This window comes from Gadus macrocephalus, chromosome 7 (assembly GCF_031168955.1).
Source record: "Gadus macrocephalus chromosome 7, ASM3116895v1".
In the NCBI taxonomy this organism is placed as follows: Eukaryota; Metazoa; Chordata; class Actinopteri; order Gadiformes; family Gadidae; genus Gadus; species Gadus macrocephalus.
In genome coordinates, this window is record NC_082388.1 from 10,468,333 (window position 1) to 10,600,058 (window position 131,726).

At 45.4% G+C, this 131,726-nt stretch overlaps 8 protein-coding genes across 15 annotated transcripts; 6 read left to right on the top strand and 2 right to left on the bottom strand.

Annotated features, from left to right (window-relative positions):
* The first annotated feature begins 621 nt into the window (after nucleotides 1-621).
* Nucleotides 622-19,065, top strand: pld2 (phospholipase D2). 3 transcript variants are annotated; one of them, XM_060056616.1, is made up of 25 exons: nucleotides 624-991; nucleotides 2,732-2,890; nucleotides 3,348-3,475; nucleotides 4,250-4,392; nucleotides 4,579-4,672; nucleotides 5,199-5,264; nucleotides 5,421-5,479; nucleotides 5,592-5,837; nucleotides 6,224-6,367; nucleotides 6,479-6,562; nucleotides 6,664-6,742; nucleotides 6,840-6,950; nucleotides 7,402-7,584; nucleotides 8,512-8,671; nucleotides 8,775-8,893; nucleotides 8,997-9,110; nucleotides 10,348-10,452; nucleotides 10,941-11,029; nucleotides 11,908-12,021; nucleotides 12,339-12,385; nucleotides 12,708-12,842; nucleotides 13,315-13,468; nucleotides 13,907-14,024; nucleotides 14,570-14,808; nucleotides 16,238-19,065. In XM_060056616.1, exons 2-24 carry the CDS (start codon nucleotides 2,755-2,757, stop codon nucleotides 14,792-14,794), a joined length of 2,853 nt encoding a protein of 950 aa, XP_059912599.1. In that variant the 5' UTR covers nucleotides 624-991; nucleotides 2,732-2,754; the 3' UTR covers nucleotides 14,795-14,808; nucleotides 16,238-19,065. The 3 variants fall into 3 exon arrangements, with proteins under 3 accessions (XP_059912600.1, XP_059912599.1, XP_059912598.1); XM_060056615.1 differs by having other exon boundaries at nucleotides 2,735-2,890; XM_060056617.1 differs by lacking the exons at nucleotides 12,708-12,842; nucleotides 13,315-13,468; nucleotides 13,907-14,024; nucleotides 14,570-14,808; nucleotides 16,238-19,065 and adding an exon at nucleotides 12,523-12,667 and having other exon boundaries at nucleotides 622-991; nucleotides 2,735-2,890.
* A 651-nt stretch (nucleotides 19,066-19,716) lies between these two features.
* Nucleotides 19,717-55,373, top strand: mink1 (misshapen-like kinase 1). Its single transcript, XM_060056614.1, is given in 39 exon segments — nucleotides 19,717-20,936; nucleotides 24,574-24,639; nucleotides 26,079-26,261; nucleotides 26,754-26,864; nucleotides 26,971-27,061; nucleotides 27,926-28,056; nucleotides 28,192-28,246; nucleotides 29,960-30,038; nucleotides 30,322-30,497; nucleotides 30,792-30,861; nucleotides 31,699-31,912; nucleotides 34,121-34,138; nucleotides 34,140-34,166; nucleotides 34,168-34,230; nucleotides 35,343-35,429; nucleotides 37,106-37,279; nucleotides 37,919-38,089; nucleotides 38,454-38,490; nucleotides 38,493-38,588; nucleotides 38,591-38,646; nucleotides 38,649-38,720; nucleotides 38,985-39,064; nucleotides 39,225-39,328; nucleotides 39,713-39,804; nucleotides 40,261-40,284; nucleotides 41,603-41,629; nucleotides 41,631-41,729; nucleotides 41,957-41,982; nucleotides 43,211-43,346; nucleotides 44,018-44,134; nucleotides 44,503-44,614; nucleotides 45,123-45,278; nucleotides 45,786-45,929; nucleotides 46,908-47,042; nucleotides 47,942-48,042; nucleotides 48,278-48,427; nucleotides 48,895-49,054; nucleotides 50,471-50,610; nucleotides 51,063-55,373. Coding segments are annotated over 39 exon segments (3,921 nt in total). The 5' UTR covers nucleotides 19,717-20,879; the 3' UTR covers nucleotides 51,147-55,373.
* A 788-nt stretch (nucleotides 55,374-56,161) lies between these two features.
* On the bottom strand, nucleotides 56,162-68,071 carry gnb2 (guanine nucleotide binding protein (G protein), beta polypeptide 2). 3 transcript variants are annotated; one of them, XM_060056626.1, is made up of 11 exons: nucleotides 67,946-68,071; nucleotides 65,544-66,131; nucleotides 63,403-63,484; nucleotides 61,588-61,626; nucleotides 60,799-60,905; nucleotides 60,135-60,198; nucleotides 59,285-59,447; nucleotides 58,660-58,726; nucleotides 58,357-58,558; nucleotides 57,748-57,964; nucleotides 56,162-57,352 (listed from the first exon to the last, which is right to left on the bottom strand). In XM_060056626.1, exons 3-11 carry the CDS (start codon nucleotides 63,457-63,459, stop codon nucleotides 57,246-57,248), a joined length of 1,023 nt encoding a protein of 340 aa, XP_059912609.1. In that variant the 5' UTR covers nucleotides 63,460-63,484; nucleotides 65,544-66,131; nucleotides 67,946-68,071; the 3' UTR covers nucleotides 56,162-57,245. The 3 variants fall into 3 exon arrangements, with proteins under 3 accessions (XP_059912609.1, XP_059912607.1, XP_059912608.1); XM_060056624.1 differs by having other exon boundaries at nucleotides 63,403-63,488; nucleotides 67,946-68,070; XM_060056625.1 differs by lacking the exon at nucleotides 67,946-68,071 and having other exon boundaries at nucleotides 63,403-63,488; nucleotides 65,544-66,197.
* A 103-nt stretch (nucleotides 68,072-68,174) lies between these two features.
* Nucleotides 68,175-80,163, top strand: slc12a9 (solute carrier family 12 member 9). Of its 3 annotated transcripts, XM_060056619.1 has the most exons (15): nucleotides 68,189-68,285; nucleotides 68,370-68,483; nucleotides 70,263-70,530; nucleotides 71,238-71,372; nucleotides 71,494-71,631; nucleotides 72,433-72,735; nucleotides 73,015-73,122; nucleotides 73,552-73,663; nucleotides 74,191-74,348; nucleotides 74,635-74,717; nucleotides 75,343-75,467; nucleotides 75,690-75,882; nucleotides 76,142-76,316; nucleotides 77,033-77,179; nucleotides 77,827-80,163. In XM_060056619.1, exons 3-15 carry the CDS (start codon nucleotides 70,320-70,322, stop codon nucleotides 78,693-78,695), a joined length of 2,757 nt encoding a protein of 918 aa, XP_059912602.1. In that variant the 5' UTR covers nucleotides 68,189-68,285; nucleotides 68,370-68,483; nucleotides 70,263-70,319; the 3' UTR covers nucleotides 78,696-80,163. The 3 variants fall into 3 exon arrangements, with proteins under 3 accessions (XP_059912601.1, XP_059912602.1, XP_059912603.1); XM_060056618.1 differs by having other exon boundaries at nucleotides 68,175-68,483; XM_060056620.1 differs by lacking the exons at nucleotides 68,189-68,285; nucleotides 68,370-68,483 and adding an exon at nucleotides 68,533-69,461.
* On the bottom strand, nucleotides 80,161-84,092 carry hsd20b2 (hydroxysteroid (20-beta) dehydrogenase 2). The gene is made up of 11 exons (XM_060056629.1): nucleotides 83,860-84,092; nucleotides 82,835-82,881; nucleotides 82,630-82,705; nucleotides 82,407-82,517; nucleotides 82,105-82,172; nucleotides 81,751-81,795; nucleotides 81,619-81,653; nucleotides 81,429-81,510; nucleotides 81,199-81,264; nucleotides 80,706-80,855; nucleotides 80,161-80,616 (listed from the first exon to the last, which is right to left on the bottom strand). The coding sequence occupies exons 1-11, from the start codon at nucleotides 84,008-84,010 to the stop codon at nucleotides 80,521-80,523; spliced, it is 927 nt and encodes a 308-aa protein (XP_059912612.1). The 5' UTR covers nucleotides 84,011-84,092; the 3' UTR covers nucleotides 80,161-80,520.
* Nucleotides 84,093-89,284: 5,192 nt separating this feature from the next.
* gucy2d (guanylate cyclase 2D, retinal) lies at nucleotides 89,285-102,149 on the top strand. The gene is made up of 19 exons (XM_060056637.1): nucleotides 89,285-89,685; nucleotides 90,849-91,926; nucleotides 92,281-92,582; nucleotides 92,921-93,293; nucleotides 93,618-93,702; nucleotides 93,819-93,936; nucleotides 94,051-94,170; nucleotides 94,483-94,563; nucleotides 94,836-95,012; nucleotides 95,337-95,493; nucleotides 95,979-96,128; nucleotides 97,015-97,163; nucleotides 97,675-97,838; nucleotides 98,124-98,316; nucleotides 98,818-98,992; nucleotides 99,610-99,708; nucleotides 100,279-100,373; nucleotides 100,466-100,551; nucleotides 101,169-102,149. Exons 2-19 carry the CDS (start codon nucleotides 91,011-91,013, stop codon nucleotides 101,251-101,253), a joined length of 3,525 nt encoding a protein of 1,174 aa, XP_059912620.1. The 5' UTR covers nucleotides 89,285-89,685; nucleotides 90,849-91,010; the 3' UTR covers nucleotides 101,254-102,149.
* Nucleotides 102,150-104,056: 1,907 nt separating this feature from the next.
* On the top strand, nucleotides 104,057-114,249 carry si:ch211-284e13.4 (insulin receptor substrate 1). The gene is made up of 3 exons (XM_060056636.1): nucleotides 104,057-105,000; nucleotides 106,299-109,493; nucleotides 109,898-114,249. The coding sequence occupies exons 1-3, from the start codon at nucleotides 104,652-104,654 to the stop codon at nucleotides 109,903-109,905; spliced, it is 3,552 nt and encodes a 1,183-aa protein (XP_059912619.1). The 5' UTR covers nucleotides 104,057-104,651; the 3' UTR covers nucleotides 109,906-114,249.
* A 3,082-nt stretch (nucleotides 114,250-117,331) lies between these two features.
* On the top strand, nucleotides 117,332-127,304 carry slc25a15b (solute carrier family 25 member 15b). 2 transcript variants are annotated; one of them, XM_060056632.1, is made up of 7 exons: nucleotides 117,332-117,664; nucleotides 118,003-118,095; nucleotides 118,337-118,595; nucleotides 123,809-123,946; nucleotides 124,429-124,604; nucleotides 125,058-125,216; nucleotides 126,098-127,304. In XM_060056632.1, the coding sequence occupies exons 2-7, from the start codon at nucleotides 118,041-118,043 to the stop codon at nucleotides 126,220-126,222; spliced, it is 912 nt and encodes a 303-aa protein (XP_059912615.1). In that variant the 5' UTR covers nucleotides 117,332-117,664; nucleotides 118,003-118,040; the 3' UTR covers nucleotides 126,223-127,304. The 2 variants fall into 2 exon arrangements, with proteins under 2 accessions (XP_059912615.1, XP_059912614.1); XM_060056631.1 differs by having other exon boundaries at nucleotides 117,332-117,571.
* Nucleotides 127,305-131,726: the final 4,422 nt, after the last annotated feature.

Below are 131,726 nucleotides of genomic sequence, written 5' to 3' on the forward strand. Positions count from 1 at the left end.
TTGTTTGTTTGCTTCTTATGTTGAATCATGAAGTAAAAAACTTATTTTTTATTACTATATTAATGTCACGGATGTATCGATTATTGTACACGTTTAATTTTTGTTGAAAAGGGCAATCTCTTATTTGTAATTGATAGGCTCATCCATCTATGTGTCCGGTAGAGGGCCCCATTGACCTTAGAGCAAACTTCCATTTCATATCTGTTTTTTTTTAAGTGGTCTTAAATGGAAGGCTTAGCACCATATTTATTTAAGTTTCTCAAAAATATAAAATCTATTTCATATACATATATTGTAATACTATTTAACCTTAACCAAGTCTCATCCTGGTCTGTCATAAGCAAAAACAAATTGGTACAGCTAATTAACAAACGCGATACTTATAATCAATCTGTACAATGGATTTATTTCTCAATTAAACGTCAAACGTGCAACGTCCAACCTTTTACATACAATGTCCAACGTCCAGGATTGACCATGGGGAGTTATAGAAACTTCCCATGTTTTCCCATTGAATTGAAGGAATGCTGCCAATCCCATTGGTATTCCTTGCCCGGATGCAGTCCAGTTTGGACTTGTCCTTGTCTGCTCCACCTATCGTGGGAGCTGCTGCAAGTGTTGGCTTTCTCACGTACACGACGTGACGTGCATGGTAGCCTACTGGCACTGGCAAAGCTGCACACACTGCATTCCTCTATTTTGATGACAAATGATTTGTCCAATGGTTTCTTTAGTTTATGATGCATATACAGGCTGTTAAATTAGCAAAGTATTACAGATGCGTTTCCCCAATCCCTTTGCGCTATGATCTGTCGTGGTTCATTCCTCACTGGGAGGGACCTGAAGTGCATCACCACCAGTCGTCGTTCATGAAACATGTTGTTGTGAACAGCTTCGGCTCGGGTTGATCCATCATATAGTTCTCAGTCAGTCAAGTCGACTGTCTCCTTGGGTTTCCCTTTAATCGTGGATGTGCGCTTCCATTTGTTAAGTAAGTATGATTATAGAGGCTCAACCCCTTTTGTGTATTGTTGTTCAGCTCGATTGTCTGCCAGGTTTACTGAACTGAATGCGGGTTAAATTTGCAAGGTAACCCGACCTATCCACCATTAGATCAGGGTCTTCCTTTTGGAAAAGCAGAAACCTTAAATCACAATACGTGCTAGATTAAGATCATCTTAATGTCTTGGTGGCATGTGGCGCTGCAGGGAAATGAAAAAAGGGTGGAGGCGAGGAAGCAGCCCAGAGCAGCAGGCTACTAAAAAAGTAAAAGTTAAGCCATCTGATTTTATTTTAAGAGGAAATCCCTCGGGCTTCACAAAGCAGCTTCAAGCGGTTTATAAAGTCTCCTTTTACATCCATATGTGTTTTGACAGCTCCATATGTTGTGTTGTAATGTTCACAAAAAGGAGACGAGTACACAACTCAATGAAATCCATTAAAGAGGCACACTGATAGATAACAATTCATTGTAACGCAGTACAATGGGACAGGTTTTAATAAAACAAGGTAGGCCTACTAAAGGTTTAAGTAAGGAAAGGTTTTAGTGAAAGCAAAGAGTGGATTCAGCGTCTTGTTGCTTGTTTTGTGATCATGGTCTACATTAATTTGTTTCAGTATTTGCGTGTTTACCTTACATTTTGACTTGGAATGGTGTTTTCTGACAATTTAATCTTATTTTGCAGTATGTAGAATATATTAAAGTATCATGGCAGTAGCCAGCCACAGTATTCTACTTGATACTGTAAGGCATTGGCGATCCTCCAGCTTTAACATCAGTCCTAACATCAGTAGATGGTTGTCGATTAAAAATGACGTGGTGCCTTTACCTCGCTTCTGGCGGCAGGCATGTGGCTAAGGATGTAGAGCGGTTTGACTGGTAACCGTAAAAGCTAGTTGGATGCAGGCCCCTCCTAGCTGAGTGTGTCGCCTCACCCTGACAGCTCCTGACGAGCTGGCTGTCGCCCTGCGTGGTTAACCCCGTCGTCGGTGTCTGAACGGGCGAATGGATGATGTAAATCATGTGTGCAGAACTTAAGCTATTATACATTGTATGTATATAGGACGTCTCGAGCATGACTCGGCTGACCTGTACCTTGGTGTCGAAAGACTAGACACTCAGGTAGATCGTTTATAGCCTACTAGTTATGCCAACCTCATCAGCCTCCCAAGACACTTCACAATAAGCGTAGACGTGGTTGTGTAATGGTGTAGAGACGGAAATCCAAAATGATATTGATCGTTATTTATCTTCCTAATGTCTTGTAACATTTGACCTACAACCTGTAATATGAATGGATATGAAACCTAAGTAAACATCACTAATGAATGGGTCAATGGAACATGCAAGACAAGACCATAGGCACTGCAGCCTATGGGATGTAATTTCAAACGGCGGCCAATCGACACGTTAATTCAGACATCAATAATGGGATCAGGGATACAAAGGATTGGAAGATAAGGTGAACCACACTGTAACGAGATTAATATGACTTGTTAGCTCAAATTCAACCAACTGTAACATACCCAGAAACGAATCATATGTAATGCAATCCTGTATGAAAAAGACTATATCAATCAAAGACGATGAAGAGGGAAGATGCCCTGATTTGGCTATTGAAAACCACTCCATTCTATCCATGAACACACACACACACACACACACACACACACACACACACACACACACACACACACACCTATAGTATCCCTCATTGTTTCGTTTTGACAGCAGACCAGCGAGTGACTGGAGCAATGGCGAGCGCTGATGGGAACGAGATTGAGCCCCTGGCGGTCTGCTCCGTGGCCCCCACGCTGGACATGAGGCGCTTCTCCAAGGACCAACACAACCTGAGTCCAGAGGAGGTGGACGGCCTCATGAATAACGGTGGTGAGCAGAGCAATTATGAAATGCTCCTGAACTGACACAGAGCTGGGAACACTCAAGAAGGCTTTTACAAACCTCACCAGCTAACATGTTTCACAGATTTAATGGCTGCTATTCACTGATTGGGCAGGCGCACTTGTAACGGATGCTGTTGTTAACCAGCCCAATTTACAGGATCGCGTTCAAATTGGTCGACAAGTTTATTGTTATATTTAATATTAATGACTGGAATCGGGTCTGCTTGGACAGACAGCAGGCTGTGATCGGAAGGCTACAGATTCAGAATCCTAAACCCCTGCACTAGTTGAAAATGTGTTCCTGTGTATCTGTGGAAAATCATGTTTAAAATTGTACCATAAATATTGTTCTGTATTCCCACCTTAAAGTGAATCAAATAAACCGGATTCATGATGAAGTATTCTTAACTGAGAAATGACCCGTTTTAAACCCCAACTCCCAGAGGGCCGGCCTTTCCTCGTGGTGCACGCCCTGTTGGATGTGAAGAAGATCGGGGTGCCTATACTCATGACGGGAGCCCCCATCACCTGCAGAGTGGAGAGCACAGAGAGACATACGACACGATCCAAGGTAGACGCTTTATCTTTTACATCTGGGAGGAGCACGACAGTAGCTCAGGAGGTACAACAGGTCATCAGGCAACTGAAGGTTGCTGGTTCCATCATCTCCGGTTCGCCCACGCTGAAGTGTCAAGGTGTCCCTGAGCAAGACGCCTAACCGCAGCCGCTCGCGACTAGCTGGCCCCTGCCATGCAGGGTTTTCAGGGCATTCAGTGTTTGGATTTGCGTTTGGAAAATGGGTTAAGGAGGCCCCTATTGTTAAGTGTTTTGAGTATCCACAGTTTAGAGGGTGATATAAAGGCCACTACCGGCACAGCCTTCATGTACCTTACATTCTTTAAGGTATATGTCTTCGTGATGGAGAGATAAGTGAGGTGTGTTGTTAAGTAAGTTGATCTACGAGTTGAGTGATTGGATGGAGTGTTTGAAGCATCATCATCGCTGAGGGGCCATCCTCCTTCTCCTTCATTTTAATGAACTTCCAAGACATCAAACCACGGATCTACCTCTGATAACGAAGTGCTGGAAATGTTGCGGAGATTAAGTTATTGGTGTTTCACCTGTTTAAAAAGTAAACTATCCCAGCAAACTACTGAATGGATAAGTTCGACAAAACAGATAGTTTCCATACAGTATGCATGGAGTATGTAATGCTTTCATTGTTTTGCATACCCTCCTTTGACATTGAAGTCTGACTTTGTCTTTCTCTGCGCTGGTTGGCCTGTCGTCGTACGAGCATGCTAACAAGCTAAACGCTAACGTGAACGCGTGGTTCTCTGGCCAGGTGAGTGTGTGCACCCTGTACACGGTGCGGCTGACCCATGGGCCCTTTACCTGGACGGTCAAGAGGAAGTATCGGCGCTTCCAGGAGCTCCATCGAGACCTCTACAAGCACAAGATGCTGATGCACTTCATGCCCCTGGGCAGGTGGGCGGCGCACCTCTCTGCTTACACGGAAATATGAGAGAAAGATCCAGATAAGCCGCCGACTGACCTGTACAGTGATGTGGTATTTGTTTAAAAGTGATGGGCGCGGCCGCTGCACACTGGCTGGCTTTGATTTCTCTCGATGTTTATCCATGGCTGCATTGAATATTCAAAACGTTTCTCTAGATTTGCAAAGGCGAGGCAACAGCTGCGGACAATGTCGGCGGAGATGCCCAACCTCAACAGCTCCGACAGGGGTCGGAGAACCTCCAGCAAGCCGGTATGACACAACATCCAATCACCGCGCACCAGGAGAGCAGTCACCGGGACATTACAGGGAGACCTGGGACCTGAGGCATACAATCAACAGATCTCAGACCTGAGATCTGAGGCATGCACACAACAGATCTCAGACCTGAGACCTGAGGCATACACACAACAGATCTCAGACCTGAGACCTGAGGCATACACACAACAGATCTCAGACCTGAGACCTGAGGCATACACACAACAGATCTCAGACCTGAGACCTGAGGCATACACACAACAGATCTCAGACCTGAGACCTGAGGCATACACACAACAGATCTCAGACCTGAGACCTGAGGCATACACACAACAGATCTGAGACCTGAGGCATACACACAACAGATCTCAAGCACCAAAAGGATCCAGAGAAGTGGTCCGAGCTGATCCAGGCTTTGATTAGTTGTAGTCCTATTGGATGAGCTACGGAGTCATCTTTGTTCCTGGAAATAAGATGTAGTTTGAACATTCAGTGTCTAACTTCCTCATTATAACTGCAGAAATATCTGGAGGAATACTTGAACGGACTCCTGGAAAATGAGTTCTGCAAGAATGATCACGGCATGGTGAGGACACACACACACACACACACACACGTGCGCAAACACACACACGCACACGCACACACACGCGCAAACACACACACGCGCAAACACACACACACGCAAACACATACACACACACAAGCTGTAAATTTATGTTTTGTTCTTTATTTGTTTCAGCTGGAATTCCTCGATGTCAGTGCTCTTTCTTTCATCAATGACCTTGGGGCCAAAGGCCTGTAAGAACAGTCGCGCTGACAAAAACAAGACCATGTTTATAACCAAAGCAAACGAGAATACTGGAGAGTGAGTTTGTATGTGGAGTCTCAGAGTACTTATCTTTTGTTCCAGGGAGGGGCCCATCTTCAAGAGATCCGGCGGTCATCGCATCCAGGGCCTGAACTGCATCGGGCACCACCAGTTCTGCTACCGCTGGTCCCGGCGGTGGCTGGTGGTCAAGGACTCTTTCATGCTGTACATGAACCGCGACCACGGGGTCATCTCCTTCGTCCTGCTCTTTGACCCCGAGCTCAAGGTCAAAGTGGGCAACTCTTACACCGACACAAAGCACGGCGTGTGCATCGAAAACTTTACACGGTAATTATTCGTCATTTGGTTTTGCTTTCACTTTCTACGGGGAATGCAATGGAGGACTTTGTATGTTTTGTGTGTTAGGAGTTCAGATTCTTAGTTATTATTATTCAATGTTAGCTGTTAGATGAACACATTTTTCCATGGATCGTATCTACATTTGATGGAAACAAACATATCTGTACTGTGCTTTCCTCCTGAATAATCCTTCCATGTTTTGTTACGTGTAAAAAGAATAAATCTAGATCGACTAATTCCATTGATCATGTTCCATTTTCTGACTTCAGGCTATGGAAATAACTAGCCTGAAATAGCTTCACTGTCCTCTCATTAATTCAAAATCTCAATTGAATATTGTTTCTAAAGTCTTTCCTCTTGACTCCTCCTTGTAGAAACCTGATCATCAAGTGCAGTAATTACCGACAGGCCCACTGGTGGAGCCATGAAATTGACAATATCACGGTGGCCTGTGACTTCGTCAGATGGCAGCGCTACGAAGGCTTCGCCATGCCGCGGGAGAACACCCTCACTAAATGGTGACACATGTGCAGTGTGACGGAGCGTGTCGTCATGGTCCAAGATTGGTGTATTGTTTAACGATTACATTTTACTGCCTTCTAAAATGTATCCTTTACATTGTTTTTAAGGTACGTGAACGGCAGCGGTTACTTCTCAGACCTGGCCGATGCCCTCGAACAAGCCAAAGAAGAGATCTTCATCACTGACTGGTGGTGAGTGGCCAACCAAACGCATGAACCAAAATCTACATTTTCATCATTCAGTTTTTGTGAGCTTTTTGGTATAAAAGTGGATTTCTCTCTCTCTCTCTCAGGCTAAGCCCTGAAGTGTTTCTGAAGAGGCCTGCCACAGACACTCGCTGGCGTCTAGATGAGATTCTCAAACGCAAAGCAGTACGGTGGCTCTTTTAATCATCTTCTACTCCAGCCTTCCTTCTTCAATTTCAACATTAAGCACATTTTTCTTCTGCTTCTGGTTATCTCTGTGCAGGAGCAAGGCGTCAAGGTGTGTGTGCTCCTTTATAAAGAGGTGGAGTTGGCGCTGGGCATCAACAGTGGGCACAGCAAGAGGACTCTGATGGATATGCACCCCAACATCAAGGTCTGTCCAATGTCATCGCTAAACGGTTTCCTTCCTGCTTAGACTTCCAGGGAATAAACCAATCCCGGAGGCTGACTCTTATGGTTGTAACTTGAGATTATTTGAACCGGTTTAACTACATTTCAACGCCCTCATTCAACCAGTTTTTACCCGCCACTAAGAAACGGGCGACACAAATGACTTGAGCTGAATTTAAAATGAATTCGGCCTCAACAGTTGTTCTCTGGGGTATTGATTTCGACCTATCAACTTGTCGAGCCCAAAGTCATTCATTTGCTTGCTGAACCTTTCTGAACCTATAAACGGCTGACATTTTGTATTTACTTGAATAAGTAGGGAAGTGAATAAACAATAAAGGACACATTTTCTGTCGACCCTCCCATCTATGCAATGGCCTCATTGTTTCCGCAATGCAATCTATTGTCTCACATGTCTTCATCCTCCCCCTCAGGTGATGCGCCACCCGGATGTGTCTTCGGTGGTCATCCTGTGGGCCCACCACGAGAAGATGGTGGCCATCGACCAGTCTGTGGCCTTCGTGGGGGGTCTGGACCTAGCGTTCGGTCGTTGGGACGACAGCCAGTACCGCCTGACAGACCTGGGCTCCACGGATCAGAGCAACCATGTGACCCAGGTAGGGGGAAAGCAAGACTTTTTAGTCAACTTTAATCCAAAACATCAGTGAATTCAAAGAGATGTCAATAGGAAGTAGGCGGGGTGTTAGGCCTTTAGGGTCTCGGGGAGACCGTGGACATGGTGGGATCAAACCCTGTAGCTTTCGACTGGGAGTTGATCACCATGGCTACAACATTATCCAGCCTTCATCTCGACACAAGTGAGAGCTTCAAACCCATCAAGGGGTGGAAACACATTGGTTTAAGTGTCCTCTAATTACGCACAAGTGTGTTTGCTGGGTGATCTTCAACGACGATGATAAGTGTTTGCTCTTACCTTGTCTATATATCTCTAAGACAACCTTTTCCTTTTGGAGAGGTGAATTTTGATAATTGAGTTGCATGGCAAGATATACAAATGAGCTCCAAACGAGCTTTTTCCACACGCAGAGGTATTTGATACCATCATTTCGGTGCATACTGCCAGGCCACTGGGCCCAACGCTACATTAGCCTATCCACCCGTTATCATTCATCATAACTAAGAGCTGTTATACTTCATTCTCAGCAAGCAGATTTATCCCAAGCACCTCAAATGGAACCTCTCCGACTTCCATACTTTTTTGACGACTGCAAACCTTTAATAATAGTAGGCACCTAATATAAGTCTTAGCGGGAGGGAGAGTCAGAGAGGTCCCAGAAGTGTGGATTGCAGAAAGTACTGCAGGTGTCCCCTCCGTAGATTGGTCTTCTTCACCATAGATGACCGAGGGTGGTACTGACATTTCGGCAGTGTGGAAGAGCATCATCAACCATGACACCGCCAGGGAGATTGTTCTTCCCAGAAACCGGTTCACCAAAAGTCAAATCTAGTCTAGGATCTACTGGACAAGCCACTCCTTGATCCAAACAATGAGTTGACTGTGTCATGATGCTTCTTGTTCCTAGGGGAATGATGTCCCCGATGGCCCGGCCACAGCCACGGCGTCCGAGCCCCCAGAAGCCCTTGATCCAAAGGACTTGGCTGAGAACACTAAGCTCTGGCTCGGCAAAGACTACAGCAACTTCATCCGCAAGGACTGGGTTCAGCTGGACCGTCCCTTTGAAGGTACGCCCCCCCCCCCCAGAACCCCCAACCTCAAGCTCCCATCTCTATTACGGTCACAGAACAGCCAACAGTGTAGCCTCTGTCCCTTCCTTCCCTCCACAAGATAACATCGATCGGACTCAAGTGCCCCGCATGCCGTGGCGGGACTTTTCCGCAGCCATCCACGGCAAAGCAGCCAGGGACGTGGCCCGCCACTTCATCCAGAGGTGGAACTTCACCAAGGTCCAGCTTCTCTTCTGAAAAATGCTCTTTTGTACCCCGTGGACGGGAGAATGACAAAACGCTTAGAGATGAACTACCTTTTTGTTTTTTACGTCTGCATCAGACCTTCAAGAACAAGTACAAAGACGACTTCTACCCTTGCCTTCTGCCCAAGTCCCACAGCACTGCAGAAAAGTTGCCCTTCACGGTGCCCGGCTCCGGCAGGGCGACAGTACAGGTACTTAACGTGCTGCTGTGTGAACTCGAGCAGAAACTGCACTTGATTCCTATCCGGCTTGATTGATTCCCACTTAATTACTGCATCTATTGAATAGGATTTCAACCGAACAAGAAAAAAATATCGGAATAATCAATCAATACGTGAGTGGACTTTATTGTGCGGTCTCTGATCGATACTAATACACTGAAACATGCATCGGGAAGCCGCCACAATGCAGACACTGTCGGTTCCCAGTCCATCGACTCCCCCCTAGCAACTGCTCCGACCCGAGCCTTATGGAGCCGCAACGCACCACATTATCAACCTGGAGACCACAGCTGCTGCCACAAGGCCAGCCTGTCTGCAGAGAGGTCAAACAACAACACCACCATAAACCCAAACCAGCAGTCAGGAAGTGTAGCGGTGTGTTGCACAGCAACACACAAGCTGTTCTCTAATGAGTTCTCCTTGTTGGAGATGTCCCGGGTCACTCCCCAAAGGCGGATTAACAGAGGGCCATTAGGCTGTAAGCAGCTGCAGCACGGAGGAAGACCTCTGGCTCTTCTGATCAGGAAGTGAAGACCATTGTTGGAAGGCATGGCTAGCCATCTGAGAAAGCAGGAAGGTTACTCTTTTGGGGGTTTGGGGATGAAATAGTTTTGTTCTCGGTGGGATTCTCAGGAATTGGTTTTAAGGCTTGGTTTTGAGATGAGGAACATGAATTAACAACACAATTAAATGTTGTGTTGTTTTTTTGCAACCAAGTAAAAAACTGTTTCAAATACTTAATGAAGATATCAATGAAGAGGAGTACTCACAACAGCACAGATAAACGTGGACGTGAAACATGATTAACTAGCTTGTCAATATTAATACAAATGAATCCGCTGATTATAACCCCCTTTAATGTAAGCCAAAAAACTGCTTTAGAGGGGGAAGTGAGAAAAAGGGCATTCCTTCACTAACCCAATGGTCAGCAGAGTGGACGATGACTAAGAAAGTGCTGTTCACTTGAAGAGACGCCAATAAAACAGTGCTGTTAGCCAAGAGTTCAAATCAGGACAAACTACACTCTTGCTCACTTTTCTTGTCTTGCTTTTGTACGATACCTTACTCTCTTTTTCAAAATGATTCCTAGCTCTACACTTTATCAATCCTCACTATCAAGTGCTCTATGTTATGGTTAAATCAAACTCAATAAGAACAAAGTTCATAAAGAAAAAAATGTCTGTTTCCTCTCCTCTGATTGGTGCAGGTGTTGCGTTCTGTGGACCGCTGGTCCGCAGGAACCTGTGAGCAGTCCATCCTGAACGCCTACGTGGACGTCATCGAGAAGAGCGAGCACTACGTTTACATCGAGGTAGTCTGGGAGCCTGGAGTTGCACTCTGTTGTAGCAGAGCCTCTGCGGGGAGAGACGGCACAGAGCGGGGGGGGGGCAGTTCCCTGCTTGGTTACAGAGATATCCCGTCAAAGTGAAACTCAATCTTTCCGCCGTGTGGTTGAGGCTTTCAGAAACACATTTTAATAATAAGGGTATTTCTACAGTGGCAAGTCTAATCAGTATCGATTGGAAACATTTACAGGCACTTTTATACAGTTTGCTACTGCTGGACGAGTATGTGTTCGCTGTTACTAGCCAATTACACGTTGCGGATCCCGGCTCTATCCACATCATTTGTGAAACAAAAAAGACAGTGAACAAAAGGTTACGTGATACTTGATTTCCAAATTGATAGACTATCATATTAGAAAAGATTGCTCTTTTTCCTTGATCGCATAGTGTGTGCATCTGATCCCTCATACTATTGATAATACTATCATCCATCTTCATCCCTGTGGTCCCCCAGAACCAGTTCTTCATCAGCTGTGCGGACGACAAGAGCGTCTACAATGGGATCGGGGACGCCATCGTGAACAGAATCCTCAGGGCTCACAGGTAACCGCCTGCCTCACCCTGCTGCCTCTACTGCTGCCTCTACTGCTGTGTGAGGCTCCTAGACTCTAGTGCTGCTGTATGAAGCTCCTAGACTCTAGTGCTGCTGTATGAAGCTCCTAGACTCTAATGCTGCTGTGTGAGGCTCCTAGACTCTAGTGCTGCTGTATGAAGCTCCTAGACTCTAGTGCTGCTGTATGAAGCTCCTAGACTCTAATGCTGCTGTGTGAGGCTCCTAGACTCTAATGCTGCTGTATGAAACTCCTAGACTCTAGTGCTGCTGTATGAAGCTCCTAGACTCTAATGCTGCTGTGTGAGGCTCCTAGACTCTAGTGCTGCTGTATGAAGCTCCTAGACTCTAATGCTGCTGTGTGAGGCTCCTAGACTCTAGTGCTGCTGTATGAAGCTCCTAGACTCTAATGCTGCTGTGTGAGGCTCCTAGACTCTAATGCTGCTGTGTGAGGCTCCTAGACTCTAGTGCTGCTGTATGAAGCTCCTAGACTCTAATGCTGCTGTGTGAGGCTCACTTATCAGTCTATAAGTTTAGTACTGCTGTGTAATACTCGACTGATAATTATATAATAGACTCTAGTTCTACCCTTTGCTTAGTAATACTCTTAGACTGTAGCACTGCTGTATGATTCAGACTGTAGTACTTCAATCACAAAGCTACAGAGCAAGATAGGCAGCTGTAGATACTGTTTACAAAAAGGCTCTTTGAAAAGCCTGAATAATCAATTATGTATCAGTCGAAAGAGGACGAATACATATTAATGAATGAGTGACAGGAGGCAAAACGCCTCAGTTTGGTATAAAGTAAATTGACCCTGGTGTAAGATGTTTGCTGGGGGTGTGTGCTGACCATTGATGACTCTTATTAGTGAGCAGAAGACCTACCGAGTGTTTGTGGTGGTGCCACTGCTGCCCGGGTTCGAGGGAGACATCAACGAGGGCGGAGGAAACGCCATCCAGGCCATCCTGCACTTCACCTTCAGGTGGGTGGAGTCCCCTTTCCTTCTCCTCAAGACCGAGACAGAAGTGTGTCAGTCGGGCCAGAAACAATTCCTGTTGAATAGAGAGCAGCTCAGGGTCGTGTTCAGTTGGTTCGACCCAAAGCCAAAGGCAGTGGGTTCGATCCCTTATGTACACACTGTACCTGATGGGTATCCTACACACTGTACCTGTAGGAAATTAAATCATCTAAGAATTCTGCTTTGCTGTAAGGCATTATTTAAAAACAGAACATAGGGCGAATCCTACACACTTTATTGAGCAACTGACAGTCGAACTCCTTGTATGTCTCACGCTGCAGGACCATGTGCAGGGGAGAACACTCCATCCTGACCCGACTGAGAGAAGGTCAGTCTCCTTTTCCTTTTCAACTGAAAGAAACACCAAATCATAAGGCTTCCCGAGCAGCCTCCCCACGTCACCGTTAAACCCTTGTGTTTTTCTGTGTCTTTCTCTTTCCACTCTTGTTTTGCGTCGTTAAACAGAAGGTACTGGCACTAGTTGTCTGGCTCCCAGGTCTCCGTCTTCATCTTTCACCACTCTTCATGACTTTTCAAATTCAAATCCTGCATGCACACAACCTCCAATAAAATTTAAATATTGCTGATTGCGCTTGTTGTCGTCGCAGTGACTAATATAGTTATTTTACCCTGCTGAACCCCCTCCCCAGTGGAGGGCAAGTGGACGGAGTACATCACCCTATGTGGCCTCAGGACGCACGGCAGGCTGGCCGACGCCCCCGTAACAGAGCTCATTTACGTCCACAGCAAGACCCTCATCGCAGACGACCGCCGTTACATCATCGGTGAGTCACTGCCGCTCCAGCCTCATTCATTAGCCGTCATCAAAGGCACAAAGAGAGAATGAGGATCTTTATGAAACCAATGCAGCATGTCCGTCAGGGCTGGCTTCAAATCCAGCTGACATTTAGTTGAATGGCTCATGATTTCGGTATTAAATATTATTCACATATTTGGTATAGTATAGTACATCTACTATAATGCTGTTTTGTCAAAATAACAACTGTCTGGCAAAGGGCAGAAAGGCTTCAACTAGTCCCTTTTTATCAAGGACATTTTCAGGGTGTGATAGGTGATGGCTTTTGAAGCATGAGCACTCGTTCCTCAGGTTAAACTGTTCCTCCGTGTTGAAAGCATCTGTTCTCAAATCCAGTTTGAGTTCTTGTTTCAGTGTAAAGATAGCCGTGCTACATGCTACCTGAAGCGGGCCCCTAGGTGTGTGACCACAGAGCCCTTGCTGTGTGTTTTTAACCGCAGGCTCTGCCAACATCAACGACCGCAGCATGCTGGGCCAACGGGACAGTGAACTGGCGGTGCTGGTGGAGGACGAGGACAGGGTTCCCTCCCTCATGGACGGGAAGGAGTACCAGGCCGGGCCCCTCGCCCTGGCCCTGCGCAAGGAGTGCTTCAGGTGAGGGCCGCCACACGGTCTAGTACTGTCACGGTGTCCGCACATCATCGGTTCAATGGACATTCTTTGGGTTACGCCCTCAACATACCTACGAGCAGTTTCAACTCAAACTACCAGCGTTTTAAAATCTCGTTTAAGTGTGGATGGAAGGTCAAGTCGGGAAAATAAATATTACTTCTCATATATATACATCCACACGTGCCATATCCACAGAGTGTTGTATAATGAAGGCTCCTGAGGCCCTTAGGGAGTGTGATTGTGATCGAGGGCTACACAATTTTTCTTGACCTGGCCTGACTTGACTTGACTTGTTGGCTGACCACCAACACTGCTATCATGTGTCGTTCATCAATGAAACTGTCACCCGGTGACCTCTTATCGGGTGGAACGAGGTTATTCCACAGCTAATGCCGGGGAGCTGTGTGTTTTCTCTTGCAGGGTTCTAGTGGGAGCAGCCTCAGAGCCCAGCATCAACATCGACGATCCCATCTGCGACGAATTCTTCTTTTTGGGCTGGAATGCGGCGGCTAAATTGAACGCCGCCATTTATGAGAAGGTACTGGAACGGCTACTGCATGTTCACATTGAAAGGTTAACACTTTTGGCACTTTTCAGTGCATTTAAATAATGGGCAGTACAGGGGCATCGTCTAACCTAGCCATTTACATTTATAATAAAGGCATTTAGCAGACGGTTTTATCTTTATCTGTATTTATTTGTCAAAAGAAGGTGCAAAAACAATATATGGCTGTCTACAGTAAGGATGTTCATAGAACCAAGGCCGAGCATTGACGATCCCTCGGGTAACCCTTAATAAGTCACCCCAAAGTCGAATTTACAGTCGCCATGAACCGCCGCTTCTGAAGCCGCGAGGACCGTCCCCCCGGAAGACCGTTACCACGGCGACCGTACAGGAGTTCCGACTGCCCAAACGCCGCGTCCTGTCCCGCCCCAGGCAGCAGAACACCCGGGGGGCGGGATGAGGGCAGAGGTGTTTGGGCTGTTAGACGTTGTGTCGCCGTGGTAACGGTGCACGACCGTACCCATGACCACACGACGTCTAACAGCCCAAACCCGGCCCCCCTGTCCCCGCCCCCCCAGGTGTTCTGCTGCCTGCCCTCTAACTCGGTGCACAACATGCGGGAGCTGAGGGAGAACGCCGGCAAGGAGCGCCTGTGCGACGCGGACCCCCAGCAGGCGCGCGAGGAGCTGAGGGCCGTGCGGGGCCTCCTGGTCCATTTCCCGCTGCAGTTCCTGTGTGAGGAGAACCTGCTGCCCCCGCTCAACAGCAGAGAGGGCATTGTGCCGGTGGGGCTGTGGACCTGAGGGCCAGCATGAAGGTGAGGCCCGCCGGAGTACTGCCAGAGTACTGCCAGAGTACTATACTGTAGAAATGCTCGAGTACTACTAGAGAACTGCCAGAGTACTACTAGAGAACCATACCGTAGGACTGCTTGAATACTACTGTAGAAATGCTAGAGTACTACTAGAGAACTGCTTGAGTACTACTAGAGAACTGTTTGAGTACTACTAGAGAACTGTTTGAGTACTACTAGAGAACTGTTTGAGTACTACTAGAGAACTGTTTGAGTACTACTAGAGAACTGCTTGAGTACTACTAGAGAACGGCTTGAGTACTACTAGAGAACTGCTTGAGTACTACTAGAGAACTGCTTGAGTACTACTAGAGAACTGCTTGAGTACTACTAGAGAACGGCTTGAGTACTACTAGAGAACGGCTTGAGTACTACTAGAGAACTGCTTGAGTACTACTAGAGAACTGCTTGAGTACTACTAGAGAACTGCTTGAGTACTACTAGAGAACGGCTTGAGTACTACTAGAGAACGGCTTGAGTACTACTAGAGAACTGTTTGAGTACTACTAGAGAACGGCTTGAGTACTACTAGAGAACGGCTTGAGTACTACTAGAGAACTGCTTGAGTACTACTAGAGAACGGTTTGAGTACTACTAGAGAACGGCTTGAGTACTACTAGAGAACGGCTTGAGTACTACTAGAGAACGGCTTGAGTACTACTAGAGAACGGCTTGAGTACTACTAGAGAACGGCTTGAGTACTACTAGAGAACGGCTTGAGTACTACTAGAGAACGGCTTGAGTACTACTAGAGAACGGCTTGAGTACTACTAGAGAACGGCTTGAGTACCATTAACTCACCAACACCTGTTGTTCTAGACTATAACTATAACTGCCCCCTCCCCAGAGACCTGTTGGAGTATTACTTGAGGAGACTAGCACTAACTCGCCCACTGTTCCTGAGCTGAACTCTTAATCATCCCCCTTGAGTGTTACTAAAGAGAGCAGAGTTAGCGTAATAATACCACACTTATAGAGTCCTACTATAGTTCTACCAGTACTCACTCGCCCACTGCTCCTGTACTGGACTATTACATTAACCGTACGCCCCCGAGGATACTAAAGACCCCCGCTGGAGTGCTGCTATATATCTACTAACTCACCCAATGCTGCTGTACTGGATGATTTGTATATTGATTACAAAACAATAACTGTAATGTAGTCGCTACACTGGGAGTGCTGATGCATTGTATAAAGTGTACATGTCAAACATTTAAATGTAATTTTATAATCAAATTATATCAACACGCTGGCAAACTATTAGCTATTAAATCTTGGCTTTCCTAATCTTAGTGTGATTATGACAACGTCAATTTAAAATAACATGTATTTCCCCCTAACAATGTCTCTTACGTCTCTGTGAACATCCTCTTATCCCCCTCCTACCCTCTAGACTGCCCCAGCGCCTCCACCCTGCAGAAGAACCAACCCTGTTATATGAAGCGTCCATAACAGGAAATTAGCTCTTCTCACCCTCCACCACTTGATGACAATATTGCTCGTTTTCAAAATCGTTTTTAATCCCCCCCCCCCCCCCACTCCCTGTAATCTGCGGCCTGGAAACCGTATGACTAACAATGACCTCATGTTTTGTCTTTGCGGCCTGTGCTAATCTCTGTACATTGGCATGCGCTGTGTGACAATAGGGCTTTTGTTGAGGGCGAGGAGTTGGCTTTGGGTTTTCCTTGGAATGCATTCAAATACAATAACCTCCGGTCCAAATTAAGTCATTCATCTGAGGAATTTTTTGATACTATGTGATATATATTTTTATATATGGTCTGAAATGATCAGTTTTGCGTGGCTTTTTTTTGGTTAAGAAGCCTTATTAAAAGTTAGGTAAGCGTGAACTGGAAGAATTTAAAGGCCAAGTCTCTAATAATACTCACAAAACAAATATTTTATATAGTTCTTTTCTATGTTTTGAAAAAAAGTTAATACCAATGAAAACCTAAACTAAAAACTTTTTTCTTTTTTTTTTTCCTGAAATCAATTCATTTAATAAACCGTGTATGCACGGTTTATTTCATGAATATTTTTTGTAAGAGATTGATTATTCTTTGGCTAGAGGTCATCTGAACCACCGTGATGATAATGATGTAAATGAACATCTGAACCTTAATTTCCATGTTGTAACAAGATTCGCACATCTCAGTGGATTTGGGTACATGGTGTACATTTATTCTAGCAAGCATCTCGGGAGGGTGGGAGGAAATATTCTCTCTCTCTCTCTCTCTCTCTCTCTCTCTCTCTCTCTCTCTCTCTCTCTCTCTCTCTCTCTCTCTCTCTCTCTCTCTCTCTCTCTCTCTCTCACTGCAGTGCCAGCAAATCTGTCAGAACATTTGTGGTTGTTATGGCGACTGACACAAAGAGGGAAGAGCTGAGTGGATGGTAGCTAAAATAAAGATTGGACACCAGCGTATGAGACATGAATGATTGACGGGGGATGGGGGGGTCCCGTTTAACCATGTTCAACAGGACTTGCTGGCTAGCTCAAAACCTATCGCATAAAAGACTGAAATAGAATTTGTCAGAACCAACACCCCAACGATTTTCCGTATCCAACTGAAAGGGCAAATACTGGTGGAAGGATTATTAAGGATATTTGAATGCAGCTTGCATTGATAATATACATTTTAAGATGTCACCATGACAACCAGGTGAATAATACTGCAGTCCAGTTTGATTTCTTTGGCTGTAGAACATTTCGGTCACTCCCAATTGTTCAGTTGGATAAAGATATCTGCTTCTGTAATCCTGTAATAATGCAGTTCCCATGGGCCATCTACCTTGAATGTCTACATATATGTTTATGTGTGCATAGACATGTTTACACTCAAAGTAGAAACTTTAAAGATTAGTTTGTAAGGATCAGTACCACTATAATTAAGGACCCAGTTGTTGCACATCAGTTAGACACTCCCGAAAACACTAGATTACAGATAAAGTGTATATATTTTTCTACTGCATTGTTAAACTCATATGATATCGATTTGGGCCATTCTGATTTCTTGCCTTTCTTTATTTTCCTATTATTCTTATGACTTATTTGTCACCGTAGCGGGTAACTATTGTAATGTCATTCCACAGAAAAAAGTGGTATCACTGGTAACTACTTACAAAGGCAGCACTTTTGTTAGAAATCGTTTTTTCTTTTATATGGTATTACTGTGATGACTTATAGTAATGAGCAGAAACATAGAAATCGTCTGCATTTTTTTTTCATCCAAGGGGGACAAACGTTTCCATGTTTTCGAGCATTGACCTTTGAATCAAGTCATGTTTGTTGGTATAGAACTTTATTGATAATTTTATACTCCACCTAACATTCAGCATGCCTACATAATGCTTTTGTAATCTTTTGGCCATCATGGGCCTTAAAGTCACCCAGTGCAACTTTCGAGGCTTAAAAATAAACATTCAATTTCTAGTCTTTTTTACACGTAGTAAGTTTCAATAACTCCATACCATTACATACCGACATTTAAGCAGCAAAGATGAGACGTCGTTGTGTGGTGAGAACTGATACAAAATCGATAACAACAACAATGCCGCCATTTTCTTTATTTTTTGTAACCTACATTAAATAAAGCAGGCTTCCAGTCAATGGAAAAATGGCTTCTCCCCACCGGCGATTGTTGTTGTTTACGATTTTCTATCAGTTCTCACCACACAACGACGTCTCATCTTTGCTCCTTGAATGTCGATATGTAATGGTATGGAGTTATTGAAACTTACTACGTGTAAAAAAGACTAGAAATTGAATGTTTATTTTTCATTGAATGTTTACATAAAGTTGCACTGGGTGCCTTTTAATTATTAAGCATTTTAACATTGTAATACAACATTCCTAACTTTGTTTTAATCCTGCCAACTTCTATCAGTAAATACGTTAAGTCCCATAATTCCGTCAGACCAGCAGGGGGGAGTTATACAGCACTATAAAAATGTTTTTTCTATCACATAATTATCCTGAGAATTTCAGCTGTTTTGTTAAATTAACAATTTGCATATATACAATATCATGCTATAATCGGTATATCTCTAGATTTTAAGATTTCAAACCGGGAATGGATTGTGCTTTTATATTAAATACATTTATATGACTGTTAAACACACTGTACTTTATATTTACTGATCTAATATTTCATATTGCCACAATCATATTGTTTCTATTATTTATTAATACAAAACTAATAAAAAACCTTTCTAACCTATTGATACCTTCGTTCTTTTGTTATATTTGGTCTGTCTGTATTATATTTTTATGAGGACGCATCCACTGGGTGGGTTCCCTGTTTTATTTCAGGCCCCCACAAAATGTGGCATATCTAGGCTACTATCCAATTAGAAATTCTTGAAAGAGAATGCCTTCTTACTCAGAATCTTTCGAGAAGAAACTTCAGTGTTTTATTTATTAGATTCTTATATTCAATATAATTATATATAATATAGTATAATAAACATCCGAACCAGATTGAATATTGCTGTTCTTTAAATAACACTTACCAAATGATGATAGTGCTGCATTTATTTATTTTAATTGTACTTCTTCCCAATCGATTTTAAGTATGAGAATGTTTACACATGATGATTTGCGGACCATTGTTCGTACCATGGACCTATCGTACGGGCTATCTTCCAGCGTTCAGTTCGCATTGAAAAGTCATCGCACAAGTTTGCCATTGGGTTGACGTTATTTATCCCTGAGTAAGCGCCGTAGTGGTGAGGAAGCGAGCACTTGAGGAGTGTCGATCAGGGCAGCCAATCGTATCTGCAGCCTGACCGGAGCACGCCCACTGCGCTGGGGCGTAAAGGAGACAAGGACCAGTATTGCCAGATTTGGCCATATTTCCCGCACATTCTAGCGAAACTGGCTGCAGCGCTAAATCGGGCCCAATCTGGCAACACTGAAATAGACATCAAAACACGTCGTGATATGAAGTGGACCGCCGCTGGTTGAAGTTACGGCGACGCAATGACGCGCAACCTTGGATTATACACTAGAAGTTGGTGAAACTTGGGATATTTTTTTGTTTTTGGGCCAATTGTTTTGAAGGAGAAACGTTGAAGGGGCAGAAGTAGAAGCTGCTGACCAAAAAACAACAACATGGGACGAGAGGGAAAGTTGACGGTTGGGAGGTTTAGCTCGGTAGCTCCTCGGCTAGCTCGGTCATAACGTCACACATTCGCACCTGACTCCAGATCCAAATTTTCTCCTTTGTCCGATTCCGAATCGAATCGATATTAAAGTGCTTACAAGTTGTACAACATCCTTATCAAATATCAAACCCACCAACGCGTACAAATTCCAATCCTGGTTGTTTTTACTTCGTAAATCTTTGGCGTAGAGACGAGAATCGGGACGTTTCATCGGCGCCATCACTCCAGACGTCTTCACATGATAGACATTGTTTTGCACAGAGGTAACTAACTCCACTCGATCGATATTACATCTCAGGTGCATCGGGTGTACTAGCGGGCGACTCGGACGTCTCCGTACACCTCCTCTGCGGGGCTGTCATGAAGCAGCAGCAGCGGCGGTGCGTCATGTGCGTAAAATGAACGCAGTAGCAGCAAGGTGTTTATCAACGCTGGATGTGCGTTACAACACTGAAGCCCTTCGTTTTTCAGTTTCCATCGCATTCAACAGCTAACCCTCCAACGCTGCCGGGCTACACCACTGGTGTCTATCATTCGTGTTTTCGTAGGTGGAATTGCCGTAAGGGAAGGGTGGACGTTTTCGTATTTGTCAGGTAAGACACACGACACATAATAACGCGTATAGCGGTGATTAGGAGAGTTAGGAGCCCTGGGTGCGTCTGCCTGCACAGTCTGCGGATCTGCGGCGGCGATGTGGTCGCGGGTCTAAAGCTGTTTTTTCAGCCGCATCACACCCATTTGGACCATCGATTGTGTTCAATGTCTTTCTGAGAGGCGGTGGTTTGGACGAGCACAGGCGACTACCTAGAATAGGCTTCTTCGTTTTTATTTTTCCGGCTAACTTGTGAGCTGACCGTCCAAGTTTTGCAGCCATGTCTGAAAACGCCCCCACACGAAGCCTGGACGACATAGACCTTGCAGCTCTGAGGGTAAGTCATGTCACAGTAATAATAACACCCGTCTGGGGGACTTCCCTTGATCGTTTCTCCGTTTAATGTTTATCCTATTTTTGGTTGCCTTGTGTTTGACATGAATCAGGGTTTTTCTGTGAAGCCAGGCAGCTTAGCAGAAACTAAATTACAACATGGGGTGTTTCGTGGCCTATCTTCTGCTCTTAAGAGAAGCTTGGAAGTTGTATCTTACCCAAGAGGCATGCCAATGAATAAAATGTATGTAGTGGATGAGAAGATCAATAAACCAAGAAGAAGCAGCTACAATAGTGTTGTTAATAAGAGATTCATAAGTGATGCATCTTGCCACATATTGGATTTGAAACAATACACTAGTGGCCTACTGATCCAACTTGGATATTCAAGGATATATGCTTTATGTGTTAGAACTGAGGCTGAACCATTCTGCACATGTGTTTCTTTAATTAAGTGTCATAGAAAGTGTGACAGTGGCTTGCTGAACAACAATAATATCATAATCAGCCATTTGTATGTGAAAATATTGTATGGATGTCTGTATGCAAGGCATAACGCTATTTTTGGTCAACTGGTCTTTGGAAATGGTTCATCTGAAAAAGTAAGGGCTATCATTCGCTCAAAAACGGCATAGCTACATTAAACAATGTTTCACATAAATGTGTGTGCATGTACACTTGCAGTACATACAAAGTAGCTTTAAAGTTCAACCTCTCTGTAAGGGTCCAATCGATATCAAAATCAGCGAACTGTGTTCATTTTGAAATTATGAGTAGCCTTATATACTTATAATTATAGACCACCATCACCTTTTTTACATTCTCACCCTGTCCATCAGCTGAACATATAGGATTAGCATTTCTGAGGACATTCAGCAGTCTACCTGACAAAAGTATGTAGATTATTATGATAATGTTAAAAGTAGACAAATACTTCAGCTATATTAGAGAATTACTGCTAGTCTTCGGGTAAATTACTCTCCACATTAGTTAAACATCAATGGCCTGCTCTTGAATCCCCTGGAAATGATAGTCAATTCAAACCAATCGTGATTAAATCTCGGGGCAGTTTACAGCACGTAGAACAGTAAAAAAGTACAGTAAATAGCCTCTACTGGGCTGCCTTACACTCTCGAGGTGTCCTATCACCCAGCAGCTGTTTGGTCAACTGTTTCTAGCCTACATGTGTGTGTTCAAGGCCAAGTTGTACTTTCTACAACAGCAATATCCACTCTGTATTTAGGTTTTGTGCAGGTTTGTATTCATAATGTTTTCACAAGTTTAAACAGACAAAGTGTGGAGAAAAACGTATGGGAATGTGGTTTGATAATTCCCAAAATGATAAAAGTTGGTAGCCAACTGTGTGCGAATTAGCTGCAGGCTTTGGAGATGTCAGAAGTATCTCTCATATGTTTCAATGTTATGGGCTTATCTGAGATTTGCAAAGTTGGCATCATCACACATCATTTAACTGTAGTGGAAGTTGCGTGGTTATGATTTAGATGCAGCAGTTTTTGACACACTTGGTGAATAGATGACTCTTGGATAACAATTAAGGGCTAGATGACTTAGGGAATTTGCTTACTTTTGGCAAAGTAGATGGCATGCAAATCCCTGTGTTCATACGATCCTGTATGGTTTCACCACAATGTTATGAATGTCCCCAGACGTGCTCATTGATCATGCTCTGCTGCAGGTTTCCTGTTGACAGTTGAATGCGTTCAGTTATTAGATTGCACTCCCTCTAGTTACCTCTCTGCTGGGTGGATGCAGATAGTCTAAGTTGGCTTGGTGCAAGGGGTGTGTTGTGTGTGTGTGTGTGTGTGTGTGTGTGTGTGTGTGTGTGTGTGTGTGTGTGTGTGTGTGTGTGTGTGTGTGTGTGTGTGTGTGTGTGTGTGTGTGTGTGTGTGTGTGTGTGTGTGTGTGTGTGGCGGTTTTCAATGGCTAATGTGTGTGGACATTGCAGCAGGGCCTTTTCCATGGTTGTTTTTGTGGCGATCATGCAGTTACTTGGACAATATCATCATTGGAGAAATGCATTCTAATCTCTAAAACGGAAATGCATGTTTTCTAATTATATAGTATAGTAAATTATAGGGTCATGCTTTATCAATAACTGAACTGAAAAAATCATATTTGACAGGAAAGTTATGTAGTTGACTTGACACTAAGCCTTTCAGGCAGAGTATTACTGTACTCGGGGCCGGTTTCATATTTTTCGAGCCGTTAGCCGTGTTCTGTGAGTTCTCCTGAGCGCTGCCAGTGGCAGTCACCTTGACGCTTTCGGACGGGCTGCGGCCGCCTGCCAATATTTCGCCTGAGTTAATTTTGAGCTCAAAAAGGCTGAAGCGTTACATTCCTTAAGCAAAGATATAAGAAAGTCTGTGAACTTCGACGCAGCTCCTTCCCAACGTATGTTGATGTAGCCTGACTACCAGCAGCACATTGGCTAAATTTCAGCACCACAGACGTCACTGAACAGTCCACTTTGATCCCATGACCACATAACTCCAAATGTTTTTAATTGGTGGGCCACTTATTGTTATTGTTGTCCGCCCTCTCCGATGGCTGTCGGCCGCACTAGTGTAACGACTCTCTGTAAATGTATTGCCACCCTTCCCCCCTCTCTCATCACTTCCGTCCCTCTCATATTATTGTGCGTTATACGTGGGCGATGCTGCCGTTTCTATCCTTCCACCCTCTGGATAATTGCATTACCCTCCGTACAGTCGCTCTACCCCCCCCCTCCCCGCCCCCCCCCCCCCCCCCCCCCCCCCCCCTCTCTCTCTCTCTCTCTCTCTCTCTCTCTCTCTCTCTCTCTCTCTCTCTCTCTCTCTCTCTCTCTCTCTCTCTCTCTCTCTCTCTCTCTCTCTCTCTCTCTCTCTCTCTCTCCATGGCCCCATTTAGTTTAAACCCTGAAGATGCTCAATCAAGCAGCTCACCATTGCTTCCTCCTCACACAAAAGCCATTTTCAAAACATTAAGAAAAAAAGCCCACAGGCAGCTAAGCTCTAGCAAATTATTTTTGCTATATACTCCAACCCTGTGTATACAACAACACCCTTAAAGCAGAACTCCACCAGCCAGCTGGAGCAATTGTTTCGGCCTCACCATAAAGCCTTTTATTTATTTATTTATTTTTGCTGGTCAAACAAAAAGCACGGGCATCTACTCCCTAGAAGCTGATGTTTGTTGCTAGATACTTCTGTAGTGTACACACACAGTAATAGTATCCAGATGAAAGTGGGAAGATGCACGTTGTGAGCCGAGGTAGCATCCGGCCCACACATCATGCACAGAGAGCCTTCCTGTGCCGCCGTGCTCAAGAAGTAGAGCTAGGTCTGTTGTTCTTCCCCCACCTGTCTCAGGGGAGGAAAGCAACGCCATCTAATTTTTGAGTTGAATAGACCTGGTGTTGAGAGTGTTATGGACGTAATGTGGAGTGCTACATGTTTATGGGACATTTGTATCAGATTGTAAGTGCTATGCCGCCAAATGTTAATGTTTGTTATTCTGTCAAATTGATATGAAAATTACATATAATTTTTGTGTTTGTGCCATCAGAGCATTTCTTTTTAAAATGGCTTCAGATTCCCTGTCCTGATTCCCTTGTTCTTTTTCCTCCCTTGTATGGCCACCAGGATCCAGCTGGGATCTTCGAGCTTGTCGAGGTCGTAGGAAATGGCACCTATGGGCAGGTGTACAAGGTGAGCAGCATGATGGCCTTCCCCTTGTGTATAAACGTTGTGGCCGTGCAGGTGGACCTAGAGCAGATGCCTATACTGGGTTCCCATTAAGGACACTTGAATGCCTAGTTGTATGGGCCTTACTCCCCTAGTGGCCTTCTTGGCTGTGGGTGGGGGAACTGAATGCCACATTCAGTTCCCGCACCCAGCTAGCAGTTAGAACCAAGATGGTCCATTTGCCAAGGTTTTGGACCGTAGGTTGCAATATGTCCGATAATTAGGTGAGTGCTGCAGGCAGCGCTCAACTATTGTTCTTAAGTTTCTTTCTTTCTTTCTTTCTTTCTTTCTTTCTTTCTTTCTTTCTTTCTTTCTTTCTTTCTTTCTTTCTTTCTTATTCTCTGCAAACTTTGGGACCTATCTTCTTCCTCAAATGTTCACCTAGAGACTCCATTCCAATTTTAAAATGTTCATATTAGCTAGGAATCGTCCGCTTCTTTTCAGATTTTTAAATATTTTATCCGCCCATTTTCTGACACTTAATACTTCAGACTTCGTAACTTGGTCAATATTTTATCGTTAACCTTCGTTCAAAGGTTTAACAAATCAACACACTTGTATCTACAATAATCATTCTGAAAACAGAATTTCGATGACCTTTCATACTTTTTCAAAATCACAGTTTAAATTGCATGTCGGCTTGTTTTCAGTTGGTCATTGATTTAATCTGAGGTTAGCGCACGAGGACGTGCAGGCAGTTGCCAGATTGGGTCGTTTTTCTCGCTCAATTGGACTACTTTTTAAGACGTTCAGGCAGCGTTGCCAGATTGGGTGATTTTCCCGCCCAATTGGACAACATTTAATAGCTTTAGGCTGGTAAAATGAGCATAAGGCGAGTACATACAATTTCGGCCATTTCAGATTCTTCAGTTCAATTCCTTTTACATATCTGCATTTTAGCAATGCTTTGCGCTTTCATTCAGCTGTCAATTTATTTGTTTCCAACCATTTACATTTCTTAAATGGTGTGCTTGTTTACATTGTTTACTCCATTTAGAATTTTGAGCTCTGTTCAAATCCCTTCACAAGATTTAAGCCATTTAACGTTTTCTTTATGTCTTAATCTATGTGGCTTTATTAAAAAAAAATGCACTACAGCACTCAGCGCATTTGCTGCAGGAAATGCATTTTCTAGTATATTGTATCGTTAGTTGTTGGTTTATTTCAAATGACAACGTTTGCAAATGGCATATTAAACAGTGTATGACAGCTGCACTTGAACCTAAGTATCCCAAAATAGATCAGAACAATTTATATGAGCAGCAATAGTTTTTGATTAAACGCTTACTAGACTCAAAGGGCAAAAAAAAAAAGGGTCGTGGGAGGACATGGGTTTTATTTAACTATATTCTGCTTTGTGTTGAGGTGCGACGCTAAAGATGATTGACTTGTGTTCCAACCAGGGCCGTCATGTCAAGACGGGCCAGCTGGCCGCCATCAAGGTGATGGATGTGACGGAGGAGGAGGAGGAGGAGATCAAGGCAGAGATCAACATGCTAAAGAAATACAGCCACCATCGCAACATCGCCACCTACTACGGCGCCTTCGTTAAGAAGAGCCCACCAGGACATGACGATCAACTCTGGGTTGGTCTCTCTCTGCGCTCTATGCGGGTTTTGTCCTAAAGATGAACGACACAGTCTAGGCAATCACTGAGGAACACGCAGCTCATGGAATCAAATGTTTTAAAATTGAGTTTGGGCCACTTGGGTTTGTGGTGAATATGTTTGTTTGGGGATTTATTTAACACCTCGTCTATACCTGTGCAGTCATGCGACTGTTATATTAACAAGGAGAGATTTTGTTGTTGTTGATTGGAGCGCGAAGAATCGTGGACTGAAACAAATTATTTTATCACAGCATTGAAATATTAATATTATAGTCTTGGATATAGTGCAACCCTCAAAAGTGACGTGGTGGTTAGATTACTGTCTATGGATGGCAGTAAAAAGGCAAATTTGTTCTTGTGTGCATTCAATCTTACAACTATTTTAGACAAGCTCTTCATTCAATCAGTTGAGTCACCGTTGTCTGAAGCCGGCGGTGGTTTACAGTCTTTTCCTTTGCGTTGGCTGTAGCTGGTGATGGAGTTCTGTGGCGCCGGTTCTGTGACCGACCTGGTGAAGAACACCAAAGGCAGCTCTCTGAAGGAGGACTGGATCGCCTACATCTGCAGAGAGATCCTCAGGGTGAGACGCTCACCCAGACTGTCTGGAGCAGGGAGCTGGGAGATTGAAGTAGACAATAAGACTGTACGGCAGAGGATCTGACCTGTCTGTGTCCGTCTTAACGCAGGGTCTGGCACACCTCCACGCCCATAAAGTCATCCACAGAGACATCAAGGGTCAGAATGTCCTGCTCACAGAGAACGCTGAGGTCAAACTGGGTGAGTTGATGAGCCATTCATTGGAACGGTCCAGCAAAAACCTTTTACCACTTCACTTTTAATTTCAAATGATTTGCAGGAGAATTATGAGAATACAGCACACCGCTCAATCCTGCTAGGGATGATTTTGCTCTCTGCTTGAAGTTGTTCTGTTACGGGGAAACCAAGACGCGGAAAGTGTGACGCATCAAAGGATGTGGCTTGAAGTACCTTGGTTGTTCTATGTAACCGTTAAAAGGTTGGGGCTAAACTTGGCAAACAACATTGTGCACTTTTGAAACCCCTGTACAACATGTATTTATATCATTGCACTGTCCATTCCACACTAGTACTGCTTAGTCATTTACTAGATGCTTTTAACCAAATCGACTTACAGGTAATTCAGATGCATGTCAAGTCGATTTTATTAGTATAGCCCTTAATCACAGTAGCAGCCTCAAAGGCCTCACGGGCCAGACTATATGACACCCTCCAAACCCTTCTAAAGGGCCAAGAATAACTCTTCATTATCAATGGAGAAACCTATTATAAGGTACACAGAAAAATGTATCCCACCTGAGCAGTGCATCGGGTGCCCTAATGGCCAGACATAATAGCATAGGTAGCATAGCAGGCAAAAGGGCTAGAAGCAGAGGCAAAAAGGAACTGATCATTATGAAGCAGGTAGAGGCTAGGTGTCGCACGTGATGCATATAGCTAGGCTGTTGCCAGCCTAGCTATATGCATGGTATAATATACCATGCATATAGCTAGGCTGTTGCCAGCCTAGCTATATGCATGGTATATATGCTTGGTGATCGAACCCGGTACCTTTTGGGCTGCGGGTCAACCACTCTAACCGCCACATCTACCTGTCACACACAGTGGACTTTGGCGTGAGTGCACAGCTGGACCGCACCGTGGGTCGGAGGAACACCTTCATCGGCACGCCATACTGGATGGCACCGGAGGTCATCGCCTGCGACGAGAACCCGGACTCCACATACGACTACAGGGTAACCTCTTCATGTCCAATTACCTGCCCCCCCCCCCCCCCCCCCCCCCTCGCTCGCTCCCCCGACATCCATTAGTCAGTAGAGCTAAAACCTTCAAAGTGAAATGGACGAGTTCCCTGTGTTTCTCTCTCGCAGAGTGATATCTGGTCGTTGGGAATCACAGCTATCGAGATGGCCGAGGGAGCTCCGCGTGAGTACAGTCTCTCTTTCTCTCTCGCTCTCGCTCTCTTTATCTTTCTCTTTCTCTCTCTCTCTCTCTCTCTCTCTCTCTGACATTGTCTTTTTTTTCACATCATACGTCTCCCTCTGATTTGAAGTATTAAGAAGGATTTTCTTTTGTTAATTATGTCTCACAAAGGAACCAAGTCAAAAGTATCAGTCAAAAGTACAAAGTGGTAGCAGAGTAGAAAAATAAAGGTTAGGATTTGAACTAAGTATAGCAAACCACTTCTCCATTTGACTTGGTCATGGCCAAGGAGTGTTAGAAGATCTATTTTAAGTTGACTCAAAAATGAGCTTGCAACAGTGGTATAAAAATAATATTCAGCATTTAGCTCTACATTTGGTTAGGAAAGGTATGCCATACAAGTCTTTGAAAGACATGGAGGGAAATGTGTAAAAACAAAGTTCACACAGTCCTAGTAATCATTAAGCCCATTCCTCCACCCAAATATTGATTTCCAGCCACAGATAACTAAATCACTATAAATCCAATGGTTTTCCTACATCTGTTGGTCTGTGATGGTCACTTGTTGCGATGTTGTTGTTAGATCGCTAGATCAACCACACATTGGCTTTGTATTCCAGTTGGTTTTGCTTCCATCATAAAACATGCAGCTTGTTCACATAATTACAAATGTCTCCTTCTCTCCATAGTCAAGTTTCCGATCTGGGTTGGACTATTATATCTACTATTTTACATTATTATCTAATCCTTTTCCATGCGTAGGATTTTATAAATGTTCTGGCCTTCTCTGTCTGTAGTAGTTTCTCAATATTAATTCCTATGTTTATCATATAGGGAAAGTATTGTCAATAACGTGGTTACAAATGTATGACCTGCCGTGGTCAGCCTCCCAAAACCTTTCCTCTTCAAGTCCAAACTTAATCGCTGGGACTCCTGTCCAGTATAAAGGGCCATATTTTCCCACCAAACCCTTCTCCTAGCTCCACACTCGCTGTGGTCCTGGTGGTTTCTCCCTCCACGTGCTTGGAGCCCTGAAATAGGAGAGTTCACCACAGCAGAGCATGGCAATACATCTAATTTAGGATTTGTTTACGTTTTCTGTTGATGTCATATCAGTACTAAGTAAAAAAACAAAGATGATACTGAATTTTTAATTATGTGATGCAAAGTGGCTCTTTTTAACGTCCGGTTAAGAAAGGCCCAGATTCCTGGGAGCAAGGACATGGTAGAACATGTATCCTACGGGTGTCGGTGTATCCCGAAAAGGGTTGAAAACACTTCCCCCCCCCCTGCCCCCCATTGCGTGCGTGCAGCAGCTCATTTCAATCAACAAGGTTTGCCTGACAAAAGGCACCGTGGGAATGGGAACGGCGAAGGCTAACCAGACAGGTTTAGCTAGCTCCCTACCTACGCTGAGGCCACAGTGAGTCACAGGCCTTGAAATGATACTTGATGTAACACTCAGCCCCAGGCAGGGGGCTGTGTTTGAATAACCGCAGCAACCAGAACACTTTATGGGGCTGTAAAGATTAGGCGTTGTTGTGGAGGTTATTGCACTACCATGGTGTGTGGGGGCACATACATTCACTTTTTGGTAAATCAGAGAAATAAATCTTGGTTCTTTCTGTGTTATTTTTGGTTGCTTATTTTGCGGGAAAGTCCCATGACTGAGGTTGCAGTGGATTGATTCCCCTGTGTTTGTCTGTTCTCTTCCAGCACTGTGTGACATGCACCCAATGAGAGCACTCTTTCTGATTCCCAGGAATCCTCCTCCCAAACTCAAATCCAAGAAGTGGTGAGTGTCTTTTGTGGCTGCTGGTATTTTTTGCAGGGTTAGCTTTTATAATAAGTAAATAAGTTGCACTGTGTTGTGCTGTGCTCATTGAATTCCTGTTGAATCTTTAATGGATTTCAGTCCGTGTCTTTTTTAAACTTTGAAAAGCCTTTTCAAGTCCTTATTCACACAAACCAAATCAGACGAGTGTTTTGACCAGGAACATTAATTACATAAATAATACCAAACATCCGAAACAACACACGGTCCCTTCTAGCTGATCCACTAAGGTCTCTCAATGCAGGTCAAAGAAGTTCATGGACTTCATCGAGGGCTGCCTGGTGAAGACCTACCCCAGCCGCCCGTCCACGGAGCAGCTCCTGAAGCACTCCTTCATCAGGGACCAGCCCACCGAGCGGCAGGTCCGCATCCAGCTCAAGGACCACATCGACCGCACGCGCAAGAAGAGGGGCGAGAAAGGTGGGCTCCCTCCGGATCAGCTGCTGATGAAGGGGGTTATGGGATGTTTAGTTCTTTTTTTTTTGCTGTATATATTTGTGTGTCTATAGTCCTGTTCCCCTATTTAATGGTTATTCCTGAGTGTTTTTTGTGTGCTTTCTGTAACATATAACTTTCTGTCTTGAGCCGAGCATTCGAGACACATGTCTGAGTTGTAGAACCTGGAGTGTTGGACAGGGATGATTGGTATAAGAGGTGGTAGCGTGGAGAGCGGGGCTCGTACTGAGCAGCACTGTGTTCTGGTCTCTGGTGCAGAGGAGACGGAGTACGAATACAGCGGCAGCGATGAGGAGGACGAGAACCGCGGCGATGAGCGGGAGTCGAGGTAATAACATGTCTACAGCCCCGCTGGTCTGAACCCAGTGCAGATGGATGGAGCCGATTTAATGAGATGGATACTTTATTCTTCCCTCGGGTGCCTTTTGTTCAGTACAGCAGCAGACCATGAAACTAAATGGCAATCTAAAAGACAATCTAAAAGTATGAATAAAGTCACAAAAGTAAAATAAATTACATCAAATTCAAATCACATTGTGATCCAAACCATACCCATAGCCCTGTCCATGAGAAAAAGGATTCTAAACCCGGTCTAGAATTCTGATCCTTAGCCCTGTCTTAATCCTTGATCTTTAACCCTATCTAGAAGAACCCTCATCTTAAACCCCGTTTAGAAGAACACTCGTACTAGAACACTAGAACACTCCTATAGAACCCTGATCCTAAACCCTGTCTAGAACCCTGATCCTACACCCTGTCTAGAACCCTGATCCTAAACCATGTCCAGAACCCTGATCCTAAACCCGGTCTAGAACCCTGATCCTACACCCTGTCACAAACCCTGTCACAAACCCTGTCTAGAACCCTGTCTAGAACCCTGATCCTAAACCCTGTCTAGAACCCTGATCCTACACCCTGTCTAGAACCCTGATCCTAAACCATGTCCAGAACCCTGATCATAAACCCGGTCTAGAACCCTGATCCTACACCCTGTCACAAACCCTGATCCTAAACCCTGTCTAGAACCCTGATCCTAAACCCTGTCCCAAACCCTGATCCTAAACCCTGATGCTAAGCCCTGTCTGGAACCACTTAGCAGTAATGTAAATGACTGACTGATAGATTGTCTCCGTCCGTGTTCTCCCTCCCGCCCCTCCCCCTGAAGCAGTTCGATCCTCAACGTGCCGGGCGAGTCCACGCTGAGGCGCGACTTCCTGCGGCTGCAGCAGGAGAACAAGGAGCGCTCCGAGGCGCTGAAGCGGCAGCAGGCCCAGCTGGCCGCCCAGCGCCGGGACCCCGAGGAGCACAAGAGGCAGCTCCTCCACGACCGGCAGAAACGCATCGAGGAGCAGAAGGAGCAGCGCCGGCGCCTGGAGGAGGTAGGAGGTGTTTCTTGTCACTAACTGCCGTGACCGTGCCGAAAGCCCGCTCGCCCCGTTCCCTTTTATCGTCGGGCTCTATTTCTGGGCGTGACCATTTTGTAGTGGGGTCCGCAAATGTACACCGTGTTCCAATTGGTAAATGGACTGGATTTCTAAAGCACTTTTGTAACCAGTGCCCACTCAAAGCGCTTTACAATACTGCCGAACGGTCACCCATTAATGCACACGTTCACACACCGACGGCGGTGTCAACCGTGCAAGGCGGAAGCGGGAGTAGTTAGGATGAGGTGTCTTGCTCAGGAACACCTCGACACTCCTGAGCCACATGCCGCCAAGATATGGGGTCCTATATAGTGAACTATTTGGGGCGTGACCATTTTGTAGTGTTGTCCGAAATGTGAGCATACATATCTGGTTCCCTCTATAGTGCACTACTTGGTACCCATAATGCTTTTCCACCCTATATCCCATGATGTAAAGCGGTTTTAATTTTCAGCGGATTCACCGAACACGTCTTGCCTGGCTGACATGTAACACATGTCGGCTTGTTTATGTGACCGAGACATGTCATAACAATACCGCCGCATAATTGGAGTCTCAACTCCCTGCCTAACTTGTTCCCTAAATAGTGTCAACCTCAGACACAGCCTTTGGCATTACTTTGGTAACATTTCAGTAGGCATTCCTCTGTTTCCTGCAAAGATGCCTGTTTCAGCTTAATTTCTTTTATTTTTTTTAGGTTAGAGTAGCGAACTACTAAAGCTGTATTTTGATTATCTAAATTAAACTCAGTTGTCTCTCTCCAGCTAAGCATCCAAGTATTCCAATTTGACCATCGTAGCTGGATTTCATTAAACAAATTAGGTATTTTTTGCTCTTATAAAGAGGCTTGTGGTTTTGGTGAAATCGTGAAAGAAAGGTCTAACTTACAAAATAATGTTATCGTTTTGGTAACCATGTGATCAGGCGGCCACCATATGAAGTTGTTCTGTCAAAACGGCTCCCGGAGTTAAAAGTGAATCAATTGAAATATTCATGGCTGCTTTAGGATTCTCTTTACATGTCGATATGTGGGCCTCAGTGGTTTGGTGTGCCTTCCTTTCCTCGTGGCGTCTATAAAGACGCCCGCTGTACGGTGTACACACAGTATTTATCTCATGGCGGGTGCCTAGTCCATGGCTGTGTGTAGAGGCTGTTCTTGGGGGGATGTTTGAAGCCAGGGGGAGGACATAGGCCCTTGCATGGGTCAGTGTGCTGCAAGACAGGGGACGTAAGGAGGGAGGGGAGGCCCTCGGCTTCAAATAACTTTTGAAAACCTCTTTGTTTTCCATATGTGCGGCTGAGGGAAAAGTGTGCGGCGATGACGTTTCAAGACGTCGGGTTTTCATTTGAAAAGCAATTCCCCTGAAAGAAAGCTTCCCAATGTGTGATGGTAAGAAAGAGTAGGAGGACGGAGCGACAGAGGGGTTAAGATAAACACACAGGAGAGGAAACGGTGCATGTTGAGAGATGTGTTCAGCTCACTAGGTCCGCATAACGTTGCTGACGCTGACCCTTGTGAAGGGGTACCATTTTTAAACCATATTTCAATTTTAGGATTAGGATTGCCATTTCATAATTATTTAGTTTTGACATTCTTGTTCTGGGTGTGTTGTTAAAGCCCAGCAGATCCTCCTCACTGATAGCTTTGTCACAATACTAATCTCCAGCCCTCTGACATTCCACTGCTGTTGTGATTTCTCCCCAGGACTCGCCTCGGTTACACTCTTACTTTGGAGCGCTGGCTTCATAAATAATTCACCAACCAGTATTGGCTGTTTTTCTGTTTCATTAGCTCAGAGGAGAACATAAGTGGAATTCTCAAAGTTAGTACTGTTTTTAAAACAAGATACAAGTGACTTAGTGAGCTTTACACACACACACACACACACACACACACACACACACACACACACACACACACACACACACACACACACACACACGCACACGCACACCATGAGACAAACTGTCTGACTCATGATTATTTATTATTTTAATTTCAGCTAATTATTTTCTGTGCGTCCGCACGGCAACAAGGAAGGTGTTCAATTAGCAAAAGGAAACAAAGCCCATCGGCCATCGGCTCATCTCTTTCTGGAACTCGCAGCGCGGCCCTGTGTCTCTGTACTCATCCCTCTTCGCCTTGACACTCTTTTCTCCCAGCAACAGCGAAAGGAGCGACGACATGGCGAGGCAGCAGGAAAAGGGTCCCCAACCGGAGACTCGACGACATGCGACGGGAGGAGGACAGGAGGATGGCCGAGAGGGAGCAGGTAACCAATGGCGTTGGCCGCCCGAGCCTGTGGTCGGCCAATCGGGAGGCGGTGGGGGCGTCTCCCCTCCCTCACCGCCCACCCTGTGGAAAAAAATTCCACGAATAGGTTGCCATAGCAGCTAGGATCTAAATTGGTGTATTTATTCAGAGACGGGTTTCTGTGGGTGTGCTCTCCTGCGCATCATAGTACCCCGGTCTCTAGCTGAGCCCCTGTTACACAGGTCTGGCCTCATACCAGCAGCTCTCAGCGCGGTGCTTCCTTTCTCTCGGTGCCGCGTAGCTCAGCCTCACGCTATTTCTGCAGTTTCTAAACAAAAACCCCTTGTTTTTCCCCCAGCAAAGTGCGAGATAATTGGCCGCCGTGGCTCTTGTGTACGCATCCTCACGTTCATAGTAGCCGTGGTTTACCATGGGGGTTATTTGTGTCACACGGTGTTGTTTATGTGAACGAGTGAGACTGTTCAGACGTCTTCAGTCCAAATCAACCCAACGCATAAGACCGACAACAGTGTTCCCACTGCAGTACTTATCAACTGTCAGAATTTTTGTCACATTCATACCGTTGGGTAAAAGACTTGAGAAAAGGTGTCCACCATAATTAGCATCAGATAGAAGTTGTTTTTTAGTAATTCTAAATCTTTTCCCTTCATCTGCTGGTTCCTGGCGGTCTGATCTAACTGTTAATATGTAAAACTGATGTATGGATATACCACACCCTCTGTCCTCAAATGGACCTGATACTGGCCGGGGGCTTTTATGCCCTCTGTTTGGTTATGGGGGTTTCATGTTCTCTCAGCCTGATGCAGCTTTGTTCTGGTAACAAAGGTCAGCATGTTCTCTACGCATGAGCCATTTCCATCTCCAGTTTTTGTTTGCAGCTCCACCGTAAAACCCTCCAAATGGACCGTTTTTCGATTTCTATGGTGGTTTATAGAAGTGGCGTTGCGTAACATCTTTGCTTTGTTCACTTTCCTTTGCCCCCCCCCCCCCCCCCCCCCCTCTCTCTCTCCTCCGTCGGCCTCCCTTCATTCCTCCCCACACCTGTTCCTCTTCTTCCCCCCCCCCCCCTCCCCCCCCCCCTCCCCGACCTGCTCCCCTCTGCCCCTGCAGGAGTTCATCAGACACAAGCTGGAGGAGGAACAGCGGCAGTTGGAGATCCTTCAGCAGCAGCTCCTGCAGGAGCAGGCTCTGCTCATGGTAACTCCTCTGATGACTCTCCTCTTCTGGCTGCCATGGTTACCTCGCCACCTACCCGGCTGAAAGGCGCTGGGTAGACTTTGTTGTGTGTGTGTGTGTGGCGTTATGTAGACCCCCCACGTTGCAACCGTAATGCATCTGAGGTCTGGTGGCTGTGTGTCGCAACGGTGATCCGATTGCTATCCCTGACATGTTGAGTATATAAGTGTCAATCGGATTCAAATATACTGCAGTGTATTATATAGATATTACAATACCATACATGCATACATCATACATACATACATACATACATACATACATACAGTACGAATGTACTGGATATTGTAATTTTCAATACTGAACTAACAAAGCACTCTCAGTTCACTGCAGCGCGGTGCATAATGTGTTCATAAAGAAAGCCGTGACGCTTGAAACCTGAACACTGAATGTGTGGTGTGTGGAAAATAACCAGCCACATTATTACCGATGAAGCAGTCTCATTATATCACTATTAACATCTCTGAGTAAGTGTGGGCTGGCCACTTTGGATATGAAGTAGCTGCACATGCTGTCATTCCAAAACACAGATTCTCTTATCTCTCTCTATGCGTGTTCTCATCCATCATCACGCTTTGTTCAATTCTTTGTAAAGCATTGCAATTTAGTCCTTATGCTGAAGAAGATAATGTAGTGCCACAGGAAACAGTACTCTTATGTTTGAAGAAGATTATGTATTTGCCAAAGGGAAATAATACTATTGGCAGATACCATGTGATTTAGGGAAACATAAATATACTTTCCCCACCGAGAGCACAGTCAATTAAAAATTACCACAATGTACTGAGGACAGTGTTCAACTCGGGGCGAAGTCCAGACATTACGCAATGTAACTGGATTATACGAGATGATAAGCATTAATTACACAATGAACATCTTAAGATGTTACACACACACACACACACACACACACACACACACACACACACACACACACACACACACACACACACACACACACACACACACACACACACACACACACACACACACACACAGCTGTTTTACTGCCTGGAATTATTATTATTTATTATTTTAAAGTGAACTGCTTTTGGCAGTGCAGCCCCCCGCACTGAGCTGCGATGCTCAGCTGCGCCTGGCTGTTTGAAGTGGACAGGATCGCACGGCTGTGGCATTGAGGCTCTATCTCTGTGACTCGTCTGAACCAGATAATGCAATTAAGATCCTAAGGAGCACACTGATTGGGAATTGTAACGTGGTTTGTATCTAAATCATAGGACTTAGGACTTTGGATGCATACTGCAATTAATCTCGAGGTACTGGGTAGGTAGGTGGTAGTAGATCCGGTAGTGTCATGAATTGATTAATTAATCATAGTCAACATGTCAACACAAATCTACAGCATGGCAAAGGCATGTAATTTCTTACCCACAGCCCATCTTTTTTCTCCCTTCCCCACATCCTTTTTTTACAAGACGTTTCCAAAAGCGTTATCTCGAAGGACGACATGTTAATAAAGTTATTGTTGTTGGCGGTATCGTTGGGGAACAGTAAAGTCCTTGTGGTCAATATCGGCATGTCCCCGTCGAGGTGGTCGATAAAGGCGTTGTTAAGTGAAGCCCGTGTCGATAAAGTTACCTTTGACGGGACCCTTGTCGGTGTGTGTGGCCCTGCAGGAGTACAAGCGCAAGCAGCTGGAGGAGCAGAGGCAGTCGGAGCGGCTGCAGAGGCAGCTGCAGCAGGAGCACGCCTACCTGGTGTCCCTGCAGCAGCAGCAGGACAAGAAGCCCCAGCTTTACCACTACAACAAGAACCTGGAGCCCAACAACAAGCCCGCCTGGGCCCGCGAGGTGCCCGCCCCCCCCACACACACACACACACACGCACACGCACACACGAGCATCACCCACACAGCGCACGCCCACGCGCTGAGAGCTCTCATGCTTCTCCACAAGCGCCTGTGTGCCCCTGCTGCCCCTGAACTCTGAGCAGATCTGACTGGAGTGTAGAGAGGCACCCATGAGGAAGAAACACTGTCTAACGATACTAAACGACCTCTTGCATGGCGCTTCGTCGTAGTGCTGTTAAGTTATTTAGCTTTTAAACAAACGAGTGACTTGCAGTGAGCTCAGCTACATGCATTAAGGTAGATATGGGTCATATTAGCAAATCATCGCTAATGATGTATACAGTGGAGAAAAAAGGAACAATGCAAATACAAATGACATGAAAGTAACCAGACTGAACACCTAACAGGCTGTCTCTCTCTCTCTGGTGTGTATCCCATGTCTGTGACCCTCTGTTGCCTCTGTTTTTAAATCCCCTGTCTCGCTCATCCTGGTGTTATATCTGCTGTATGTTTGTCCCTCTCGTTCTCCCTCTTTATGGTGTGTGTGTGTGTGTGTCTGTCTCTCTATGGTGTTATATCTCTCTCTCTCCCTCTCGATCTCGCTCTCCGCTCTCGCTCTCTCTCTCTCTCTCTGACAAAGGTGGAGGAGAGGAGCAAGCTCAACAGACAGGGTTCTCCCAAGATCTGCACCACCGTCTCCGACACGGCCATCCAGTCGCGCTCAGACTCCATCAGCCAATCAGGAGGGGGCCAGGCTGCCCAGACCCCGCCCATGCAGCGGCCCGTGGAACCTCAAGGAGGGCAGGGCAAGGTGTGTGTGTGTGTTGGTGACGGATGAGCAATGCAGACTCACACCCCACCGGTGCCTGTAGATCTCTACACGGAAGAGGGGGTCAAATGTAAACACCTGGGCCTGTCCCTGTGTGCATTAAACAGCTATTTTCATAACGCTGCCTAATCCAACTATCTTACTGTCTTCTTCTCTTCCTCTCTCTCCGCCGGGCGCCCCCTTCTAACGCTTCCGTCTGAAACATCCGACCTCTGCTCCTCTCCTCAATACCCAATGACGGACTTCCTCCGCTCTCTCTGTGCGTTTCCATCGGGCCACGGCGCTCTCTCTTCCTGCCCTTCCCCTAACCCCGCCTGGGCTTGTTGTCGCCCCCCCCGCGGTGCAGTTCCAGATGGCTCACCTGGTCCCTCTCAAGCCCTACGCCGCCCCGTGCCGCGCTCACAGTCCCTCTGCGACCAGCCCACTAAGACCATGTCCGCGTTCCCCACCCAGGACCCCTCCCTCGCCCCCTCCCCCCGCCCACGCACTCCCGCGAGCTGGTCCGCCAGAACTCGGACCCCACCTCGGAGAACCCCGCCCGCTGGCGCACCACCCCATCAGGGAGGACCGGGGACCCTGGATCCGCCTGCCCGACGTGGAGCTGCCCCCCAAGGTGACCCCCCCCCCCGGACCCCTCAAGTCGGCTGGTCTTATTGTTGTTTTTTTGGGGGGAAATGTTTTATTGCATCCGTCATAGGATTGTTTGAAATGTGAGTGGAGTAATACTCAGAGCCACCACTCTTCCCAGAACTGGATTTTTTTCTCTAAATCTAATTTGTTTTGTGGAGGAAATATAGCATGACGGTTTCAATGCAAGGAGAAGGGTGACGGTGGCGTAAAGCTCGTTCGCCTTTTAAAGTCTGTGGCTCCTCCTCAGATCCCACAGAGAACGGCGTCCATCGCTGCAGCGCTCAACGCAAACCTCTCCTCTGGCATCCGGCATCCAGTTAGAGCCAGGTACACAACAGCACTTGGACTTTAAGATACGACTCCTTTTGCAGCTTACTGTGTGTTAATTGGGTCGATTTGACATATGTAATGCAATCGACAATTCAAAATGCCACACAAGAGAGACGATTGGATGAGATAACCCCCCTCACCCCCGCTTCCCTGATAGCAACCCAGACCTGAGCCGCAACGATCGCTGGGAGAGAGGGGACAGCATGAACCTGGTGTCCAACCTGCCCCAGACCGGCTCGCTGGAGAGACACCGCATCCTCAGTGAGTACCTGCGGACCCATCTCTCAGGATCAACCCCTGCCATTGGTCCTAGAGGGTTGGGGAGTATGAAAGTGCTGTTGACGTGATAAAGTGTATTCATCCCTGGAAGGGGAACTAAATGTTTGTCATGCACCTATAAGATGGACAACAAGCATGAGAGTTGGGAGACAAACACGGCCGGTACAAAATATAGGGTGTGCAGTAACGGTAAACAACAGCACTGAGGTTGTTGACATGAAACTAGTGTTTACCGAGGGCTACCCTGTAATGTTTGAGACCCGGTGTAGGTGGCACCTTATCATCATGATTCATTCAGACGCACACGGCTGACTAGCGTTAAGCCGTAGACCGTATAACTGAAGTATGGAACCCTTCCCCCTCCAGGTTCTTCTAAGATGGACTCTCCCATTCTTTGTCACGACGGACGCCACAAAGCGGGGGAGTCTCGCACCTCCTCTCGCCCCAGTCGCCCCGCTGTAAGTGTGTGTGTGTGTGTGTGTGTGTGTGTGTGTGTGTGTGTGTGTGTGTGTGTGTGTGTGTGTGTGTGTGTGTGTGTGTGTGTGTGTGTGTGTGTGTGTGTGTGTGTGTGTGTGTGTGTGTGTGTGTGTGAAATGCCGTTTGCCACAAATGTCCTCTTGCAGAACCAGTTTTGCGATGACTTCCAACACTTTCCGACACGTTGTTTAATTGTGATCGTTATGTAACCTCGCTAAGGACAGCCAATTACGAACTAAGTCCCACATATGAACACCGTTAAGCTTTTAGTATTCCTGCCTCTAAATCTCCTTTAGTCTTCTTTCTCTCACTAACCGAAGCCTCTCTCTCTTTTCCACCTTGCGTTCTGCCACACCACCTCTCCATTTTCACCTCCCTTTCCACTCGTCTTCCTCCCCTTTTCCTTGCCCTAATCCCTCGCTTCCTTTGATGTTCAGAGTTACAAGCGAGCCATAGGAGAGGTCAGTGTCACCCTTCTCTCTCTCTTTCTCTCTATCTCTGTTGGCTGTTCCAGGCCCAGTTCACCCGTCTGATCTCTTTACTTAACGTCCCTACCAAGTCACTACCTTTCTCTTTAAATATATAGTACAATCTGGTAATACAATACAGGGTGCACACATGCTTATCGTCCAGGGCGGACAGCTGCCGTTTCTTCATTATCCTGTTTGATGGGGGCAAAAGGGGACTGTAGCAGTGAGCTGAAGATGGGTTTCAGTCCAAGGGGAAAAAAACAATACAAGTGAGAACCTGACCAGAGAACCTAAGGCGATAGGTTGCCATGATTCCATTTTATAAATCTATATTTTTAATATTTCACAGTCATCCAGGCATCTGTGCCCTACATGTGTTTTCTAAAGTTTGTAATGCATACAATTTCAACTGGCTCGTCGCTTAAATGACCTTGACGTATCTGTAGTCATGGTGATTGATAGGGATTTGAATGTTGGGATTTAAATTCTGGCCAGCTCGGCCCTCTCTTTCCTTCCAACAATCATACTGTCGTCACTCTTTAGACTTCTCCCGCCACCCAGCCAGCCGAGATACGCTGGTTCCAGTTGGAGTGGACAGAACACTTTTATCAAGCTCTTTTTAAATCGAAAGGTCTCTGAGCAACAAACTGGGAGGGGCTCAATCTTGCATATTGAGTCTTTAAAGACTTAAACTTTAAAGTTCGGGTTGCCGTTTTGATGTTGTGGTGGTTGGTTTTGTTTGAGTATTGCAACACTCGGACTTGATAACAGACGAGGGAGTCCAATGCAGTTTTATTGTTTTATCTGCGCAGCAACAGAGAGCTTAATGGTGGCCTTTGTGTCCCTGTAGGCCAGTCACAGGCTTGTGCAAGCGTTTCCACTGATACTCCCATATCTTCGGTGCACCAACCCTATCGTGTTCCATTTGAGTGAGCCCTGTCCCATTTCTAAACATACGCAGCCATGCCAGCCGGCGGGTTCTGTGTATGGTCCCCGCTCCCCAACAGCCCTCGCTGTGTGTGTGCTTTGGCTATACTTATAGTAAATAAATGGTAGCAAGGTGGTAGAAAAAATCGTGGATTTTCTATTTACCTCTGACCATCAAAAAAATATTTTTTTACACCTCCTCTACCAATCCACTGCTTCTTTTTTTTTTTTAACACAACACACCCTTCACACCAACGTGTGTGTGTGTGTGTGTGTGTGTGTGTGTGTGTGTGTGGTGTGTGTGTGTGTGTGTGTGTGTGTGTGTGTGTGTGTGTGTGTGTGTGTGTGTGTGTGTGTGGTGTGTGTGTGTGTGTGTGTGCAGGACCAGGGCCTGTATGCGAAGGAGCGCGGCCGAGGAGCAGCCGCGGCCCCCCGTCAAGGCCAACGACTACTCGTCGTCCTCGGACAGCAGCGAGAGCAGCGAGGAGAGCGAGAGCGGAGAGGGGGCCGAGGAGGGGGAGAGCCCACTGACCGGTGAGGGGGGGAGGAGGGGGAGAGGGGGAGAGCCCCACTGACCGGTGAGGGGGGAGGAGGGGGAGAGGGGGAGAGCCCCACTGACCGGTGAGGGGGGGAGGAGGGGAGGAGGGGGAGAGCCCCACTGACCGGTGAGGAGGGGAGGAGGGGAGGAGGGGAGGAGGGGGAGAGGGGGAGAGCCCCACTGACCCGGTGAGGAGGGGAGGAGGGGGAGAGCCCCACTGACCGGTGAGGGGGGAGGAGGGGGAGAGCCCCACTGACCCGGTGAGGGGGGAGGAGGGGGAGAGGGGGAGAGCCCCACTGACCGGTGAGGGGGGAGGAGGGGGAGAGGGGGAGAGCCCCACTGACCGGTGAGGGGGGAGGAGGGGAGGAGGGGAGGAGGGGGAGAGCCCCACTGACCGGTGAGGAGGGGGAGGAGGGGAGGAGGGGGAGAGCCCCACTGACCGGTGAGGGGGGAGGAGGGGGAGAGGGGGAGAGCCCCACTGACCGGTGAGAGGGGAGGAGGGGGAGAGCCCCACTGACCGGTGAGGGGGGAGGAGGGGGAGGAGGGGGAACTGTCGATGATTATTTGGGGAGTTTTGAGGGGACATGTGGTTGTACTTTGTCGTCGTTCTTGTGTCGACACTGTGCCAAACATAATCACTCGATCTGGGTCATCCGTAGAAGAGCCACGGTCTTCTCTTACTCTTTTTATTGGCAGGCTTTGGACTCTTTCTCTTTCATTTGCTGCCTCTTTATTCATCCGTCTTTCCTCTTTCCTCCTCCCTCACTTTCTAACACCATCCCTCTCTGCTATCCTTTCCAACCCCATCTCCTCTCTCTCTCTCTCTCTCTCTCTCTCTCTCTCCTCTCTCCTCTCTCTCTCCTCTCTCTCTCTCTCTCTCTCTCTCTCTCTCTCTCTCTCTCTCTCTCTCTCTCTCTCTCTCTCTCTCTCTCTCTCCTCTTCTAACCTCATCTCTCTCTCTCTCTCTCTCTCTCTCTCTCTCTCTCTCTCTCTCTCTCTCTCTCTCTCCCTCTTTCTAACCTCATCTCTCTCTCTCTCTCTCCTCTCTCTCTCTCTCTCTCTCTCTCTCTCTCTCTCCCTCTCCTCTTTCTAACCTCATCTCTCTCTCTCCTCTCTCTCTCTCTCTCCTCTCTCTCTCTCTCTCTCTCTCTCTCTCTCTCTCTCTCTCTCTCTCTCTCTCTCCCTCTCCCTCTTTCTAACCTCATCTCTCTCTCTCTCTCTCTCTCTCTCTCTCTCTCTCTCTCTCTCTCTCTCTCTCTCTCTCTCCCTCTTTCTAACCCCATCTCTCTCTCTCCCCCCCTCTAACCCCATCTCTCTCTCTAACCCCATCTCTCCCTCCAACCCCATCTCTCTCCTCCCCCTCTCTCTAACCTCCTCTCTCCCTCCCCCCCCCCCTCTCTAACCCCCTCTCTCGTTCTCTCTAACCCTATGTCTCTCTGCCTCTCTCTCCAGTCACAGGGACGGGGACACAGACTCTGTGAACACCATGGTGGTTCACGAGGAGGAGGATGAGGAGGAAGAGGAGGGCGAAGGGGGAGAGGGGGAGCAGGCGGGGGGCTACGGGGACCAGACCATGCTGGTGCAGAGGGTGAGTCACACACACACACACACACACACACACACACACACACACACACACACACACACACACACACACACACACACACTAGGGCTTTAACTCCGAACTTCGTTATTCGAATAGAATTAGAATATCAAAAAATAAATCAATATTCGACGAATATTAGGCAGCCCTTAATATTCGAACCTGTTATGGGCAGGCCAAGAGGGAGAGACGTCGGAGAACCCGACGCAGTCTATTCATAATATTGTAATGACCACGGAAGAGGCAGTGAATGAAGTATTGATTAGACGGCGATTTATTAGAAACCCAATAAACCGTTTGAACACGCAAGACCGGTAACCATAGCAACGCAGTAAACAAACCTTGCAAAGCCCAATCCAGGTCTTACTGAAGGCATTTAATGGTCAAAATATTATTAATAAATATTCGAATATATTCAAATATTAATAAAAAAACGAACTTCGAATACGATTTTTGGGCAAAAGTTAAAACACGCACACACACACACGCGCGCGCGTGTGTGTGTTAAATTAGAATCCATCGCAGTCGCATCCTATTTATATTCAACACAACATCCTAGATTCTTCCTCCTGAAACCACTTTGGCTGTACGTGGCACTGCAGATCCAAAATGGCTCCAGTGAAATTAAGCACAGCGCTGTGTTGATTCCCCCGCAGACCCCGGAGAAGCGGAGCCACAATGGCTACACCAACCTGCCGGATGTGGTGCAGCCCTCCCACTCGCCCACCGACTCTGCCGGCCAGTCCTCCCCCGGGAAGGACTCTGTGTACGACGTACGTTCACCGTGCTCATCCCCACCTTGTGTTAGGATGCCGACAATTCAGCTTCAGTGGAAATCTAAAAAAATAATCTTACCAGAGATTAATGAGTGATTCACCATGCATGGCAGTTAAATGTCATTTTAAGACGGTTTAAGATAATTGTTCACCTTATAAGTAAGTTTAAGTTGAACCCCGAAAAAGACACATTTACTGAAATCGTAATCCAATTATTTTCATTGTTTGTGTACATTTCTTTGCTGTTCTTAGGTTTTTGTCTTTTAATCCGAACATAAGTAGCCTTGCTGCTGCTGCAGTGTGCCACGATCTCAGGTCCACTTAATTATACTAAAGCCAACTGTTTATTTCCTTTGTGTCTCCAGTACCAGTCCCGGGGCTTGGTCAAGGCCTCGGGCAAGTCCTCCTTCATGACCTTTGTGGACCTGGGGATGTACCAGTCCACTTCGGGCACCGGAGACACCGTCTCTGTGGGAAGTGAGTCCTCCAGACCTGCTGTCACACCTCCATCCACCATCGTTTGCAATACCAATAGGGCTGTGTTCACCTAGCTGCCACCTTTGTTCTGAGCGCTAGCTGGGTGGCGATGGAATCAAGAGGAAACCAAGATGGCCACCAGGGCAATGAGTCTGTAGGGTCAGCGGGGGCAGGGAGTGCTTGATGTGTCATTGGCAGAGGTTTTCCCAAAATAATAATATGGGTTAATAAAGGATAGTTCACATTGAATGTATTTTGGGCTCAACTTATTTCTATAACATCGTTCAATAGAGACGGCAAAGAAACCATTGTGCTCAAGCAAGCTGAGAGGGAGTAAAATGATTGAATTCTGAGACTTGGTATGGTCAATTGTATGCTATAGTTCATGAGTGAAGTCAACAACAGCAAAGAGATTCAAGTGAGATCCAAACCGTTATGGAAACAGGCAAGTCCAAGAGGAGTGGGCCTCAACATGTCGGGTCTCTCTCCTCCGCTCCGTGTTCCGCAGGCATCGGCTCCAGGTTCGAGCAGCTGAAGATGGAGGTAAGGAAGGGATCCATGGTGAACGTGAACCCCACCAACACGCGGCCCCACAGCGACACGCCCGAGATCCGCAAGTACAAGAAGAGGTTCAACTCGGAGATCCTCTGTGCCGCTCTGTGGGGTGAGAGACTGCCCCTCCGCCGCATTCAGGGCATTTTGCTGACGCTTTTATCCAGAGTGACTTACGGTTAATATACACACCTTCACACACCGAGGGCGGAGTCAAACACGCGGGGCGACAGCCAGCTCGTCAAGGGCAGTCAGGGTGCAGCGTCTTGCTCAGGGACACATCGACGCTCAGCCAGGACGAGCCGGGGATCGAACTAGCAACCTTCTGGTTCACACATCTCACTTCATCTCGTGAGCTACTTACTCGGTCCTCTATGAGGATTCCCTTTGAGACGGCCGTGATAAAGATCTGTTCAAATCAAATGGACGTCTTCAGACATTCACAACGATCGCTAATGATTCCTTTAGATGAGAAGCATTGCACTTCATCATAACAGACCGACTTGCCCATCGCCACCACTAACAATGCTTAGGTCCCATCTGCTGGTGTACAGCTGCTCTGTATCGTGGATGCAAACAGGGAAGCGAGTGGAAACTCTAATGCTCTGTGTGTGTCCAGGTGTGAACCTGCTGGTGGGCACAGAGAACGGCCTCAAGCTGCTGGACCGCAGCGGCCAGGGGAAGGTCTACCCTCTGATCAACTCCCGCCGCTTCCAGCAGATGGACGTCCTGGAGGGGCTCAACCTGCTCATCACCATTTCAGGTCTGCACCTCCACCTGCTCCTGCTGCTCCCAACTGCTGCTCTTCTTCCGCCTCCTCCTCCTCCTCCTCCTCCTGCACCTCTTTTCTTCTCCTGCTCCACCTTCTGCACTCCTCTTCCTCCCCTGCCTCTCCTCCTCCTCCTCCTACCTCTTGTCCTCCACTACTTCTCCCCTACTCCTCCTCCTCCTCTTCGGCCTCTACTTCTCCTCCTCTTCCTTTCCTCTTCCACTACTTCTCCTCCTACTCTTCCTCTACTCCTCCACTACTTCTCCTCCTCTTCCTCTCCTCCTCCACTACTTCTCCTCCTCTGCCTCTACTCCTCCACTACCTCTCCTCCTCCACTACTTCTCCTCCTCTGCCTCTACTCCTCCACTACCTCTCCTCCTCCACTACTTCTCCTCCTCTGCCTCTACTCCTCCACTACCTCTCCTCCTCCACTACTTCTCCTCCTCTGCCTCTACTCCTCCACTACTTCTCCTCCTCTTCCTCTCCTCCTCCACTACTTCTCCTCCCCTGCCTCTACTCCTCCATTACTTCTCCTCCTACTCTTCCTCTCCTCCTCCTCTGCTCCTCCTCCACTGTTGGCTGGACAGCTCTGCCCTCAAAATGTCCGCCTGTGCTGATGTTGGCGGGCGTCCATTGGTTTATCCCCTGCCTGCCAACACACTGGACCACCGCCCGTTCCTTTAGCTCTTATGCTAATTCAGACCTCACCGCTAAGTCAAGAAGGAGTCTATAAATAGACCTCCGTCTAATATATTAACTTAATTAGTCCTGAGGGAATCTGCCATAGAAAAATAAAAGTATAAATAGATAATATAATCCATGTATAAACATGGGGGGAAAAGGGGGAAATATAATATAAACACAATATATACATACAAATGTACACACAATATACACCTGCGTATAAGTCTTTGTCACTACCATAACAAGCGTCCTAAAGATCCTTTGTGCATGTTCCTCTCCCTTGTCCAGGCAAGAAGAACAAGGTGCGCGTGTACTACCTGGCCTGGCTGAGGAACAAGATCCTGCACAACGACCCCGAGGTGGAGAAGAAGCAGGGCTGGACCACCGTGGGGGAGATGGAAGGCTGTGTGCACTACAAAGTTGGTGAGCGGGCGTTCTTTTCAAAATAAAAGCCACAAGAGGGCACCAAGGGGATGATGGCAGCTACCTGGTTGGTATATGGTGAATAATACTCAGTTACTCGTGTTATTTCTCTTCTTTTATTATGAAACGTATATTACGGTATACTAAGGTCCCTTTTTTCGTATATATATTCACACTGTGTGTTCAAAGAAAGAACAGAAAACCCTAGTGCTAATAATAGCAAACAAATGTAGTTGTATGTGGCGCGGTGTGCTTTGCGCGATTAAACCGTAAGGGGAACGTTTCTTCCTACTTGGGCGTTCTGACACAAGGCAGCATGGGGCAGGCTGTCATTCTGCACTGGGCTATCCGTCAGCACGCCTCCAGTAGTGCTGCATGTCACGTGGTGTGTTCCCCTTGTGATGCATTTGCGTCAAACGATTGGTCTGCATGCACGCTACGGTACTATTAATAGTCTAGCTGTCATTTTAAGCTGCACAACATGAACATCTTCTTTAGATTTTACAGAATGAGGCTTTTTCTCAATTACGCTATCGTAATACATTTTAGCGATCTATGATCAATGTTCGAGATCATAGTAAGTTGTTAAAACAAAACATTTTTGGTTCACTGACACAAAAGGTTTATTTTATGTTGGCTAAACATTGAGATTCAACAGTTGTGTATCTGCAGCTAATCATAAGACGAATGGCTAAACGAGTCTTTCTGATATGGATATGGCTTCCATGGATGCGTTTTGATCTTGGGACGGATAGTATACCTCCTGGGGACCCTTGGGGACAGATCCACCCCCCTCTCGGATAAACGATCATGAATGCGCTCCCTGCCCAGCACTCTGAATAATAGATGAAATAAGAGGCCTAGTGTCCAAACCGCCTCCCTGTGTTGTTTTTATCCAGTGAAATACGAGCGGATCAAGTTCCTGGTGATCGCCATGAAGAACGCCGTTGAGGTGTACGCATGGGCGCCCAAGCCTTATCACAAATTCATGGCCTTCAAGGTGAACTTCCCATCCCACGGCTTCTCTCTCTCCTTATCTCTTATCTCTTTTCTTTCTCTTCTCTCCTTTCTTTCTTGCTTTCTTGCTCTCTCTTTCTTTCGCTTTCCTTTCTTGCTCTTTCTTTCGCTTTCTTTCTCGTCGGCCTATCTGTCATTTTTTCTATCCACTTTCCAGGCAGAAAATGAAAGCGATGCTAACGATGCTAACGATGCTAACCTCTGCCCCCGCTCCCCAGTCCTTCGGGGACCTCCCCCACCGGCCCCTGCTGGTGGACCTGACCGTGGAGGAGGGCCAGCGGCTCAAGGTCATCTACGGGTCCTGCGCCGGCTTCCACGCCATCGACGTGGACTCTGGGAACAACTACGACATCTACATCCCTGTGCACGTGAGTGGGAGGCCAGCGGCTAGCCCCGCTGTGGGTGAGCTAGAACCTAGACCAGGAGTCATGAGCCTTCGGGCCCTAGAGCCATACTTCGCTCTCTGCCTGATGGCAAGACTGAGAACACATTGTATTACTAAAACAGCATTCAGTTTCACCAAATGTACTGTCTATATTATTCTGGGATACAAAGCTAGATTTTCCTTGGACAAAGTCACAAAGCAAGGCTCGCATCTATTTATCACAATACCTGCACTCAAAGTAGACCCTGAACTGCCAGCAAAGGGATTATAACAAAGCGTCCTTCTCAGCAGCCTAAACAGCCGTGTCTGATTTGCAAATGAATGAATACCTTCCCCCTCTACGGCTCTGCCAGCTGAAAAGGCTCTAGATGGCTGCTCTCGTCTCAAACGTCCTCCTCCTCCTCCTCCTCCTCCTCCTCCTCCTCTCTCTTGGCGACCGCCCCGCCACAGATCCAGAGCCAGGTGACCCCCCACGCCATCGTGTTCCTGCCCAGCTCTGACGGCATGGAGATGCTGCTGTGCTACGAGGACGAGGGCGTCTACGTCAACACGTACGGACGCATCATCAAGGACGTGGTGCTGCAGTGGGGCGAGATGCCCACCTCCGTCGGTACGCTCCTCCACACGCTCCGCACGGACGCAGGGCGAGACGCTGTGTGGTTGCACGCGTGTAGACGGAGGACAAATCCATGGAAATATGCTGTGTGATTACAGGGATATAATCTGCACACGTCCAGGGATAGCCTGGCTATAAACATGGAGGGATGCCCACCGCCGTTGCTACGGCTTGTTGAGAGCAGATGCATGGGCACACGCTGTAGTATTAGCAAACCGAGAAACTACACAGTGCAAGGGCCTAGGAACCCAACCGGGATAGTGCACTAACATCTACCATGTAGACGCATAGAAATGATGTTCATAATGTAATAGATCATTTGTGCCTTATAATACACGGCACAAATAGACAACGCAAAAATAGACAAAAAATGTAACAAGTACACAATATAAGGATGCATATCTAGACCAATGAAAGGGACAAAGGCATGCAAATGAAGACACGCACTCAAATTGACATTACACTAAGTACTACTTGGTCTTACACACCATACTGATGCAAAGATTGTTTTCAGCCGAATCTTGGGGGTACAGAACACACGATGTACCCAATAGGAGACATTAGACAGAACGTGTAAACACAGGAGTTGGAATAAGGGCTTTACAAGGGACAACCACTAAGGGGGGCTTTCAATTCAGACCAGACATGGAAAGCATCTGTGTGTTTAAAGGGGTGATATCATGCTTTTTTGACTGGTCCCTTTGCTTTAGACTGTCATATGACGACGTGCATGTTTTACGGCTGCTAATCTAAGTCGGAGCCAGGGGGAGTGTTGGCGCCCACCGAGATCGCCCCTCAATAAGGGTTTAGGCAGACATGAACAGTGTGAGGATAATAAGGGGTAGTTCTAACTAGGGATCGACCGATATTCACGTTTTTTACGTGTATCGGTATCGGCCGATATGCGGCTGATTTTCGCCGATTTTTTTTTATTTATTTTTTTACTTTTTTTTACTACCTCACCTGTTTTTAATATTTGTTAAATATTGTTCATCTACTTGTTCTTACTTGTTCTACCTCACCTGTTTTTACTATTTGTTAAATATTGTTCATCTACTTGTTCTACTTCACCTGTTTTTACTATTTGTTAAATATTGTTTTTTATATTGAAGTTCAATAAATGTTTCTTTAAAAAAAAAAAAAAAAAAAAACGGCTCAAGAAAGTCCGTATCGGCGTATCGGCGTATCGGCTAAGGCTGATGAAAAAATATCGGTATCGGTATCGGCCCTAAAAAAAACGGTATCGGTCGATCCCTAGTTCTAACATACAGACATGCAACCCTATTAATGTAGTACCCCCCCAAATGCTATTCTAACTATTAATTACTAATAACTATTATCCCTATAAGAAGCATGACATTGGATCTTTAACGATGTGCTGATGAGCCCCCTGCTCTCTCTGCCCCACAGCCCACATCTGCTCCAACCAGATCATGGGCTGGGGGGAGAAGGCCATCGAGATCCGCTCGGTGGAGACGGGACACCTGGACGGCGTGTTCATGCACAAGAGGGCCCAGAGGCTCAAGTTCCTGTGTGAGAGGAACGACAAGGTGGGTGACCCAGGGTGGCTGCTCTGCGACTGGACGTGTCGACGGTTAACGGTTGTGTGCGGTGGTCTGGACATAACGGACCGCTGAATGCCGTGATCGACCAATCAGAATCAAGTATTCAGCAAAGGGCTTGTGTGTGTGTATGGGGTGGGGAGGGGGGGGTGTTTTATAAATGCATGGTCGCGTTGTCCACTTGACAATTTGTTCTATAATTCGGGAATACGATCTCTTGGGAGTGTTGTCAACAACATTTGCCATGTTTGAAAGATGAGGTCACCTCGACCCTTTAAGCATCAGAGCATCGTCAATGTGTGTGTGTGTGTGTGTGTGTGTGTGTGTGTGTGTGTGTGTGTGTGTGTGTGTGTGTGTGTGTGTGTGTGTGTGTGTGTGTGTGTGTGTGTGTGTGTGTGTGTGTGTGTGTGTGTGTGTGTGTGTGTGTCCCCGTCCTCCAGGTGTTCTTCGCCTCGGTGCGGTCGGGGGGCAGCAGCCAGGTGTACTTCATGACCCTCAACAGGAACTGCATCATGAACTGGTGAAGGGGCCCCCCAGGGGGGGAGCTGCCGAAGGGGGCCGAGACCCCGTCCTCGTGTAACGTCTCCTCCCTAACACACACACACACACACACACACACACACACACACACACACACACACACACACACACACACACACATTGAGCTTAAAACTTCTCAAAAATACATTTCAACCTCCCTCCCTAGACCCTTGACGGAAAGAGAATCAGGCCCCTACTAGGGGCCATTAAACGTGGCCCCCGGCCAGCATCCATGTGGAATCAAGTCATGTAAATAGTTCTCCTGACGCCTCTGTTCGGTTCTCTTTTGAAGTCACTCGTTATTGAGTTGTATTAGTTTTTGTTCTGTTAGGACATTCCTCGGTGGCTGTGTGTTTTGAAGGGAGGGGCTTTATATGAATGTGTGGAGATTAAAATTGTAAATACACGTTTCCTTTTTGAGATCTGAGTGGCTCGCACACCGTTGTCGTAGTCGACGTTTTTAACAGGGAACCAAAACAGGAAGTATCGCGTGCAGCCGAACAGTGATTGGCCCGGGCAGCGGGCCGTAGTTTGAACCCCCCCCCCCCCAAGTGCACGGTTGGGGGGGGGGGGGGACTTCAGTGAAATAAATCAGTACAAATATTACAAGCTGGGGAGTTTCAAGTAGCCTGCTGTATCCGAGATGTTAATAAGTCATCTGACGTCGACAGATAATATATCCAGCCGTTGGGCGTTCTGTTTTGGCTTTTCTTTTCTTTTTACTGACCTCTTTTCTGAGTCTGAATTGCAAACAAGGCGATCTTTCAAACGCTGGCTGCTGCGGAGCCCCGAATGCTTCAGCTCACACACTTGAAAGATGAATATCAAAATAATCATCCATATTCACACACGATTAAAGAGTAGTTTAGCATTTCCAAAAGAATGAGACGTTATGTTTGGCTGTGATTTCTTTACGTAGGGTTTTGAGCTGAAGTCCTTTCCTGGAATTCTCCGGATTGTATCGAAACTTTCTTTTGTTGTCGTAGATTTACAAGGATACCTGCAATGATTGAATATTTATGTGTAGTGATTCTGTATTGGTATTAGCCTACTGATATTCTTCATTTTAATCTACTGTAATGATATTGCTATCATAATGCAATATATGCTATTGGTGTGGATTATTTTGCTTGACAAGAAACGACCGCTTTCATAAAATACAGAAGAGACGTCTCTGCGCGAGACAAACTGACTTTTGGGGACGGAGAGATACTTTATGGTTCAAAATTGTTTTAACAAATTTCTACAACGATCTAATCTATATCGTGTTTCAGTTTCCTTAGATCAAGTCGATAGCGTGGATTTTGTATGTGTTGGTTGAGGGTTGCAGTAGTAGATGAGTGTAATCACGAGTAACATTTCTCATACTCCTGTGTTTTCTCCGGCTTTGTAATACTGCGACAGAAGACTTTCCTTTGAGGAACTCTCCAGAACAAGACGTGTGTGTGTGTGTGTGTGTGACTCGGGTGCGGTTGAGTCCATGACACTGTCCGTTATCGAGGTACCAATTAGTTTCTGGGCCACCAAAGGCGTAGGTTATATTCTGGCAACAAACAGACTCATGTTATTGATCACAAACTAGAATTCCTTTCAACACTTTGAAAATACTTGCCATGGCATGTAAGAAAATATATTTGTTTTGCAAGGAATACACCCGTGAAATAATGTTGTGCGTTATCAGAAAATTAGGTGCAAGCTTTTACGTTTCTGAAAGGAATCTCCGCGAGGTGTTCAAGGAGATGTAGTCAACAATAATATTCCATGTGTTCAGGGCAAAGTTGAAAGATAATGAGGTTAAAATAGCTTATATTACAAAAAAAGTAAATGAAATGCACTTTCACTTTAAAACCATATATATATATATCTATATAGATATAAATATATATAAAAAATAATAAGCTTTCATGTTTCGATGACCCGCTGAATCAAAGGGGTGTAACGCACCCCCGCTCCAGAATGTGCTTCAGTCCTTAATATCCAATATGTGCCATGACTTTCGGTTCAAGCGTCATAGTTAGCATTTACATAGCGGCAATCCTAAAGCAATCCTAATTCAAGCCTCATTTCTAATCCTCGTCTGCCATGTTTACAGTCTTAGCAGTGCCTTGGAGTTAGGAAGAGTGGGGGTCTGCGGTGTAAGGAAGACTTTTTATCCCCTTCCCTTACTAGGAGCGCCATGATGAGGGAATGCACCCGGAACACAGGGCTGCTCGTGGGAATGGTGTCCTGTACTTAGTAAAGTGCACTTAAAAAGAACAGCAAGGAACAGAAAGAGAGGGAATTAAGATTGTTTGACAAAGTCAAATCAATAAATACAATATACCTGAATATATATATATATATACATAGAAGTAAAAAATGAAATGTAGTTAAAATAGGGGATTTGTGTGAAGGTTGTCTGACGGTTTAATTGCTCTTCAGAAAGGTGTGAAACAAGTTAATTTACGTTCAGAAGAAAAAAGCCATAGATGGAAAACATTGTCGGTTAGTTTTTGTGCTCAAAGAAATCGAGCACAAATCGGATGTCGTATTTTTTTGTAGATACTTGGTCTCGATGTATAACAAAGACAATGGTTATTCTTTTATATTGTTGATGTTTAATCATAAGTTAGGAAAATTGCGTTAATATATTCTAAACTATTTTGTTAAAGCATATGTAAATTAGCCTATATAACGAGAGAAGGAAAACTGATATACATATATGAAACAGATTTGTATTTGTATAAAACTATGTGTGGTTATATCAATGCAAGCACAATGTATTCTAAAGCAGTGGGAGCAAAGCTATATTGGACTATACCCAATCAGAGAAGAGACGACGTGTGTCTTGGATTTTTATTGGCTGTAAACAGATCTTGGGTGTCATGGTGAGACTCATTCCTTCAAAGACACAAAGCCATGTGGATTATTGTTATCATTGGGCAAGGATACTTTGGTGATGTCTTTGTGTTCAATGAGGTCAACGTTGTACTTTGAATGAAGTTCAGACTTAACAAAAATAAGGTTAAGACTTTGTGCTTTTCAATTTTTGTCATTATTCAGGGTTTGAGTATAAGAATGTCATTAGATGTTTTTTTTTATCAAACATTTCACCTAAAAAAAAAATGCCATTGAATTAGAATCATTCTGATGGTTTGCTACGATAGTAATAATAAAAAATTATCTGTATTGCTTTTTCTGAATTCATTAAAAAAAAATCTCAAACGCCCACTTGGTTGAATGTGGAAATGTCTGCATGTTTTGATGTCACTTTTTATAGAAGCCTTTCATTAAAATGTAAACCGTCAACATAGTCGCCCTCTACTGTTCGAGCTTGCAACTGCATTATAAACTTTGTTGAATGACGTCAACGTGTCATCTAGGCCTATTCCAATGAATTCTGTCTTTGAGAACTTCCATATCCCATACGATGCGGTTTTTCCGTTTCCGAAACTTCCAAAAAAATGCGGTTTCCCACGTGGCTCATCAAAGCTTCAAGATGATCATGCTACAGTGTTTGTGATCCATGCCTATCTTAATCTGAAGGCCAGGAAGGGGAAGTCACTATGGCAGGTGGGGCGGTGCGGTACAGAGGGATTTTAAAAAGCAATATTAGTGGTGTTTTAAAATATATATTTATCCCAATTTGGCTGTCCATCTCTGTATTACCCTCTGGATCGTGTGTGTCTGGTGGTCTTCGACAGACTGTGTGTATGCAGGTCCGTTCTGTACTGTGTTTTGCTATTAATATCGAGAAATCGCTTATTATTATGGTCCGTCGCTCAATAATACAATCACTCAACGATTTGGGATGCCTGTTCTAGGTTTTGCTTTTATCAAAGGAGATCGCAGAGGTTGCCTTTATGACGTATGAGAGTCGAAACACGGGGAGCGGTTTAGAGTTGTAGAGAGAGCGCGTTTCAGCATATTAAAACGAAGCGCTCCTCTCCGTTGAGTTGTGTTTAACTCTGAAACCACGAACGCAGCTGTTCCTGATGACTGCCGGTCAGGGAGGACGCAGGAAAATGTCATCTTTATTACTTTTCTTCTTTCTTTCTTTTTTTTTTACATCTTTGCAATGTTATAGTATGTGTGTATGTTTGTGTGTCTGTGTTACTTGTGAAAGGTTAACTCAAGATTGTATTTCATAGACTGAACTTTCAAGATTGTGTTGAACTCATTAATGTCTTAACACAGAAATGTTTGAAAGAAATAAAATCAATTGATCTCAATTATGGGGGCCTCTCTTGTTTTTAGTGTAATCTAAGTATTTCAAAGCATGAATGCTCGATATCATCAAACATGCTTATTGAATATCTACCCACACCTAAGTTATTATTAGATAATGAAATTGTTTCTTTATGGAATTTTTAATGAACATATGTTTTAGAGCTGATACCACATAAACATTTCTGGTTATTTGTATCGTTGCAATCTATAAAATGTGTCTCGAGGAAAAATATGATAAAATCTATGGCGAGTTCAGAATATGGGGAACACTTAGATATATTATAATATAGGCCTACTGAATATAAGAGTACTGCTAGTGCTACTATCGACCTCTAGGGGTCGACAGAGTGGAAAATATTTTAGCGAAGCATTTGTATTTTAAATTAAATTGATATTTGTATTCACAGAAACGTTATACATTTCTAGTCATTTTAAAACAGTCTCTTAAACAAGTATTAAAAACTCAATTCATTGACTCATCCGGCATGCAATTCATCTATTTATAAACCATTTTGAATATTGCTCTTTTAGCCTTTTTGTAAATCCAATAAAATATTTCTTCAGCTTTGAAGTGATGCTCCAAAAAAATAATCGCCTTCAGTTTAGTTTAGCCTTTGAATATTCATTAATTTCCATGGCATTATTGGTCCTGTAGCTGAAGCAATATTAGTATACATAAGAAATTCCAACATGACTACCGTATACTGTTTTATTGGCGTGTGTGCAGTTTACTTGTGTATTGAAGTCATTGTTTAGGTTCAAAACCGAATTACAAAAACAACACTTGAGCTGGCAAGAGAGACAATGTGTATTTATTAATAGTATGTACAGTTCTACCATCAAATTGACATAATATATTGACAAAGTCAAAGTATGAATATTGGCCCCTGCTTCTTTAAGATATCTTTATTTTTTTTTCTACCTCTTTAAGAATCTCATCTCATTGAGTTCATGATTTAATTTCATCATTCATAATCCTTAGTGTATCTGAGGCACACAGGGAAATCATGAAAAGAATAAAGTTTAAAAATGATAATAATTATAATAATAACCATAAACTTCAAAGTCAAAACAATCATAGATGTGGGTGTAAATACCTATAAAAACATTAACTACATTATGCCTTTTTTGTGAGCCAGAACAAAAATTAAAAAACAATTATTCGGACGGTATCGTCTTCTATACTCCCAATGGGCACTCACAGTAGTAATAAACGTTGATGATTCCCTTCCTCACAACCTCCGTCTCTTATTTTACTTAATGTCACCCGCGCTCAATGTGTTGTACTTGGGCACAAAACGGCGGGAAATCATTTGGAAGTGCATTTTGGACCTAACAGTAAACGCTTGCCTTTCCCGATATCTTTAGTGTTTGTGGGAATTATCTTGATTTAATTCTCTTGAGCGTCCATGTGTTTTGTTGGGAGTTAAATTTGCCTTAAAGAATTTAAAATCCAACGTTTCTATTGGTGGATGGGCTGCTAAAGGCTAATTTTGGTCACATTTAAAAAATGGTATAATTATCGTGGGCACTGTGAACAAAAACTCCTGTGGACCATTACTGCATACAACAAAAAAAAGAAAATTGGTGTATTTGTGCAAACTCATACCTAATTCTCATACATATTATGTACAGTATAATGTTTGTATGTGTGTTATCTTACGTACAGTGTAAATACAGTGTGCAAACTATGTGTTCCCAAAGTGTGAATAGGGGGTCTGTCTGTGTGTGTGTGTGTGCATGTGTCTTCTGTGTGTGTGTTGTGTGTGTTTGTGTGTGTGTGTGTGTGTGTGTGTGTGTGTGTGTGTTGTGTCTTGTCGTCGTCGATATGCGTGGAGAACGGCGTGCGGGTTTTTTTTCCGGGAGCCTCCAGCTCAGTTCCAGATCTTGAGGAAGCTGTCCCAGGAGCCGGTGGACACGGCCATGCCGTCGTCCGTCACCCCCAGGCAGCTCACGCGGTTGTCGTGGCCCGCCAGGACCCCTGTGGAGCGGGGAGGAGCACAGCGTCAGGCCCCACCCAGCAGCACGCAGCGGCCCCCCCGGGGAGCCCCTAAGAACCCGCTCTTCTGTTAGTGAGCGATCAGCTCAAAACAGGGACTGATGTTTCATCAGGGTTTCAGAAATCCACTATTTCTGAATCCGAAAAAGCTATATAAACCCCTCTTTGAGCGAGCCTGTGGATCTGGCTGAATTAAGTAACGGTTGCCTGCTATAGTTTTACCCCTTGTTTCTACCAACCTGGCCCTTGGATGTCTTCAAATGGCTCAGATTGCCGCTTTTAATGATCTTCATCCTTATTTCACTATCATTAAAGCACTGCGGGTTAAGTGTTTCTAAACGCCCCTGGGATACCGGTGTGTGTCTGGCGGCACCGACCTGCTCGGTCGCCCTTCATGGCGTCCCAGATGTTGCAGTTGAAGTCATCGTAGCCGGCCAGCAGCAGGCGGCCGGAGCGGGAGAACGCCACGGAGGTGATGCCGCAGATGATGTTGTCGTGGGAGTACAGGCTGAGCTCCTGGTCCGCCCTCAGGTCAAACAGCCTGCAGGTGGCGTCGTCCGAGCCCGTGGCGAAGGCACTGCCGTTGGGGAAGAACTGGGGACGACAGGCGGAGGACAAAAGGGTTGGTTCTCTACCTCGATGAACCCCCTAGACGGGATCTCAGCCCATTCTTCCAGCCTGTATATCGCCATTATATCAGGGTTAACCTATTTTTTGCATTGGATCTGCATGAATTATTACCATTAGACCGTAAGCAAATATTAACATTTTAGTGAGAAACACAGAACTGTCCGCAGTACCCCATGGTGCCTCTAGGGGCAGTAGTGTCCCCATTGGTACAAAAATTCCCTGCTACTCTGTGCTTCATATTCAAGACATTGTATTGGGCTGTGCTACTTATTGTAGTCGTTACTTTGTTAAAGAGAAAAACAGTAATACAGTCTTCTTCCAAACTATGTGTTCCTTTAACGTGCGTGTCCACTCACGCAGACGGCGTTGATGTCGGACTCGTGGCCGGTGAAGGTCTGCCGACACATGCTGTCCCTGATGTCCCACAGCTTGATGGAGGCGTCGCAGGCGCCCGACACAAAGGTACGGAAGTCGGGAGATAGGGACAGGCTCATGACGTCACCGCTGTGCCCCGAGAACACCGTGGTCTGCTGACTCGTCTCGATGTCCCACAATGCACTGGGAGCAGGGGGGGGGGGGGGGGGGGGGGGGACATGTTAGTGAGTCAGACTGTTGTTGTTCTCTCCCTGTGTGTGGTCTGTGGACGGCGGCCCTCTCACCATGTAGTGTCCCCTGAACTGGTGATGATCTGATTGTCATCGATGAAACGGCAGCAGGACAGGTAGCCTGGAATCACACAACCCGGGGATTAAGAGTCTTATTGGACACATCGATGCTAATGCTAACGTTTAGCTTCAGAGCTTTCTTGTAAATATTATAGTGCAGTTGAATACAAATCTCCTTGTTGGACTGATCAATACTTGCCAAAACATGATACAGGATAAATATAACTTCATAAGCTTAAATGGAAAGATGTTCTGCCTTGCAGATGACTGCAAGCCCCCCCCCCCCCCCCCACCAGGGTAAAAGTACTAATATCGAACCATGACGAATTGATGTCAAAAAAACAAAAACTAAACAGTAATAAACTAAAGCACGACTGTTGGACCAAACAGCTGCACAGCTTGTAATACCCACTCACCGGAACCTTCCACCTCCCCTCATTACGGTTTGCATTGGCCCTGTAATTATAATTACCCATGTAAATTAAATCTTTCCTCTTTATGGCTTGGGGGACAACCGGGCACACCTTAACTGAGGCCGTTTGGTCTGTGGGGAACGGCATAGCATCCACAACAGAAACCACCAAAGTGCATCAGGCCTCCGGGCCTCTAGGGGGCGTACCTGTGTGGCCCGGCAGCTCCCGGCTGACCCGGACGTTGCCCTCGCGGGTCTTCAAGCAGTAGATGGAGCAGATGTTGTCCAGGCCGCCGCAGGCCACAAAGTTGCCGGAAGGGGCGTAGGCGCAGGTCATCACCCAGGAGGAGCGCAGGGGGATGGCGTGCATCTAACCAGGGGGGGGGGGGGGAAGGGACATGGTGAGGCCTTACTCGCCTGGCCGGTGGCCATCTCGGCTCCAATCAAACGCAGAACTCCAAATTCAGTGTAATGGTGAGGCCTTATTCATCTGACCGGCGGCCATCTTGGCTCCAACTTAATGCGGAACTGTGCATTCAGTATAATGATGCAGCTTTATCATCGGTCATCTTGATTCCGTTCCGGTTCAAACTGAACGCCAAACTCCACATTCAGTTCCTCCGACCCAGCTAGTGTTTAGAGTCAAGTTGGCCGCAAGGTGATTAAGGCGCATGTGTAAAAACCACAGGGCGTCTAAAGTCGATACAAGGTGATGGGTAGACATGTTTTGCTGTTAAAAATGTGGGTTGGGAGGCGTTGGGATTCGGCCTAAGGGAACTCAAAATGAAGACGTTTTTGTCGTAAAACCTGCTGTTTTTTTGTACTGGTGAGGCGACTGCATCGAAGACACTGGGCCTTCAGCACCTAGTGGCCATCTTGGGTCGGGACGCTAAATGGGTGGGGGCACTGAATAGTGAATTCCACGTTTTTTCAGCATTAACGACCCAGCTGGCTGCCCGTTGAATACAACCGGCACTGCATTGTGAGAGTAAGGTGAAAGAGGTGGAGGGTGACTGATACGACTGTGCGTACTGTAACTGCAGACTGAAGTTCCTACCTTATTAGTGGTGTAGCTGTCCCAGATGATGAGCTTTCCATCTTGAGAAGCACTGACCAGAAGCCTGTGGCAACAACACAATTAAACATTTCGTATCCCATCTCTGCTGGCATGCAGAGGTCGGCCGCTTGTGCTGCATGACCCAATTACACTTTCCATTGAGTCATAGGAATACCATCTGTGTACATTACAGAACAGATGAGCATTACTCTGATACAGTTTATTAGGGCGCAAAATGGGTTCACCACATCCTGTCCTAGGATACCTGGCTTAAATATGAAGAATAATTGTATTTGATATGAACGTCTTTAATAGCAGTGATGAACATGATAATAAAAATGTTATTTGATATGAACATATACGAATAGCAGTAATAAATATGACTATATTAATACTGTTAATGCTCTAATCATATATGAATAGCAGTAATAAATGTTAATAATATTAATGTTATTTGACATGAACGTATACGAATTGCTGTAATAAATGTTAATAATGTTATTTGATATGAAGGCATATTGACAGACAGAACTCAAATGGGATCTAAATTGTCTATGTATAGCATTAAAAAGTATGATAATAACATTGTTACTTATTATGAACAAGTATTAATAGCATAACACAAATATGATAATAATAATAGTGATGTTTTTGACATTGGTACCTGGAGTCGGTGCCCCAGTGCATGGCGTAGATCTTAGCCAGGTGACCCCGCAGGGTGCGTCTCGTCCTCATCTGAATCCTCCCCACGGGATCCAGCCCTGCGGTGATCTGACCACACCCACACCCACTCACTAACACCCTGATCTGTGTGGCAGGCCGCCTGCTCGGCCTCGGCACACGTCGCCACCGCTTGCTGCCTCCAGTGTCATATCACTTGAATCCTCTGGTCCAAAAGCTAGCTGCGATATCTGACGTGACATTTTACCTTGGGTTTTCGTTCGGGTCATGCTGTGAAAGACCTTTGTAAATGGTGTCCCTTAAACTTGATATTCCGTAGATATTTGAAGTGTGATATGTCATATAGTATTTGCAGTATTTGACTATTCACTAATCATTTAGCAGTAGACAACAAATACGATGCAACCAGTTGATAATTATGGTCTCCATGTTAATAAATGCTCAGCATTCATCAAATACTGCTTGTTTTTTTCTTTATCAGACACTGATTTTAAGTACTAATACATGTTTTCACCAAAATGTATTTAATATCTCTATACCTTTAATAGTGTTTATAAATATTAACCCCCCATTTACACCTGTCTTTTATGTGTTTTTGGCAATATACAATTCATATCCGTTTGCCCAAAACTCATGTTAATGCCAGTTGTAAATGGGGTCATAGATCTCAGACCTTAGAATGTATAACACCTCAACTGTCAAATGGGAGCTGATCTGGTAGAGTACAACTAGACATGTTCCATGCCTCTCTTGTGAGTGTAGCGCCGCCTACCTGTGTCAGGGTGGAGTCGCCACATGCTTTCCTGGCATCCTAACACACAAAGAAACAACAACAGAGGAACTGTGATTCGATAGTATTACCTGGGATTCAGTCACATGACCTGTAATTTGGTAACGTGACCTGTGATTTGATTACATGACCTGTGATTCAATCACATGAACTGTGATTTGATAACATGACCTGTGATTTGGTAACGTGACCTGTGATTTGATTACATGATCTGTGATTCAATCACATGAACTGTGATTTGATAACATGACCTGTGATTTGGTAACGTGACCTGTGATTTGATAACATGACCTGTGATTCAATCACATGAACTGTGATTTGAAAACATGTCCTGTGATTTGGTAAAGGGACCTGTGTTTTGATAACATGACCTGTAATTCAGTAACATGAACTGTGATTCGGTAACATGAACTTTGATTCGGTAACGTGACCTGTGGTTTGATAACACGATCTTTGATTCGGTAACGTGACCTGTGATTCGGTAACATGAACTTTGATTCTGTATCATGACCTGTCATTTGTTCAAATTTTCAGTATACTTAACATGACCTGTTGTTCAGTCACATGAATGAACTGTTATTTTGTAACATAAGCTTTAATTCGGTAACATAAACTGTGTTTACTTAAGTGCTTCACTTCTATGCATTTTAATCGTTTAATTTGGAATCCACTCACAAAGCCAAGACAATACATTTAACTTGCACTGCTACTACATCAGGCCGGCAAATCGAATCCTTTTTACTCTAACTAAGAGGTTTACACATTCATAATGCGTCTTTATACATGTGGTCATATTGGTAAAAAATGAAGGACCTTTGACACCTGGGTGTATGACACATCAAGTACTTCCATACCATGACTTGATAACAATGTTCAGTCTTACTTCCACCAATGCACTCTTTGTGGTTGAAATTACATATTAATGTGTCTTTATGGTGTTTCCCATCAGGCCTTTTATATCACAGAGCAGCGTCATAAACACCTTGATGTAACTTTACAATACGGTGTTCAATGACAGATGTTTGACCCACTCTTTGAGAGGCTTAGGAGAATAACAGTGTAGTATGTAGACTACAGCTGTTGGAGTAGCCTTGTAGACTTTAGACTGTATTACTATACGTCTTTTAGAGAAACTCTTTAAACAAGACACTTACTATACCGATTTTTTCGACAGCATCACTTTAGACATTATATATACTATGGGGGTATTTGATTGAGTTAAACAACAGGCTTTAGACTGGGTATTTTATAGACAGGTGTTTTATAGAGTAACGCTGTAATCTACAGATACTTACTATACAGGCATTTTCTAGAGTAACACTGTAGACTACATATTTGCTATACAAATGTTTCCCAGAGTAACACTGTTGACTAGATACTTGCTATACAGATCTTTTGAAGAGTTACTCTGTAGATTAGACACTAACTCTACATTGTTTCCTAGAGCAACTGTAGAGTTACGATACAGATGTTTTCTCGAGTAACTCTGTATACTTAATTTCCAGGTGTTTTCTAGAGTAACTCTGTATACTTAATTTACAGTTGTTTTCTAGAGTAACCCAGGAGACTACAAACATACTACACTGATATTTTTTACTTCATATACAGTTTTGGTTTTTGGAGACTGGAGCCTTATCCTCCAGATGTTTTTTTTGAAAGACTTGAGGGTGGCTCTCCGGATGTGTTCTGTAGACTAGAAATGACGCCCCAGATGTGTTCTGTAGACTAGAAATGACGCCCCAGATGTGTTCTGTAGACTAGAAATGACGCCCCAGATGTGTTCTGTAGCATACTCACTCTGATCTGGTTCCTCAGCTGCTCTGCCTCCTGTCGAAGCTGCTCCAACTCACTCATCTTGGGCTTGGTTCTCTCCGGTCACCTGGCGGAGACGCACAGAAGGTCAACACACACACCTTTATATCAACACACACCCGGTACCTGTACCTTTCCTGCTACACGTCTGGTCACATGGATCAGACGTCAAGCAGAAAAACGATATCTATCCACCTAGTCCTGCTGTACCGGACAGATTTTTAGGAATTATTAGGAATTGTATAATTCCATGATTACTTTAAAAAGGTTTTACTTTTTTAAACAATCTTTATATATGGGTCGAGGGCCTTATAACTTTGCCCTTCTCTATATTTATCCATCACTTGATTTTGGAGAATAATTCGTGAGACAATCTCCAGAACCCAGGATCAAGAGACCATCTCCCACTATAACCTATAATGTCAATAAAGGTTTCTAAGACAGATTTTCAGACACGAGGGGGAGGCTTAATGTACTAGGAAACTGCGTAAAACTGTATATTCCTTTGATTAATACAATCCTAACTCCCCTTAGTTCCAAGTGGATACAGTGGCACATTCACCTATATATTTACATTGTGATGAAACAATTCAAATGTGCCCGGACTGCTATTTGGTGAAATGCAGGGCGACTTTGCATAAGGCCACACTTGCACCTTTCCCAATGTATGAGCCCAGATTTGCATGAGGCAACTGAGCACAGACACACACTCACACAAACATGTAAATTGTATGTACTGTACTGCCCCTTTTATATACTGGGTCAGTGGATGGTATGAGAAATTAGTCCTGTACCTTGTGTGTGTATCTGTATGTGTGTGTGTGTGTGTGTGTGTGTGTGTGTGTGTGTGTGTGTGTGTGTGTGTGTGTGTGTGTGTGTGTGTGTGTGTGTGTGTGTGTGTGTGTGTGTGTGTGTGTGTGTGTGTATCTGTATGTGTGTGTGTGTGTGTGTATCTGTGTGTGTGTGTGTGTGTGTGTGTGTGTGTGTGTGTGTGTGTGTGTGTGTGTGTGTAAATATGTGTGTGTCTGTGTGTGTGTGTATACGTGTGAGTGTGTGTGTGTGTGTGTGTGTGTGTGTGTGTGTGTGTGTGTGTGTAAATGTATGTGTGCATATACCTGTGTGTGTGTGTGTGTGTGTGTGTGTGTGTGTGTGTGTGTGTGTGTGTGTGTGTGTGTGTGTGTGTGTGTGTGTGTGTGTGTGTGTGTGTGTGTGTGTGTGTGTGTTTTAACAGTGCATGTGGACCCTGTAACGTGCAAAGAAATATACCATCAGACATTCTTAACCATACGCCTACTCATTCAACGTCCTAATATTTCATTATTTTGGCAGGGGGTTGCAGTGCAAATCCCAGCATCATTCTGAAAAGGCCTTCTCAAGCATAAAAGACACGGGTATCCCATGACGACGCTGATTAGGAAAACGGCGAGAATTGCTCGATGCTTTACTGACTCGTGTCGACCTATCGTTCAACGATGATGACCGCTGCTATCTTGTAGTGCGTTTTCTGTAACCTATGTGAGTGGGTTTAAAAGAAAAGGATGCAAAAAAAAATGTTATTGGGGCTGGCCCCACCCCTTAAATGCACAGGGTTATCATGGGTAACATAGGATATTAGTACAAGCCATTTACCTGCATACATGGCTCAGTAAATAGCTGTACAATATGAGACCATAGTACGCGTTTTATGTCGGAAGGATCATGTTGTGCTCAACGCCCAACATGAGAAGACCATCGATGAGGTTTGCATTGCATCGGGGCCGGACTCGGTTCCTTTAGCCCCCATGAACTGCAAATTTTACCGCAGTAACCAAATAAAACCCATCTGAGGACCATAGGGGTAAAGAAGGCGACACTTTTCTTGGGGCTATCACTATCACGACACACAATGTCAGGAGGAATACTAAATATTTAAATAGCGAGATTAGCTTCGTCAATGACGGCCGATATTGATCCATGACCACCACGGCAAGAAACCAGGGCCTTCCCGACATTTCTCTGACACACTGAGAGCTGCAAAACGGGTGTAAAATCACCCCTCGACAATATAGCAGCGATCACAGGCCCATCGCTGCACGGTACAACAGCCATCCATCCTTTACACTCATAACTAGTTATTAGGTGACTACCTGTTAATGCCTCCGATGGGTTTTGCTGCCTTTTTTCCTGGTGTAAAAAAACGGGAATCAATGTTTCACAGGGAGCCCGAGTGCAAGAAGAAATTGAATGTCCTTTTACTCATTAAAAACGAGGTGCAGAGAATTGCCAATCCGGTTTACTCCATGCATGGGGCTAATTGTTGGTTCTCGATGGTTGGTTTTGTGGTCTCCAAAAAAAGGTTGAATAACAGGCACACGACAGAGCTACAGGCAATCCATATCTCCGTGTACTGGGAGCTCTTGTAGAGATGAGATCTGCTGTTGTGTGGCCGATTCCTTTTCCAAAATGGTCAGTCTTTAAGATCTTAACAAAACACGGCCGTCAGTGGGACATAATAAGCGCAATTACTCTGCATTCGTTCGCTAAATGAACAACCGTGCATCCACTACATATATGATCGCTCGGTTCGGGTCTTTTTTTCTCCACTCAGATCCTCGTTTTCATGACGTTGTACCCCTGTGCTCCTTCCTTCCTCTCTTGGTCTGCTGTGAAGCTTTCTCCTCCTCCCTCTCCTCACTTCATGACTGTCGCCTCCTCGTCCACAAATGAATGACCTCCTATAATAAACACGTAGAAAAACGGTTTTTAGTATTTTTAAAAGATCAGATCAGAAATATTGGGGCAGCCAGGAAAACACATAGAGTGCGATTTATATATTTAAAAAAAGCTTATACTGAGAAGCCACCTTCTGGTGGCTAATTTAATATGTGTACGATCATCAATCGCACAGAAATAATACGTACGACAAATCCCTCAGTAATCGCTTGTGAAAGTATCCCACCAGCACGCTGCTGCCACTCCCATTTTACAGGCTGCAAAGAAGGGTTTAAACTATGCACCGCTAACGATTTGGGACCCACTCATCAGCCTGTTGTTTAGTTTTTAGATCATCTGTGTGGAATCATTTAATCCTCCCAAATACAACAAATATACTTCTTTTGGCTGAACCCCCATCTCTTCAGTCCAGTCCCCGGGTATTCAGCATCAGAGCACCTCAGTAATTAAGCAGATGGCTTATCCCGTGAGATCCACACCCAAGGGGGCAATCACAACTAGCCTAGATATAGCTGTGACTACTGTAACAAATTAAAAACGTTATATTGTACCCTGACCGTCTGTCTGTCTATTTGTCTTGTCTGTCTGTCACTATGTCTCTCTGTCTGTCTGTCTGTCTGTCTGTCTGTCTGTCTGTCTTTTTTTCTGTCCGTCTGTCTGGCTCTCTGTCTGTTTGTTTGTTTGTCTGCCTGTCCTTCTGTCTTGTTGTCAGCCTGCTTGTCCCTCTGTCTCTATGTCTGCGTTTATGTCTGTCTCCTGTCAAACAATAGTAATTATGAAGCGGAGTGTAGTAATTATTAAGTGTTCTAGTAGTCCTAACCCTTGTAGGCCTGCATAAAAATAACTAATCCTTACCAAATGTGTGAAATAAATGCGAAAATGATCAAATCAAGTGGAGTTTGAGGCCAGTCTGAGAAAAACGTTTGGTTCAAAACACAGAAAAATAATAAATGAGCCATCTGTGACAACTTCCCCTTTTTCACTGGTCAAAGAAGCCTTTCTACAAGTGTTAGCGTGACAAGCTATTTGAATACGCCAAAGTAAAAGGCCGACATATCAAATAACCTCTGTTATTCTAACCCCTCAAAACGTCTCCAGTTGTATTAATGTTGATTGGGCTGGGGTTTCGGCCAAGTCCCTCTGTCATACTCATGCTGAAACTAGCCCCACTGTGGTGTTTCCTAGTTCACTACTGTCGGTGGAGCCCATGTTTGTGATCTCAACCTCCATCAAACATTGCCATTGGTAGGCCTACACCATAGACTGTATAAAGTAGGTATACACCATCAACTTTATAAAGCAGGTATACACATAATAGGTTGCTTTTACAGACAAAGTTCGCTATTCCAAAAAACAGAATACTGAGTCATGTTTTACCCATATAAGAATACAAAACCATAGCTATGGTAGGCCTGCAGGCCCTATCATGGGGGGGTCAAACTGAACACCCAATTAACTATATTTGCGTTTTCGTTGTTGTTACACTCCAGCTACCTTTTAAAGCGATGTGAAACCGACAAAACAGATGGGCTTGTAGGTGTACCCTGCAGGTGTGGATCTTATGACTGGAGCCTGAATAATAGCCTGCTGCACTAGAATCAGCCGTGGCTGGCGCCATTGAACACTTACACTTACACTTTACAGTACACTTTACACTTTACTACACCTCATTATTAAATGCTTATTACCACTGTCTTAGTTCCTCTTATTATTACTTACTTTATTTTATTTTATTTTATTGTTAATCATTATTATTGTGATTTATGCTGCCATACTTATTTTAATTTACTTCTTACACTTTTTTTTTTTTTTTTACTTATCTTGATTTACTTCATCTTGTATTGTTGCTGCTATGCGGCTGTTGAGGAACCAATCATAATATTTTTACTCTTGTGTACTTGTACACTAATGTAAAGAAAGTAGCCTAATTCTGATACGGAAACCCTGCGGAGCGTGACGTCAGAGCGTGTTCCGTGGACTCCTGCCGGAGGGCGTGGCCTCCGCGGATACTTCAAAACCCGTACCTCTCATCTCTGTGCTATTTAAGCCCTCCTCTTTCGCTGGTCACATGAACACTGTCTGTTCTCTCATGGGACTATTGTACGGAAACCGAAGGCGTGTCGTTGTTTCTGAGCCCTGTGAGAGACAACAGACAGGTTTGTGAGGACCTGCAAAAAAAAGACCCACTAACTTCCCCCTTCCGCGGATATAACAATTTCATATGTAAATATCCAAAACAGAAGTGTCCAAAGGGGCCCGGGCGGTGTGTTGAACTGAGATCGGGTCGTAGTCGTGCACGTCACATCAGAGGACGGTTTATTTGGGTCGCGACCAAACTCATCACAACGCCTCGGGTAAGTGTGCATCTCTCTTTTGTTTGGCCATAACGTTAAACATGTATGTATCCGGAACGGCGGTGCATCATGATGTAGCCAACTAATGTCAATGTTGTAGGATCATAAGGACTGACGCAGTAGTACAGTTCGTTGGTTGCAGTCAGCGAGCCTGCCCAGAAGTTATCCGACTCTCTAATAACACTTTTGCAGCTTTTGACTTTGACAAGATGACAACTAGTACTCCGACTTGTATCAATGAGCAGCCTGTTTGGGACACCATGCCGTGACAGTGTGTCGGATGCCTGGACAGTGTCTGACACTGACGGTTTGTGATAAGGTGGCCAAACATGCACCAGTGGGGTTGAAAGGGTAAAGTATTTGGACCCTTCTCTTAGTCCCGGGCCCGATATCGATATGCATGAATCGCCCATTTGGTGGTGACACAAAGTTGACTCATGCAGTTCTCATTTGTGTCCTTAGTTTTCCATTTGTTGTCACTCATGAATCCTAACTGGAAAGGTGGGTAGGCATTATATATTGCACCTTTAACGACAGCAGTGGCCTACATACATTTTATTACAATTTTATTAGAAATCTCCAGGACAAAGGTGATATACAATTGTATATGTTGTTTACTTATCGTTGCTATAACAATAATACCATTGGGACGCAGCCTATGAGAGTAAATAATAAGGAAGACACCCTGCAGTTGTAACTCGGTTTGGTTCAGAAACTAAGTAAAATAAAATGAGTCCGCTTATGATGGAGAGCTGAGGGTGCTGAGGCCAGCTAGCTGAGGAGGTGGATATATCCTTTCGAAACAGTCACTGTGATGTGTTTCTGAGGGGGGCTGATCCAATGAGTGTATTTATAAGCTGATGTAGTTAATTCCGAAGCAAACCCTCTGTTCTCCTTCCATAACTCTCCAGCCGGCAGTATTGCTGACCACAGCATGTCCCCGTTCAAATGGCTGAAAATAGTGTGGCAGAATGAATAGTCTGTGCATCCTTCCCAAAAAAATATTTTACACAACTGTCTGACTTTTTGCAAAGCCTTGTGACTTAAGTGAGTTGGAATGTTGGTCATGAGGAACCATACGTATCTTGGGCAGTCAAAACAATCCACCATTGCAAACACTGTATCAGGGATCAATTGCCTCGCAGGCGCTTTTGGATAAAAGTGTCTGCGAGGCAATTGATTCCTCTCCCCAGTACCTTAATCATAGTAGTCATTTTCAGATGGCACTAAGGAACCTGCAGAGGTCTCGATATTCTTGCTGAAGGATGCTTAAGAACATGCAATGTGGCAACATATCCTGGATTACAGAACCTTGATGTTTATTCATATTACCGATCTGAAGTGTATGGTAAATGCTGAACCTGAGGGAACATTGTGTTCATGATTATCAAGAATGTACAATAGGCCTATTGATTGCACACGTCATTGTTCTTCAGTTATAGTATTCCTTCAGTCAACACACTCAAAGATAGAAAATTGGATTCAGGACCTCACCACAGGTCCTGCCATGATATTCATCTTTATCATGGCTTCATGTAGATTATTATTATTATTACCCATAGCTTTCCTGCATAAAGTCTGTTTTCTACAGCAGAGATGTTCAGCTTTATTGTTGACCGACTTTAAGAGACCCACTTATTATAAAACCGGTTCTGTGATGATATACAATAACTACAACATCTGGTTGGTTTTTCTATTGTTCTATTTGATTTAGATTATTTAGAAAACCACTATACGAAATCCATTTATTATTGTTCTCATAATTTATTATTAATATAGGTGATTCTGAGGAAGTCAAGAGTCCCCCCCCCCCTCCGCCCCATCTGACACCTGACCATGTCCAACGAACACACACCCCTGCTGACCTCCGGGGTATGTGGCCTGGCCGTCGGCATGGCAACGGTGTGTGGTCGGGGCCAACCGGGGGAGTCGAGCCCCGTCCACGCCGGGGCCCCCAAGAAGGAGCCCCGAAAGCTGGACACCTTCTTCGGGGTGATGGTGCCCACCGTCCTGTCCATGTTCAGCATCGTGCTCTTCCTCAGGACCGGTGAGTGGGGGGGGGGGCTCTGGGGGGGCTCTACATAAAGACACTCCAGGATCACAGTGAGGCAACGTCCAAAAATAAGATCCCTACAATACCAATCGATGACCTGAAACCCCCCAAACTACACTCGATACAGTACATTCAGGGGCTCCTGTGGAAAAGGTTCTGATAGTTTTAACTATTTCTCTTGTGGTAAGCTCCTTTATGATTTCAGGGAGACCGTTCCACAGCTTTACAGTACACTAGCATAGCATTCTTTTCCCTGTTTCGCCTCATCGTGTATAGGGGAAATCCATAGGTCATATGTAGGGCGGTCCCAATACGGTACAAGGATACATGGACCAGATCCTAACAACATACCTAGATTTAGATCAGCTCTCCACTTAACCATAAAATAAGCACGTGATCATGTTTCTATTACTGCTGTCGTGTTTATAACACTTGGGTTTACTTTAGAATAGATAACAGCTAACCCAGGGAATTTGACACTAAGTCGCTAACAATAGTTAAGCATGTGATGCACCTGTTTAAGCGGTCACAGAGTAGGAAACTATCAACAAGGACGCTTCCTAAAAAGGCATTGTAGTTACAAAGCCAGCATGAGATCGAGACAAAGCCGTAAAGCACTCGTAAAGAACAGCTCTTGCTTGTGTTCCTTTTGGGAGGACACCGATGGTGATGTCCCGTGGTCTCCTCCCCCCCCCCTGCAGGGTTCATCGTGGGCCACGCTGGTCTCCTCCAGGGCCTGCTAATGCTGGTAGTGGCCTACACCATCATCTCTCTCACCATACTGTCCATCTGCGCCATCTCAACCAACGGAGCCATCAAAGGAGGCGGGGCCTATTGTATCCATAAGGGTGCTGACCAAAGGATTCCCTTTTTTTCTTTTCTTTCTGTTTGGAACATGCCAAACACAGATGTACTTTGATTGATTTGAAAGATGGGCCTTGACCAAACCCCCGTCAGACATGATAAGCCGCTCGCTTGGGCCGGAGTTCGGAGGGAGCATCGGCCTGATGTTCTTCCTGGCCAAGGTGTGTGCCTGTGGGGTGTACGTCCTCGGTCTGGTGGAGGCCATCCTGAACGTGTTTGGCATAGAGCCCGGTGAGCCTTCAAACCTTTTCCTCCCTTTTGTGAAGTATTCTAGTTGTGTCCTCCCAGCCGGGGAGGCAGTATGGTCTTTCATGAGGCATTGACTCCTTATTTTTTTAAAGAATGTTTTGTTCAGCATTTAGCAGACCCTTTTCCAAGGCGACTTATAGTGTTTTGTTGACATGAGTCATTCAGGAAGAGCAGGTAGAGTTTCGCTCAAGGATGCCTGCACAGGTAGTGTGTGAAGCTATCCGGCACCACTGGCCTTTCCTGAAGAACGCCTTAACAAGTATTACATTAGAGTGTAAGTGAACCCCTCTTTCTTCTGGAATTCGAATGATACAAAATTTAAATGTATCTCAATGGTCATGACTATTACGATTTTTAAGATAGTATCAGTGTTATAATGGGCCATGTTGTACACACCGTGACGCTATACTACAAGTGTCCAAGAAGCTTGCCCCCCCCCCCCCCCCCAACCGCGCTACACATCCACGCACACCGCGGTGTTAGCGTAGCCTCTTGACGTCGGTGCGGCTCAGGGACACGCGATTTCTAAGTGCCCTCGGGGGGGGGGGGGGGGAAAGGCACTTAGGTGTCATGAAATAAACCCGACCCGAGTTCAGAGGAGGGTAGAACGGTTCACAAACGGGTTGGTCGCGACTGGCAAAAACATAGGACGTTACTCTTGTTTGTCTAAAGGACAAAATGGCTCAGATTGCTAGGTTGAGGAGGATACAGAACATGGTGCCGTTCTTAAACTACAACCTCCTGATCTTCCGTGTGTTTTAACCCCTCGCGGGGGCCCCCCAGACGCGGCGGTGCTGGGGGGCGTGCGGGTCCTGCCGCAGGGCTACTGGTACAACGTGCTGTACTCGGCCGTGGTGCTGCTGCTCTGTCTGCTGGTGTGCCTGGTGGGCGCGCACATCTACGCCCGCACGGCCTTCGTCATCCTGCTGGTGGTCAACGTCACGCTGCTGTCCATCCTCATCAGCCCGCTGGCCGTGCCCGCCCAGGACTTCAACATCACGCACCACGGGCCCGGCAACCAGACGCTGCACTACGACGTCTCCTACACGGGCTTCAACGCCACCACGCTCCGCGGCAACCTCTGGCGTGAGTGCCTTTCGTGTGTCGGCGGGTGTCTGCATAAGGATGTGAAAGTAAACCCGTTAACGTGTGGTGTGCGAAAAGGGCATGTGTTCAGATTAGAAAGGTGTGTGTGTGTGTGTGTGTGTGTGTGTGTGTGTGTGTGTGTGTGTGTGTGTGTGTGTGTGTGTGTGTGTGTGTGTGTGTGTGTGTGTGTGTGTGTGTGTGTGTGTGTGTGTGTGTGTGTGTGTGTGTGTGTCACATTTACATTTACATTGTTCCCCTTTTCTCCCCCTTGCGGCGCAGCGGGCTACACGCTGGACTACAGCACCAACTCGGTCATGTCCTTCGCCACCGTGTTCGCTGTGATGTTCACCAGCTGCACGGGCATCATGGCCGGAGCCAACATGTCAGGTTATACATCCAAACACTCAAGCGATACGAACCATCCTCGTGTACTTCAAGCAATATGGAGGGGACTTGATCCCTATTATGACTCAGGTCATATAGGCCTTTCACACATGAACTCCGGATAAACTCTGGAGAATCGGGTCTGAAGATGATCCGGTGTGGACCTTTCCCACATGCCAATCCCAATCGGAGATCAGACGTGTTTACACGTATTGGAAATACTCAGAAGGGGCGGAGTCTGACGTTTGAGTTCTCATATACATCCCAACCGGGTATTATCTGGAGAATGTTAGGTTACTTGTGTGAAAGGCCTAATGGTGATTTGGACTGGTGACTTGACTACAACTCTAGCATGCACAATTGCACATCTGTTTTGATTATTTTTAATATTATTTATTAGTTTATATTTTATCCCATTCCTTCTCTCTGAAGGGGAGCTGAAGACTCCCAGTGCGTCTATTCCCAAAGGCACCATCCTGGCCGTGGTTTACACCTTCATTGTCTATGTGGTTCTCTTCTTCCTGGTCAGCTCCACCTGTGAGAGGTGGGTCCTGTTGCATAGGAATAAAAGTACAATTTTATATTACTTACACAATAACATGTATGTACACTACTGATCAAAAGTTTTGGGTCCCCCAGACGATTTCCGGTTTTCCATGAAAACTCACTCTTTTATTCAACAATTATTCAGGGATCTACTAATCATTAATTTGCTTTTAACACGATTAGCTGAACCAGGATGGTAGCTGGAAATGGGCCTCTGTACACCTATGTAGATATTCCTCCATCTAGAATAGTCAATTAGCACATTAACTATGTCTAGGCTGTATTTCTGATTAATTTAATGTTATCTTCATTGAAAAAAACAATGCTTTTTAAGAAAAAATAAAGACATTTCTAAGTGACCCCAAACTTTTGAACATTAGTGTGTACATACATACATACATACATACATACATACATACATACATACATACATACATACATACATACATACATACATACATACATACATAAAAGATTAAAAACACATTACATTACAATACTGTCTTTCTCTCCTCTGTTTTGAAGGGATCTGATGACGCAGGACTACGGCTTCTTCCAGAGGATCAACGTGTGGCCACCGTTTGTGACCATCGGCATCTACTGCGGCGCTCTCTCGGCCGCCATGAGCTCCATGATCGGAGCGTCGCGCATCCTCCACGCCCTCGCCGAGGACCAGCTCTTTGGTAACACTCTTTGGACCTGGGTTTGGTTGTCTCAAGTCCATTTGTAATTAAATAATAATAAATATACATAATTTTTTCTAACAGAAGCTCTATTGTTAACCAATTCCGTTAGCTTAATGCTACAAGAAGTATAGCTGTCATCTCTTGCCATATATGGGCAGGGACAGTCACCTGACGGTCTCTGCCCATGTATGGCAAGGTCGTCGCAGCCATACTCCTTGTAACATTAAGCTAATGAAGCCTCTATATCTCTATAACAGATGCTGTTCATGCTCTCTCTACACAGGTTTGCCGTTGGCTCCAGCAGCCATCAAGTCCAGCTCGGGCAATCCCTGGGTGGCCGTCGTGTACACGTGGGCCCTCGCGCAGGTGGGGAAGCCTTCATGTTCAAACGGAATTCAATCAATTGTTTTTCAGTCCAAGTGCAGCCGAGTAGCAGACGATGTACGACCCCCCCCCCCGCCCCGCCGCCCCAAAAAAATGAATCGAATCATAATTCTTTTTAGCGGAGCCAAAGCACACAGAGGGCGAACGTAGCTGTTCTGTGTTCTTCTGCTTCCTTCAGATAAAGGACTCGAGTCTATTTGCGATGCAGGAATTCAAAAAACGTTATGTCCCTGTCTACCTCGATACGGCTGTACACAAAGTAACCATGGTTACTTTGGTTTGTTAGAGAATATGCTGACATATGGTAACTAACGATTTGGGCGGCATTTGGCTCCGGAGGGTAGAGCGGGTTTAACTGGTAAACGGAAGGTCGCTAGTTCGATCCCCGGCTCCTCATAGAGTGTTGTGGTGTCCCAGAGCGAGGCCCCTCACCCTAACTGCTCCCGACCAGCTGGCTGTTGCCTTGCAGCGCTGACTCCGCCATCGTTGTGTGAATTTGTGCATGGATTGGGGAATATTGTAAAGCGGTTTGAGTGGCCACAGGTTAGAAAAGCGCTGTGTTAATGCAGTCCATTTACCATCTGTGTGATGCACGGTTGTGTTTCAGTGCGTGGTGTTCGCCGGGCAGCTGAACGCCGTGGCCGGGCTGGTCACGGTCTTCTACCTGCTGGCCTACGCCGCGGTGGACCTGGCCTGCCTGGCGCTGGAGTGGGCTTCGGCGCCCAACTTCAGGTAACCTCGCCGTCCTAACTTCATCATTTAGACACTTTGATCCAACGTAAGTTACGCATGAGATGGAAAGACCACTTGTTTAATTGCAGACGTTTTTGTTTATCGTAGTTTCTTGTATCCATATTTTTGAGTGAGGCTAAGAACTACCAAAGAAGCACACCATCAGAAGAGTAACTGGATAAAAAAAAAACTGCATTTCCCGATGGGACTCCGTTCTGGCAGGCCGACGTTCCAGTTGTTCTCCTGGCACACCTGCCTGCTGGGCATCCTCAGCTGCCTGGTGATGATGTTCGTCATCAACCCGGTGTACTCCTCGGCCAGCATCGTCGTCCTGCTGCTGCTGCTCCTCTTCCTCCACTACAGGTCCCCCACCAGCAGCTGGGGCTACATCAGCCAGGCCCTCATATTCCACCAGGTACACACACACACACACACACACAATCACACACACATATATACATAGAGATCTTTCTGTGTGTGTGTGTGTGTGTGTGTGTGTGTGTCTGTCTTTGTGCTGTCCGTATCATCTTTCACAAGTAAATGGCTTCTATAAATGATATGCATACGTGTGTACACAACACGCACAAACGCGTTCGCACACGCGCGCGCGCAAACAGGACTGAGAATATCACAAAGGCCAACAGAAGTGTCCGTGCCCCCCGGTTCTGGGTCAGGTGCGGAAGTATCTGCTGATGCTGGACGTGAGGAAGGATCACGTGAAGTTCTGGAGGCCCCAGGTTCTGCTGATGGTGTCCAACCCGCGCTCCTCCTCCCAGCTCATCCTGTTTGTCAACCAGCTGAAGAAGGGCGGCCTGTTTGTGCTGGGCCACGTGCAGCTGGGAGATCTGGGTAATGTCCTGGAGGGGTGGGGTCTGCTGGGGGCCGCTGGGCCATGAAATTGGGTTATGGATCTTATCTTCCAACCAGTTGATGTTATGAACCGCTGGTCAACTTGTTGTTTTTTGGTTTGTGTTTCTTGTTGATTATAGCTGGGAATATATATATATATATATATATATATATATATATATATATATATATATATATATATATATATTCTGTATTTTTTGTCATTACTTTTAAGTGTTATATTGTTGTACAATAATTGTTGGGTTTTCCCCGAGTATTCTCTGCATGTCTAGCGGGATGTTACCCAGCTAAAAGTTTGTAGGAAGCTGAGTAGCATATATTCTTACTTTATTTAATAGTAATTTGCAGTGAAAACGACATACTGGCTCAACTTTAACCCTAGCCCCAGATACACAGCAACGCAGTAAGGAACTATTAGTATGTTATGTCTGTTGAAATCATCTCGAAATACAAACCTATATGTTTTTTGGGTTAGTTTTCAATTCGATAATCAACTGCCAAACAATTGGTGTGCCATGGTGTATGTTTTTTACTCCTCAAGATGGCAGCAAATTCACATCTCAAAAGGGATGTGAGTGTGTGTGATTTAAAAAGAGTGACTCCAGAAAAACATTCTGTGGATGTTTCAGGACTTCAGAACACTGTATTGAACAAACTTTCTTCATGTCAGTGTATTCATCCATGTTTATGTTCAGATTCCTTCCCGTCGGACCCGGTCCAGCAGCAGTATAACTTCTGGCTGAGTCTGGTTGACAAGCTGGGGGTGAAGGCCTTCGTGGACCTGACTCTGTCTCTGTCCGTCAGACAGGGGACACAGCATCTCCTGCGCATCACTGGCCTAGGTGAATACCATAATAATAACATGACGAATGACGATGACCATCATTTTACTGGACTACTATTAGGTACATATTTAGATGATTCCAACTGGAATTAGCCTTAAACTCCTCAAAACAGTTTTTAACTGAGTGATGTTTTTAGCCGTTGGCTAGTGAGGTACAATTTGGTATTTAAAATATTCAATGTATGTGATTTTGCTGGATCCCTTTGGCTAATCATAACCAGACTTAATTGAAGTTGTGAATGCTTAATACCCTCCACATTTGACACACTTTGCACACTAGTGGCCTCTCGTGGCCAGAATTATCGCCAGAAGGCATTGGCTCTCTAAAAGGCTCTTTTGTGTGTTGTGTTACTAATACAAAAACCGAAAACAAAATGGTTCTCCACTTTATTGACGTCTCTCTGTCTTTGATGTCAGTTCCTCTCCCTTTATTATCCTGCCATTGATCGGCACAGACAACGTAGAATGAGACCGCTGGTTTTAATCTCCCATCGATCCATTTCATTACAACCATGATCCGTCGAGTCCCATCACACAGCAAGCTCCAACAATACCTCCATCAGAGGCTGGACACCGACGGGTCCGGCTCCAAACTGTGCCTTTTTGATTGTGCTGACTGTGTCGCTCGATCCCTGCTCTGCCAAGGTGGCATGAAGCCCAACACCCTGGTGCTGGGCTTCTACGACAGCTGCACCCCCGACGACTACTTCCTCCAGGACCCGGCCTTCTGCCACGCCTCGCCGGGCAAGACGCAGGAGGACAACTACAACTTCGGCGTGGACCTGCCCTCGCTGCAGGCCCACTTCCCCCCGGTGCGCCACGTGGAGAGCCCCCGCTGGCTGTCCCCCGAGGAGTACGTGGGCATCGTGTCGGACGCCATCAAGATGGACAAGAACGTGTGCCTGGGCCGCTACCTCTTCGAGCTGCAGGGGGAGGGCCGGGACAGCAAGGTGGACGGCTCGGAGCGCACCATCGACGTGTGGCCGCTCAACCTGCTGCGGCCCAGCCGCTGCGACCGCGTGGACGTGTGCAGCCTCTTCCTGCTGCAGATGGCCTGCGTGCTCAACATGTCGGGCCGCTGGCGCCGCGCCCGCATGCGCATCTTCCTGAACGTGGAGGCGGCGTCGGGCGAGCAGGGCTGGGCGGTGAACGAGGAGACCTTCCGCGAGCTGCTGCGGAAGCTGCGGATCCGCGCGGCCATCACCATCGTGCCGTGGGACGCGGCCGTGCAGAGCTACTGCGCCTGCTGCGCCGCGCCGGAGGACGGCGAGGACGCCGCCGAGGCCACGCCCCCACCCCCGCGCGCCCTCTCCGACGACTTCCTGTCGGCGGTGAACGGCCTGCTGATGGAGCACAGCTCCCAGGCGGCGGTGCGCTTCCTCTATCTGCCCCGCCCGCCCGCCCATTACAGCCAATCGCAGCAGTACTTGTCCCAGTTAGAGGCGGTGACCAATCGTTTAGGCCCCACCCTCTTGATCCACGGCGTCACCCCGGTGACGTGCACCGACTTCTGATGGAGGCGCTTTAGACCCAAGGCTTTTAGACTCTTGTCTGTTCTGTGTTCAGTATCTCGGTGTTGTCCTTGGATGGTCATGCAGGGAACATTTGGTTAAATAAATCTAAAGTTAAGTATAATTACTAGGAACAGTCCCTCTCGCCAGCACACGACCGGAGGGCTTCCGTTACTCTCTTACAGCAAATTAAGCAGAAGTTATTGTGCCGTTGGTGTGCTTTATTCCTGCGTTCTCATCACGCTTACTTGTTGACATGGCACTCGATGCCTAATTGCTAGTGTTTCCACCGTCTTAACAATCGCTCCGGCTTCACCTAACATCTCTTCAAGTCTGGTCACTGTAGCGACTTTGTGTGCTTCCCTGTGGCTACCTGCTCTTAGATAACATTTGCCTTTTCTTACGACAGAGCCAAAGATGGTCACCGTGGCGTGGAAGTGTTTTTGTCACGGGTGGTTTGCAAAGCTGTGGTAGACGGGGGGGGGGGGGGGGACTAGAGTGCAAGATGTTAATATTAACTATGCACACGTTCTGTACTTGAAGTAGTTAACGCAGGGTACTGTCGATGTCAAAGGTTGCTTCAGCTTCTGCAAGTGCTTAACGGAGAGTGTACATACAGGACCTCAGGCTAGTTGTGTTCTTGGAACACAAGTATTAGAGCACGTGTTACTGACGTCACATGTTTAGCTTAGGGTCACTAAGGGATCGCTTAAAACGGCTTCACAAAAGCACTGTACACCTGAGTGAGCTTATCTGTTGGGGGAAAAAGAAGAGCTTAACAAACTGAAATTGTACAGAAACTTCTTTGAAACCGGGCTGCTGGGTAGATGTAAATGTCTATGCTTTCTTTTTTCATTCCAGTTCGGAAGAGATAAAAGACCAAACTATTTAACAGATAAAAGATCTAAGCGAACCGAAAATAGCACTGACCAAATGACGTGTCAATTTAGTCTCAAATAAACGGAAACAAAGTTAACATTTGGGGCCAGAAAGATACGGAAACAAAGTGTGTTGTATCGGTATGCATTAGGAATGTGATACCTGATGGTAGCACATTTAATAAGATTTATCAAGGGAATTGTTGTGCACCATTTATTAGAAATATTATCTTTTAAAATGTTACATGGCGACTTGTCCAAACCAGGTTTGTTTGTTATTTTTTCAAAGCTACGAGTTTACTGCATACTGCTCACTTAAAAATGTTTTTGTAATGGTTGATGTGGCCTTGCAGTGCCAATAATAAATAACAAGTATTAGTAAATGAATCCCCATAAGTGCCATGAAGCTTAGGCTTGGCATTTCTATGAAATGTGATTTGCTTGTTATGCCGAAAAACATTGATTATAACAATTGTTCTGGGAATATATTTTAAATTACATTTCAGTATGCATTGTTACCTCTGTAACTGTTACCCTTTTATAGATGAATTGGAAAAGGATTTGAGGGTATTAAATAAATACAATAAAGCTTGTGGTTTTTGTAAAACTTTATGAAGTGCATCAGAAAAAGAATCCATTCAAACTGAATTAATGATAGAAGCTCAACACCAACCCCACAGAAGCCATTACCTTCCACGGCTCCACGTTTTGTGATATAATAATCCAAAGGCCATTCATCAGTACACCTCGTCCTTACTGCAGACATCTGAACAGCCACACATCATGTGACCACGCACAAACACATGGTCAAGTGTTTTTCTCGTTTCCTCTTTTAAAAGCGAGAACCCAATCCTCGTAAGGACCAGCGATGATGAAAACGGGGGCAGTCGCCCAGCTCTTCAGTGATCACCAAACCCTCCGGCTATGCGGTGTGTCCGCTCCTTTAGTCTTTAGTCTTTATGGAGGTTTTCTGGGACCTCTCTGGGTTTTTTCATGAGGTAGGCTAGGCGGTGAACCAAGCCTGACCCTAGTTTTAATACAAAGCTCTATAGGGGGACAGAAAACATTCCTTAGTGAGGTCCCCTTATTGCATAATAGAGGCGTTAAACTTCACTCTATGTCCTATCCTACTGACCTGAAGTCTATGAGAGACGCAGCCGTTGGTATAGTTGGTGTACCCCACGGTGTTCAACGCCTCACGGGCAAAGTCTGACGCACTCTTCACCAAACCGTTGACTCTACAGTTGAAGGTCATGTTGGTGGAGACCAACAGTGGCGCCACACACTGCAGAGAGATACACAATGACACAGGCTTTTCAGAAACATCTGCCATGTTTATTTTTGTCTGCCACTTTCCGTATCTCATCTTTGCTAACCTGAAAGAATGTTTTATGCTACTGCAAAAAATAGAAAATCTTGAAGGTTGCCTCAAACCATGGATGAATGGTTCAGAAGCAATTTAACTGATATATCAGAATCAGAATCTCTTTATTGTCATATCAGCTAAATGTTACAATAAAACGGATGAACACATTAAATATACAAATGGTGTCCAGATTATCTTCCAATCAAGAAACAGTTATGTAGTTCAGTACGTAGTTCATGTAAAGCTAAGCTAAGATCCTCACCTGCACAGTGATTCCCTTAGACCTGTACTCTGAATCCAGACAGAGGGATATATATCGTACAAAGACCTGAAATCAGGACAACAGCTGGATTTAGACTCTGTGTGTTTCTACACACACGCTGGAACATATTGTACAAATGAAACATGAGACAATAAAGAAATAAACAGGTGTGTGTGTGTGTGTGTGTGTGTGTGTGTGTGTGTGTGTGTGTGTGTGTGAAACAACAGTACCTTAGTGGCACAATAAAGCGAGAGAAACGGATACGGACGGGCCCCGATCTCAGAGCCGATGTTGATGATGAGCCCCGACCCTCTAGGGAGACAAAGGAGAACATACACTGTATGAATAAATAATTCAACACTCAAAGCAAGTGAAACAAACGACCACAGCTCCTCAGCAGTTGTCTTATCAAGTTCTCACCTTTTAACCATATCTGGAAGAACTATTCTGGTCATCTGAGGAGCAAGAAAATAAATGATTATCTATTTAAAAACAAAAACATATCTGTACAGCTGCAGGTGTTATGTTTGATACACTGATGTTTTTTTTTACCTGGGTGACAGATAGCATGTTACAGTTGACAACCTGGGAGATTTTCTAGACATGACAGATTAAATGAGATTAGATGAAATTAGGGTAGACTATACTATTCTCACCCCTGAGTGGAAATTTAGGGTTAGGGTTAGGTAACCCTAACCCAGGTTAGGATATTGTCCATAAGGTTGGACTACTATATCTTGCAGATAAGAGTGCTGTTATGGAGCAGACTAATACAAAACTAAAATAACTCAACAGTGCAGCAGCATTAGGGACTACACATATTTGATGACCATTAACAAATGATGTGACATATGATATGAAAACTATATACAGTCCTAAACTATATGGCACATTTGGGAATCTTACCAGTTCTGAATCCGGTACATCCAGGAACTGACTGAAGCTCCCGGAATAGCTCATTCCCACGTTGTTCACTGAAAACCAATCAAATCATCTATATGTATTGTGTGGTCCGCTAGACCCCGAGAACCCCTAGAACTAAACGTAAGGGTAATGGATTTCAAAATGTGTTTTCTTAGTCACATGAGAGGGTGTCCATATTGCTTTGTCCATGGATATTAGTCATATCCATGGACAAAGCAGCATACACTATTGGCCATTGTCGGGCCCATTGGTTGTCTCACGGGGACATCTTGTTTTCTACACACCTAGGATCCCGATGTCGATGCCTCGCAATGCTTCTTCTATCGCAGGATATATGCTTCCTCCTCCAGTGAAGTCTGTCTGGATGGTGAGAGTCCTGCGGCCATATTCAGCCTCTGAAAGAGGTCATACATAACGTTTATTGAGAACAGCAGCAACAGCTAGAAAACCAACAACAACAACAGAAAAGTTTTTGTAAACAGAGATCAAATGTTTATCTCCACCAACCTATTTCTTCTGCCACCATCTGAAGCTTCTCGTTGGATCTGCTGATCAGAACAACATCCAGACCTCTTCGGGCTAACTGTCAACGTCCCGTGGAGACAGGTCAACATTGACAGACTCATCTCGAAGCCCCCAGCATGGCATTTGAAACTTCAACATCATCGGCTGGAAATCATGTTAAGAGCTTGTGGAGCAAGTCAACGCTCACCTCTTTGGCGTAGGCTCTGCCGATCCCTGAAGTGGCGCCGGTAACAACTAGAAGTATTAATAGATATTTAATTTATCAATATATTACTTTTGTATGTTGGCCTTTATTTTTCAGGATATTTGACTTGTTTAAGAAAAGGAATAGTTATCTTTGCCTTTGCAAACCAGAATGAAACTTACAATACAAATTCAGACAGTTAACAATTGTTCTTTATTTTGCTCACCAAAATTGTAGGTCTATCTTCAATCATGCACTAGTGAACATATTGTGTTCATTAAGCAAGTAGCTGCGATGGACATTCAGAGGCCAGACCTTATACATGATGCTTGTTTACATACTCAGGATCCTTATTTACATTCAAAGTACATGACTTTATCATTTAATAATATAAATGTGTACCTAAAAAACGGTTTTGCTTTTTTTACAGATTGATTATGAATTGTGATAGTGATTCATATTATAATTCAATTAAACATTTATGGACCTGCTTAAGTACGTACAGAAAAAAGACAAACACACACACAATCAAAAATGACATGTCTTTTCTGTTAAGCATCTTTTTTATTCTCTATGCTCAAATTCTGCTACTATTCAAAGTGTAGGCTGAGCACGAGACAGTGTTTTCTTGCACTGTTTTTTTTTTGCACTGTTTAAGCACTCATGCATGTACATATTGGCTTGTGCACTATTCTTCTTCTATATTGTTTCCCTGGTTATATATTTTTAGCCTTTTGCATTTAGCGTTTTGCACATTTATACGTTTGTTTTTTTCTCTTATACTTATTATATTTTGAAAGATGGTGTTTGCTGCTGCTTGAAGTGCAATTTCCTGAGGTAACCTTCCCAAGGGATTAGTAAAGTTACTATCTATCTATTTATAAACCAATCTGCAATTTTGTATGAACAGAACGAGATATCAGGTTTTTTTTTACCATCTCTTTGTACAATTGAAGTCTATCACAATTCTAACCATTTGAATCTTGTACTAATACAAACACACGTTTAGGACAAGTGAGAAGCCGTACCTGCCCATTTTCCATATTTCTTCAAATCCACTCGCCAAATTTCTGACAGAAAGAATGTTGTGAATCCACACCAACAGGTCCAGAGCACCTTAAGCAGGATCCAACCGATGCTGACGGCACCGACGACGGCCAGTCCCCACATAAGATCCATGACGGCTCAACTGGTGCTCGCGCCTGCATATAATTACTGTTTGAGAGGGATCCACTGTGCTCCTATATGAGCGGGGTTCTGTAGTTCAACATGAACCCTCCCTTGCTGCTCCAGAGCTAAACCCCGCCCCCTTGTCCAGTGGGCCTTCACCTGACCTCAGATCAACCCTGGAATCGAACCTTTGACGGTAACTTACAGGATGTTTGTGATAACAGGTTATGAACAATAACGTTTCTTTATTAGGCGTGCCAAGTACACGTGCGCGCACACACACACACACACACACACACACACACACACACACACACACACACACACACACACACACACACACACACACACACACACACACACACACACACACACACACACATTCCAGCTCAGTAGATGAATGGTCTCACTGAAACGTGTGTGTGTGTGTGTGGGTTCAGGGCCACGCCTACGGATCAAATGTTCTGGCATGATGTCTGATGTGTCACCCATCACTCAATGGGACGACATGATTGGCAAGTCGCATCACACGACCGCACCTCCACGCTTTAATGCTGCTGCGGCTTCCCCCTCCAGATGCCAATGCCATCCACACCGAGCCACGACGTTGTCAGTGTCACACAATGAAAACAGAAACGTAATTACTAATACTCGTCCATCGCCCCATTCACAATCACAATGTTGTTACGTCTGCGGCGCTTTCATCTCATCAAAGCGTAGCAGGCGTGATGTGAACCGCCCGCTGATAACCCTGGGCTGAGGTCACTCCTAATCAGATACCCATGCCTGAGAAGGAAACTGTCACACAATGCCTGTTCTCTGACAAACAAGGGAATGTTTTCCACAGAGATAACGTGGAAATGTTTGTGATTACAATTTGTGCATGAACATTTCGGGTCTGCCTCATCTATGTTTCTCTTCAGTGCGTGTAGAGTAGCGTGTCGTGTCAGTCTGAAGTGAAGAGTACCCCGAGAGGAGAGGCGACTTAAGGGCCACCACCCCTTTGGGCTCCGTAAGACGCTGCTCCTCTTGAGGTAGTCACACTCTAAGAACTCATTACAGTATTTACATCTTCGCACAACACAGCAAGGGTTCCGTTCTGTAATCAGATTAAATGTGTGGATGAGCGTATCATGTCTGTAATATCTATAATTGTCGTCACTGCATGTACAGTAGTGTGTTGTGTTCTATCTGGGAAGGAGTGTGGAGCTCTCCCCCCCCCCCCCCCCCCCCTCCTCTCCTCATCCTCCTCCCTCCTCCTTCCCCCTCCTCTTCCTCCTCCCCCCTCTTCCCCCTCCTCTTCTTCTTCTCTCCCTCTTTTGTGCTGCCCAAGGTCATCAATATTAATAACTAATATTGGCCATTAAACACAGTAGCCGTTCATAAAGGGAATCCACAAGCTAGGGGAAGGAGAGACATCATGTATTGTATAGTATTATGAGCGGCACTCTGCTCCACAATAACATTTCCATGGCTGTCATAGCACAATCATCACAAAGAACATGTTTATCTTACTTGCCAAACATGGCTGATTGACAGCATTTCTTACTCCTTTCCAGCCAACGCACAAAACTATCTTTTGCATGTGTGTGTGTGTGTGTGTGTGTGTGTGTGTGTGTGTGTGTGTGTGTGTGTGTGTGTGTATGTGCGTGTGTGTGTGTGTCTGCTGGGTGTGTATGGGCTGGTTTTGTGGACTGGGTGTGTGTATGTGTGTGTGTGTGTGTGTGTGTGTGTGTGTGTGTGTGTGTGTGTGTGTGTGTGTGTGTGTGTGTGTGTGTGTGTGTTTGTTTGGTAGGACTGTGTGTGTGTGTGTGTGTGTGTGTGTGTGTGTGTGTGTGTGTGTGTGTGTGTGTGTGTGTGTGTGTGTGTGATTGGTAGGACTGTGTGTGTGTGTGTGTGTGTGTGTGTGTGTGTGTGTGTGTGTGTGTGTGTGTGTGTGTGTGTGTGTGTGTGTGTGTGTGTGTGTGTGTGTGTGTGTGTGTGTGTTTCACTAGGTGTGGTAAAGTCATCTCTGTCATAACTGGAATGTTGGATTTGTTGTACTGTGAGTACTGCTTTGGCCTACTTCCAGGCCAACCTCATATCGGGATTGATATGCTTTTACAAAATCAAATCTTCAGTCTCTCAAACATTTATAGTAGAAAGACGAAACCCCAAGGCTGATTGTAGAAGAACAAAGAACCACGCAGAGTGAAGGTGTAAATAATGTGGTATCGTGTAACTACCTAGAGAGGAGAAGCGTCTGAATGACCACAAAGGGGGCACGATGCAGGGGCTCCCACTCCGTTTAAGAAGGGAACACTATCATACTACTCAGTGTCAAAGTTCCCACTGACATTCGGGATGCTGATGTGCCTAAAGGTAAATCTTGAATATCGCAGTTATGGACATGCTATGAAAAACATTTGAGGGAATTTAAAGCTGCAATTATTTGATTAATTTACAATACCATTTTCAAAGGGTCGCAGGCTAATGCATCTTGTAGTTATATGTAACACATATATTATTCTCGCTAGTGTTGGCATAATTTAATAGTATACAGGTATTATTTGGAATTGTACCTTAGTATGGTCTTAATCATTGTCATGAATATTTGGCCATGAAAACGCATTCCATCCTTCAAGTCATTTCATGTTATCTTTGTTTTATTGTTGCAGATGATCCGGTTTTGGTATCAGCATCAAACTGAAACCTGTTATCCCACACGGCTAGTGTAAAAAATAATACAAACACGTTCAGGTTAAAGTTAAATATTTGCGTTTATTTAAATGGTATCCTACTCATTGTTTTCGGCTTACCGTAGTGTGAGTGTAGGCATTATTTAATACAGTTTATGCCAACACTTACAACTAGACACGCTAGCTCAGAGCATATGCGCCCCCTAGAGGCTCAATCAGGCCATGAATATAGAGCTATGTAGTTAAGGTGGGTTCGACTATTGGAATGAGAACTCATAATTAACCAAAACAGAAAATAATCAATGCCTTTTTAACTTGTGAGAAAAGATATTTCATATGTATAATATATAAACATAGATTTAAAGATATCTGTCTGTATTAGAAAGCATTAGAAAACAATATAGTATTTTGAATTCTTGATAAAGCAGTGTGTAAGATTAAGTGGCATCTAGCGGTGAAGTTGCAGATTGCAACCAACTAAATCCCACGCCCCCTCTAACCCCCTCACCTCTCCCTTCACAACGATGTGGGATAAACTTTTGACCTCTACTGGCCAGGGCGCAAGGAGGTACTTCCAAGATGATTTCATCGTCTACATTTCCACGTTATCTCTGTGGAAAACACTCCCTAAAACATACTTATGGGTATTATAGTCCATTTCTACCATGTCCATTCCGCTATTTGCCAATAATTTCTACACACTGAACATTAAAACTCCCCCTTAAAGGACATACCTATGTAGGTAAGATTTTAGCTATTATTCGAGTGTTATGTAACCTAAATGGCACTGCCATCTGGAGCTATGAGAATATCTGTTAAGAGTTGATTGTGCCTGCCTTTGTATGAGCCACTTTCGAATTTAGACTGCTCCCGGCCTCATCTCGGACCGGACGTTTCTGATTGATTAAGGTTAGCTTGAAGGCTAGTAATACTGGAGAAGAGGTCAAAGTACTTGGTCTCTTTCAACGTCCTTACCCCTACGGTGGACAAGTTATTTGTGCCGTCATGGTTGCTGTGTTACCAAGGTGTGAGCTTTCATAGAAGTGATCTCTACGGTGCCATGAGCCGATGCGCTAAGAGACTTCAGGGTCGTGGGTTTAGCGGGCCATCCCAGGGCTAATCTGATTACCTCCATGAGGCTGCTGTCACTGTGGGAGACAAGGCAAACCACTGCTATAATACCAATACCACAAGCCCACAACCAGATGAGCTCTCGTGTGTTGCCAGAAAGATAATAACAATCTCACACACATCTTACAGCAAGAAATTAGAATATTTTTGGTCACATGGTCTCTCCTTTGTCTTAATCAGTAAACTGATTATCATCTAACTAATCAAACATACTCAGAGATGAACCCACAGAAGGGCCCCTTCCGGGAAGACTAAATGTGTGTCAGTGTTGGCTCCATAATGATCCAATCGTTCTTTAGAATATACCAAAAATTGAATCAAATGTAAAGAAACTACTTTGTTTTGTTTGGTGGGTACCCGTCCATTCTCATAATACAAAATGGCACATTTTAATGTATGAAGAACCTTGAACTTTATTTTTTGGGCTAAGTTGAGACGACGCTAGTGTTTGTATGGTGCACCCCCAGCGAAGCGTGGTTAGAGGCTCAACCTGTTTGAATCAGGGTTCAAAGCAGGTGATTCAATCAATCAATCACAGACATTGTTCCTGGCTCTCAGCGGAGCCACAACCGAGAGCGGTAGGAGAGCCTCGGGGAGAAATGACTCATCGCTCTCCCGGCTCTCGCTCAGCTCTCAAAGTGCAGCCACTGAACTTTAGGAGACGATTATACAACCTGTCCCTGTCATGCTTTCAACCCAGAACCTTCTGCTCTGGGCCACGAGAGCCTACCAATGAGTCATCTCAGCTTCTCTCTGCTGTTGGGATCATAACCTCCTTCTTGTCACCACACGTCTGTTTGTTTTGGTTAAGATTTGGTTTTAGGGTTTGGTTTAAGGGTTATGTTTCAGGGATTGGTTTGAGGGTTAGGGTTTGGTTTTACGGCTGTGTAGGGATGTTCGCTCCATTCCTGTGTGTCGGTGGTTGGGATAAGGGCTGATTATGGTTCCACAATGCAATGACCAAGCAGACGCTTCGACACAGATGTGAACCTGTTCTGCGTCGGGTTTTAGTGAGCGATCACAGCCGTTGGGCGCAGCGAGGGTCCACAAAGACGTAATGGGTCCGTTACCCCCTTGCGTTGCATCGACGTGGAACCATAATCAGCCCTTTAGGGTTAGGTGTTATCAAGGGTTTTCTGATCCAAATCTTCGCTAAGCTAAGGATAAAGTACAAAGCAGTTAACACTTTTAAGGCCAATGGTGGGCCATTGAAGTAATACATTTTTATTTACTTATCTAAGTAGAGTTACATTATGTGTATGTTTCCCTCTTTCTCTCTCGCTCCTTCTCTCCATCTCTCTCTCTTTGTCCTTCTTTCTCTCTCTCTCTGTCTTCTCCGTCTACATTCTCCCTTTCTCTGAACTCCTACTTTGTCAGGTAGGATTAAAAGCTAAGAAAGGTCAGAGGTCAAACGGCCTGCTCGTCCTCTCATGGTCTTTCTCTCTCTCTCTCTCTCTCTCTCTCTCTCTCTCTCTCTCTCTCCCCGGCCATCTGCCAATCTCTTTGAACTCTGGTTCCTGGGTTCCGCTCGTGTCGTTGCGGTCATCCCGGTCCTGGGCTGTTCGGTTTGGGGACGGCCCCAGTCCAAAGACAGCCACAGCCACCAAACAGACTCCACTGATTGGGAATTATTCTCTCCCGTCTGTATTTGCTCTTCAAGGACAGTATTTCAGGAGAAAGACAGATGGACCTCCAGATCCGAGAGGATACTATTTGGGGGCTTCTTGGTTTTTCTTGTTATTTGGATTATCTAGGAGATATATTTGCTTTCTTGAACCAACCTCAAGGATAGAAAAACGTTCTGTATTATTTTTTGGTTCACCTGGAACCCGAACAATGCAAGCAATATATGACTCCTATGTGTACACCCTCCAGGTAAGAAACGTTTCTTCCCAGACTACTAAGTGAACACATCTTTTGCATTAATTTATTTAATACATTGTCCAAATAACAGAAATTACTTAACATTGATCACTGCACATCAATCTATTATTTTCTTACAAGATGCTAAGAACAGTGTTAATGAATGTGGACTAGGATTAAACCTTTTGCAACTTCACTTTGATATCTTATAACTAACATCAGAAGTTACCAGTGCCCTTGATGATCCTGATGATAAAAGCAGAATCTCAGTGAACCAAAGCAGTTAACGTTATTCATAAGTATTGGCAATCATGTCAGAGTAGCAAGGAAAGCTAGGACTTAACCCTATGCTTGGTCTTTAGGAAACACTAAGCCACCTCTATATTTAGCAACTTTCGGTGGATTTTAGTTCAACACCTGTAATTCATGGCTGCTCTGGAATGGAGGAAGGATTTTGGGTCGTAAATAATAGCACGGAAAGCCTTACATTTTATTTTCTCCACAAATCAATTCAACAAGGCCTATGTAGCTTTTTTCGCATCTTTTCCTCACTTTTTAAGAGTACGGACCTACAACTATACTATTTGTCTTTGTCTAATTTTGTCAGTGATATGTTGTGCTAGCGAGGCCCGCCAGGTCAGCAGTGAGGAGACAGGTGGGTAGAGCGGGGGACATAAAGGGATTGGCTTAGGAGGAAAGAGAAAGTCCTGGCCACATCAAGGCCCAATTTAGCACTATGTTTCGATGGCTTACAGCCGTCATGTACCGTACAGCTAATCAGCTTGCGTCACACGTTAAGCATTCTGATACCTGTTGAGGGCATGGCATGACTGCCGAGGGCCAATCAGACAGATGGTTGCTGTTTTGTGATTTGCCATCTCATTGGCTCAAGCAAAATGTCTAAGAATGAGCATATTTATAAATGAAACTTATGAATATGCATTTACCCAAATAAATAAGCCAGTTGATTTACAACTAATGTTTGACATTGACTCAACAAGATGACCTTCATGCTTTCTATCTTTTATCATTGAATTATAACATCCCTTTCTTGGTATAATGGAAGGTGTGGGTTTCAAATAAAAAGGGAATTAATGATTGCACTGTGTTTTATTTGTGCTAATTGCAAACCCTTTGCCATTTTTCTATTCTGTGTGGCTGCGCCGCCTTCCCAGTGATGGCTTGGAGGCTCGTGACCAACTGGCCTGCTTTGGGCTAGAGGCGTGCTGGAACCCCAGGAAGAGAATTTGATCGACGAACACAGACGCCCTCAACACTATTCCCCATAAAGAGTCCGTCCTCTACGGCTGAGACCTTGGCGACGTTCAACAGGCAGAATGGCGAGCCACAAAGACCCTCGTTTCTTGCACAACCTGTCCTATCACCCACGATGGCTCCTCACCACCAAGGCCAAAAGACACACCAGGACCGTTTTGGATTCCAATAACAATTGTGGCCATTGTCCAAGCAGATCAATATTGCCATCGTTATCATCCGTGTCATTATCTTCATTATCTCCATCGTCATCCACATGTACATCCTCCTTAACATCACAATCCTCACTCAAACCACATTTGCCATCACCCCCTTTGATACGCCCCAAGCACGGGAGGGGCCACTGGATCCTCGTGGCCCTTCTGATGGCAATTTGTCTCCCTTGCGAGTCCTGGGCCACGACCTTCAAGGTGGCCATCGTTGGGCCGTGGACTTGCGACCCTCTCTACTCCAAAGCCCTCCCGGACCTGGCCGCCCGTCTGGCCACCAGCCGCATCAACAAAAACCCCTACCTGAACAAAGGCTACTGGTACGACTACACCCTCATCAACGAGGACTGCAAGTCCTCCCGGGGCCTCGCCCGCTTCGCCGAGCTGGACGGCTACGGCTCGGCGTTCCTGGGTCCGGCCAACCCCGGGTACTGCACCTCGGCGGCACTGCTGGCCAAGCAGTGGGACCTGGGCCTCCTCTCCTGGGGCTGCCTGAAGCCCAACATGGAGGAGGGCGGGATGCACTCCACCTTCCTGCGGCCGCTGCCGCTGTCCTCCCGCGTGCTCTTCTCCGTGCTGCGCTACTTCCACTGGGCGCACGTGGCCATCGTCTCGGAGGAGGGGGACCTGTGGGAGGCCACGGGGCAGGAGCTGGCCTCGTCCCTCAGGGCCTTGGGCCTGCCCGTCGGCACCGTGGTCACCATGGAGTCGGACAAGGACGGAGCCCAGCGCGCCCTGGAGACGGTGCGCGACGCGGACCGGGTCAGAGGTGCGTACCGGTCGTGAACCTTCGCCGTGCTGGAGGTCTTGATTTAAAGTGCTGATTCAACCGTCTCATGGAAAAAAATCCATCTACCGGATAGTGACGGCAAGCCTGGGAGTGTGGCAACCAACATTTAGAATGGATCGATAGATGGTCTAGCTGGTACGATCCGTGAGGTCGATCTTTCCATCTTACATCCGGGTGGACATTCCCATGATGGAAGTGGCATATAATGGCTGATTAACACTAATCAGTGAACAAGGTGCCCTTTAGTCATTTCAGGTAGGATTACGATTTATGACAGACCTATTAAGATTTGTTTGGTGTCCGTCTTGTTTTTCCCTCCCTTCCCGCTCCCAGTGGTGGTCATGTGTATGCACTCGGTGCTGATCGGCGGAACGGCCCAACACAGGCTGCTGACCACGGCCCTGGACATGCGCATGATCGCCCGCGGCTACGTCTTCATCCCCTACGACACGCTGCTGTACTCCCTGCCCTACCAGGACTCGCCCCACTACGTCCTGGGCAACGACACCAAGCTCCGCAAGGCCTACGACGGGGTCCTCACCGTCACCATGGACTCTGGGAAGAACAGCTTCTACGACGCCTTCAGGGAGGCGCAGAACACCTTTGAGATCCGCTCCAGCATCCCCGCCGAGCAGGTAAACTCAGGGCAAAACTATTGGCGGTGAAAAAGAAAAAATGTATGACTGCAACTGAAATCCCTCCTTGTCCTCCTCCTGCTCCTCCTCTTGCGACTCTTTCACTTTTAGGACAAAACTAATTCTACTACTAGCTAATTCACTACTACTACTACCACCTCCACAAATACAATTAAAACGACATCTTATACATCGACGAATACTACAATGCACGTGCACGCACAAATATTAATGCAATACATGAAACTAGTATCTTGTACTGTCGAATATTATTGATTGAATGATTTTTTTCTTGTTGAATGATTTCTTCGCACCGTGTCCCCCCGTGTGTTCACTAGGTCTCCCCGTTCTTCGGCACCGTCTACAACATGTTCTACTACACCGCCATGGCCGCGGAGCAGGCCCGCAAGACGGGGGGCGGCTGGGTCACCGGGGAGATGCTCACCCGGGCCGAGGGGGGCTTTGAGTTTGACGGCTTCAATCAGCCCTTGTACGGGGGCGAGAACGGAGAAGGCATGCTGGCGCGCTACGTGGTGCTGGACTACAGCGGCGTGGGCTCCACCCTGTACTCCACGCACATCCTAGAGGCCGCCCACACGTCTGGGAAGACGGGAGGGTTGAAATACCTGGGCCGGTCCATCCACTTTGCGGGCAGCACTCCCTACAGCGACTCCAGCTGCTGGTTCAGCCCCTACTTCGCCTGCAGTGGCGGTAAGTCCCCCTGCTGCGGTGGGAAATACACACCTGTTCAGACGGTCAATGCCTGTGTGTTTTGAATGCCGAACGCCCGGGTGCAATGACAGTCTTTCAATCCCGAGAGACCCGAGACAATTTCAGTGTGTCCGCGTGACCAAAGCGAACACAGAGACAACTTTGATCCTTTCGTCAACGGATCACCAATTCCGGTTCACGCTCAGTGTTCTGTGCGTCCGTTTTGGGCCTGGAGGTTGTAGTTCAAGCAACGCCCCTGCTGACGTCTGTGACACAGGCTTCATCCCCTCTCTCTCCCTGTGTTTCTGTGTTTCCTGTTCAAAGGTCTGGATTCGGCCAGTCTCTTCTTCCTCTGCCTTCTGTTCATCACATTGGCCGGTGGCGGGGTTTACCTCTTGTTCTACCTGAAGTATGTCCACTGCCAGGACTGATGCCATGGCCTGCCTGGGGGTTTTGTTATTGGTTATCATTGATGGATCACTGGTAGGGTATTGGGAAATTTCCTAAATGTTTGATCCTTTGTAGGAGAAACGGCCTCCTTGGTGGCTTTGGTGGCTTCGGTGGTGGTGGGAATAACGGGTCAGGGAAGGTGGTCCTCACCTTGGATGACCTGATATTCATCAACACTCAGCTCAGCAAACGGGTCAGTGTTTTTTTGTCGCTCTTAAGGGCCCGCCGTCCCCTTGTGCGTTAAACCCCAGGACTCCCTCCGGCCCCCCCGCTCCTCCTTTGACCCCTCCTCTGGTCCTCTGAGCAGAAGCTGAACGAGGATAGCGTCATGAAGAGCCAGATGGAGATACAGGCGGCGCGCCCGTGTGTATCCGGTCGCAGTTACATGGCGTCCTCCCCTGACAGCTCTAACGTCGCCGTCTTTGAGGTGAGCAACGCGGACCGCCCCCTACCGATAGAAATCATCCTACGGTTGTTGAAAATCACAACCGCCATTCAACCGCCGTCCATTAATGAGGAACCTTCCAGAAGATAAGGATGCAGCTGTTATTTGTGGAACGAGTTCCTAAAAGTCAAAAAAACATGTCCAATAGTATTATGCAAGTGATTTTAGTTATTGTTGTCTTCATATTCCACATTCACACACTCAAACACACAAACACACAAACACACACATCCACAAACACCGACACTGAAACACACACACCTTTGTAAAATGTTGCTATTTTCTGCACATCAGGGGGACTGGGTTTGGCTGAAGAAGTGTCCTGACTCCACCACAACAAGTGTCAACAGCAATGCTGAGTCTTCTTTCATCAAGGTAAGCAAACAGAATGGGATTACACTGAATTTGTCATTACAATTAATATGATTGACAATTATGATTTAGTCAGTGACCACTGCAGACTACTACTAGTCCCTGTGTTCTCTGGTCACCATTGGATTCAAGCAACGCAGTACCAAGCAAAAACAGCGGACCACAAATGATATAAATTACAAATCTAGACACTGTTGTGGCAGTACAGTGTTGGTGACGGTCTGGCACCTCGCTGTCCTATGCAACTCAACGCTTACTCGCTCCCGAATCCACAGCTGCGAGACATGCGTCACGAGAACCTCAACCTGTACATGGGTCTGTTTTGCGACTCCGGGATCTTCGGCATCGTGACCGAGCACTGCACGCGAGGAAGCCTGGAGGACCTCCTCAACAACGAGGAGATGCGTCTGGACTGGATGTTCAAGTCGTCCCTGTTGATGGATCTTGTCCGGGTGAGCCCAGCTTCCCACGCCTTTGCGGTTTTACTGTGTTGTTAGTCCCTGGTTCAGGTCCAATATGGTAAACTCTACTATTCCAGTTATAAATCCATCCCTTTTATCAAAGGTGTTGACTGTAGATGCACAGAGGAGATGGATAGCTTGTTCAGTGTTAGCCATGCCTACAGGCAGATTGTGGTCTTTAGGCTTTCGAAATAGAATCGGCAACTTGCAAGACTAATCTGAAAAATACTAACACACATGCTTTCCATCCCCCTTTTCTACCAATTTGTACAAACACACACACACACACACACACACACACACACGCACACACAGGGAATGAGGCACCTTCACAACCGCAACATCATCCACGGGAGCCTGAAGTCTCGTAACTGTGTGGTGGACGGCCGCTTCGTGCTGAAGGTCACCGACTACAACTTCAAGAACATCGTCCTGTGCCAGAACCTCCCGCTGCCAGAGGAGAAGCCTGAAGGTCAGAGGTCAAAGCCTTGCGCTTTCTTTACTTGCACATAGGCGGAGGGCAGGGTCGTTTAATGCAGTGTGGGCAAAACCATTTTGGGACCACGCCCTCGTTGTTGGGTGGGAGCATAATTGCAACCGATTATGTGCAGCCAGTTCCCCGCACATTGTTTTTTAACCCCGTCGACAATGTCACCGTGGGGGGGTGCCCCGGTGGCTCCCCGGGTAGAGCGGGTCCTATGAAGAGCCGGTCTTGACCGCAGCGACGGGGATCGATGCCTGCCCGTGGTCCTTCGCTGCATGTCCTCCCCTTTCTCTCTCATAACATCCTGTCTATCTCACCCGCTCTATCATAAAGCATATAAATGCAAAAAACGAATCGTAACTATATCAATGTCCCGGTGAACATATATGCATCGAAACACACTTGGTCCTCAAAAGTCGTGCTGTTTTTGTCGCGTGGTTTTTGTAAGCCTTACTTGCCCTCTCCTCGTCCAGATCTTCTGTGGACCGCGCCGGAGATACTGAGGAACCCCAACCAGCATAAGAAGGGCACCTTCCGGGGGGACGTGTACAGCTTCTCCATCATCATGCAGGAGGTGATCTCGCGTTGCGCCCCCTTCTGCATGCTGGACATGCCGGTCACAGGTGAGCCCCCAGCCGCAGCAGCATCACTCGTCCAATGCTATCTTTATTTGACCATACACACAAAGAGAGAACAACAGCATGCAGCCTTATTGTTGCTGCCAAATACACATCATATAACCTCAGATAAGATACTGTATTGATCACAGAAGGGAAAATTGGGTGTTGTTTCATTGTTATTATTTTTTTTTTTTTAAGGTGGTGTAACATAATCTTTGGCATATTATGGGTTATGATATTTGGGAGCAAGTCGCAGTTAGGCATCTTAGGGTTTGGGTTAGGTTTAGTGGGCCTACATGAGGACTGCCTTTGGGTTGGAAGTCGAATACACTACAGCAAGCAAGCATTCAGCTGTACTTGGCAAGATGTATTTTCAATAGGTTGTCAGAAATCATAGACGCATAGCTCTCATTATTGTTTTCACATCTAAATATGGATGACAGTCTGTGAAAGGAGTGAGCTTATCTTCCTTGTATTCCCCTCTTTTTCCGGACCAGATACGAATCTAAGGTTGAACTTGTTTATCAAAATCACACTTTTAGAAGTTATGTTTTTTCTTCAGTAAATATGCTCCTTTAATATATGAGACTGTTATCATATTTACTGCATTGTATTAACCTATTTTACATATTTTTTGTATGCAATTCTCATGAAGCTATTATTTGAAACCAATCCTATAAATGGATGGCAAGTGTTTTAATATACTTTTGCAATATAGCTAGTCTCGCTATTAATCGTCACCCTCATCGTGTGTGTGTGTGTGTGCGTGTGTGTTTGTGTTTGTGTGCGTGTGTGTTTGTGTTTGTGTGCATGCCTACGTTTCCCTGCTTGTGTGTGTGTGCGTGAATGCGTCTGTGCCCGTGTGTGCTTCCTTCGTCCTCCGGGTCAGAGATCATCAGTAAGGTGCGGTCCCCCCCGCCCCTGTGTCGGCCCGAGGTGTCGGTGGACGAGGCCCCCATCGAGGTCCTCCAGGTGATGAAGCAGGCCTGGAGCGAGGAGGCCGACAAGAGGCCCACCTTCGAGGAGATCCTGAAGCAGGTACATCCAAGGGGTCAGAGGGGGACTCGCGCGGGCGTCGGAAGAACTGAAGCGAATTTGCGTCACGTTGCAGACCGTCATTTTTACACCACTCACTTAGGAAGCAGTTCCCTTGTCCTAGACGGAACACAGTACACCATTATCCACTACCTCTATACTGATCACATCACTACACCGCTGTATTGTAGATACTGTACAATATGTAACAATAGAGCTGAACCATAACACATTTATAAACTGTACTGTTCTTAACAACAGATACTGTAATTAGCACAACAGTAGATATTGTAACAACACACAATAGTAGATGCTTTACAATACACAACAGTAGATACTTTACAATAAAGAACGGCAGATACTTTACAAAACACAACAGTAGATACTTTACAATACAAAAACGTAGAATGTTTACAACAAACAACAATGTTCCCCATTTTTTGATACGTTGAATACAAAATAAACTCAGTCCACATTTCCCGTGTGTAACCGACCCCCCTGGTTTCCGACCCAGTTCAAAAGCATCACCAGGGGGAAGAAGACCAACATCATTGACTCAATGCTGCGCATGCTGGAGCAGTACTCCTCCAACCTGGAGGACCTGATCAGAGAGAGGACCGAGGAGCTGGAGGTGGAGCGACAGAAGACTGATAACCTCGTGGCCCAGATGTTGCCCAGGTAGGCATCCATCGGGAGTAACCATGCCTCGATGCTTGACACTCGGGTCTTGGATAACGACACTTTGGTGAGGTCGTAGGTGGAAGTCTGCCATGCAAGATTACCCTGCGTCTTGTACGCGAGTTCCCCATACAGTACAGAGCTCACAGTCCTCACATGTGTTTGCTTTGAGATGAACGTCTCCATGACTGCACGCATGATTACGCTACATCGTGTTTGAAGCAACCGCTGGGGCTCTCTCCTCCCCCGCTCTCCCCCCCCCCACCCCCCCCCCCCCCCCCCCAGATCTGTGGCTCAGGCCCTGAAGACAGGCAAGCCAGTGAAGCCAGAGCACTTTGCCGAGGTAACCCTCTACTTCAGCGACATCGTGGGCTTCACCACCATCTCGGCTCTGAGCGACCCCATAGAGGTGGTGGACCTGCTCAACGACCTCTACACGCTCTTCGACGCCATCATTGGTCGTCACGACGTGTACAAGGTAACGTGCGCGCGCCTCGCCCGGAACGCATGTGGTGCGTCCACTGAACGTTTCAGCTGCAGGTGCTGAATTGAAATTTGGAAATGGCTTTGCATTCTGAATTCAGAATGACATTCCGGCCTGCTGCTGCAGCCCCATGGTGGTTGAAGTTTGAGATTTGATGCTCTTTTTTTGGCTGATGCCTTGTTTGAAAAACTTGACCTGCAACCAGCTCACTGGGAATATCCATTTGACCTCATAACTGTCATTCGCTTTTATTCCATGTGAATGAATGGTAATACTTCACTGCATTTATATCTATAGAGAAAATAACATTTATGAAATACGTATTATTTATTTCTTATTATTTTTAAGTACTTCATGATGTGGAAACCTGTACGTAATAATATGTATCTCTATGAGGTTTTTAAATAGATCCTGTGAGGATTAAGCACAGGGTCACTCAGAGGGCTGATGGGTATCAGTGTATTCATTCCTATATTTTCTCTGCATGTTGATTAGGTGGAGACCATCGGTGATGCCTACATGGTGGCCTCAGGAGTCCCCAACCGGAACGGGAATCGGCACGCGGGCGAGATGTCCAACATGTGTCTGGACATCCTGCACTGCATCGGCACCTTCAAAATGAGGCACATGCCCGACGTCAAAGTCAAAATCCGTATTGGCCTGCACTCTGGTAGGCCCCTACTAGATCTCTGTGTGTACTCCTGTCTTTGCACCATAGGGTACACATGGGTACACGTGCATGCATGACTGTGAGTTTGTGTGTTAATGTGTGTGTGTGTGTGTGTGTGTGTGTTTGTGTACGTTAAATCTTGATTCATCTTATCGTATGGCTTAATTTTGAAATGAACATCTCTGCATTTAACATTGTGCCGCGGTGACATGACTCCTATTGGACACCAGAGGAACGGGCCACCGGGGCCAGCTCAAGACAAAGTGTTATTTTTACCTAATCCTCCCGTCTGGAGCCCATTCCTGGAACAGTGAAACGCTATCCACTTAGGCACACTGTCATCCAATTACACACCGAAGACGGCGTCTTAGAACTGCCTGGATCTATTGAATTATAAAGGCTGCTCCTATGGCCATAGCGGTGACGTCAAATGGATAAATTACATATACATATTGGTAAAATAATGAATAACATCACAGATGGCATTTAACTTAATGACACCATGTGTCATTAAGTCTTCACCTCACATTTAAGATATGTTATGGTTTGCAAGTGATACAACAATGACAGTTGTCCTTCATTCCTGTGTGTGTGTGTGTGTGTGTGTGTCTCCCCAGGCCCAGTGGTCGCTGGTGTCGTAGGCCTCACCATGCCTCGCTACTGTCTCTTCGGAGACACCGTGAACACAGCTTCCCGAATGGAGTCCACAGGGTTGCGTGAGTAAAGAGCTCATCCAGCATTTCCTCTTCCTGTTTAACTACTGGTGTAAAGGGGAGGTAGGAGGTGTGGCAGTGTGTCCACACAGCTCCAGGCTAAAGAGGGTTTAGGGCGAGCGGCCCTTAATAATCCCTTAAGTCAATTAGTGGAATTAGTGGCTGAGTTTGAGGGTTAATTTAAATACCCTTTATTTGCTGTCTTGCCCTCGGTGCTCTCTCGATGCTAGAAGATGGCATCAATGTCACGTTAAAACTATGCACTGTGTCAGCCGTTAATCATATTTATTTGTTGAAAATCCAAGGTTAATAACATTTTAATTGATATGTAAGTATTGTGAACATAAAAGTAGTTATGTGCTTGACTTTTACTTTTTTTGGTGGCATTCTTCATTTCTCCGTGTATGCATTAATCAATTTATATTCGGTTCAATAATAAAGACAGGAGGAAATAGTTGGGAAAATTAAAGAAAGTGAATTGTTCTACTGCTACCAAGTGGTCCAAAATATATTTACAGCCTGTTATGAACCGGTTTTAGAGACATTTCCCAAATTCTTCTCTTCTCACCATAGCTTACCGAATCCACGTCAACCAAAGCACAGTTGACGTTCTGAGAGAGTTGAATGACGGCTACAAGATCGACTGCCGAGGCATGACAGAGCTGAAGGTGAGACCCTCAACATCACATACAGACATTCCTCAAAAGCCAGCTGCTTTTACCATGGTGTTTATTTCACCTCTAAATGTGTCTGTTTTCAGGGTAAAGGAGTAGAGAACACCTACTGGCTGGTAGGCAAGAACGACTTCACCAAGCCCCTGCCCGTGCCACCGGACCTAACGCCAGGGTAAGAGAACACAGCGGACGCTTTCAACCAAGGCTACTTATCGGAGAGAAATAGTTTAGCATGTAAGGGGCTAGGTCAGGGTCAGCAACCCGCGGCTCTGGCCCTGAATGCGGCTCTTCCACCCCTCTGCAGTGGCTCCATGCAGCTTTGATTCTTTTTATAATAAATAATAAAAACGACTTCGATGTTTTAACCAAAAGGGAACATCTCAAAATAAAGTGTTTTAAAATGTTGTATGCTAAAGTAAAAGTCACATCCTCCACCATACATTTCATAAATGCAAAAAACAAAAGGCTATTGGTTATTTTATATGTAGGATAACTATAAATAAAACGTTAGATACTGGGCTATCTTCATTTTAGGGGTTGAATAAGTTTTGTGGTTCCAGATACATTTTATATGGTGGGAGGGACCAGAAGGGGCACTTTTGATAGTGAGGTTGCCAACCCCTGAACTTGGTATACCAGTAGAACGTGGGCATCTGGGTTTGAACCCAGAGACTTCTGGCTGAGAGTGAGACACTCTCGACTATCCTAACCCATGCCCTGTTGCTGTTAGCCTCCGGGCATACGACTTGCGTGACCGTGTGTAAATAATATGGACTCTTGTCTTTACAGGGCGAGTAACCATGGTATCAACTTGGATGAAATCCCTCCGGACAGAAGACAGAAGTTCTTGGATCGGCAGAAGAACCAGCGTTAGGTGAACAATGGCCGGCCACAACAACAAAAGGAACTCCTTTAGGGACTGGCTGAAGGATTATTGGATATTTGTGTGCATGGAAAGAAAAAGAAGAAATCGGCACTTATTCAGTTAAAATTCAATTCATGGAGTTCCTTAAGTCCTTTAAACTAAAAAGCATATTTTAGTTTTTAAAAAGAATTCAAACAACCTGCTTGAGATTGCCAAAATCTAAAGTCTTTCTGAGGAGATGATTATATTTTATTAATTTCACTCCCTAACCCTGATAAAAGCCACGATCCAGAAATGTAGTCTTGCAAATTTGCATGAGAAAAAATATTTCAAATATCCCTCAGAGGTGTATTATCTCAAAAAGCAAAGATGTACATAAGAATGAAGTTTCAATGTTTGAACTGTATATATTTATTTATGCTATTTAGAAAAACCATTAGGAGTTTATGAATTACACACCAAACCATTTATTTGTCAACTCAGCTAGTAATATGGAAACGTTTTGTATTGTTTACAATTCCATTGTACAAATGTGTATGTTCACAGTAGTAACAGGAGGAAATTATGGAAATGTCAACGGTATTGAGTTCAAGTAAGGATAGGTATGGTTTGTTTTTATAAATTCCATTTCTTTATTTTCCACAGCAATAATTTGAACATACCATGAAATAAGCATATGTGTGCTATTATATCAACAGCTTGACTCGTGTCAACTGGACACTTTTCACATCACAATTTTATTGGAGCTGTTATTAGCCTCAGTAGGCGAACAGTTTAGCAATCAGATTGGATTATTGGATCTAAGGGTCTGAAATTGTACCCCAAAAAAAAAAAAATACATTACGTAATTTGGCCCACATTTCAAAACCATTGCTTTGTTCATAGAAATACATACATTATTAATTCACTCTTTCTCAGAAATTGAAACCAGAAAACAGATTGATGGATGGGAGTTTGATTGATCAGTAGCTGGTATTAACACTTGAGATTTTGCGACGAAAAGGAAGATATAAAATATATAGTAGGCCTACACATGGTCGTTTTTTACCATGAATGGACTATGATTTCACTGATCACTGATCAATAAGGCGAGTTTGGTTGAACACTGTATATGAGATCTGAAAAGGAAAGCATGATCATGACATCAATCAATCAACAATGGATGTAAATTAGCCTTAGGCTAACTCGGGTGCAATGCATGAAATGTTTCTTTTAATTGCACATGGTCCCTTTCAAATAAAATTGAAATTGAATTGAAATTAAAATAAATCAAACCGGCTATGACTTATAAAAAAATTCATATCTACATACATCCCTTACTCTATTAGTAGGCTTACTGAGGGAGGATGAATAGGGGAAAGAACTTTAAAGTTAAATTGATTGTTAGCTATGCAGCTAGCCAATGCGATAACCTCTAACCGTAATCAGAGTAGTCTCTCGTGTCTGTCTTTCCGTTTTCTCGACAACCGTTCTTCCGATCGACTTTACACTTGGCTGTTGCATTGTGGAAGACACAAGGAAGTGGTTTAGTGTGACAGTTCTGGGCTGAGGGGGCCTTGAATGCTGCAGGCAGCAATACAGGAGGCCAAGCAATCGGCCCAGTCCAGACAGACCATCTGAACGGGCAACTGAAATGCAGGGAGGCTTATGGTCACGAGTGGAAACCGGCCAAGCAAGAGAATCAAATGATTCCGGATTGGGGCGGTGGGCGGGGGGGGGGGGGGGGGGGGGGGGTATTGTTGGAAAACCCTTCTGAATATGTATGGAGGTCTGGGTTGTTCCCAGAAGTGCTTTGTTGATAGCAACAGGCAGGGATGTCGTTAGGCCAATTTTTAAAAAAATCAAGAAAATCGTAACATGCCTGCACTTAACATAATAAGCCAGAATATGAGTTGAAATAAATACTAATACAATGAGAAGCTGTCTTTAATTTGGATTAAAATTGTTTCCGAGAGCGCATTGATGGATAGGTTTTCTAACCTATTTTCCTTGAACTCACCTCAATGTGTAGACTTAAATCATACCAACTCTTACTTTTGTTTAGCTTATTTATATTTTAAAAAGGAAGACATCCTGAAGACTCAGGAGAGGGAAGCAGGAGGTCTTAAGGCAAGTAAAGAAAAGAGATTGAGCGAGAAAACAGGCCCTGATAGATGCTGTGCTGTACTCTATACTGTAATAAATGATGAATTAAAGAACCACTTTAAAGATGTGATGTGTGCACTTTGGATACTGCTAGGGGATAAGCCCCCCCAGCCTCTAAATCCTAGTGACGTCCCTGGCACCATGGTGTGTGAAGATTTGAACTCTCCTTTGCCATATTTTTTGAACGGAAATAACACAGTACAGTTCTTTTGGGAAAGGAGATTTCACTCTATTTCTGTAAATAAATGTTAATGAAACGGTTACAATTGACCTTTAAGTGAACCATTTTTGGAACATGTGACTAAACATGCAGCCACAACCATACACTCACACATACAAACGCACACATATGTGCACCCACGTACACGCGCGCACACAGACACCCTCTCAACTAAATCCTCAACATGTTTTATGAAGGCTATTCTTATAGGGCATATAGCTGTTAGTGCGTATAGCCCACCATCAGTCTAGACTTGCGTTAAAACTATCTTGGATACCAAGTACCAAATGGAGACCTTTACATTTGCAGCAAATAGGTCTACAAAATAAAATACCTTTTCGAATATCGAATACGGGCTACCTCATGCTCAACATGCAACTTGGTTTTTGCACGCTGACTCGCGTCTCGCCTGTCCGTCACACACAGTCGAACACTGTGTTCCAGCATGCGCGCGCATCTTCTCGTCAGCCCTGGAGCCCCGCGGACACTTGTTATCACCTCGAGATGCACGAGCGTCTGACAAGTGAAGAAGACTATGAGGAAGAGGAGCAGCGGACAGGTGGAACAGGCTAGGGGTGTCGTTAATACGACCGTTAAACCGTGTGCGTCGGGGTTCGGGAAGGGCTACTGGGAGGAGGACGTCGTGCGCGCCGCCGCCGGTGCATCTACTGCTGCCAGTGTACCCACAGTCGCGTCGTGCGCGCCGCTAGTGCGCTGCCATCCGCTGCCGCTGTATCCACCGCCGCGTCGTGCGCGCCGCTACCGCTCTGCCATCCGCTGCCACAGCAGGCTACTATGATATGAGACACAACACATGGTTGGGCTGATTCTAGCACACACACACACACACACACACACACACACACACACACACACACACACACACGGTGGTGGACAGCCTCTACGCCTCGATGTGGGCTCGGGGACGGCGGATATCGTGGAGATAATGGATTAATAATCGATACACGGACCGAGCGCGGGTTTTTTCTTTTTCTCTGAAAGACAGGGTTTGATAAATGAAAAAAAGAACGCTCCCCTCGCCATGGAGAACCAAGCGGGAGAGCAGCAGAGCTACGAAGACGTGCAGAAAAGCGGGTACCTCCGCAAGCATAAATCGATGCACCGGCGGTTCTTCGTGCTGAGGGCGGCTTCGGAGCAGGGTCCGGCGCGCCTCGAGTACTACGAGAACGAAAAGAAATTCCGTAGTAAATCCCCGGTCCCCAAGAAGACCCTGAACCTGGAGACGTGCTTCAACATCAACAAGCGGGCGGATTCCAAGAACAAGCACATGATCGTGCTGTACACCCGCAGCGAGAGCTTCGCTATCGCCGCAGACACCGAGGAGGTGCAAGACGAGTGGTACCAGGCCATGCTGGACCTCCAGTGTAATTGTAAGATGCAAACCACCGGAGTGTTGAGTTATGTCCAGACTGTCTGTCAGAATTTCAGGGCCTTTTCAGGCTGTTTGTTATCACGTCGTGCTGCATTTCGCTCCACCATGCAGGCGCCACATACACATTGGTCAGATGATGAGCCAGGCCTTGGTGCAGTTCCAATGTGAATGTGCAAATCATCATATAGGATCATTTAAATGGGATATGGGTGCCCTTTGGGGTTAATACTTGTTTTTATCACAGGAGCACAGGTACATGGGTTCAGATCATAAGCATAGAGGAGCCAGCGATGGGCGGCGCGCGCTGTCTGTGAAGCACCACGAGCATCAATCTCATGTAATGGGCTGCAGATCATTTTCTCTTCGATTCATTTTCATTTAATGCATCGAAGTCTTCGTCAATCCACGATTAACCTTAACGTGCATTCATAGGGTGACACAAATATGGGGTTATTTTGCATTGCGTCAAGGGAATATTGCATAGCATTGAAATGGTTGGATGCATCGTGCAGGGGTAGCCTAGCCTAGTCTGCATCGTTGGAGCCTATGTTTTTGTTTTTCTGCATGGCTCCCGCTGTCGTCCGCTTAACCTACATATCTGTATGGTGCTGCTAGGGAGGAGATCGCGTCGTCACAGGGCTCTTATTGGAAAACGCGTTTCTGTTGGTTGCTCACGTGTTTACGTTGTGGTAGTGGGTTCTCATGTGGTAGGCCTGCTTGGGATTCGTGATTATTCCACCATCACAACAGCGTTTTTCTCACTTCCACGCGTTATAAGAATAGGAAGGGGCCTACTACATTTATGGGGATCGATTTATCATCATAATCAAAATGATAATCATCATAATAATGATTATTATTACAATAATAATCATGGTAATTGTAATAATTTGAATAACTCAACATAATGATGACTTATATATTATTATTATTATCATCATATTTATTAATGTTATTATTATTATTATTATTATTATATTTATTATTATTATTATTATGTAATTCAATTGCTTAACATGTAGAAGTTTGATCTACAATTACATGCAACATTTAACTAAGCTACACGGCATGTAGGGGCCTCCAATCAAAACAACATCAACTTCAATCTAAAGCAGCCAAACGATAACACATATTTGCAAAACCTTTGATTAGCACTATGGATCGAAATGATTTGATTATTTGATAGAAGTATTGATAGAGTCACCGAGCTATTGATCAATCTTGATACATCTTCAATGTATTTGTTGAGTAACCCTCCCTCTCTCTTCACTGTGTCCCCCCCCCCCCCCCCCCCAGTTAAAGCCCCTGACGACTGGGGCAGCAGCGGCGAGTGCAGCTCCCCCTCCCCGGTGCCCACCTTCAAGGAGGTGTGGCAGGTCAAGGTGTGGCCCAAGGGCCTGGGCCACGCCAGGAACCTGGTGGGCATCTACCGGCTGTGCCTGACCGACAAGACGGTCAACTTCGTCAAGCTCAACTCCGAGGTGGCCTCCGTGGCGCTGCAGCTCATGAACGTGCGCCGCTGCGGCCACTCGGAGAACTTCTTCTTCATCGAGGTGGGCCGCTCGGCCGTCACGGGCCCGGGGGAGTTCTGGATGCAGGTGGAGGACTCGGTGGTGGCGCAGCACATGCACGAGACGCTGCTGGAGGCCATGAAGGCGCTCAGCGAGGAGTTCCGGCAGCGCAGCAAGTCCCAGTCGGTGGGCACGTCGTGCGGCGGCGGCGGCACGGCCTCCAACCCCATCAGCGCCCCCGGCCGCCGCCACCACCACCCCAACCTGCCGCCCAGCCAGGTGGGCTTCTCCCGCCGGGCCCGCACCGAGACCCCGGGCACGGGGGGCAGCAGCACCAGCACCTCCCCCACGTCCCGCCACGGCTTCCCCAGGGCGCGCACCGCCAGCATCGGGGCGCGGTCGGAGGAGGGCGGGGCCTGCGGCAAGGGCACGTGGGCCAGCTCCAGCCCGAGCCTCAACAGCTCCTGCTCCACCACGCCCACGCTGAGGCCCAAGCCCACCCGGGCCCCCACGCCCGCCAAGATCACCCTCAGTCTGGCCCGGTATACGCCCAACCCCACGCCCTCCCCGGCCCCCAGCCTGTCCTCCAGCTCCGGCCACGGCTCAGAGTGCGGCCTGATCGGGGCCGCGGCGGGGGGGATGGCCGTCTGCTCGTACCCCCGGGCCCCCCAGCGGGTCTCCGTCTCGGGGTCCCCCAGTGACTACGGCTCCTCGGACGAGTACGGCTCCAGCCCCGGCGAGCACTCCCTCACGGTGCCCAACTTGCCCGGCACGTCGCACTTCGGCGTCGGCGGCCACCTCGGGCACGGCGAGGGCCCCGCCTCCTACCTCGTCATGGGCCACCGGGAGGGGCTCCTGGCCTCGGGCCACCGCTCCAAGGGCCGGCGGATCCTGCGGCGCTCCTCGGGCCGGGAGTGCGAGGCGGAGCGCCGGCTGCTGACCAAGAGGGCGTCGCTGCCCTCGGCCGCCCGCGACCGCCTCGGCCCGCGCAGGAAGGACGAGGACGAGGGGGACGACGAGGAGTACGCCGTCATGTGCCGCAGCCCCAACGACACGACGGACCGGCCGCCCGGCCCGGGGGGCGGGGGAGGGGGCCCGGCGGGGGACGCGTCGTCGTCGGGGGAGGCGAGGAAGAGCGGCGGGGTCGGCCGAGGGGACGGCGAGGCCGGCGGCTACATGGCCATGGTCCCCGGGGGAGCGGCGTCCCCGCCGGGCTCCCTCGCTCTCGCGGCGGCGGCCGGCGCGGCCGGCGCCGGCGCCAAGCCCGCGGCCGCCGACGAGTACATGGCCATGACGCCCAACAACAGCGCGTCGTCCCCGCAGCCCATCCCCCCGCCGGGCGCCGAGGGCTACATGCTCATGTCCCCCAACAGCGGCTCCTCCGACCTCCAGGGGCTGGTGGCCTGGGGGAGCCGCTCCAGCGTGGAGAGCCGCCCGGCCAGCGACTACATGAACGTCTCCCCCGGCAGCAGCCGCTCGGCCTGCAGCACGCCCCCCTCCCACCCGGAGCAGCACCCCCTGCAGCCCAAGATGTTCAACTCCTACTTCTCCCTGCCCAGGGCGTACCAACACACCCTCTACACCCGCTTCGAGGACGACCTGAACCAGGGCCAGGGCGGCGAGGGCGGAGCCGGCCACGAAGGCACCGGGACGGGAGGAGGAGGAGGAGGAGGAGGAGGAGGGGGAGGAGCAGGGGGAGGAGCCGGGGGAGCAGGGGGAGGAGGGGGAGGAGGGACATACAGCAAGAGGAACAAGATGGCGGCAGGTCCCGCAGGAAGCCGCCCTCTGTCCCTGTCCTCCTCCTCCTTCTCCTCCAGCTCGGCCAGCAGTGAGAGTCTGGAGGACAAGTCCCTGGTGGCGGGGCGGGGGTTGAGTGTGTTGCGAGCGGGCGGAGCATGTGCCAAAGACGGACGCCACGCGAGGAGCGCGTCGGGCGGTAAGGGCTCACAGCAGGGGAGGAGGAGCCGCCCCCCCGGCGCGTCCTCGGACATGGCCAAGGCCAACACCCTACCGAGGGCCAGGGAGAACCTGCAGCCCTCCGTCGCTCACAGCGTGGGCGAGTACGTCAGCATCCAGTACGGCGAGGACGGAGAGTGCAACGGACGGCGGCGCTCGGCGTCCCGGCACGGTCAGGCGGTCCACGGCCCCCTCGGGCCCCTGGACCGCTCGGTCCTCTGTCGGGACAGCCCCACCAACCTCTCGCGCAGCTTCTCTGCGCCACTGTCCACCTCTGCTGAGTACGTCAGCATGGAGGTGGGGAGGTCCTCTGCGTCCCCGCGGACCCCCGCCCGCTCCAAGTTCACCACCCCGCCCGCGGCCTCCCCCAAGTCCAGAGACGGTCGCAGTGCTAAGTCCTCGCCCCTTGCAGCAGAAGGCCACAGCAGTTACAGAACAAGCGCTGCCCTCCCAACGGACACCCCCAAAGGGCCAGATCCTCCGAGTAAGAGTTCTTCTTCTAACACCGCGGCCAGACCCCAAGCTCACTCCGGCCAACTGCCGTTTCAGCCGGACCCCAGCCTCGGTTTTTCCCCGATCGAGTCGTTCTCGTCTCCCGGCCGGAGCGGCCGACTGGCGCGAGGCGACTCCCAGGGTCTGAGGAGCCCGCGTGCAGGCGAGGCGTTTGGGCCCACTCCTTCAATGTCTTCTCTGAGCGCACTCTACCCGGAGGCTGGCCAGGCCGCGGCACATCGGCCGGCCTGGGACTGTTCATCATGGGAGGGCGGGCAGGCGGCTGGGTCCGCTGTGGCGCCAGCCCAAGCTGACTCCTTTACTGCTGAACCAGGCCTGAACTACGTTGACCTTGACCTGGCCATGGCGGAGAGCCCCCAGGCCGGGGTAGAGCATGCCTCGGCCCCTTACAACATGGCAGCGAGTGGCCTGGGCAGCTCCGCTGGTGCCAGTCTCAACACCTATGCCAGTATTGACTTCTACAAGTCTGAGGAACTGAGGGGACATCAGACCAGTAGGAAAGATATTCAAGGTAGGAGATGAGAATGTCAAAGTTTTTTAGCGTTTTTATTAAAAGTAGGCACTTTCTTCTGCTACTTTCTTCTGCTACTCTCGCTCTGCTGACAGTAGCAGAATACCATCTTTATTCAGGATGATATACAAATTCGTAGGATTTCATAAACCATGCCTTTTCTTAATAAATGCTTTGGCTTCAAGGAGATATTCAAATTTGTTAAAAAAAGTTATTTTCCTTACTATTCTTTTTTGGTCCAAAAGAAAGCTCAGATGAGCAGTTCTGAATGGTGAATAAGCTCATTAATCCTAATTACTATTTGTTATGACTATTTTACTACTATTTTGATTGATTTGTATTCAGATGTATTCAGATATAGACTACACATAATAATATTCTGCAACCCTATTCTCTTTTTCCAGATTGTTAGCGTTCCTCCAGGTTTTCAAACTGTGCTCCTGCTAGGTCTCAGACCGAACCTGCTCTCAGCCTGCTAAGGACCCGAGGGCCACAGTAGGCCTATTCTTCGTTTCTCCAAATGTCTCAACACCAGAACAGTCTACTCCAAGTCGATCTCTTTTGAGCATGGATGCTTCCCATCTCATGTTTTGCTTACCCAGACGTGTGCCAAAAGTCCACAGCTCTCTTGACAAACAATTCTCTTCAGCGAAAGAAAACAAACATCAGCCCTACCAGGAGAAAAACTCTTTGTTTTGGCAGCAGGTTTATGAATATCTTTTTTTATCTTTCAATTTTGCCAAATAGTATTCCAACATAGATTAGGCCGAAAAACCCATTGGTGTGTCCAAATATTTGTATTGTACAATACTGATAAAAAACAACAACATAATTTTGTCTAATCCCCCCGCACAACTCAACTCAAATCCAATGATACTCAATTTCTCAAGCAATTTTATGATTGAAAAGCTTTTTTCAGTTGCAGAAACACATAGTTTACACACCTGGACTCTTTACTTGAATACACAGAACCTTCATAACAAATTACCTTTGGAATCATTTAGAGGCGTCAACCTGTTAATAGTATTGGTGCAGTACCTTTTCTGCATAGAGACACTGATGAATGCTTATGATTTCAACAATATTATTGATAATTTATACACACTACTCTTTCTTTACCTCTTAAGTTTATAGGTAAGAGAGATAAAAAAAAAAAGACTTAATGATAAAGAACGATTTATAATTGTTTTGTATGGTGCACAAACAACAACACACACACACACACACACACACACACACACACACACACACACACACACACATACACATACCTACAGACAACATAAACTTGTATAATGTTAAACTATTTATTTGTGCCAAAAATACTTCAAAATACATTGATCGAATGAGATTCATAATTTCGTAAGGTAACGATCGCATTCGTAAATAAACCCAACAGTTGCATTTTACTTTCTCCCAAGCCAAAACCGTCAAACAAATTCTATATCTATCTACCCAATGAACCCTTGTCACACATAATGCACACATAAACAAGATGAAAACCCATTTGATGATTAAACCTTTTAGCAAACCAGAATTATTATATTGGTAAAGAAATATTTTCAACAACTTTGACCTTGAATCTTGTAAAACTACAAGATTCATTAATTCTGAGTTAAAAGAAGACGAAGGAAGAGGTTCTAAATTGGATTGTTGACGATTTGGTTCATACATTTTTCATTTTTTTAAATTTCTTTGAAGATTGGAAAGAGATTAGACACACAAATTTGTGAGATCACTGTGGGGGATTTTGAGGCACAACTACCGTTGCATAATACATAACCAGACATTTGTATTGTGCTTTGAGACATACCTGTATATTTTACTGAAGTATAAGCTATAGCTTAATCTACAATAGCTTTTGTAGCTTTTGAAACATCGTAGATACTGTAGTTTGTTTTTACATTTGCATTACAGTAAACACAGTTGTAATATAAAATAATACATTTCCAATGGAATATAAGAAAATAATATACATATAAAACGCGTCATACTATTTAGTCTTCATATCTATTTACTCTTATAAAGTGCCTAATTTCTGATTGTAGCTGATCGTAAACAGATTACAGTACTTCAATCGTAGTTTTACAGAACACAGAACAGAGAGCTAGCTATTAGTCAAACAGTGATCAGATTGCCTTACTGTGTTTGCCATGAATCCACTTCCACATTTTACTTTATGCCGTGCCTAACACTTCAGCCAAAATGTAAGCACTCACCCACCTCGTTTGGCTTCATCTAGCTGAAGTTTGGCCTAAAAATTCTCTCTCTCTCTCTCTCTCTCTCTCTCTCTCTCTCTCTCTCTCTCTCTCTCTCTCTCTCTCTCTCTCAATATATATATAATTTGTATTTTTTTTTACTTTTCTTTCATCTATCTTCCTGTGCGCTGCTGTTTGCTTTCCATCACATTAACCTTTGGTGCTCTGAGATAATTGCCAAAAAACAAATCAAACTCTGAAGCATAAATCTAGTCATAGGTTGGATTTTTTTTTTCAAAACTATGATATAGCCTTGTTTCATATTTCAGCAAAGACTAAGTAGTTTGACTCATAGAAAATAACTTGTGCATTACAATGACAGAGGTGCTGCTTAAATGAGTTTGGTCAGTTTTTAGACAAAGGCACTATATATGCTAAGCTAACTAATGCTTATTAGCGTGTGCTGGTAGCAGTTGTAAAGCAACTCAGTGCGCAGTGTTACTGCGCCATCGTAGATATTTAAGTATTTATGAAAATTGTAATGCCAACTTGCATATCAAAAGGATGGATCCCATTTGATAGCAAGGCAGTGATATAACCAAGCTGCCAGAAACATCAACTAGACATGACCAAACTCTTTAAATCAAAAGCTCTCACACTTTTATACAGGGGGTTGAAAAAGGCAGTTTTATGGTGTACTTTGACAGTATTAGTATGTTACCTTTATATTTTCTTTTCTGTGAAAATGTTTTAACAGGGCTCGGGATGACACAATACTTTTTAACCTTTTACAGCGCTATATTGAATTACAGATTAACATTACTATATAAAAAGCTTATATATGCAAACTCTGCTGTTAATATTTTTTGTAAAACATTACATTTTCAATATAATTCAAGCAACTGAATCAATAACAGGTGTTCAAGACATATAAAGGTCAAAGACAATGTTTCCGTCAACATTATTCAGGCAACTGGAAAGATTTTAACACTACCTTGGATACTGCATAATATCTGACTTATTAATATCTGGCTTGGCCTCACCACATCACTTACCCCCCTAGCCCCCTCAACTAAAAGGACACTTAAGTGCCTGGCTTTGATCGAAAATTCACCAGTATCTGATTTTATTACACTCAGCGTCTCCAGTCACTTGAATTGAGCAATTAATGTTGATTCAATGCGGAAAAAAAACCCCTGTTTAAAACCAGGTCCTGGAAAATAAAGTCTTTCTTGCATTTTAACCGAACAAGCGTTCTGATTCAGTTGAGCACAACACTGCAAAACTTTTGGCTTCACGTGAACAAGTTTTGTTTTGGACATACAATTTCTGTCTAGCAAATACGCTTGTTGCCCTATGAGTTTTGCAGCTGATATTGAACCAAATTATTTAAATTGAAGGTTGGTTCTTTTTCCATTTCGCAGATCATGTATTTATAGCATTTTTACTTGAAACCTTTTTAATGTTATTCTCTTTGAAATCAGTTATCATCATAACAAATAAGATTTCCCATAGTCCATTGTTGCCAGCATTACTTGTACTGACGACGAACCTCCTTGGCAATCTCTCGTGTGATGCGTATGAATTCTATTCATGGGATCGTCCCACGTTTACCTTCTCCAAGGGATCTTCTATCGTTCCTCCATTACTCCCTCGGCAGCCTTGATGCTGGGGGATTCTCCTGCTCCAGACTCCTTTACCTCATACTCTCAATTCCTCACAACCGTTTGCAGTTATGAAAATACATTTATGAAGTGGAGTTCTGAAAAAGGTTAAAGATATTACTGAATTTAACGTTTGCAGTTCTGAAAAGGGTTAAAGATATAAAGGAATTTATTGTTTGCAGTTCTGAAAAACTTTAAAGTTATTACTGAATTTATCGTTTGCAGTTCCTATAAAGGGTTAAATATATTACTGAGCTGAACTTTTGCAGTTCTGAAAAGGGTTAAGGATATAGCTGAATTTAAATACAAAAAAGACTCTATGAAAGCTTTGGATTTGAGCAGATATAAGTTTGTCTTTTTCTTTCTTTCTTTTTACTACGTTTACTGCCTTAGGCTGTCTTATGTATTAGCACTATACAGCATTGTATAAATGAGCTTTGCATTTATGAATTATCAAAATTCTCTAAGTCTGACGATTTTCAATTTGAATGAGAGACTAATGTCGTCTCTTCAGGATTTTACAAAACAGTGATGTTGAAATTGTTGTTGAAATGAGGCATATAAAAATGATTTATATGCCATCCATTGTGAATAATGATACTGTATGTACAATCAGAAATGTGATTATGAATGCAAAGGAGAAAACATTGTATTTATTTTAAAGCTATTGATAATACTTTGATAATAATGTATAGAAAAAGAAAAGAAAAATAGCTATGTAAAGTATACTGTGTATAAACAAATTTGTTCTAAGGGGGGGATGGGCATGGGGTTGATTTAGTTCACAGCCAACTGTTTAAATCGGAATATTGATGATTCTTGTCTGTGACGTAGACAATGTTTCTGTTTTATTATTTTCTTTTTATATATAAAAGGTAAAATCATCTGAAAATAGTACGATTGTGTTTGTGTTTTTTCTTTGTCTGTGTTTTCATGAAAAGTTTGGAAATGTCTTAAGAACTACTTAGATCAGTCAAGACTTTATTAAGTCAATGGCCCTCTATCATACTGCTCTGGCATAAGCCTTGCCGAGGGGCGCACGTCTTTAATCTCATATACAGTCTCCATATTATGTCTTCAAATGGGTCAGTAGCAATGTCCTAAGAAGTCATTATGCTTAATTAGCCAACAGACCTGGCAACAGTTGCAATGCGGCGTCATGAATAGACCAATGGAAACATAATTTAGGTTTAAGTATGAAGCATAAAAGCATTTTTCAGATTCTTATTACTTTATTAATTCCGGAGGCACTCAGTTACAAAAGCTCTGCTCAAGATAACAATAATATTAAACCTCTTAATGATATTATTCAATGAAAACATGGTGTGCTATGTTATGGTGTGTTCCAGATTCCTTGGGCGCCAGCCTTCCGAGTCGGAAGTTGGGATATCTCCCGGCTTTCTTGCGGCATTTCTCTGAGGCACGCCCCCTTTTTGTCTTCATCTCTCGGAATTCTGAGAGTAGACCGAGAGCAGTTGTGACGCTCTCAACGAAAATGGCTGTGCCCGTGAAGAGATTTATTTTCTTTGTACCTGTACCACGTTGGTCATCATAAATGCTCTTACGCACTTGATTACATTGCTACTTTATTTCGGTCACCAATTTATGCATTGCAAGGTCTTGCTGTGCGTGCAATACAATGTAAAGTTGTGTTGTTTGTTTTCGAGCTGGTTTGCTAAAGAGGCTAATGTAGCTAACAATAAACAACGACTAGCCAATTTAATGACACAACACAAAGTCAAAACAGAACGCTAGAAGTGCTCCGAGACCGGAAATGACGTAACAACTCGGAAGGCTGGTGTCCGAGGCATCTGGATCACACAATTGGCTTTATAGACGAAAGCTCGTCCCCTCAGCTATGTGGAGTGCTTCACCATATCTTCAACATCAGTCGTTCAAGGGTCCCTGTATTGTGGAAGACCTCCAGCCTTGTTCCTGAGCAAAAGACAAGGAGCCCCAGTGACTCCAAGGACCGCAGACCAGGGTCACTGACCTCCCACATCATGAAGACCCAGGAGAGACTTGTCCCGGAGCTGCTCCGACCAGTGCTGTAGAGTTCGTACTCAAGGCGTTTTTATTTTAATTGTCTCAGACTCGTCTCGGTCTCGGCTATTGGTCCCTCCGATTTTCTAGTTGGTCTCGATCAAGCCTTTTTTAAATTTCAAACCGACATCGCAAAAAGAAATGTAGGTTTAAAAAAGTAAGTGTTTTTTCTAATGTTTATGAATCTAACCAATCAGCGGAGACATGTGCTCAAGTCGCACATTTTACGTGTTTCAATGACTCTGAGTTATCTACATATTCTTAGAGTGGTAGAGAGCCCCACTTTTTTTGTTTGTGTGATTTGTTGCTGTTAGTGACTGAAGATCAATAAGATTCAAAATTATTTTCCTTTTACAATTCGATAATTAAATAATGATGTTATAATATCAATTCATGCATCAATTCATCTCAACACATAGGCCTGGCCTAGAGGAAAGAGCAGTTTATATGTTGACTGCTTCGAATATTATGTTGGTGGCGCTATAGAATTATTGCTTGTGTTTTTACTGAGTAATACAGAAGATAATAACTTTAAAAAGAAAGACTTACAAAAAGATATACTGTGTCTCTAGCATCGCACAAATATTATAAACAGGTAAATAGGGATGTTTTTTTCTGTCTCGGTCCTGACCGTCTTTCTCATTTGGACTCGGTCTTGACTCTGACTCTTCAAGCCCTGGTCTAGGACTTGTCTTGGACTCGACTAAGGTGGTCTTGACCACAGCTCTGGCTCCAACACACTGACAGGCCCCCACTCTGACCCCCTACAGGCACCTACCAGCCCCGACTAGGAGTCGAGGGAGACATCATTTCCCTGCTGAACTGTCTGTACACTGGAGCTGGACAGGCTATGGGTCATCTGCTACAGGTTCTCCCGGCCACTCCACATTCAGTGCTCACTGAATGTGTAATGTGGAACTTGGTGGAATGTGCTCTCATTCCACCAAGATGCATCATGGAGCATCACAGGAAGTCACACCTGTGGCAATCAAACTTCTCCACTTCTCCCTTATAGTGTCAGAGAATCTCTTGAGTCTGTGAGCCCATAATTCATCTCTGATATAATTGTTTATCTGCACTACTGAATTAACAATATTTTGTGAAATAATTCAATAATGCAATACCCTAGCACGAATACTGCAATTATTTATACTGTAAATTAAAAGGGATTGTCTTACTTATACTGTTCTTCGTATGCATGATACTAGTATGAAGTATATTTGTACACACTTATTATTTGTTATATATCTATGTTTATAAACATACATATAGCAAAATAACAAAACAACTTTAACGTGCCCCAATTTCCGAGGGGATTAATAAAGTATTTTTTTCTGCTAATATGCAAAGTTACATACTAGGTTTACAGTTTTTTAATCGTTCAAATATTCGCAAATACATCTTCATACAAACCTATTTATTATGATACCAACCAGGCATCGTCCTTTAGTGGGCTCTTATTTTGAAAGAAGAACAGTTGAACCGGAAGCTTGTGCCAGACTGCATTGTAGGCTAGAATAGACATATACACATAGAAGAGGCCATGGCCTGGATTGTACGTCAAGGTCGCCGCCATATTGGAGAGGCAAAGGGAAAGAGATGCGTTTTTTCAGCATAAATAGACAGTATAACGTTTACATTCTCAACCAATTATTCAAACCGTTATGATCGACGTGAAGGAAAAATAAAAAAAGATAAACCTATAAATAATTTACATGATTTAACATGAATCTAAAAACGACGCATTGAAATCAGTTGAAAAAACGTCAACGTCAAAGTGTTTACATCATGAAAAAACGTAGCTCACCAGTTCACTTGCACATGTTTACAGACCAGTCGCCGCCTCCCCAACATGGCGGCTACGTTGACTCTTCGCGTCAGTGCGGAATCTGTGTGTGTATCTCTATGAGCTGGCCCAATCTGGCAACATTGACCCTGAACTCCCCATTCTCCGGACTGGTTGCAGCGACCACATCCATGGTGGTGACCTAGCTGGGATCTGGAAGAGGGAGTTCAATCATTCACATTTTACTCGCAAAAGACAGGATCATGCGATTTATGAGATCGTATGTCCTCCCAATGAAGATGTATTTAGACAAATGAAACAAACAAAATAACACACCAGCGGCGAAAACCATTTGTATCTGAAACTTCATCCCCTCGTTGCCTCCAGGTCTGTACACTTTTTTCTCCTTGCTCTCATGGTAAAGAGAAGGGGAGAGGTCGGCGTGATGTCAACATGCTGTGGTTATATATTTGGGTTTAGGTAATAACCTCATTCATTTCTATGTCGATGTGATCCATCTATTACTGCCAAAGAAAACTGTATAATTTGTTAAGTTCCTAAACATTCAATGTAGCAGCTGTTATGTTGCGTTATGTAGTTCTGCCCAAACTTTCGGTGAATACGGCAGGTGCCGATGCAGGTAGCAGATATTGGCAGAACACCGGCAAAATCTTTGAATAGTTTGCAATGTCTTAATATCTTTGCCTAAAATATTTTAATCAAATGCTTAATATCTTAGATTCACATTTCGGAAAAATCTGTATGGGAGTCTTACACTTTTAATAATGTGACTTTGGTCTTTAAAACAACCTTTGCAGGTATTACCCCATTCAGTAGAGCCTAATAAACGGACACCATGAGTCCTCATCCAGTGGTCCAAGCCATGATTGATCTCTCTGCTGGGGCTGTGGGTAAGTACAGGTTCCTTTCACGCATCATTTTCACAGGGCATGGTTTTTTGGAGTTTGTCTTCCAGCCAAAAGCTTCTGAGGTCAAATCCCAATGCCCCTTTACTCTTTCTAGGGACCACTTATCAAGCTGCCACACCACATCCTGGTCATCAGCCTCAGGCTTCTAAAAACAATTAACTGTAAAGCACTTTGGATAAAATGTCAAAATAGTGAAACGGTACTATCCATCACACAACTACAGGGGGCACTGCGTGTGTCCTGAGCGGGCAGCCCCTGGACACGGCCAAGGTGAAGATGCAGACCTTCCCCACCATGTACAGGGGGTTCCTGGACTGTGTGACGTCCACCTACAGACAGGTGGGGATGAGGGGTCTGTACCAGGGAACCACGCCGGCGCTGGTGGCCAACATCGCGGAGAACTCGGTGCTGTTCATGAGCTACGGATTCTGCCAGCAGTTCGTCAGCTTCCTGGCCGGGAAGCCCAAGGAGGCGGGCCTCAGGTTGGACCCGTACTTGTGTTCCCTGCCGAGCCAACAGGTTTAGGTGGCGGTAGATTACCGATTGTGCAGCTTGAGTTGTTAAAGGCCTACGTGCAGGTTAACCGGAAGTTTTGATTAATGGGTACATAAAGCACTCAAAATATGTATAGCATTTATAAAATGTCTCCAAAATAGTTTTAAAATCCAGTTTTTGGCAGTAACGGGAGTTTTCTAACGCCATTCGGCGATGACGTCACGTTGGGGAGACGTGGTGGAAGGTAGCCTGAGCCTAGTACTAGAACTATTTCGTCTAAGAGGTGGAAAGAACCACAAATAACATGTATGATGGCCCACAGCAGTGTAATTTCGAACCTGTCAGACGTGAGAGGGTGAATGAGGAATTGCCGAGAACTGATGGCGGTCAAAGCCAATTAAATGCATGATCAGAGGAGAATGAGTGGAGAGTTGCTATCATTTAGCAACGCAGCAACGAGCGCTGGAGCTAGTCAATGAACAGCAGTGCATACAATAACGACACTTTATTATATTTATTTATTTTTTACTGTCAGTGAATAGCACCGAGTGAAAGTCAACGTTTTCTTTATATCTAGTGACAGCGATTATGTCGTTCAGATAAGTACCGCTAAACTTAGTCAGAAGATCTAGAAATAGAAGGCATAATGTGCCTTCTACAGGTGTCCCACCTGTGAAATCCCCCCCAGATAATCCCTAATTAAATCTTACCCCCGACGTTGTAATCAGATTTCCGATAAATTATCCCACGTTTTGATGGTAGCCTACTAGCTCCAGTAACAACATCATTGCCTAGTGTTTATTTCAAAGCTTTATTTTACCCAGTGTGCGAAATACCCGTCAATATTTAGGGGTCCCCTCTCCCGATTGTTGTGCAATACCGATATACATTTTGCAGTAGGCCTATAACATTACAATATTTCATGGATGCAAGACAATTAGTATTTAGCCTACATGATAACACACACACGCACACACGTAACATTTTTTGATAATCCGATATGCTATATATTTTAAAGCAACACAGGAGGCTGCATTGGCTAAAGTTGTTTGGATGCACGTTGATTTATAAGAAGGAGAGGCAAAGTTGTGCATTACAATGCAAACACGACAATAATTGGCACCAATCTGGCGCACTTGGAAGAGCAATCAACTGAATTAATGGCAGGTATAGCCTATCGGACACGCAATCAGTGCACTTGCAAATGAGGGCCTGTAAGTATGACCGATCGTGGTGTGACATTATTTAACCATCAATCTACCGCAAATACGACCCGACAGATGTATATTAAACACATACACAAAGCACATCGTCCAACCTGGCGGATGTTGACAGACAGCCCACAACAAACCAAACATCACCACGGCGGGTGTGCTCTCTCTCTCACTCTCGTACGCCCATACACAATCACTCCAACTTATCCAACTCCAAGGCTAGGCTGCTTCATTAAGACCACAACTAACCACAAGGCCTTCATCACCATGCAGTATGCCGAAGCCGGAAAGGACCATAAGTTAGAATGGACCCAAAGTGTGTGATTGATACAGTCTGGTTTAGCTTTCTCTTGCTATCTGTTTTTAGTATGACTCGTTCTCAACATTACGTCTTTCTTCTGTTAGGCGCACATGGCTAATTTGCGTACGTGCACAGGAGTGGCTGGCTCCGCAAGGCAAATAATATAACATATTTAATTATCTTTCTATCCATCTATCCATCTGTCAAAGGTGGTAGAATGTCGAGGGTCTTAGGTTCAGCACAAAAAGGCAGCAGTGAAGCAAAAATGACTTTGAATCCATTTCAATCCATTCCTTCCTCACACAACTGAGAATACACAGACAGCACATGGCATAGCTTCCGCCTTCTAGCTCCCCCAACTTGTCTCTCATTTTGAGATATTCCACGATATTGGTTGGTGGCTGAGGACTCTCTCCCATATAGGCCTCTCTCAGGATATCCAGGGCTTCCCCTCACCTGACGTCCATAGAGCAGCTCGAAGGGAGAGTAGCCGGTGGACGCTTGCGGGACTTCTCTGTAAGCAAAGAGAAGATAGGGCAGCCACTGGTCCCAATTATCTCCCGTGTCGCTCACATACTTCCGCGACATTGCCTTGAGCGTTTGGTAGAAGCGCCCTCAACCGTTCCGTCAGTCTGAGGTTGGCAGGGCGTAGTTCTAATGCCCCTGATCCCTGACGGTGAGTACACTTGCTTCATGAACCCAGAGTTGAAGTTGGTTGCCCTGATCTGTTATGATCTCTCTAGGGATCCCCACCCGTGTTAATAGCTGTATTAGGCTATTCGCTACCTGTCTAGACTTGGTGTTTCTCAAGGGGAAAGCCTCAGGATAGCGAGTCGCATCGTCGCATATTACCAAGATGTATTTGTGGCCAGCCCTACTCTTGTCAAGGGGGCCTACAACATCCATAGCAATCCTAGTGAAGGGGACATCGATGATGGGGAGGTTAACTAGGGGTGCCTTCATGCCTCTTATTGAACGGGAAGTGAGCTGGCAGGTTGGGAAGGATTTACAAAAAGCTACAACTTCCTGGTACCCCAGGCCAATAAAACCGGGCAGCAATCCTGTCTGGGGTTTTCTGTTGCCCTAAGTGGCCTGACCAGGGGATACTGTGAGCTAGGTTCAGTACCTTAGCACGCAGGGGCTTAGGAACTACTAGTTGCTCTCCTTCAGCACTTATACGCACCAGCCTTCCCTCTTTCAACACACAGCACTCTTTTCCACACACTGCAGCCCTAGAAACATCCTCTTCGTTCTTCACTCTCTTGAAATGGGCACTCAATGTGGCGTCATCTCTCTGCGCCTGTCCAAAGTCAGTAGCCTCCACCACGCTAACATCTAGTGGTGGTAGGGGCAGCTGCTCCTGTACCGGAGTTCCTAAAACTTTTTCCCTCCTTTTAACTGACTTGGGTTTCCTACCTTTTCCCCCTGAGGAACCTACAGGAAAGGGTAACTCCTGCCACGAAGCTGCATCCGTGGAGTTAGCCTTAGCTTTGGGCTCTAGTTAACACATAACACTGCCCTGTAAGGTGACCTTGAGTGCTATGAAAGGCGCCCTCAAATAAAATGTATCATTATTATATTAGAACTGCTCGTTTGGGGTAAGTGATGTTGCAATAACTCTGCCAACACAGGCACGTCCTGTCCTAGCACAACAGGGTAAGGACAGTTATCCGTTATGCCGACATTCAGTAAGTAAGACTGTCCTTCACTCTCGTCACCGTGTAGACAACGTACTCTGACGCTCCCCACTCCCACTAACCCCTCTGTACCCAGACATGCTCCTTGGACAAATGTCTGGCTACTGCCTGAATCTATCAGGGCTTTCCAAACCTTCCCCCCCAGATTCTGACAGGCACTCAAGCATCCATAGAGCTAGGGGTTGCCTTAGTTGAACCATTGCATGGGGTGTGACATAATGACCCTCGACATTCTACCCTTTGACACCATCTATCCATCCATCCATCCATCCATCCATCCATCCATCCATCCATCCATCCATCCATCCATCCATCCATCCATCCATCCATCCATCCATCCATCCATCCATCCATCCATCCATCCATCCATCCATCCATCCATCCATCCATCCATCCATCCATCCATCCACGCATGTTTCTAGTTTTAATGTGATGTATTTTGTGCATGTCCAGTCAGACTTGTTGTCTCCCTTGTTCTGTGTGGTCTTGTAAGCTATACTGTCCTGTGTGAGCCGAATCACCTCAATGAATTCCCGACGATTTGTGTCGTTTGTTATTAATAAAGACTTGACTAGGCTATCTATCTATCTAGGCTATTAATTAACAATTATTGTTAGCGAAGTGAATAGTGGGGAATAGCGTATTCCCCACTACTCACGGAGCCTGAGGTGAATAATTGTTAATTATATGTTTTAGTATATACTACACGTGAACACTCAAAAAATAAACAAGATAACACTTTTAGCCGGGATTTATTTGTTTTTATTAGCGGTTTACTTGTTGTTATTAGCGGACATTTTGCGATGAAAACAATATCGAGTTTGAGATGTCAATCATGGGATATTGCCTAATATCCCAAGATAGCGAACCAATCAAATTGTGCCATTTTAGGAGGTTCATGTGTAGCATATACTAACTATATATAATATCTATGTGTCTGTATAATCTGCTGAACACTCTCTTACTAGTCTCTACTCTCAAGGGTCTCAATGCGGCTTTGGTCCGCGTCTCCCCAACGTGACGTCATGCAATGCATCCTGGGGGAAATGAGAATCAATAGCAAACCGCTAAAATAGTACCTACTTTTTTCGTATTACATTCCGTTTTGTGATACCTAACATATCACAAAACATTAAATACAATGGATGACAGTTTAAATCTTTATTACCAACATGCAAATTGCAGAAATTCGTTGGAAAGTAAACCCTGCAACACAGCCTTTAAGGTTTTTCTGGTAAAAAAAAAAATTCAGTGTCAGATAAGCAGACAAGCCCCCGGTTAGGATTATTGGTTTTGTGTGTTGTTGATTTTTATTACTATGATGTACTATGTTGTTGGATTTGTTGCAACTTAGGTGTTTGCTTGTGGGGCTTGTAACGCTATAGCGCTGTACAATTTACTTCCCTTGACTTGGCTTATTTGAAATGGTTAGCTCAATATTTGACTCAATAGGAGATAGGGTTTATATTAGGAACCTAAAAACAGGTTTCTGTTAATGTGAAGTAATGCAGGAAGGCCCTATCCTCGTGAGACCTTCTTGATCTGCTGGGATGGCCTCTACCCTGTTTGAACCCTTTGCCTAAAATTGAAAGATGTGAGGACAAATCAGCTCCCTTGGGGGAGGGACTTACAGTTTGAGGCAAACAAGGAGCCTCACAGAATTAAAAAAGAATGGCGCAGCCCAAGGAGAGTGTAGCAATCTACGGAGCAAGGAAAAAAATGTCAGAAAATGTACATAATCTCCAGGGAAGCCTTTTGCAATACTTCCGACTGGATTTCGGCAGGAGCGGAAAGGGCAAGAGGGTCATACTGATGGGCTTGATCTTTTGAACAACATAAGGTGGCGGCTATATTTGGAAGTCTATTACTGCCCAGCCAAGACCAGACTGATATTCAATGCAATATGCAACCTTGAATATCAAAAGGCTTGGGATACCCTGCTGAAGCTGCGGCCCTTGTTGTTAATGTGTCTATCTTTGTGTTGTCAGCGACGTGCAGAAGGCCTGCGCTGGTTCAGTGGCCTCCATCTTCTCCTCCATGGTTCTGTGTCCCACTGAGCTCGTCAAGTGCCGGCTCCAGGCCATGTACGAAATGGAGGCCTCCGGCAAAATCACCAAGGGTCAAAAGTAGGTTTCTTTCAGGGTTACCGTCAAATTGTTGGTTTGTATTGGAATAGTGCTCTGCTCCTGCACTGCAGGAGTCTCTCCTCTGTGGCAAAGCACATGATGGGCCGTAAATATTCCACCGGTCAAACAATTTTGAATAAACAGCATGAGTGAGGAGGCTACAAATCCATTTATTTACAAGTTGTAACGGACCTCTCATGGTTGGCAGCATTTGGCTCAAGAGGCAGAGCGGGTTGGCTGGTAACCAGAAGGTTGCTGGTTCGATCCCCGGCTCCTCCTAGCTGAGTGCCAAGGTGTCCCTGAGCAAGGCACCTCACCCTCACTGCTGCCGACGAGCTGGCTGTCGCCCTGCACTTCCGTTGGTGTGTGCATGAATGGGTGAATGTTAGGCAATATTGCAAAGTGCCTAGAGTAGCCACTGGTTAGAAATGCGCGACATAAATGCAGTCATTTGACCATTTACCATTCATTACCTTGTAAAGCACGGTGTGGTCGGTGATGAGGACCGTGATGAGGACCGAGGGACCCAGCGGCTTCTTCCTGGGCCTCACCACCACCATCGCCAGAGAGATCCCCGGGTACTTCTGCTTCTTCGGGGCCTACGAGCTCTGCCGCTCCTCGTTCGCAAGCTACATGAAATGTGAAAAGGACGACATAGGTAATAATAATGGCAAAAATGAATGGCATTTTCAAAGCGCAGTGGAGACGTTTAGTTAGGCATGAAAACCATTGCAGACCGAAGGATGATTAGGGTGCCATGTGGGTCCAAGAGCCAGGATGGGAATTGTACCAGGACACCGCGGTTAGTGGTTCGTTAGTGACCGCAGGAACTCACAACCTTGGTTTAACGTCTCATCTCAGAGAAGGTGGCCCCCACCAGGACAGGACAGGCCCTCAACCCAATGTAACCTGGTGATTCGGATAATTAGTACGTCAAGACACTGACCTCTTGAATAGGGGAATCTGAAAAGGAGTTGTTTATCTATGCGTTGCATGGGCTGTATTTGTTATGTTGCCTCGCCGGCCGCTCTCCCGGTCCTTTATTTAGCGCGATGGTGGTCGTGATGTCTACGAGGGCGTGACGGGCGCTGTGTGTTCTCCTGCCCGACAGGTGTGGCCCCCATCATGTTCAGCGGGGGGTTCGGGGGCGCCTGCCTGTGGCTAGTGGTCTACCCCATGGACTGTGTCAAGTCCCGCATCCAGGTCATGTCCATGAGCAGCAAGCAACCTGGGTTCTTCAAAACCTTCACAGCCATCGCACGCGCGGAAGGTAGGCCGAGCAAGCTCAAGGATGGTCGTCACTCATAGAATATATTATAATATATGGTTTAACTCCAACTTTGAGTGAGATGCCTTACCCCTTACCTGCTCATTAATGACGTCATTTTGTATAAAGTGTCATTAATTTATTATTTTCATTATTATTGTCATTTTACAATTTAAGAACACACAACTTTAGAGGCAATGTAAGGGGCAAAGTATTTCAGATTACGTGGAGATAATGTACATGTGGTACATGAACCTTATCTATCTGACATCGCTGATTGTAAACTGTCAAGGAGAAAGGTTGTTTTCTTTGTTGAAATGTGTGAAAACCTACCTGAACTCAACAGTACAGGAAAAAAAAATGAAGGCCTGTTGACAGTTATGAATGGATGTACAACCTCCCTGGTTTCTGACCACGGAATAGGTAAACGCACAAAAAAGTAAAAAAATAATAATAGATACAAATTAAATGTATAATATAGGGCTGTACTATCCACTATAATAAAGGACATAAAAATGAACAATAAATAGATATGCAAAAATATACGCCTAACAAAATTCATGAGCATAATAATCATTTGGCAGTTAAGTCATTTTTTTGACTTAACTGCAATACAGTCCTAAACAATACAGTCTGCTTAGTGTATTCTATCAATTTAATCTAGCTGTTTGGCCTGTGGGAATCAAACTATCCTCACAGTATAATATTTCATGGGTCAGGGTATATAATCAATATAATCTTAACCTATAAAAAAAGAGTATAAAAAAAAAAAAAAACAGTCATCCCTGAATAGTCTTTGAATTCAGGAATTGACCTGTAAAATACCTGTAAGTAACCATCTGCCTGTCAAAGTATCTGTTCTGAAGGCCCTCTCCCCTGTGTAGGCGTGAGAGCACTGTACTCCGGGCTCACCCCCACCATGATCCGCACCTTCCCAGCCAACGGCGCCCTCTTCCTTGGTTACGAGCTCAGCAGGAAGCTCATGATGAAGCAGTTTGATGACGTTTAATCTACAGCCGACCGCTCACTCCTCCACACATCAAGCGTTGACGTCGGGTCCCCCTGACTCCACCAGGATTCTGGAGGGTGTCTACCTGCCAAGTCATGGTCCTGTGTTCTTCTCCACAGGGCTTCATGGTCTCATGGGCATTCTGTGGGCTCCTCTGTCTTGTTCGTGCCCTTTCGAAAAAGAAGCACACTCCCCTTTTTCTTTTAAAAATGTTAGAGCCCACAAACATTCCCGTCAGATAGAATCGTGTTTTTAAAATATCTAATTTGTACAGTCCAAATTTATACATGGTCTCTTCTCCCTTTGCGGGACATGGTATTGTTTTAACACTCCATTATTAATGCTGAATGAATTGTGATTGCGACTAATACCTCATTAGAATTGAACTGTACTTTCGTTCTCTACTGCACGCACAAATAACGGCTGCTGCTCAACATTGAATGGGGAGACGTTGTACGTCCCTCACTCTCATATCCGTTGCTGCTCAGAGCAGGCTACCGTGTTCCTCTTCCCTCTGCAACAGCTCCACCTAGAGGAAGCTGTTGTGCCGTGAACTGCAACAGTAAGTGCAGTAATTATCAGACTGATTTGTCTTTTTTTAATGAAGCTTTGTCTAAAGCTCGTTCATCCAGAGGGCGTTGATGTGTTTTATTTGTGATTTTTAATAAAAATAATATTGATTTAATGTGAAAGGGTTTACGTTGATGTCCTTCTCTTGGTGGCATCAGATAAAAAATGGTGAGTTTGATAGGAGTTTGATCCATGCAGGTCTTCTTATGGATCTGGCACTCCAATTTATATGATCAAACTGTGGTTAAGCTTGTTGCCTTTTCAGTCACTGCCATTTTAATTGTTTTTGCTTTAGACCAAAATGGCTTTGATAGCGCTTTTTGTTTATCTTATTGTGTTGCTCTTTTTTTTGCCTTGTTGATTTACAGTGTTGATTTACAGTAAGTGTTAACTCAAGTGTGCCTCATTCAAGAAAATGAATAACAATGTTTTATAGAAGTTGTAGATGACGGATAGGTATTGGGTTATTTCCGTGTGATGTATGATCTGCATTAAATTAATTGAATTTTAAATCTGGTTTATATTTTATATTGTTCAATTCAAATTGTGAGTGATTAGAGATTATATACGATTTTTTATATTTGTAGATTTGACACACAAACATAATATTTTCACATTATAGGGATGTCATGATCCAATCGGTATTGGTGGGACAAAAGGCCCGTTCATGGTCATCATGGTAATAAATCTTACGCGTGTTCCCGACAGCGACCAATGATCATTCATGTGCACTGCGTTCGGAATCTAAAAGTTATTCACAAGAGGGTTTTTTTATCCGATAAAAAACGGTCTGAACTAAACAGAACTTAGGATCAGTTTCAAGTTTGCACGCCTTTATTTCCTTGTAGCCTATCCCCTACTATCCTTTGGCTTTTATTTATGAGAAGCACATTGTATTGCCACTGTATGAAGGCTAAACTTGCCCTCATCTAGAGCTGGTTTAGGACACAACGTTTAAAGCTGAGCAAAGTCGACGCCAACAGATGGTTACAACGTCAATACATTTTTAAGTACGTGATATGATGGTTGATTTTTTTTAATTGAGTAAAACTTTCATGTTCCGCCTTGTTCATGCGTGTCAATATATGGTGAAAATTTTTGGAGGTTTCTCAGCCACATTGTGGAATATTGGTAGAGAGGAAGGCATCGGCAGGGGGGAAGGGGCACGCTCTGGGCCCTTTTGATATTCATAACACCTCAGAGGGTCCTGGGTTGACCGGAGAACCCTCAGACAGACATCCCTCGGTTATCAATGACGTCAGTCTATTTCCCAGTTCACTTAGAAAATAAGTATAAGTAAGGTTAACTTTGAGTATTAAGTATTCAATATGGTAAATAGTGTTACAATGGAGCCAAATGTTAAACACTGAATTGATATCACCTGCGCCCCCTCCCTCCCCCTGCGATTCCTCGTCCTTATGGCTTTAGAATGTTTATTCTGTAGGCTTCAGTGAACTAATCCATACCCCGGTTAAAATCAGACACCATCAGCTTTATGATTGTGACTGTGTATATGTCAGAGACAAATGAAGGGGTGTTGTTAACTATATCAAATGCATATTTTCCTGTTCACATGAATATTGCTTTCACAGGGCTCATCTCTTAAACACATGTGATAAGTCATGGTGATTTAAGATGAGGTTAATAAACAAGGCGATGAATGGATTTTAATCAAAGACCTCACTTGATATAACTAATGTATAATATGTAACTTCATGTAATAATAATAATAATAATAGCTGAAATGTATATAGCGCTTAATATGGTACTCTAAGATGCTTTACATATTGCCCTATCAAAACTATGTAAAAGACATAATAAAACAGACTAGGATTAAAAGAAAAACAGGTTAAACATGAAGAATAAGTTGGGAGTTAGGTGGGGAAGGCTAGTGTAAAAAGGTATGTTTTGAGTGCAGATTTGAAAGACGAGAGGGTTGGAGAGACTTCGATGTGGGAGGGGTGTGAATTCCAAAGGGTGGGGGCAGCAACTGAGAAGGCCCGATCACCCCAAGTCCGGCGCTCAGTCCGTGGAACTTGTAGCAGGTTGGCAGAGATGGACCTGAGGAATCGGGAGGGGGCGTGGTGATGGAGGAGGTCGGCAAGGTAGGGGGGGGGCTAGGCGGTTGAGGGCCTTGTAGGTGATGAGTACGATTTTGAAGTTGATTCAGTGTTTAATTGGAAGCCAATGGAGTTCACGGAGGACAGGTGTGATGTGTTCTCTGGAGCGGGTACCAGTGAGGAGGCGTGCAGCTGAGTTCTGGACACATTGAAGTTTTTTGAGGACTTTGTTGGTGGTGCCGTACAGAAGACCATTGCAGTAGTCGAGCCTGGATGAAATGAAAGCGTGGATGAGTGTCGCAGCAGCGGTAGTTGACAGGTTGGGGCGGAGGCGGGAGCGATGTTTCAGAGGGGGCAAGCACAGAACCCTGGGGGACACCGTGGATGAGAGGAGTAGTGGCTGATTGACAGTTGTTGATGGCGATGAATTGATGTCTGTCGGAGAGATAGAATCCGAGCCAGGAGAGGGCGGTGCCAGTGATGCCAAGGGTGGATGGGAGACGGGAGAGGAGAATGGAGTGATTGATCGTGTCAAAGGCAGCACTGAGGTCAAGGAGGATGAGGATATTGAGGGAGCCAGTGTCAGAGGATAGCAGAAGGTCATTGGTCACTTTGAGGAGGGCAGTTTCTGTACTGTGTTTGGAGCGGAAACCGGATTGGAAGAGTTCAAAGAGGTCGTTGGTGTCTAGGTAGGTGATGAGTTGTTTGGCAACAACACGTTCCAGGATTTTAGACAGAAAAGGTAGATTGGAGATGGGGCGGTAGTTGTTAGTTATGTAACTATAATGCTTAATATGTAACCCTTTTGTACGTAGGCCTAATGCTCGAATTACTGTATGAGAATGTATTGTGGCGAGCAGTGCGGGAAAGACGGGAGCCCAGGTTAAGCGATGACGCAACTCGTGCCCCATACACCGCACGACTACTTCTGCACGAGAGCTGCCTTTATTTAACACGACACACAACACACAGCGCACCGCACACCCAACCAACAGACATGCAACTCTCTGTAACGGTTGCCAGCAACACTACACACAACAAGCAACACTCAACAACACACAACTACATTCTCCGAGCACATACCCCAAACCCGTTTACCCCAATACAAAAAGACAATAAAACCCCTTTTAACCCTAGTCCTTCTCTACCTCTCGTTTTTTGACAGTATAGACCAGAGGTGGGGGTAAGTCATCCATGTGCAAGTCACAAGCAAGTCTCAAGTCATAACCTTCAAGTCTCAAGCAAGTCACTGTGGTGAGAATCAAGCAAGTCACAAGTCAAGTCATTGCTCAGGTCAAGCAAGTCACAAGTCAAGTCATACAAAAATCGGATGATCTAACACAGTTTCCACATTTAAAAATCGGTAAAGAGAGTGGTTCATAAGTTGAGTTTTATTTCAACATTAACAATAACAATGTCTTAACAATAACAATAACTCAAACTATTCAAAACATTCCAAAACCATTATGTACATAGTTTGAAAATGTTTTTATGATCATTACCTCCAACCTGTGAACAGAATCAAATAGAACCTCTAGGTAGCTGTATACGAGAACAGTTCAAGTCAATCACTCAATCTCCCTACATGTTGTAGAATATTATTTGCAACACATGACATCAGACATGAAAAAAAAGAATATTTTAAAAGTAATATCACACATACTGTAGGAAGGGGAAATAGTAATACACAAGCCTGAAAGCTGGTAGCAATCTTGCTGCCTCGCAACATACATCGACTTACAATGCATTGCATTTGCAAAAAAAATAATTTGACAGTACTTTGTCACTGAGTTCTGAATGATGCGGTCACATTATCACCCCACCATGGCTGAACACACGTTCAACAGGTGTTCTTGATGCAGGGACTGCCATAACTCTTACCTCCACCTTGAACAAAAAGACACTTACAACCACTGAGTTAGAAGTAGCCTACTGACATGAAAATTAAACAAGTTAATCATCTGTGGAACGGGCAGGGCTTGAAAAACTCCAGCCAATGATTTTCAGAACCACCGAGTGGCATTGGACAGTACGTCAATCAAACGGTCGTACTGCGCTCCCCGCGCGTGACCTCTTCGTGCACGTGCACGTACTCAAAGCTCGTGACCCAGAGCAAGCTTCTATTTGTTGTTATCCTGCGGTAGCTACTGGAGTTAGTTTACTAGCTAATCCACATTTGGACCTAGCACTAGAATACAACCCTAAACTCCAACCTAGCTAGCCTGGCTCACTCTCGCGCATCTGTGTTCGCGCTCGTGTGTGATTGCGCGTCCATGTACTTGGAATGGGTGGAGTCAGAGTCAGCGTTGAAGGAGAGGGGGTAGGACCATTTTAGTTGCGTATTTTCATCTGCTGGCGTATCGCAAATCCCATATCCAACCTTTAATCTAACTTTAAAAAAGTCATTTCGAGTCATCTGTGTCAAGCCTAAGTCAAGTCTCAAGTCATGAAGACCAAGTCAAAGTCAAGTCGAGTCTTTTATCAGTGTTAGTCAAGCAAGTCTCAAGTCCTCAAATTTGCGACTCGAGTCTGACTCGAGTCTAGTCATGTGACTCGAGTCCCCCATGTCTGGTATAGACAGTGGGATTAAACAGTGGGTCTTACGACAATAGTTAACAATACGTCACCAACGGGCCACTCTGTTATCAAAATCTGGCCCCAGTTGCCGAACGGAAGTAGATTCATCAGAGCGTCATGAGGTGTCGTTCACGAGAACATTCTGCCGTCGAGAAAATGTAAGTATTCCCCATAATTCCCAGCGATCTGAACGCGCCATAAAACATTCAGTCAGAATATGAAGAGACACTCCCTTGGCAAACAAAGACAACGTTTTTTATTTTTTTATTTTTTTCATCTTCGAGCTACGGCTCCGGG

What these genes read in the sequence shown, in the direction of transcription:
- slc12a9 (XM_060056618.1), top strand. Translation starts at nt 70,320, where the DNA reads ATGTCCAACGAACACACACCCCTGCTGACCTCCGGGGTATGTGGCCTG. An exon ending in CGTGTTTGGCATAGAGCCCG is followed by an intron (nt 71,632 to 72,432) that starts GTGAGCCTTCAA and finishes GGGGCCCCCCAG; the next exon opens with ACGCGGCGGTGCTGGGGGGC. An exon ending in CCTGCGCATCACTGGCCTAG is followed by an intron (nt 77,180 to 77,826) that starts GTGAATACCATA and finishes TGCTCTGCCAAG; the next exon opens with GTGGCATGAAGCCCAACACC.
- gnb2 (XM_060056626.1), bottom strand. Translation starts at nt 63,459, where the DNA reads ATGAGTGAGTTGGAGCAGCTTCGACAGGAGGCAGAGCAGCTGAGGAAC. An exon ending in ACAGCTACACCACTAATAAG is followed by an intron (nt 59,448 to 60,134) that starts GTAGGAACTTCA and finishes CCCCCTGGTTAG; the next exon opens with ATGCACGCCATCCCCCTGCG. An exon ending in CCGACATCAACGCCGTCTGC is followed by an intron (nt 57,965 to 58,356) that starts GTGAGTGGACAC and finishes TGTCGTCCCCAG; the next exon opens with TTCTTCCCCAACGGCAGTGC.
- si:ch211-284e13.4 (XM_060056636.1), top strand. Translation starts at nt 104,652, where the DNA reads ATGGAGAACCAAGCGGGAGAGCAGCAGAGCTACGAAGACGTGCAGAAA. An exon ending in GCTGGACCTCCAGTGTAATT is followed by an intron (nt 105,001 to 106,298) that starts GTAAGATGCAAA and finishes CCCCCCCCCCAG; the next exon opens with TTAAAGCCCCTGACGACTGG.
- pld2 (XM_060056616.1), top strand. Translation starts at nt 2,755, where the DNA reads ATGGCGAGCGCTGATGGGAACGAGATTGAGCCCCTGGCGGTCTGCTCC. An exon ending in CTGCGCAAGGAGTGCTTCAG is followed by an intron (nt 13,469 to 13,906) that starts GTGAGGGCCGCC and finishes TTTCTCTTGCAG; the next exon opens with GGTTCTAGTGGGAGCAGCCT. An exon ending in ACGCCGCCATTTATGAGAAG is followed by an intron (nt 14,025 to 14,569) that starts GTACTGGAACGG and finishes CCGCCCCCCCAG; the next exon opens with GTGTTCTGCTGCCTGCCCTC.
- hsd20b2 (XM_060056629.1), bottom strand. Translation starts at nt 84,010, where the DNA reads ATGGATCTTATGTGGGGACTGGCCGTCGTCGGTGCCGTCAGCATCGGT. An exon ending in CATCGACATCGGGATCCTAG is followed by an intron (nt 82,173 to 82,406) that starts GTGTGTAGAAAA and finishes ATTGGTTTTCAG; the next exon opens with TGAACAACGTGGGAATGAGC. An exon ending in CTTCCAGATATGGTTAAAAG is followed by an intron (nt 81,511 to 81,618) that starts GTGAGAACTTGA and finishes TTGTCTCCCTAG; the next exon opens with AGGGTCGGGGCTCATCATCA.
- slc25a15b (XM_060056632.1), top strand. Translation starts at nt 118,041, where the DNA reads ATGAGTCCTCATCCAGTGGTCCAAGCCATGATTGATCTCTCTGCTGGG. An exon ending in AAAATCACCAAGGGTCAAAA is followed by an intron (nt 123,947 to 124,428) that starts GTAGGTTTCTTT and finishes TACCTTGTAAAG; the next exon opens with CACGGTGTGGTCGGTGATGA. An exon ending in AGCCATCGCACGCGCGGAAG is followed by an intron (nt 125,217 to 126,097) that starts GTAGGCCGAGCA and finishes TCCCCTGTGTAG; the next exon opens with GCGTGAGAGCACTGTACTCC.
- gucy2d (XM_060056637.1), top strand. Translation starts at nt 91,011, where the DNA reads ATGGCGAGCCACAAAGACCCTCGTTTCTTGCACAACCTGTCCTATCAC. An exon ending in CGACGCGGACCGGGTCAGAG is followed by an intron (nt 91,927 to 92,280) that starts GTGCGTACCGGT and finishes TCCCGCTCCCAG; the next exon opens with TGGTGGTCATGTGTATGCAC. An exon ending in TACCTCTTGTTCTACCTGAA is followed by an intron (nt 93,703 to 93,818) that starts GTATGTCCACTG and finishes GATCCTTTGTAG; the next exon opens with GAGAAACGGCCTCCTTGGTG.